This window comes from Melozone crissalis, unplaced genomic scaffold, assembly GCF_028551555.1.
Source record: "Melozone crissalis strain CALT ecotype California unplaced genomic scaffold, PUWL_Pcris_2 ptg000004l_1, whole genome shotgun sequence".
In the NCBI taxonomy this organism is placed as follows: domain Eukaryota; kingdom Metazoa; phylum Chordata; class Aves; order Passeriformes; family Passerellidae; genus Melozone; species Melozone crissalis.
In genome coordinates, this window is record NW_026535782.1 from 11,964,149 (window position 1) to 12,086,044 (window position 121,896).

Here is a 121,896-nt window from a genome sequence, read left to right on the forward strand (position 1 = left end):
CGTCCACATTAATAAAAGTACCAGCTATAAGCTCAAGGCATACTGTTCAGTAAGTACAGGACCATTAAAGTAACATCCACTCATCCACAGAAGCTTATTGTGAGTAAAGTGTAGCTGAAGTGTTCCAAAATGCATTGTAGCACATTTTTAAGATCAAGATTTTCTTAGCAGGTTAAAATTTATAACGCATTTGCAATCAGTTTTTATCCTGGCCTCTTCAGAGTGTATAACACATTCCCATTATACAGAAAATAAAAATGCAGGACTGTACTTAGCCATATTCTATTACAAAAGCTGCTGCATGCCAAGGCAAGGCCTCAAGAACACTTGACTGGCCTGTCCCATCTGTTAGCACTCAGTGGCTATTGTTTAACATCTGGTTATATTTTTCAAGAGTTTTCATTCAATCCTACTATGAGCCAGCAGTTTGACTGGTGCTCACAATGGGTGTGGGCTCTCCCAAGCTGGTAACAGCAGTGAGTGAACCCCAGAAGTGACATGCAGAGATGCTTCAGGCAGCTCTGTGGGAGCCATCACTGCAACCAGGAGCAGGGTTAGCCATGCCAGCATGTGCCCCAGATTATGGGGATTTATATGGGCAGATTTATATGGCACTCACCAACTGAGGTGTCTGTCCTCTGTCTGGGCTTCTGCTCCTGGCTATGCCATGGTTCTTCAGCCCTTCTAAGCTGAAAACATCCTCAAGAATGGGTGAGGGAAGGACAACTGCACAATAGGAGCTCATACCACTTCAACCCAAGTGCCTGCACCCAGCACAGCAACAAATCAGTCAGTACAGCTTAAGAAATGGAGTAGAAGATGAATGATGTACAAAATCTCTGGACATAAATATTAACTGACTTGTCCTGAAATTGCTGGACAAGATAGTGAAAAAAAATCACTACTTCTTGTTTCTGGCATAGTGGGACTGAAATTAAGCATTTGCCTTCCTTGCAAGTAAAGAAAAACATATTACAATGCACTGCTACCCAGTGGCAATATCCTACACACTGTTTGCTCACGTAATGATTGTTCTTTCCCCCTCAGTTCTGACTCAGACCTAAAGTGTGACTTACATGCATGTCAGTTCCTACAAGTGACCACTGTGTGATTAAACACAAGAATGCAGAATCTGCAAATGTAGACAGCTCTGATACCCAGAGAACTGCACCTTGGGCATACTAAATCATGCCATGAGAAACATGAAGACAGCTGTTTGATGACCCCCCAAGCCTTTTTGTCTCCAGACTGAACAAACCCAGCTCCCACAGCCTCTCGTAATATATCATGTTGCCTAGCTTCCCAACTGGCTTAGTGGCCCTGGGCCAGATAAGTCACAGTTTATCAACTGTATCTTGTCCAAAACTGGACACATTGGTTCCAACACAGCCTCATGAGTGCCAGAGAAAAAGAATTAATATTTTCTTTGATCCTGCTGGCTACAGTTCTGTTAACACAGTCCAGAATGTGGCTGGCTACCTTTGTCACAAGAGCACCCTGCTGACTCTTTTTGGACCCAGCCTCCACAGCTGCCAGGTCTTTTTCTGCAAACCTGAGAACAGAATAAACTAACAGAGCCTTCAAAAGTAATCCCGAGGAGAATTATTTAATGTTTCCTTCTTATCTCTAGAATCTACCCTTTGATGAATTGTTACCCTCAGGTAACATTCCCATTTCACATTAGCTCCTTGAGCATGTGCTCACCATGTGAGCAAAGAGCCCCTGCAGCACAGTGCCAGCACAGCACAGATAACACTTTTTGCACTGATAACACAGTCACACTGATCTGTCCTGCACGAAACCGCATGGACCATAGAAGCACAGCACCACAGGCTGACCACACTACTTCCACAGCCCTGAATAAATCAGCAGGGATCTGGGAGCTGTGATGAGATGGACTGTGAGGTCTGCCTGCTCCCATTGCTAGACAGCAGATGGGACTGTCTTCTTTAAGGTCATCATGTCCAGCCATTAACCCAGCACTGCCAAGCCACCATGTCCCCAAGTGCCACATCAACCTGTCTATTAAACACCTCCAAGGACAGTGACTCAACCACTTCCCTGGTAAGTCTGTTCCAATGCTTGACCACCCTTTTGGTGTATAAATCTTTCCTAATATCCAATCTAACACTCCTCTGCTACAACCTGATGCCAGTTCCTCTCATCCTTGTGTGGGAGAAGAGGGTGTCAAATACTTTTAAAATCTCATTTGAAGCACACCTTGAAAACATGTAAATATAGGATAGAAATCATATGATAACAGCCAAGAGGGAAGAACAAAAAAAATGAAGTTCCCAAAAATGTACCAGCTAAGGATCTGACCATTGTACTACAATGTCATAATTAAAAGCTGGAGAGGAAGCAGCAGCAGGGGAATTACTTTAATGAAGCTTAGATGGTACAATTGAGTAAACTCTGACAAACAAATGGCTTAAAGGGAAGCTTTTTTATTATTATTATAGTCTCTGTGGACAAGCTGATTAATCTATGTTTTGTATTATAAATTAGAAGCAAACAAGACTCTGAACATTGCAGGCTCAGAGAAAAATAGGGATGTCCTTTTGTAGGTGTGAAATATGTAGGAAGCACAGGAGAAATCTTCCTGGATCCACTAGCAGGACAGAATGGTTCTTCAACATCACTGCTAAGCCCCTGCTAAAGGAAAAGAGCATGATGAGTGTCTTAAGGCAAAAATTGGGTAAGAAATAAATGTGAATGTCATAAGCACACAAGGAACATCAGATAGAATGGAAATAAAGGATGACATCCCTGACACATGAGAAGCATGACATATACAAACATGCTATAAAGCTGGCTTTGAAACAGCACTCACATCATCTCTTCATTTCTACTTGTCAGCTGTATGAACCATGGGTATGTCTCAATACCCTCTGCCAGGAGACTTAAAATTATCTGTATTCTGCTTTTAAGCCATGAGACTTGTTTTCTGGGACCTTCATTTTTTCTCCACTAAGTGTCTCATAACACATTTATTTTCTGATGAGTTAGCTCAATGGTACCTTCTAAACATTATTAATTAAATTATTAATGTAATCACTAGAGCTGATCAAAACCCACTTATTTCTATGTCAAATTACTAGTTTATCTTCTGCCTAAGTTTCCCAGAATATTATCATTTTAACAAAAAAACAGCAACAACACCATCAAGCCAAGAAAGATGATATATGCAAGGGGAGCAGAGAGTGAGTGAGGGAGTGTTGCAAGGAGAGCAGAGGGAGCGTTGCCTTTGCTAAGAAACAAATACCTAATAGAAAAATAGCTATCTGAAATCATTGTTTAATTATGACTTTCTGTCAAATTTTTCACATAATTATAAACTACTAGTGCTAGAAAAGTGCTGTTACTAAAACAGGCCAATCAAAAGGCTTCTTTTTAAAAACCTCTCCAGCAAGGAGCTCAGATGTCGAAGGACTGCCTCACCTTGGGGTGGGAAGCTAGAAAATCAAGGAATTTGTTCAAGGGAGCCCATAAGGTAGCAGAAAACTAATAACTGAGATTACAGATAAATACACTCCAGGAATAAGAAGTGGAATTAGAGAGGTAAAGGGAAGGGCAAAATGGATAAGAAAGTGTGAACATGCCACACTGGTGGGAAATTTTGCAATATTAATGAGTTTCCAATTCTGCTTATACCTCAGTTATTCTGATGTTTTCTTTACCTGTTTCAGTGAACAACATTTTCCAAATTATGAGATAAGTATATTTAGCTGTTGGATTTGTGCTTTACCTACATGATTGTTTTCCCTGAACTCTGCACTGAAACTCAAGGTGCCACTGCATCTGACAAGCCTCCACCTCTTCTCTTCTGAGGGTTTCCAGGCAAGAATGGCAGTCCCTGGGATTACTGGGACACCAGTACACTATGGCAAAGAACAGGATATAATACTCCAGCACAACTACTGAGAAGAGAATCTTGTCCTAGAGGTGGCTTTTGGGACCCTACACAGTGCTGTCTGCCAACTCAAGGAACCAAAAGCAGAGAAACAGCCCAGGAAGATGCCCTCAGAACAGCAGTAAAGCAGTAGAACTACTGCTACTGATGCTGACATTTTAACCAAGATATTCTCAATCCCAGCCCTCCAGTCAGTCCTAGAAGTGACCAGAGATACTCTCAGCACCCCATCTCTGTGACCTGGAAGAAGAGAAGCTATCTGAAATTATTAACACTAAGCATGAAAGATTCCTTTTCTTAGGTTGTGAGACCACACCACTTCTCTAAAGTGCTGATACCTCAGGATGATGCATTCAACTAAGACAGAGAAAAGCTGTAGAACCATTATTTTGGGAAAACTAGAAACATGAATTACCAAGCAGTATGTGATCTCTTTGTTGTAGCGTTAGGATGGAATATGATAGTCTTTCAAGAATTGTCAGTCCCAAGGAGTTGTCTGTCTTGGTCAATATGAGCACTGCACTTCCCTTTATTTTGTTGTGGCCCTGCCTAAGACTCAAGATACTGTTCAAAACCAACAAATACAAATGTTATATTCATAATGTATCAGCCTGAGTACCCTAATATGACAGATCAGGGATAACATCTACAAAATAGGAATAGTCTAAGACTGAAGCTTCAAACACTACTTAACTCAAAATCTAGCCAACCTTAAGAGTTACTCTAGACATAAGGAGAATGAGTGCACAGGAGAAACAAAGCTGCACAGAAACCACTTCAGGTAGATTAGAGAGATCTTTATAGAATCAGAGCATTTTAAATAACGCTTAATTTGATAATTTAAATTCTTTAATTTTAATTCTTTAATTTTAATTAAATTAATTTAATTTAATTTTAATTCTTTGATTTTAATTCTTTAATTCAAGGTAGCCCAGATAAGATGGTCTCATAAATTCTATTTTGTAGATTTAAAAGCATTAACAAAAGATTTCCTCCTTACAACAGAGTACTGTGTGTTAATTGAAAATCAAAAGTAATGTGAAGGACAGAATAGGTTCCTTAGTTTGCTCCTTTTTTTCTGTCTCATTCACAAGCAAATCCATATATTTGACCAATATGCTTCTGAAGAATGTGTATGTGTGATGGTGTTCTCTGTGATAACATGGGACACTAAATTCTTTGATATTTGCATTTTACTGGCCCAGAAAGTAGATAGCAACAGTAGAGGGCACAACAAAGCAGGATTAAATTGTGGTACTTTAAGTAATTTCTCAGCAAACTAAAATGGCATATTGAGCAAAGTGAAATCTGTGGGTTTGCATCACACAGAGTTGAGTAGAAATACATATTTTTACCATTTTGATGCAGAGTGGGTGCACAACCAATGAAATATTCACTACTGCTGTCTAAAGGCTTACCCTACAATGACTGAAATGGAAACAGAAGAATCACAGGAGATCCTACCACTAGGTTGTTTTGCACTCTAGTTTGCTTTCAATGTCTTTCATAGTATCACCCTGAAAATCTTAGAATTCAAGGAGAAAATGTGACTGCCATTAACTTTTCAAGTTGCACAAAGTAAACAGCGGCATTTAAAAGTAAACTCTACACACATTGGAAGGCCAATTGTTTAGGTTTTCTACCCCAGAATAGCCATCTCTTATGTAAAAATTCACCTGTTCTTATTTAAAAACTCATCTGTTATAAAGGCCATTTTTAGTTCTGGTTTTCTGTAACACAAAGTTTAGCTACAGCAAATAATTCATATTGGATTAAATATCAAAGCACTTTCGAAGTTTGAAAGATTTATATTCTTGGCATTCTAGATCAGCATTATAAAATAGTCCTTGTTTCATAACAAGGGTCTAATCTTAGCACCCTGTTAATCCTAAATCTCACTTTGTCCAAACAACAGAGCTGTTGTTTCTACAACTGCAACCCTGCTCCTTGATTTGAATACACAGTAATGTTAGAATTTGTATTAGCCTTTTGCAAAAAATTGCATGATCTTTTATTAAAATATACCATTTTGATGAGTGACTTTAAAGTTGAAGCAGATGACGGAAGACAAACACATATTCCAGCAAGGGATAGATGGTGCTACCAGAGTAACATTTTCCAGTTACAGCCATTTTCACCATCCAGAACAAAATGAACCTTGAATCCAGATAAATTTTAAAATTTAAAGTAAGATTTGGTCACTGAGCACAAAGAATTCCAGACAATTGAAACAGCTACTGGGAATCTCTTAATCTGGAAATTAATTAGAGAAGAATGACATTTCTTTCTTACAATTACAAAAGTTAATGTAGTTAATTCTAGGAACTGGCAAAAAATATTCAACACTCACAACCAGTTCATTAAATCTTTGGTGATATAAATATATTTAGCACTTACATGGTCATTGCCAAGGTTTATCCTATTTTAGTGAGGGCAAGAATGCAGAGTGATGTTTACATTTTAAATTATTCATTACATTCAGCTGATATCCTCAGATTCAGACCTGATCATCATACAAACATACACTGGTATGTTTCAAACTTATTCTTATTTTGATATTGTTAGCAAGTTAAAACCAGAGCAAATTCACTGAAGTGCACATTTACACTATGTGTGAATGTGTTTTAGCAGAGTACTTCATTTTGACTGACCAGCTATGTGTCACATAAAGCAAAAAGGGTCAAAATCAAAGAAGAAATCAAAGAAGGGTCAAAATCAAAGAAGAAATAATTTTAGTCATCAGTTAAGTAAAAATAGAGCAATGTCATATTCTTCTAAATTTTCAGAGCCTATTAACTCAAATAAAGATCTTTTTATAAACCCAGTTCAATTCCATGTCCCTTTCCCACACTCTCTACAAATGCCTGTTTTATTGCACCTATAATGGATCTTTTGAATAATAATTTTTAAAACCCACAACATGCTTCTGTCAATGTACACTTCATTTCACTTGCATTTAGTTGCACCTTGTGTAGACATTCAGAAATGTAAATAATTTGAGTTGACACAGTGATCTGTTTTGCTTTCAGCAGCTGCTAAACTTTATTTCTCAAGTAACATTTACCATACAAACTATACTTCTTGCCCATTGTTAAAATTGTACATCATCATCTTGACTTCCAGAAAATAACAGGAACTCCACTATTGCATAACTCAAAAAATATACACAGACATTTACAAGCAAAAATAAAAATTATATTTTGTAAAATAATAAACATCAGCCCTCAAAATTAAAGCACTGTTTTGCCTATAGAGATTCCTAACACCTTTCCAGGGTCCACCCATGCAGATGAATACCCAAATGACTGCAAAGACTGTTCACACTACTACACTGTTAACCTGGAACATGATTATCATAGCTAAATAGCTGCCTAATACATGAAAAAAAGCTTTCCCCCCAAAGTTGCTCCACTCCTCCCATGAAGCTACCAGTCATCTTCTTTACTCATTTGATCATCCTCCACAGCTTTGCAAGCCACATTCCTAAGAGATGCCATGTTCTGGAGTTCCTTTGTGGTTCTTCGATTTCTTTTCTGAAATCATTCCTCCCCATTTGCTGGTTAAGGTAGGCATGTCTTTGTGCTGCAAGGTAGAGAAATATGTAAAAGTAGAGCTCACAGGTTTTAAGGAAGTGGAAAGAAGCCAGAGTTAAGCTATGAAAGTTCAGTACCCTCTGAAGTGCATGGCTTGCTTTTCCTCAAACTCCAAATGCAAACCCAGATCTGTTGCAAAAATAATTCTTGTAGATTTATATTGCTGTCTGACCTGAATACACCCAGGGCTACACAGCAAGTCTTGGGGATTCTCCATTTACTCTCAGGTTGCATACAGACCTGGCTTCAAAAATGTAGGTGGGGGCAGACTTCAGAGACAGATCCTTTGAGAGAGGAACAATGTTACAGTCTGAGGGCTGTTATCTAGAAACCCCTCTATAAAACAGTCAGCCTGTTCCATTCATCCTGGTGTTCACAGTAAAAGTCCAAAGCAAACTTCTGAAGGGCAATGTATCCTTCCCTCCTCTTGCCATCCCTCATCAGATCTGATCGTACAGCTTTTGCCGTCTTCCTGTACAACAGGGACCAAGGTTTTAGGTCTTTTCAGCCCTGCAAAGATATCTATAACCAGCCACACACTGGCGACGAGGACAGGCACATCCTGAAGGAGGGAGTAACGCTTAGAGCTGCAGCTCCACCTTTAGATGGAAATCGGCATTGGAAAAGCATCAGCGAGAAAAGCACAGCTGGACAGCTTGAATTCACTCTCACCGAAGGAAGGAGGATATCTGCGGCAATGGGATGCACGGAGCTGGACCGTCCCTCAAGCAGCTCCCAGAGCCAGCTGCTGGCATGGCTGTCCCCAGGACCAGGCCTGCCCCTCGAGCACTCCAGCAGCTTTCCAGTAACATCATTTTCCAGTCTCAGAAGAATTCTCACAAGGTGTAATGTTGAGACACCTCTCTTGCTCTCCTAGACCCTCTACTCTTTTCCTGCTCCACGTTTAGGTGCCTTGCTGTTTACATCACCCAGAAAACCGGCCAGCCTTGCCTCAGATGTCCCTGCTGCCTCAGAGAGTGATGTCTATCCATGCTGCCACCACTCCCTGCAGAAGTTGTCCAGAGGCTCCAGCGGGGACCTGCTGCCCTGCAGGACACATGGCCACGCACCTTCCCAGCACCTTCCCCCCTGAAGGACTTGAGATGCTCATAGCACACCTAACACAGGCTCCAGAGGAATGGAGCCTGGAGGACGATGCTCAAGTGGAAATGCTGAATCTGAAGGAAGGATATTCCCAGTGGGATGTACTCAGTTATGAGGGAAAGAAGAGAGCGGGAGGGGACTAGGGGCAGGAGTGGGGGGACTCAGCGAGGGGTGGCGATGCCCAGCAGGTGGGCAGGGACGCGGGCAGCCAGCAGGCAGGCCAGCACGATGCCGACGAGCTGCAGCAGTGCCAGCCCCAGGGCAGCGGTGGCGACACAGTACAGGTTGCTGCCGACGAAGGCGGACACCCTGCCGAAGCAGCCGTCGCGGTGCAGCCAGCGCGCGTCGGGCGGGCGGCGCTGGCAGCCGCGGCGGGCCCGGCAGCAGCTGAGGGGCACCGAGCCGTTCTGCCCCAGCGCCCAGGGCGAGCGCAGCCAGTCGCGGTAGCTCTCCACGCCGCAGCAGGACAAGGCTCGCTGCAGCGCGTCCAGGGCCTCCGCCACGCCGTCGTCCTCCCCGTAGGCCAGCAGCGCCCGGCGCAGCCCCTCCTGGAAGCCCTGCGCCAGGGTCTGGCGGTACAGCAGCGCCGAGAGCCCGGCCGCCAGCCCGGCCGCCAGCACGGCCGCCAGGAAGGCGCTGTAGGCGCGCAGGAGTCCCCGGTGCTCCGTAGCGGCGCCGAAGCATCCCAGGAAGCCCCAGATGATGACAGCTACGCCGGTGGCCAAGAGGATGGTGGGGGCGCTGGGGTAGCCGCTGGCCGACAGCGCCAAGTAACTGCCCAGAGACACCTTGGCCCAGAGGCCGATGATGAGCATGGTCAGCCCCGCTGCCCAGAAGACGAAGCTGAAGGCCATGAGGGACAGCTTGAGCAGGGTCATGGTGCCCTCGGGCCCCGGTGTCGTGGGGAGGGCGGTGGCGGTCACGGGGAGGGCCTCCCGCGGCCGTTTTTGCCGCCGGGCGCTGCGCAGCACGGGCGCCTCGGCGCTGTCCGAGGTGCGGCCCCGCCGGCTCTCCGAGCAGCCGTCGGTCGGTGCGGCCCGGGGCCAGTGCCACTGCAGCCGGTGCCAGTCCCGCCGCTCCTCCACCCCCGGCCCCTTCTGAGGGCGCGGCCCGGTGGCACTGCCACAGCTCCTCCGCCCCGGCCCCTTTTGAGGGCGCGGCCCGGTGGCACTGCCACAGCTCCTCCGCCCCGGCCCCTTTTGAGGGCGCGGCCCGGGGCGGGCCGGGGCTCTCGGCCGCGCTGCGGGGCTCTGCCGGGGGTTCGAGCCGGTCAGATCGAGCAGCTGCTCGGCCGCCGGCCCCGGGCTCCGCTCTCCCCTCCCCGGGCGAAGTAAACGGGTGTTACTGGCAGCTGCCCCTGCCCGCAGCACTGCAGACCTGTGGTGCTGTTCACAGGGGTCCCATGATGAGGGAAGAGACGAGAATGTTGACTCCATGTTTCAGAAGGCTTGATTTATTATTTTATGATATATATTATATTAAAACTATACTAAAAGAATAGAAGAAAGGATTTTATCGGAAGACTAACTTAGAATAGAAAAGGAATGATAACAAAAGCTTGTGACTGACCGAGACAGTCTGGACAGCTGGATTGTGATTGGCCATTAATTAGAAACAACCACATGAGACCAATCACAGATGCACCTGTTGCATTCCACAGCAGCAGATAACCATTGTTTACATTTTGTTTCTGAGGCCTCTCGGCTTCTCAGGAGAAAAAATCCTAAGGAAAGGATTTTTCATAAAACATGTCTGTGACACGGACCCTCAGCCAAAAACATTCTGAAACTGGAAAGCTCAGTGTTAAACTTTAATGGCATATACTGCAGCCCAGGTTTACCCTAGGCAAGGGACTAAACTTCTATAAGCACTAGGAGTAATACTGAATACATAGATAACCCACAGGAAGCATAACGTGAGGTTTTGGTTTTATTTCTTTTACTGCATCAAGCTGTACTATTAGGACCTTTTGTACAAATAAGCATAAATCTGTACCTGAATATTAACTAACTACACATTCAGTCAGTGACTCAGTTTAGCTTTTCCCAGTTAGAAACTATTTTCAGTGTGGCCTGGCCCTGTTAAATATTCATTTGATTTAGCCCATGATAACACTGAGCCGCTGAGAAGACGTTAAACCACAGCAAGGCACTGTTACGTAACTAGTGGCCCAGCAAGCTACAAGGAGAGATTCCATCACCAATGTAGTCTCATTGCAAAAGAGCAAAAGGTAAGCTACTCCTACAAGCCAGGTTAAAAAAAAATCAGTAGGAAACTGTAAAAGAGACAGTGTCTCAGTCAGAGGTAGAATTAGCATCTCCAGGGGTTAATTTGCATGTGCAACAGTCACACCAAAAAAGCAGGTTGTTGTGGTTGACATCTTTATCAAACCCTTTTGGGACTGAATTCTGAGGTTTACTTGTGTTTCAGTGGTCACATTTTCTTGATTTCTTTCTGTAACAGATTTAGGGAGGGAAAGGAGGTGCTTTATGTGTGACATCTTAATGCACAGGTTTAATGCACAACCAGCAAATTATAGGTGTCAAACCATTAATTTAGCATAATCATAACTGAAAAATCACTTGTTCTTTATTAGAGGCCTTAAATTCTGTCCATTCTCATAATCCATGCTCCTGGAACTGTTTGGGTAAGTAGAGGAGGTTGGATTCTACTCCCTGAGTGTGTAAGAAATGGTGAAACAGGTTCAGTGTCTGAAAAATAAACCTACTAGAACACCTTGATTTTTCAGACATTGGCCAAATCAAAAATTATATTGACATCTTAGGAAGAAAACAGTTAAAGAATCTCATGAAATCATACAAGTGAATAAATTTTTATTGCATTACATGTGATATGTGGACTGACAATCTGATGAAAGAGATGTCCCATTCCATGTTGTTTTGGAAAGCGAAGTGTTGTGGAAATACCATAAGAAGGGAGGATTCAGATGTGCCAACCTCACTAAGAGCAGCACTACTGATTTTCAAAGAGTGGTTACAAACTTGGGTAGGAAATGCACTGAGATTCACCCTGGAAAATGCAAACTAATATATCCTAGAGAAAACTGGTGCTTAGTGATGCAAGAAGCTGCCTGCCAAACTGTGCATCTGAAGGACACGTGGGTGACAGGAGATACCTAATTAGGCAGCACTCTGCAATACTATTTGGCAAGGAAAAGCTGTCTGCTTGAAGCATGAATTTTCCTGTTTCCTTACTCTTTTGGTTTGGTAATATCTTAAGTGTTACCTCCTCTTCCTGGCAGATGCATGGTGATTTTGATTTAAAGTGATCCTCTTGATTTCCTGTGATTTTTTTTTTTTTTTTTTTGCAGGAGTTTACACATGAAATTCTGAAGTGACTATTTCCCATCACTCTGTTACAGAGGGGAATAACAATGCAGGGATTCTTCATGGCTTTTCAAGGAAACTGAGCCTTTTTCTGGTTCTTAGTTCATGACTATTTAAGGCACTTCTGGCTAGAAGAATGAGTGGCAGTACTGGCACAGAGAGCCAGATCAGGTAGTTAGGAGCTCCACTACAAAAATATGGGTAGCAAGAGTAGCTTTAAAAAGTATTGGTTTGATGTTCTCAAGTGTATTTTCCTTAGACACCTGAATGAGATTTTCATGTCATGATTTACAGAGAGATAGTAGAGCTGATAAAGTACCTGCATATCTACTTTGGGGAAAGCTAGAAGTCCTATGATGCCAGCATAAGTTCTGCTGGTGTTACATTAGTGTACCTTTGATGTTGTCACTATTTATTATTGGTAGTTTATTGTCTGGCAATATGCTTAAGAGCTCCTCCCATGGACAAGATGCCTACTGGATGGGATCCCTGTAAGTACAAAACAAAAAGGTCTCCTATAGTAAAGTCTGATTTAGCAATGCTTTGTCATGTTGAGTGATTTCTTACACCGTAAATTCAAGTCCATTTGAGTTCAATAGAAGTGTTAATAGAAAAAACAGTGTTTCAGTGTAAGATACCTAATTCCTATTGAAATTATTTTTATCTAAAACTGAAAGTTATCTTTAAGTTTAATCAGATGAAACAGAAGTCATAGTTTTACAGACTCCCAGGGCTGTGCAGCATGGATGTGGTGCAAGTCCAGGTTGAACGAGAAAAGATAAACTTGGGGAAAGAGAATTTCCCCTTAATCTTTCCATTCTTTCTGGGAAGGAAATGTGTCACCATTTCATAACAGAACTCAATTCCAATTCCAGCTCTCTTCAGGGAAAATTAATAGATTATGAAACACCACGTATTACTTGCCCCATCACAAACCCTTTGTCCAAGAGGAAATATTGGATAAACTGCTTCTGCTCATCAGCAGACTCAGAGATGCAGCCTGGGCAGAGCAGAGAGGCATCTGGGTGGGGCTCCTACCAGCTTGCACAGCTGAGCAGATGTCTTCACCTGCAGCAACTCTGATCCTAAGGAAGAACTCAACCTACCGATCCTTGGAATGTACTATTGTTCTTCACCATCTGTACTAGCATAAGTGCTATTTTTTTTCACAGCAAGTTTATTTTAGGAACTCAGGTGTGTAATCTCTGCTATATATCAGTTTGCTATTAATAGCAATGATCGGAGATTCTTTGAATTAATGATTTACTTCTAATGTGGTTTTTAACCTTAAAATAGAGCACAAAATTTAATTTTAGCTGTACCTTCACTGTAACTAGAGGAAAATACGATCTATGCCTTGAGCAAGTCTCTCAAGGCAAAATTCATTGCACTTTCCACTGACCCCACAGAAAGTTATTATATGCTGGACATCAGATACATTTCAACACTAGTATATCCAAATAGCATGCAGGCTAGGTTGGTGGTAATGTGTCAAAATACCATGTCAAAGGAATAAAAAAAAAGTAAATCTTTAAACTTTTCAGGGAGCAATGGGAGAACAAGATAAGATTAAACATTGGCAAATTTTACACTTAATTTTAAAATATTTGAACATATTTCTACTAGTTCTCTGTTCCCACTTGTTGTATTAGGAGCTGAGGGTATAAAGCATTTCACATGTGGGATCTGTGTCATGTGCATAGTGACAGCAGTTCAGTGTACTTGGCAAGTCATCATTCATATAACCCTTATCAATACAGATTTCCATACTTGAGATTTACAAGATCTGCAGCAAGAAAGATTTCTTCCACTTTTCACTTGGTTGGTGTAATTTTGTTTCACCTTTGCTGGGTTTGAAAGCTAATGACCTTATTTCTTTATAGCCCCTTTTCCTGTCTTATCTTAAACAAATGCCATGATACTAAATGTGGAGTAGCCAATCCAAAACAGAGTAAACTGGGGTGTCACATTGCATAGAACAACCACTTCTCTGTTTAATTTTATCAGAATAGTGGGGGCTTCCAGTTCATAAATGCTGATGCAAGGGAGAAGACTATTCCTCTGGATGCATAAAACAGACCCCAATATACCATGTATTTTGGTTTGTTATGCAATCAATGGACAGTAAACTTTTTAGTGATATTGTAAATGTAGCTTTATGGAACGAACAGCTGTCATTGCTCATTGTATAAAAAATATAATGCACACAACCTGATGTATAGAGGTGATCTATATGTTGCCCATAATGTGTTTTTATCAAAAAATACCTATCAGTAGTCCCTTGCTTCCTACTGGTGCTTGGCACAAGGTTAGTGGGGAAAAAGAATATTTGGTTACCAGCAAGGTTCATGCTTTCTGTGCCCCTGGGTGAGGGACTGGGAAATCTCATGGACAATTGCACAGCTGAAGCATTTAGCAGAAAACAGATGTCCAGTGCAAAGGCAGGTGTTCCACACGTACCTGCTGATTCCTACCTGCACACGTATCCTCTTTGTCTCTGCTGTGCTTCTGTGCTTCGGCAGATCTTGCCATCACAGGAGAGGACAAGGTGACCACACAGTGTGTGGGCTGGTGAAAGAGCTGCACATTTATCCTGGGGTCACTCAAACCCATGTCCTTGCTGAGGTGACTGGTTATGGCTTTTCTGTAACACAACAACAGTACAACAGCAGGGGTTTTTCCAAGCCTTGGGGCCTGGATCCATGTTCTTTTACAGCTTCCTTGAATTGCTCACATGAAGTGTGCTGTCCTCAAGGAAGCATTGCTCTTGCCTGCTGTAAAGGTCAGGAAAGGCTTATTCAAAGGAAACAGCCTGTGTGCAAACAACACCCCACACTGGCTTCATTGCTTTAGTCAGGACAATCATTTGTCAGCCTGCCAGTCCTTCTCTGATACTCAGATATGAATGATCTTGTTTTGTTTTCTTAAGATGATAAAATCCTAAGTATTCTTACCATAATTTTGTATTAAAAATGCCTGTTACATTATTAATTCCATAGCTTGTCTGTAGACAGTAAAGCATTAATCAGCATGGTAGAAACAAGAACTACAATAAGTTTTCTTACAGTTTCCCATAGGAAGAATTGCTGAAAACTTTCTTCTTTTATTTTTGTGTGACATTTTTCATGTACTTTTAAAGATACTGATCTTCATGGGATCATGAGGGGAAAGTATTGCTTAACTAACTTAATTTTCCTTTATGACAAAGTCACCCATCTAGCTGACCAAGGGAAGACAGCAGATGTGGGAATCTCTTTATTTTGGCAAAGTTTTCAATAGTCTCTCACAGTATCCTTCTAGACAAAACGCCCAGCACACACAGCTGGATGTGTCCATAATACATAAACAGTATGATTTTATACTGTTGTAGTTTGGATTTCTTTTCTCAAGAAAAGCAGCCAATTTAAGCAGTAACCTGTCTGGGGACTATTCAGGTTTTCAGATGGAGAAATTTTGTTGCAGGGCACAGGTAGCCCTTAAGCAAGTAGCTTGGGAAGTTATTGCTGTTAATTCCTATATTCTCACCAGAGATGGAGGGACAGATTACAAGAGTGCTTCTAGGCAACTGTCATGCCAGGTAGGATGGATTTGCATAAACCCTCTCAAGTTCATTAGGGGCACTAAACTCTGATTGAAGGGCAATAACTCTTTAAACTGCTCCACCAGGGCCACAAGGGCAGGTGAGCAGAAGCTGTTCACTGTGACCATGTGTCACAGCACATGCCACAGTACACAGAGTATCACCATGCAATTTCAGAGGGCTTTAAGCACTCACCCATACAAAGTAACACTATACCTCATCAGAAGGCCTTGAGCATCTGCCTATACAGACCAACATCATAACAAAAAACTTCAAGTGCCTGCTGTCCTTGTTCTTTAGCCCAATCTTTTATAGCCTTCCTGCATTGCACCTGTGTGTCCTTTGGTGATGGTCAGTGCACTGTGGGCACTCCATGTCCCATTGCTGTCAATGATGCTCACCTGCCTTTCACAGCTGTAGTGCATTAGGGATGAGGCTCTGCCACAGCCACGCTCCCAATTACCACAAACTATGTACCTCCAACCATGAGGTAATTTTATTCTTCATTTTTCTTCCTAATAGAGTCCTTTTCAAACTTGTCTGCATTTAAGCAGTAAGTTGTCCACCTTCTTAGAAATCTTGAGGATGTCTCCTTCCTTCTCTTCACTCTTATCTTTAGGTGTATGGCCCAGGATTTTTTGCAGAAAGTTTGAACATATTTAATTTCTTGGAAATCCCACCTCTTTGTTTCAAGGTCCATTAGAGGACACAGGCATGGGAATTGACTTTTTGACTCAAATCCTTGAGAGGCAATTGAATATTCTGATATGTAGTAGGTATAATTTTGGATTTTAGGTTCTGATTCTGCATCGTATGACTACTACCTACTACTGAAACATGCACACACAAACATCATGTAACAATAGGGTGCCCTAATGATTTTATTAGCAACTTAATTCTTTTTTCAGGAGAAAGGCATTGTGAAGGGACCTTTCATGTGTTAAGCACTTTTCCATCTAATCTATGAAGGTAAAAGCAGCTGGGGTTTGTGAATCATAGTATTTCTAGATATTAGTAAGAAAGGGATTGTAATCATGTAACAGGGTTGATTTTTCTTTTAATTGAATTACATAATTGAACTAATACAATACTAATGGTATTGAAGCTCTCCATCTTCAGCACACTCACAGCAAGCTCCTGGAGCCAGGTCCTGTGGCCACTGAAGTGAGAGAGAGCTTTGCCAGAGACTTCAGTTGTGCAAGCTATGTCCTCAAGTGAATGCAAGTACACATAAGGAGTCTTACAGCTCATGCAAATAGGGGAGCTGATGAGTGGGCAAGTTGATTACAGCACTTTCACTGATTCCACATATGGATGCAGTATGTGGGAAAATGTTTGCACCACCTGCTCAAATTAACTTACTGTTCTTTGCTTAGAAAGATCCCCTGGGGAATCAGTGGAGAGCAGAAAGCACCCAGCTCTTTCAATCCCTAGTTCAATTTGTTGTAGGAGAAGCTGTTCCTGTATATGTATGCCCCAAGGCTTTTGAGAACAGAGGAATTTAAGAGAAAAAAATCCCATTGCCAAACCAGGGTTTTCAGTACAACTTTAAACCAAGTATCTGGACCCCTCATTCTATTTATTGTGTCCACATGTCACATTGACATCAGCAGTGATTTTCAGTGCTTCATTAAGTGGTCTTTATCTTCAACTCATTTGTTTACTTATTTGCAGGGATTACAACCAAAGCCTCCCGTAATGCCATACAGCTTCCAAATCTGAGGCAGACAAGTGTGCATTATGGATTGCAAACTGGCATTAGCCCAGATTTTCTGCTCTGTAGCTCTAATCCAGTCTGTTATTAGTTGAAGGCAGCACCGTGCAATTTAATTGTTCATGTGTAGGAACAAGACCACATATAATAGCTCTGTTGTCTCTCCTTGTCTTCTAAAGCTTATGGGGGTTAGGTTTTGTTGTGAGACTTGTGTTTACCTCTGGTGAACAGAAAGATTAATTTGTGCAATCCTCAGCTTCCTCACAGAGGTACATCTGTGTACAATCTGTTTTGCCTTCTTTTCCAGCCTTTCCTGTAGAGAAGCAGTGGCTAATTTGCCTCCTGGACAAGGAAAGCCCAGAGCCAGTGTCTCACACTCACCTTGCTGTCACAGCAATGCCATGTTTCTTGCTCCACATGCCTCCCACACGAACGATCTCACAAAAAGCCCTGTGCCGATGCAGCATCTGTATCAAAGCTGTGTTACCCACAAGCACTAGGAATGCCCCTGCAATGCACTGCGCTCTGCAGGTCTGCTACAAATCTAATGGAAAGGGGGAGAGCAGGGGGTGGGGATGATGCCGAGGAAGAACAAAGGAGCTGGAGCCTTTCCACCCCCCCTGCCATCAGCACCATCCTCCTCCTTATGCGCGCTGTGGACTGCACAGCACCAGAGCACCATGGGCTGTGCCCATGCTGCAGTCACCAGCACAGCAGCTAGGGCTGGACCCGGGCTATTGAAGCCTTGCTCACAGTCATCAGCTTCCCTTCACAGCAACCACTCATGATGAACTGTCCCTACACCTCACACAAGTTTTAAGGGAAAATTGTAAAGTCTAGAGACAGTTGAAGTAGTCCTGTGTGTGGTTGGGTTCTTCTGATTTACCAAATCAGCTTTGTTGGAGCCAACTCCAGCCACACACAGCAGCTCCATCGCAGTGTAGGAGAAACATCTCCTAGACCTTCCCAGCCGCAGGAGCAGATACACCGGTGCACGGAGGGCACTGGGTCTGGGTGGCACTCCTGACATGGCAGGCAGCCATCTCTGTGCTTCCCGAGTGACACAACAGCCGTATCCCTCCTGGGTGCAGCAGAAACGCTCTCTAACTTCTCTCTGAGCATTTTAGATGACGCTGTTTAGGAGCAACGTGAATTCAGACCATACTCCCGATCCGAGGGAGTGAAGCACGCTGGAGGTGGCCCTCGGGGGCTTTTCTGAGCCGTAACATGCAGCGAGTGAGCTCGAAATGACGGAACCACGCATCTCCTCCAGGGAGGACGGTCAAAGAAATTCCGCGAAGCTGCTAGTCACTCTGCCTGTCTTCTGCTTCGCAGTCTGAGATGGATAGTGTCTCCGAGCAAAGACGACAGAGGGAGGGTGCGGGGCTGGGGCGGCTCTGGGGGCCGCAGCACCCCCGAGGGGCGCTGACGGAGCGTGGCCGCCAGGGGGCGGCGCAGCCCCGCGGGACCGGCCCGGCCCAGCCCCGCCGTGTCCCCTCCCTCTGCTCCCCGCCCCCTGTTCCCTTCCCTTCCCTCTGTTCCCCCCCCTCTGCTCCCCGTCGCTGCCCCAGCGCGCCCGTGACACGCTCCCGCCGGTATCCCGACGAGCCATGGTCACGGCACCCCCGCCTTGCTCCCGAGCTGGAAACGCCGGAGGTGGCGGGGAAGGATCCTGCTGATCTGGGGAGCGCTCAGCAGTGATGAGTCCAGGTGAGTTTTCCTGGCAGTGTGCAGTGCCGACCCCAGCCAAGTATCCATGAGGATGGGACTCACGGAGAAAATCTTAAGGCTCACTAATCTAGAGAAGGCAAGAGAAGACGTGACAATGTTTAAACAGATGAAGGCTGCTACAAAGGGAAAGTTGTCCTCCAGTCCCACACAGCATCAGCTACTGGGCTTGGAATCAGGCAAACACCAGTTTAGGTCAGATGCTTGAATAACGTTTCTAATGCTCAAGATTTTCTTTTTTGGGTGGTAGGGGTGATTTTTTCTTTATTACCAGTTCTTAAAAATCTGTCGTGACCTGGACAGACATATGGCCATCCAGGAAACAGCCTGGAACCTTCCCTGGCAATCTGCTCAGGCGCTGATTCAAATGTTGCACTGGGTCTCTATTTGCTACAAACTAGAAATCACTGAAGACATTCGAGCTCTTCTGGCTGATGTCATCATTACTCCTTTCAATTCTTCAGAAACCTTATGTAAAAATAACTTGTTAAGAAAGAGAAAGAACAGGGCAGAGTGGATGGAAGATGAAGGCAGAAGGGAGGGAAGAAAAGAAGGAAAGACAGGAAGGAAGGGCAGGCAGAAGTGCACTTAACTTCCCCTCCTCGTTCCTAGTCCTAGAAATTCCAAAAATCCCTGGAAATTCTTATGCATTAAAACAGTGGCATGTTCATGAGGAGCCTTTCTGGCTCCTTACACAACAAACTTACTTTAGATATACTGTGCTGTGGCTGGTAAACATTCCATGAGGATCAGTTTCAGTATAAAAAAGAAGTGTATTTGAGTAGAGTTGAATGAAGAAATCCAGGAATCTCTACCATGCCCTCTCTTCACTACTGGCATTTGCCATTGATCTCAAAACAATCCCACATCAACAGCATCATTTAAAGAAGATATTCAATTTATTAAATGTTAAGAACATGATTTACATGTCACATTAGGCTTCTCAGAAGACACCAGTGACTCATCTTGCAATTGCTAATTAATGGAGTATTCAATTACCACAACTCTCTCATTCATTACTCACAACAGAGCAGAACCCAATTTACAGCCACACAGGCTCTTGCAGAGACACCACAGTTGTCAGAGGGATCCCTGGCACAATCCTGGCTCAAGGGAACCTCTGAGACCTCCTGCTGGCAGAGGTCCTTGCTTTTGATAAACTTCCTCCCATTTCAGCGCTCCCTCTCCACTTTCAGAAGTGCTGTACACCACAAGCAAAGCTGAAAGGGCACAGGCAGAATCTCCAGCCACATTGTTTCATGTCAGTAGAGACCTGCATCTTACTTTAGTCCTTGTAAAGGCATGTTCAGCCAGCACAGCTCTTGCTGAGCCAGCAAAGGAAACACTGCCTGAAGTAAGTATACACAAAAGTACCGACACTGTTGACATAATCAGGGTGCAGCATCACAAGCTAAAATAAAATCAGGCCAGCAAAGGTTCACACTATTCCCAAAAGCACAGGGCTTGTCAATCAGATCAGATCAGGTGAGGCATTTCCTGCAGGCTAAGGCAGTGCTCCCATGCTCTGACTAAAAAATCATTGAACTTTTGCATCTAGGAAGCTTGGGAAGAGATATGTATTCTGTCAAGGGGCTCACAGAGTTTGAACAAAACACCATTGGTGGGGTAGTAGGAGGATCTGCAGTCAAAAAAATACTGAGCTGTCACTCAGTATCAGTATCAGCTTGAACCAAACACATGACACTGCAAATAGCTGGGGCTTGAGTCTAAGCCTGGCACACACTGATAGCTGAGCAAATCTGAGGATAAAATCTGTGATCAGCAGTATAAGGGACCCTACTGCAACTTGATATTCAGGCTGCTGAGCATAAGGGCCTCTCGTGCTGCTTAGCCAATGTTCACAGGGCTTTACCTGCTACAGGACAGCCCTGGGGAAGATCTGGCACCACAGAAAGCCTGTGGCTGGGCAAGGCTGATGGCTGGAAAAGGTGGGATTAGAAGCAGACTCAGAAGCAAGCTGCTGTGGTCAGGGGGAGCAGCTGCATCTGGGGCTGATGTCCTTGGATGCCAATAAAGCCATCAGGCACGCTCCTCAAAAGCATCAATCAACTTGTTCTGATCTAGCAGAGTGTCCCATCTTTCTTGGTGGCCTTCACTTATCAGTTGTGGAGGGGGAAAAAAAAGTCTTTGGAATCAGTGTACAGCTCTGGATTAAAATGCCCAAAGTGATTTTTTTTCCTTTTATGTCAGACATTGGATAGTTCTTCCTCAGAACTGAAGGTCTGTGTAGCTTGCACCTTATTTGATTCATTCACACGTGAAATGCCTGGTCTGGGCTTTTATAGCAAGTTGAAACAGGAAGTAAAACTCCCAACTGTCTCAACATGTCTGGACTTGATTTCCACATACCACATAGTTGCAAAGCTCAGCCTAATCCTTAACTAACCAAGCGTGTGAAGTAAGAAAATATAAGAAAACAAACCTTCACATCCGTTCAAATAAAACTGTATTTAGACAACAAATGTGTGCTCAGACTAAATGGGTGTTGAGCCATACTGTCACTGAACTGTGACTTATCAGAAACAGAACAGAGAAACAGGAAAAGGATAGAGACAATTCCAGGACACAACCAGTTATTATAATCAAGTCTTGACACATCTTTCTGAAAACAAATATTTTCTTGATCAGTAAAATATTTTTATGTGTCAGCCTAGTAATTTGGAGTATCACCAAACGCCCCTTGTACTTAGAGAGGTGGCGTAACACAGATTATTCATGTTTTGTGGGAGAAACATTTAACTCTTCCAGCAGGAGAGACTCATTGCGAGAGAGAAAGCGAAGGGCCAGAACAGCAGTGGCCAGCAGGGCTGCACATCGAGGAAGTAATGGGTGAATTCAGAGATGACGTCGTTTGGAGCGTGATATCCCTGCGATTTCAGCCTTCATTAGCCCCAGGCGTGTTTTCACATGGATACCCCTGAGGGCTCTCCCTTACTCCTTACAGCCGCACACATCTCCAGCCCAGGGCTCCAAGGACGGCCCCAGCAGGCACGGACACCTGGGCAGCGCTGCGGGCTCCCAGGCCAGGGCTTGAAGGTCGCTGCCAAGCCGGACCGCCTGCACCGAGCCGGGCTGGGCCGAGAGCGGCCGCTGCGGCCGCAGGGTTGATCCCCAGTACAGAGAGAAGCAGCCTCAGAGAGAGACGTGGCTCAATTCCCTGCCAGAAGGGTCCCCGCCCCCCACGGAAGCTGAAGGCACACACTGATGGCACCCCGCCCGCTCCGCGGCTCCCGTTGAAATCCCGAGAGCCCCTGGCGGCCCTCCCGCCGGCACGGATCCGAGCGGCCGCCGGGCCCGGCCCGGACACGGGACCGCGCGGCTCCGGCCCGCAGCGGAGCGGCCGCCGGCGGAGGAGCCACGCGGGGCGAGCGAGGGAGGAGGGGCCGGCGGCGGGCGGGCCCGGCGGGCCTGGTGCGCTGGGAGCTGTAGTCCGCTGCCGCCCGCTGCCGCGCAACCGGGAGCGGAGGAGGACTACAGCGCCCAGGGTGCCCCGCGGCGGCCCCGCCCCGCGCTGACTCGTGCAGCACGTTGTCCGGCTAACGCGCCCCGCGCCCGCTCCGCCCGCAGCGCCCCGGCCAGCGGCGGCTCCGCCGCTCCCATCGCCCGGCACGGCAGGTCAGCGGGGATGGGGGGCGGCCGCGCTGCCGCGTCTCTCCGGGCCGGGGGGCGGCGGGGCCGTGCTGGGGCCGACCCCGGTCGTGGCGGGCGCGTGCAAGGGGAAGCGGATGACGGGTGCCGCGGTTCTCCCGGTGCCCCGCAGGAGGGGAGGGTCTGCGAGCGGCGCGGCCGTGTCCCCTCGCTGTTCGCCCTCGGCACGCACCCGGCCCTGCCTCGCCAGGTGCCGGCCCGGAGGTGCTGCCGGGCAGCGGCCGCTCGGGCGGGCAGGGAGGTGGCCGGGGCGCGGCGGCCCTGCTCGCTCCCGGCGCTGGAAGCGCTCCCCGGGCCTGGCGAGAGAGTTGTAGCCAGGGCTGCTGCGGCGCTGCCCCGCCGGTGACCCCGCGCGCGGCAGGGCCGAGGGGCCTCTCCTCGCGAGCTCCGCCTCGCAGCTGGCGGGCTGAGGCCATCGGCCCCGCTCGAGGGGCGACAGGAGGCCGGTGCCGGTGCCCGGGGCGGCCCGCGAGGAGGCCCCGCGCTGCCCTGCCCTGCACTGTGCTGCCGACCGGGGAGCTGCGGCCGGGCAGGAAACCTGGGGGGAAATGCGGCTCTGGGGCCGGTTGTAAGGTCCCGGGCCCGCGTGTCTTCAGCTCCTTCGTTATGGCTGTTCACTGGTTTGGGGGTTCACAGACGTGGCACAAGGCTCCTGGTCCAGGTGTTGGGTGATAAGAGCGTGGGATTTGTTTGGTTCTGGCGGAAAGCTGCGGAAAAGCCGAAACTCACAGTTTTGGGGTTTTTTTGTTGTTTTTTTGGTTTTTTTTGTTTCTAAACAGTTGTGTCTTTTTTTGAATTCACCTCTGAAAATAGTTCAGCTTAACCTAGCTTTTGAACATAACTTGTGTCATAGGCACATAGGCATAGCCTGGGCTCTTCTCTTGAGGAAAGTACATTTTCTCATGCAGATGTCCATATAACAGAGGTATTTATTTTTGCCAGCTTTCCGGAAGAAAAAGAGTATTTTTCTTTGGTAAAACTTTGGAGAAAGTTGCAACTGGTGGGTTGGAAAAGTGAGAGAACGAGATAGTCTTTTACAAGTTAGATGCTGTTTCGCAAATGTGGTGGTGACAATACTAGTCTTAAAAAACACCCAGGGTGTCTGGAATGACACTTCTCCATTTTGTAGAGTTGTGTATCTGTGCAACTACTGTCCACCTCATTAATGGAAGTATTCCTTCTTAGAAAGCTAACAGAGTAATGCAAAAAAAATTTAAAAACCCAAACCAGATTCCAGAGGTTTCTCATCTGTATTTTAGTAGGGAATAGACCTTACACAGTAGGGGGAAAACGTATCCATTTAATTATTCTAAGCTAAATGAGTTTACTAATTAAAATATCCGGGTTGTGGCTGTGGCACTGCTGTTGGTGGCAGTAGACTTTAAAGATTCAGTAACTTGAATTGACTATTCTATTGTAAATTTCAATTTTAGGTTGCTTATTGTAAATGTCAGTCCTCACAGTGTCTGGCACTCTGGCATCTTAACTGTACACCACTTGGATATTGTGTAGCTTGAAGAGTTAGATTGATTTTTCAGTAAATTCTTTCTTCCATATGGTAAAAATGATGAAACATTGCTGCTGCTGCCACCACAACTGTGAATGAACCACGTGGTATTGCCGTCTATTTGTGGGAGAGTGCTTTTTTTAAAAGAATGCTTTTTGGAAAGCATCTTCTTGTTCCTTATTTGCTATTCAGGAAAAGTGCAGAGAGAGATTTGGGACAGTCTTTGAAAATGTAGAAATGAGAGCAGGCCAGAGATAAGTGTGCTCCAGATTTAATGGGAGTGGTGTGTAACTGTGTCTGTCTGAAGTGATATCACAGCATGTGCTTTGCCAGCCAGTGGTGGTAGGAAAGAAGGATTCTGTAGCTCTCCCTGTCCTGTGGGGAGACAGGACACTGGCTGTCTTCCATAGATGATTTAGTATAAAATCTGACCAATATATTCTCTTGGTGATAGTTGTTACTAGATTAGAAACATATTTGCAAATACCTATGTGACTTGAATCTGAGATCAGACCTTCAGTTATTGAATGCTTTTTTAAAGGCCCATTCGAATTTCAGATGGTTTGAACATGTTAGTTAATACTGCGGTTCTGTATTTGAAATTAAAACTTTTGTAGTGAAAACTCTTTTTTCCCTTTCTAATAAAGGACTAGGGGAACATAACTTTAATATTAAACCACAGTTTATGGATTTGTATGAAAACATGCATGCACTCAGTGACAAGTTCTCTTCCTGTACGCTTCTTTTTCTCATAATAAAAAAAAAGGTAGGGGAGCTCTTTTCTACTCCTGCCTCCTTCCTTCCCTTGCCTTTAGTCGACCTGTCTTGCAGTTTTGATTGAAATCGCTGAGGGATGCAGCATCTTAGCATGTCCCCATGCAAGAATTTAAATGTCCTGATGACCCTGCCTATCAAGCACTGCACTGGAGCTCCAGGAGTGTATCTTCCAGTGGGTAAGCCCTTCAGGCTGTGTGCTGAATAACTCTGTCTCTGTTGATAGTGCAACGTCCTGCTCCTATGTTGAGAGTGTGTCTATCTCAGGAAGGGAGTGCACGCTTTTGAGACAGAGCAGGAGCCTACACCACAGCGGAACAACAGCACCATGACTGCTGGTGGAATTGAAGAAAGTGTCCAATCACCTGTGTGCTGCTGCATCTGGAGATGCTGGTCTTGCCTTGCTAGGGTGCATATCTTGCATGTGGCACTGGTAGCTGCCCTTCAGAAGGACAGCCAGACAGCCGGTTACAGTAGCCTGGAAAGAAGGCCTGTGTGTGAGGAGCTGGGATCAGGAGTTGCTTGCTGAGGGGTTTTCTTGTGTGGGGAGCTGGGATCAGGAGTTGCTGAGGGGTTTTCTCATTTCTTGGGAGGGCAGCAGATAGTCATGGAAATAGAGGTGGTTTTTGTTGGTGTTTTTTGTATATATATATATCAGTATCAGGAACAGTGTGGCCAGCTGTAGCAGAGATGTCACCCTTCCCCTGTACTCAGCACTGGTGAGGCCACACCTCGAGTGCTGTGTCCAGTTCTGGCCCCTCAGTTTGGGAAGGACATTGAGACACTGGAGCGCATCCAGAGGAGGCAACGAGGCTGGAGAGGGGCTGGGAACACAAACCCTGTGAGGAACGACTGAGGGAGCTGGGGGTGTTCAGCCTGGAGAAAAGGAGACTCAGAAGTGCCCTTATCACTGTCCGCAATTCCCTGAAAGGTGGCTGTAGCCAGGTGGGGTTGGTCTCTTTCTCCAGGCGGCAACTGACAGAATGAGAGGATGCAGTCTCAAGCTGTGCCAAGGGAAAATACAGGTTGGATATTAGGAAAACGTTTTTCATGGAAAGAGTGATAAAGTTCTGGAATGGCCTGCCCGGGGAGGTGGTGGAGTTGCTGTCCCTGGATGTGTTTAAAAAAAGAGTGGATGTGGCACTCAGTGTTGTGGTTTAGTTGAGGTGTTAGGGCATGGGTTGGACTCGATGATCTTTAAGGTCTCTTCCAACCTAGTCATTCTGTGAATATACTGAATTGGTTAGGTGCAGAGTCCTTTACAGGTTAAATGAGTGGTTCGACAGCTGGATGAACTTGCAAGTAGAACAGCTTTCCTGTGAGTGTGTCAACAGTACTGAATTGTTAGTGTTATCATGGGGCTTCTGTGACTGCAGGCTGGAATTTGCTACCCTGGAGCTTTCTCTCTGAGGAGTTTTTCTTCAGTTCTCTGCCACAATAGAGCTGTATTTCTTTACTTGTTGCCAGAAGATGGGCTCATGTCATGTAACTGCTTTCAGCTTTGTATTCACATAATGATTTTGAAGGAGTCAGCTTGTTCACAGATAGTGTTTGGAGAGTAGAATGAAAGGGACAGGCAAAAGAACACTACTGACAAATAATGTGCTTGGCAGTTGGGCAAAATTATTTGTCCTCTGAAATCCCAATTTTAGCATCATAAGGATCGTGTTTCAAAATGTTTATAACAAGAGTGAATGTGTCTGCTGGTACTTTTGAGATGCAGCAAACAGCCATTGACACCACAGAATTTCTTCACTTGTTTCCTTTGCTTGCTGCTTTTAGGTAATGAACAGAGTGGAAGAGCTGCTTCTTGTAGAACTCCATACACGTGCAGCAGCTGTGCTATTTTCCTCCTGTTCTGCTTGGGAGTGTTTTGCAGAGGATTTTCCAAAACCAGAAGTATCACTTTGTTCATAGCTTTATGTGGCCCAGAGGGAGATGTACTGATAGCTTACCCTGAGCAGCTGGATACAGGAAAGTCAATAAAATTATTTTGGTTCTAGATCTTTGCTGAATTCACGTAATTCACATTGGAATGCAATAGGAAGGTGACTTGAATAGATGTTTAGGGTCTAAAAAACTGCCAGTTTCTGAGTGGCTGTCCAGACCTGAGCCGCATCACTGTGGTCTTTCTGTCCCATGTTTCTAAATTTAGCAGTATATTTGTAACCTCTGCAACCTCTTAAAAGAGTAAGGATTTGGGCTAATGTTTGTTCATAAATCTGCAATGCAGTGCATTAGCGTCCTGATTCACCTCATACTTACTCATTTCATCAAGTAGCCCCAGTCAGTGTAATTAGCAATAACTTGTAAAACCACAGAGCATATGAGAATGCCGTCTTGTCTTTCACCCATAAACGTGTTTTTAGTGTCCCAGGCCACACATGCTCATGTTTCAACACCTCCTTTCAAGCAAGATGAATGTAGTTGTCTTTGACTTTGATGTTTTAACTACCAAAGCCTGCAAATGGACATTGACTCTAGTGTGCAGGTACCTGAGTTTAGGCTGCATATGTCTGCACAGTTCCTTTTGCAGGAAAACCTCATTGATGCTCAGAGGGTAAAAATACGTATTTTGAAATTTGTGAACTTCTGAGTCGTGAGAAACCAGAGCCATGCTCTACAACCATCTGTGATTACAGAACCAGTTGCTCAGTTGAGTTTCAAAGGCGTGGGTTTGTGTCAAAGAGATAACATGCAATATGTGGAATAGGTCACCTTGGTGATAATTTTGAAATACATTCAAATTTCTGAATTTGCGGCTGTTACATTAATTGGTAGACAGGTCTCCACAGATGCATCCTTCTGAGTATGAACAGGCTATCAACAGACTAGACACCATTTGGAGCTGATGATTGTTTGTAAACATTTGTGAGATTTCTGTGCATAAGTATGGAAAAAACCTCATCTATATTAAATACTCTGTTTATGTTGCAGAGTATGAGACTTCAGAGGTTATCTGTTATTTTGGTTTTGCCTTCTTAGTAGGTTAAATGTTAAGCATGGAAGGTGCTTTGTTAGGTATTTCAGCAGTAAGTAAAGAATGCAACAGTTTGTCAGTGGGAGAAAAGTTTGGTCTGTATCTTCTGAAGTACTGGTATGCCTCTTTTGTTTACATAAAATAAGTGATCCTGTTAAAAGGTGGCAGTATTCAAATGAGATGTGCTTATGCAGTGCATAATATGAATGTAAAGTGTACAGGCTATACCAGCTAAATCAATATCCGTTGCTAGTGAAACTGCAGGTTTAGAGGATGAAAGGAGCACAGCACTCTTAATGCACATAGGTGCAGGTAAGTTTTTATTGCTGCATCTCATGCCAAGCTGTGTTGGAAGCTGTGTTCTGGCCAGGGATACTGGTGTTAGAGGACTTGCACACGAGTCTGTTTGTGACATAGTCTTTTGTGTGTGCCTGTGGCTTATGTCTAGTGCAGGGCAGTTTTGGCTCATTGTAGCATGACCTATGTGAGGTGTGCTATATTCTCACTGGAGGATTCCCACCTTATTGTTCAACACCTTGCTCTAAAATTCAGTCCTCAGCCTATCTCTTGTCTTTCCCACAGCAGCTTCAGAGGAACAAGGATGGGTGGTGGTGCCTTGTTACTAGGAGGAAGTGCTGTCCTGTGGGGTGTGTGGGGATCCTAGAAGGACCAATGATTAAAAACAAAGGAAAATTCAGATTGCAAAATTGAAATGCTTTGAAAGTTCCATGAGCCTTCTAACTACTTGTTTAGCTACCAGAGGTCAGATTTGTAGGCGTATTTAAGCATTCATATACCCCAGTTACTTATTTGTAAGCAGGAATGTATGTACAATCCTATCTCAGAGGCTACAGGGTTAACACTTTGATATTAACACTTTGATTAACACAAGAGATGTGGGTACTTGCTGCAATGTTAGTGAATACTGTAGCTATCAAAAGCACTAATAGATAAATTGAGATTTGTTTGTTAAGGAGATCAAACACAGAAATTTTTGCCTGTTCCTTTCAATAAAAGGTGGGACAAGCTGTAGTTTGGTGACTCCTTTTCTAGTTTCTTTACTAGCTATTCTGATGTGTGTGCAGCACATTGAAAATACAGAGCAGTTATAAGACTATGGACAACTTTTATTTCCCTCTTAGTGTCAACATGTTGAGGAAACAAAGTGCTGCTTCTGAATTTCTGTATAGCTGAGAAGGAGGAAAACATCCAACAAAAATCTTGTTAAAAAGTAGCTGACTATGTTGTTTTATAGATAGGAGCATGAGAGGTTTTTTGAGAGCTTTTTTACCGATTCAGTTGAATCACTGTCTGAAGGAAGCAAATTTAGACAAGACACTAAGGGAACAAGTTTAGCCCTACTGTAGGAGGATACTGTAATGAACTGTCTGTGTGGTGTTTGAATTTTCTCACTGAAATTAAACAGGAAAGGGCCTTTTGTTCTTTAACTTGCCTTGCTAGAAGCTGATTTGTGAGTGCATGTACCTCTTGTGTTCTTGAGACTGCAAGCTGGGAGAGTTTCAGATGCCTAAATATGAAGCTGGAACCGAAACACTTTGGTTGACTAAGGCTATAAAAATAAGTTCATGAGAAGATTTTGTGCAAGGAAGTTCTGCTGAAGCTGGTTTATGTTAGGAAAACTGGAGGGCTGATGTGAAATAGCATGGCAGGGAGTTCTTTGCTAGAAGATGTTGAACTTTTCTGTGTGTTCCTTTCTGAACTTGCTGTTTTGGGGGAAAGAGAATAATGCCCATGTGCATGGGAAAAATACAGCCCCTCTTTGGCAGTACTTTCTCAGTAGCAATGGCTGTCCTGTGTGCTGTAGGAGCAAAAAGAGCTGGAGAGGAAATGTGTGTCTATCAGTAGAGATGAGTAATGGCTAAATTCTAGGTTTGCAGTTTATTTGGTGGTCTCAAAAACTCCTGTTTGGTTCCGAGGTATTTTAAGAGTTGGCAAAAGGGCTTCGTTTTTTCACATATGTATGTATAAACAACAATTTTTAATGGCCCAGTGAATGGCAGGTCCCCTCAGACTAACAAAGATGCATTAAGAATTCCATTTGCCTGGGAAAAAGGTGTTTGAGGTGGAGATTCAATCATCATTCAATCATCAATCACCCCTCCTTGTTTCTTCTAGCTCCAGGAATTTTCTTGGTAGTACTCCAACCAGGAGAATGAATCCGTGATTAAGACAGTCTCCTGGCAGATAAGAGAACAGAAATTCTTCCTAATCTCTGATTTTTATGAGTGCCTAAAAGCTGAGTCTACAAGTACATCTGAAAGAAGTGCACTGTCATGTCTGAGATTTTCAGTGTATGATATGTCTCACAAGGGGCTCTTCCAGGCCTTTGAAGTAGCTGGAGGAGGGGAGTTTGATTGGTTTCACATGTTCATGCCAAATCTCATGGTTAGCAGAACTTGGGGTTATGAGATACTGCAGTATACATATTATGGAACACTGTAAATAATTGTCTGAACAGTTTTTTTTGCCTGTGGCTTTTCAGCTTGGGATTGAATTTCCTTCTGTTCCCTGGCAAGTTCTGCAGACCGCCTCTTTTTCACAAGCACCTCATCTAATCTTAGTGATCTTTTTCTCCTGGAGGAGCAGTGCTATGTGTTGCACTTTTGAATGGCTGTGAGACTCTTCCCTGCTTGCCAAAACAGTTTAAAATTCACCTATGGGTGAACAAGCACAAACAAATAAGATGCCTTGTTACCTTGTGTCATTTCTTTAGGAAAGTAAACTTAAAAAAGAGAAAAAAGCCCAGAACACAGGTTAGAAAATTAAACTCCAAGAAATTTTGAAATGCATGGATGTAAATTGTTCAGATGATGCCAGAATTTGATCTGAATTGGCCCCTTTTCTTACTATTGGACATGGTGAAAGGAAGTGCATACACATTTGTGCACTTCAGTTGGTTATCTGTGTAACAGCAAGGTACATTTGGTGTTCTCTCAGAGGCTTCAAATTACATTGCAAATATCATAGCACTCACATACCTTGTGTGAATACACAGAAGTACAAGGATAGTGTCTTTCATGTGGATGAACTAGATCAGCCTGGAGTCCAAGGTATTTGACTAATTCCTAAATACATGGACTTTTGCCAGTGCTGCTGAGGAGGATGCTGCTGGCTGAGTACCCAGCCTTGCCTGTACTCTAGTGAGTCTAGAACAAGACTTCTGTATGGAAAATTTCAGCTCCAATGTAACCTGAGCAGATCTAAGCACCTGAAAACAAGGGCATAAAATCCTGGATTGGAAGGGATCTTCATCTAGTTCCAACCTTCCTTTAGCTGACAGAAGCTCCTGTAACTAGACCAGGTTGCTCCAAGCTCCATTCAGACTGGCTTTGAACTCTCTCAGGGGTAGGGCATCCACAGCCTCTTTGGGCCAACTCTTGCAGTGCCTCACCACCCTCACAGCAAAGAATTTTTTTCCTAGTATCTCATTTGAATCTACTGTCTTTCAGTTTGAAGCCATTCCTCCATGTTCTGTTACTACAGCTCTTGTAAAATATCCCTTTCCATGGTTTTTGTAGGCTCCCTTCAGGTACTGGAAGGCTGCAATTAGGTCACCCCAAAGCCTTCTCTTTTCCAGGCTGAACAAACACAATTGTCTCAGCCTTTCCTTGCAGGAGAGGTGCTCTGGCCATCTAACCATCATGGTGGCTTCCTCTGGACTCAGTCCAACAGGTCAGTGTCCTTCCCTTGCTGGGGACCCAGCACTGCAGGTGGGGTGTCACCAGAGCAGAGGGACAGCATCACTTCCCTCTCCTGCTGGCCACGCTGCTTTGGATGCAGGCCAGGACACAGCTGCCTTTCTGTGCTGCAGGTGCACATGGCCAGGCTGTGTCCAGCCTCTCATCCGCCTGCACCCCCAGGTTCTCCTCAGCAGGGCTGTTCTCAGTCCCTTCATCCCCAGCCTGTATTGATAATGGGGGGTTGCCCCAACTCAAGTGTAGTACCGTGTACTTATTAAACCTCATGAGATTCCCATGGACCCACTTGTCCTAAAGGAGAAAGGTGGCAGACTTGCCTGTCATTGTGGCTGCTCATTCTCTCATCTGGCCATGGAAGTATTGTTCCATGGATTCCCTGGAGCTGAAAACTGCAGTGGAACAGTGAGCTGGAAACAGCTTGTTTTCTCCAAAGATATAGGTCAGTTAAAAACTGGTGTGAGTTAGCTTGAGTGAACTTCAAAGATCTCTCCCCCAGCCCCACCAGTATCAGACATATAATTTAGTTAGTAGTGAAAATGGGATGATGTTTTCTAAAATGTCACTTGGTGGGAAAAAATACCATGTAGTGCTTCTGTAAAGGAGTCTATTTTTAAAACAAAACTTGCACTTCATTAGTTTGAAAAGTAGTCTGTAGATAAGAGACATATTTTCAAATGCCAGCAGACCTTAATCAAGCGTAGAACTTTAGGTTTTATTTAGGGCCAGCTGATTCACTGACAGAAAAACACTGTGGTATTTTGCACACAAACCAATCGAGAACCAAGCCTAGAGCTGAGCATCAGAGTATTGGTACACTGAGGGATGCTGTAGTTGAACAAGTATTTTCTTAAAGGGCAGTTGGTTTCAGCATCTCTGCTTCATGCTGTTCCTCAAGTTTTGGTGCTGCAGTTCTTCCTGCAAATGTTTAATCATGTGAACTAAAAGTGCCTTGGTAGAGTGGGGGGGAAAAGTGGTGTTTTTTTAAACTGAGCCTGCTTTCCAGTGTGGTTTACTGTCTAAGCCCAGTAGTCAAGCCAGTCTGTCAAGACACAGGACAGGATAAAAAGAGGTACTGAGTTTACTTAACCCCACAACAGAGGGACTGTCTGGAATGAGGTGTCTGTGGGCTGGTGTGTCCCTGTCAGGTTGCAGGTGTCAAGGCAGGACTTTCCTTCTGCTGTACTGCTTTAGATCTGTCCACACTCGTAAATTGGAGAAATACTGAAGCAGAAGAGCAGTTCAGCTTCACCTGCCATTTCAGCTTACTCTGGCATCCAGATTTCCTTGACTTGACTCCTTGGAAGGCAGGAAGGTCCTCGTTTTAAAATTTTGCCTTGTAGCACAACAACTGGAGTGCTTCTGTTGCCTATGCAGACCTCTTGTCTGTTTTTGAATAGTTTGTTTTAATGAACCTCTTGGACTGTGTACAGTGTGTATTTTTTTGTTTTAATGAGGTATTTGCCTCGCAGCTCGGGAGTTGTGTCTGTAGCTGTTACCTGCTCAAGCTGTGGGAATCTGTTGGGTTTCATGGGGATTTTGCTCTAGAGACCATGCAGAAGCCAGGGTTTTGGCCACTCTGCTTTTTTCTTGCCCAGCCTGCAGCTGTGATCCCAGTTTGCTGGCTGACTGTGAGCAGTGGATAGCCAGAAGGCACAAAATCCTGAAATCCCTCTGCTGCATGATGGGAGATGTGCCAGTGGACAGAATTACACTCACTTGCTTCATACTGCCCAGGCAAACGCTCTTTTAAAGAAACTTATTTTAAGCAAAGCTAGACAGTAAAATGGCTTTCTAGAAACCAGAATGCAGAGCACTGATCCGACTGCAGGAGACTTTTGTATTTGGGGAAGGGGGAGGCTTGCCATTGCCATCACATTTGTGTGCTGTCACCCAAATGCCAGCCAGCTTTTCTCCAGCCTCATCTGACCATAGGGCAGGAGCCAGACTTGTCTGTCAACTCCTCAGAGCGGGACTGCAAATGCATTCCATGAATAAGTTGTTTAGGAGTGCTCTCTCTTTATTTAATAAAACAAAACACTGATCACATGTACTGTGAAATAGCTCAAATGGAGGTAGCACAAAATGCTGCAGTAAAGACGCAGCACTTTTTTGGAGTGCTTCAGTATTAGTGATGGCAGTGAGAATAAGCAGAATGAGCTCTAGTCATACATCCAGTGTCTTGTGTAATCACCTCAGAGTACCACCCAAGTCCAATCACAGCACTCTGCCAGCGTCATGGAGAACGTGGACTTTTAAGATTCCTTCATTCCTATTGTTAAACTAAAACATGGAAACCATTCAGTAAGGGTTTGAAAACCCAGTTTCACGGGTTTGTCACACAGGTACTAGCTGACCTTCTAACCCTGGCATATATATAAATATATGTGGTCACATGATGCAGATAAAACAACATGTATGACTATAGTTGAATATTAAGATTGTGCTCTCATATTCTGTGCAGCAGTAAAATACTAGAAATATAGATGATTCCTAGAATCTGCCTAAAAACTGTCTTGATATAGTTGATATGAACTAGACAGAACTACTGAGTTGAGTGAGATTTTTGCTGTTGCAGAAACTGTTCTCTGGCTTGAGCCACCTCAAGAACCTTACTGAAACAGGCTGGATTTACCTGGGGGAGTTTCTGTTGGTTTATTCTGGTTCTCTTAATAGCAGTAGAGTTGAAGAGGTGACATTTTGCCTCTTCACTTTGCTGCTTTTATTACTCAACCTTTATTAGAGACTGTAGAGACACATACATATTTTTTTCCCTGGACAATTCTTGAGCAGATATTCTGGGTTATGCCAATAATTTTTAATTCTCTGCCATTTGTTTTTACTCTTTGCAGTTCTTGTGTGGTTGGTGAAAATAAGCCTACGCTGCAGGAATGCAAGAGGAGCAACAGCCTGAGGTAGGGCTTGGAGATGAAGTTTGTATCTCAGTACAATTGCAGGGAAGATCAAGAGTGAATCAGCCAGGTTCTTCCACTTATTTTGAGCAAGTTCTGCAAAGTCTTAAGACTGAGAATGCCGGTGTGAGACCCCTTTTAAAATGGGAATGGAGAGCTGAATGCTATTTTTCTTGATACATTTAGGTTCTTTTCAGGTTCTCTTTCCCTCCAGTTGCAAAAGCTAAAATGGATCTTTTCTATTATTCTACTTGCAAGTGAGGAATTGCATAAAATCGCTTAACCTATGAGATTAAACCTTTAGGAGGAAAAAGGTTTTGTGAGTAAATTACAGAAATTGATTATATACAAATAATCTCATTGTACACAGCTGAAGTTCCTTGCCACATTAAACTGAGATTCTTTTTCTATCCTTTCTGTTCCTTTCCTTCTTCTTTCATATCCATGTATCTCAAAACCTTTTTCTGGTATAATAGGTGAAACTCAGGAAATTTTTATTTTATGAAGTATAAGAATGTCAGTTCTTTTGTCCTGTTAATAAAAAAAAGGACAACAGATTCCTAACATGGTGGCTTAGTGCTGTGCTCATTGCAGTGTTGTGATGTTGTGATGACAAAGCCAGCACAAGTGATAGGATTAATTCCATATGTTACAGATGGATAAATTTTTCCAAAATATTGTTGTGACTAGACTTAACGTATGCAAGCAGTAGTCAAGCCATATGTTGTGATCAAAGGCTGAGCTGGTGTTAAATTAGATTTGTGAATGTAATTGCAATTTGCAGTGTAATTGCAGTTTGCAGTTGTCAATGAACAGACTTCTGCTTTGTAGTGAAAGGATGATGTGTTGCTGTGACTATTTTAAACTTTGCATTATAAAGCTCTTGTATGTTTTGGGTTTAGTCCATGAAATTTATCATAAATTTTTCCTTGCCTTCAGTGGGGCCATGGTAAGACTCAGGATTTATTTTCTCACAATTCCTGTTTGGCATTATGGAATGCAAGAAGAAAATACTTACTCTTATAGAAAGCTCTTAACATTTGGGTGTGCTTTGTACAGCCTTGCTTTAAACCTTACCAGGTTAAGTGCAAAATACATAAACCAGTCATTTTAGCTAAAAAGCTGATATACATCAGGAGAGGTTGGCTGCCTGCTTGCTGACTCATTAATATTGTCTTTCCTTTGGAAAGTACTTAAATGGTGATGGATTCTCATCCTGTCTCTAACTTTTTGACTTGGTGTTGTTCAGAAATTCCAAATTCTTCCAATAATCATCCTCATTAAACTTTGAATTAAGGTAGTTGCCTAAAGGTAGTTTATAATTTAGCTTTCCCTTACTTCTGAGTCTATTCTGCACTAACTGTGCCTCTCTTGCTTGAATGACATTGGCTGAATAACTGGAATTATTTAAATTCTATGCACAGGTTATAAAACTTGCTATTTAATTAAAAATCAGACAGGTTTTTGTTAGCCAAAGACCTGTATCACATACTTCTAGGGATAATATTGAAGAGTCAATCTTTGTGAATCTTTTCAATTGCCTTCTGTTCCTTTAGAGAGCAAAGTTCTGCAGGTGCCTTGTATCTTTGATTTCTGATAGGTATAAAGTCAACATGTGCATGAATTTTGTAAGATTTGATGTGCATATTGTGTAATTGCCTTATTCCAAGAAATACTTGGCCTGACTCTTCTAGAATGGATGTGTTTAGTCTTGTGAGTACTGATTAACTTTGTCAGACTCCTGACAGACTAATGCTGACTGGTAGTTGAGTCAAATGGTATAAAATAATCAGTGCACATTTTAGTTTTCAACACAAAGTGCTGTAGTACTGTAGTAATGTTAGAGATAAATTTGTTCTTTTTATCCAGAATCCCATTTATTTTAAAACTCTGTGTCAGGTATAAATCTTATCTCTTAAAATAGGCATGAAGTAGTCCATTTTTATCTATCTCATACTCAGGCAGCTAGGAAAAAGTAGTTGTAAAATCACAGATATTTTGAACTGTGACACTGCTTGAATTATTTACTTGAATATTATTGGTAGGTTCAAATTGAGTAAACTCACAAAGGAAAAGATATATTGAAACATTTCATTATAATTCCCAGCCTCCTTTTGAATTTGTTTCATACAGGCTGCTGCAGATCCAATGTCGTCCTCTGATGCACCAGGAGATGGCCCAAAGGGAGCACCAAGTATATCACAGAATATCTGTATGTTTCTGGTTGGGCTGGGGAGGGTGATCTTACTGGAAGGGGTATTCAGCTAAATGTCCTTGCCTTTGCCTTACCTAAAAAAGACAGGGCTGTTGGCAAAAAAAGGAGATGCTAATGAAGACATAGCTGATTTAATCTGTTCTTGATTTGTTTCAAGGCCCAGTTGTGTAAATCAAATTGAGAAAGAGCAATGACATGTAGATTGTCAGTTTGCTGATCCCATACTTTCAAAAGTAAATATTTTTAGATTTAATAGGTACACTCAGCTATTGTTTTAAGCTTAGCTATTGCTTTCTAAGCCAGTGATGCATGAGTATATGTTTGCTTTGACAGTCTGGCATCTAGTGATACAATGGTGATGAGTTGTCCCAAATGGAAAGCTTTGCCCATGCTAGCATGATAATGTTTTGGCAAGACTGCAGGATGTGGCAAGTATTCCAACCAAAACTGTCTTGTGAAGCCCAGGAAGAGTATCTTTTCTTACCTGTTATTGGCAGGATCAGATAATTACAGGCATTTCTCAAGAGGAAAAAAAACAAAGGCTTCTTAGAATTTGCTTTATCTGTATTGATACACTGTTATTATATTAGTGTATCCGGTGCTGATTTGTAACAATAGGAGCATTCAGATTGTGCTTTCTGGCAAATAATAGGCTCTGAACCACCTTAGGGAAAATTAGTGTGTAACAATAACACTGCTGAATAATTCCTAGGGATCTCAGCTTTCATGGGAGCAAACATAGCCTTGACTAAAGCTATGCAGACCTAAAGAAGCAGATTAATTTTTTATGTGGCTTTTTTTCCAGGTATAGAAGTTGGTTCAATAAAAAACATAGCTGCTCCTGAGGATGTTTTCCTTAATCGTGTCCTTAAATTATAACATCTGGTGCTGTACCACTATCACATTTTTTCTTCACGTGAAACATTATTCAGTCCAGTACTGAGTATATGTGTGAGGTGAAAGCTTGAAAAGTAAATAGAAATTACACCCTTTAAGGATTACCAAATGTGTAGAAACCACTTTCAGTTGGGGGAATCTGAATCATAAATGGCTCTGGGCTAGGAAAGTATTTGAGGCAGGTATTACACACACTTCCCCATGTATTATGTTCTCCATTAGGCATCCGCTTTTGACCCTAGTGGGAGGTGGGATATTTGCTTAGGTGGGTTTTTCTTCATCTGCTATGGCTGCTTTTATAATTATGTGACTGAGAGGGCTACAAATGCAACAGCCTTACCTCTACTTCCTTTTTCAGTCATGCTTTTCTTACCTCCTCCTCAGCATCACCATCTGTTTTGGCAGCAACATTTTCATAGCTCAGACTGTACTGATTGCATCAGACCATGTTCTTGGGTATTGACCATGAAGTAGCAGGTTGCTCAAATGCTAAGAAGGATGTTGAAGGGTTGCTTTTGGTTTTTGGGTTTGGGTTTTCTCTTTTGTTTGGTTGGTTTTCTCCTAATTTGGTGGGATTTTTGTTTGGTTGGTTTCGGTTTGGGGTTGGTTTTTTTTTTTTTTTTTACATAAAGTCTTACAAGATTAGTATTTGTGGGACACAGCTGGGGCCAGAGCCACACAGCTAAAGCAGATTCAGAAAGTGAATATGTGGTAGGAGGCTGTAATTTATCTGCATCTTTGACATCCTGCCTACAAACTGTTCACTAATCTTTTTTTTTTTTTTGTTCCCCTGGGCTTATGATCCTATTCCAGGCTTCTGGAGACCACTTGAGACTTCTGCTAACTTGTGCAGCAGCTTGCCAGAGAAAGAGAGTTGGTTGGAAACAAAACTCTGCTTTCCTGCTTGATATTTTTTCCCTAAGATGCCTTACAGCTTTAAGATGACTCATTCAAAACAACTTTAATTTCTCATTGATAAAGAGTTAAAGCTTGTGTGTCAGTCAGTGAGGCTACCTGGCAATGAGCATCTGTGACGAAGCTGATAGATCCTCCTGTTTTCCCTACAGGAAGCTTTACACAGAGAAGCTAAATTCACTTTGTACCATTTTGACCTTAAATAGTTGTTGAATCTAGGGAAGAATGAATGAATTCCTGACCTAAATATCTCTTGAGGTTTAATTTTCCTTTGTGTACTGATCCCTGGTGTGTTAATCCCAGAAAAGGCTAAGGTTGGTACTGTAGGTATCCTATATGTGCCAATATGTGGAGGTGACTTTGCCATCATATTCACACCAGTGTCCATGTGTTGCTATGGCTTATATAGATAAGAATCCCAAAATGGAACACTTTGGGTTTAGAATTTAAAAAATGCTTTTTTTTTTCTTTTTCTCTAATTTAGTGTATACCTTTTCTAAGTATTCTTTGCTTCTCTGTCCACCTCACCTGCCACACAGCTTCTCTCTTTCCTTTACTGAACTGCGTGGACAACCTGTCCCAGTGTCCACAGGGTAGGAAACCTGGACTGAGACCCATGCTTGGAGGCAGCCTCTCCAGTGATGGCACTCTCAATGATGTAGCTTCAGAATTGAATGTAAGATTACAGTGGTAAATCAATGGCCTTTTAGCTCTGCTCTGCTGTTTAGTGGCGACATTTTTATTTTCTGTCTCTACTTACCTGCACTTTATATCATGTGTGCTGTTCTTTTCTGTTTTTCTTTACATTTATAGCTGATGCAGATGCATTTAAAATCCTCCTGGAGATGAAGCTGAAGAAGAGGCAGAAAAGGCCTGCTTTACCAAACACTGTGACTGAGCTTAATACTGAGGATGGTTCTAAAGTGTATGTGGTTGGAACAGCCCACTTCAGTGACAGCAGCAAAAAGGATGTAGTAAAGGTAAATACTCAGTGTGAGTCCTTCAGCAGCATCTTTATAATTTAGCACTAAGTAGAATGAAGTCCAGCTCTCTAACTTGGTTTGTGCTGTAACCTTCAGGCTCTGGTTTTTGTAATTGGCTGTTGGAGGGCTAACAGCACTGTGGGATGAGAAGCAGACATTTACAGTAATCATTTTTCATGCAATACATTGGTCTCCCAGCTCAAATATTTTTATTTGCCCTTCAATAAAAAAGGCAGATACAGCATCAGTGTTGAAAGTAGAAATCTCACTAGTGAAGCTTACAGTGCCTGGATAGTATTTGGCTATGAAACCATCCTGCACAACAATTGGATTCCATTCTCAAGCTGCAAATAGGTCTGAAGTCCTAGTGCAAGTAGGAACTATTTCATATGGTACCTCCTGCAAACTCTGCAGTTTAGAGTGCCTTTATTCAGGAGGTAGAGGGGGAGAAATCTTGTAAGAAGCGGGGTTGCAGGGTTGACAGTTCTGGCACAAAGTGTATTCTGTCTCAGATGGAAAAATACCACAGAAAACAGTCAAATTAATTTTGTGAATGTGAAGAGTTTAACCTGAAGTGTTTCTTCCCTGCTCCCCTCCCCAGCACAGTATGTTCACCATTATCCTGTTCTAAAGCATCCAGTAACTAAGACATTTTGCTGTCACCTTCCTTAATATTTTTGTCAATGCATAGTTATTTGGAGAACTCTTATTTACTATTCTACTTTTTATTTAAAATTATTATTGGAATGTGATTTTAATGTCCTGTCTCTCTTTAAAATGTTGATATTGGCTGCATTTCTGTTTATTCCTTTCTAAAGCAGTATAAATAAATTCATCTTTTTCAGACAATACAAGAAGTGCAGCCTGATGTAGTTGTGGTGGAACTGTGCCAGTACAGAGTTTCTATGTTAAAAATGGATGAAAAGACATTACTAAAAGAAGCCAAAGAAATAAATCTGGAAAAACTTCAACAAGCTATAAAACAGGTATGATTCCTACAGTGAGAATTAAAGGTTTGTGTTGAGAACAATTTGTCAGATTGCAATCAAAACCAGTGTTCCCACCAGCTGGGAACCTAACACTGTTGATGTAGGTGAGAGTACTATTAGAGTGGCAAATCTAGGTTTGGGTGTTATTTCTGTTTTCAGATGGAGCATTGAGGGCTTTCTTTTCACAAGGGGATTGGTTGGGCAAATTGTTGACCTTGACAGGAGTCCTCCTGCATTTAACAGCTGCTCCATTTGCAGGACACAAGTCTAACTTTGCAACTGCAATGCTCTGCTAATATATTTAAATGGGATTATTATTCCTGCAATCTGCATCTGTATCACAACTATTAAAGAGCACTTAATTTTGGTATTTTCTCTTTAGCTGCATTCCTTCTTCGACCTAGCGTATTGCTCTTTAATTCCTACCTATCCACTTGTCTTTGGAGTAGTTTGTAATTGACAGTAGGCCCTAGAGGAAAAATTTGGGCTAAAAAGTGTGGGATTCTCTTCAAATTATAACTACTTGGCAGTTTGATGTGGACATGTCTGGATGTTTGTGCAAAAAAAAAAATCCCATATTTTTTCAGTTCCACTTAGCTAGCTTGTATTTGAGTGATTTTAAGCTAGGCACAGTGCAGCAACACAAAGTTGACTTAAAAATGTCAGGACACTTGATTAGAATGGCAGTGCTTGATCAGTAGTAAAGAGTTTGCGTGTCCAGTTGGATGAAGAAGTTTGTAGATTGTTATTTTGATTGTATGGTATGTATATTGGAATTGCTTTATTGATGTAATTGGGGGATTTCCAGGAGTGTACCCTCCCCTCACAGGAGTGTAATCTGCATGCATGCAGAAGCCCTTGCAGTGGCTCAGGGCTATGCAGTGCTCACACAGGGTCTCAGAGCTGGCTTTCTGACTCACTGAGGGTGGCAATAATGTCTTTCCTGTTTTCTTTGTTTATGCCCTGTCAAAGGAAAAGACACTGCAAAACACTTGCATGTTGCATGAATTGTTGCATCTATCTATCTTAGGTAAGGTGGATTATTCTGATGCATGTTGCCAAAATGCATGTGTCCAACAACTGGAACAGAATAGCTGGGGGTCTTCTGACCTTGTGAACAGGCACAGAAACTTTTTTTCTTTATGTCAAAGCTTAATGCAAAAGTTTATGTTGTGTAAAGAGGAAAAGGACAATGAAAACAAAATAGCAGACTTTTTTTCTCTGTGATGTAAAGTCAGGTTGGCAACTTTGCAGTTACCACTTCCTACCAGGGCTTGAAGTGATCTTGCATGCAGACAGTAGAAAATACAGATTCTATTAGCTCCAAAGCCACAGAACACTGCAAAGATCCTTCCTGTTCTTATAGCTCAGTATTGGTCTCCTTTCCTTTATTTGCAGGAATAATGCAAATAATAAAATTTTAACACTGGACCTTTTAAAGAATGTATTTCTCTATCTATGGTCTCAACCAAAAAATTCCCCAACCTTTTCCCTTTGAATCACTAACAGTATAGATTATATAGGGAAAACCAGGAAGAACAGTCCAACTGTCTCATGCCAAATGATAATGTCTTTGTTTTTCTCTGATAAGCATCAGACCAGTTGGTAAGTTGCTCAGTTATGCCTTAGTTGCCTCCTCTTATTGAAATGAGACAGGCTTAAAAACTACAGTAAAAGTCAAAGCTGCTTTCAACTTTTATCCTTAAGTTTGGAAATGACGGAAAAAAACCCAAATGGTGTCTTTTTATAATCATTTACATTAAATATTAAGCACTAAAATTGGATTTCATTGCTCTTAATTGAAACTGGAAATTGAGCAGAATGTTGACTTGAAACATACATATTTGCAATGGATCATTGGCATCCACAGCTTGTCACGTAACTGCTGCAGGTTAAAACCAGACTTCCTTTAGCTCCTCCTTGAATTTCAAAACCCTTACAGTTGTTTGCAGAGAAGTACCTGTTTGCTTTCCATTAAGCAAAGCAACATGGGGCAGGCTGGTATCTGGCTCAAATGTGGATAATCAGGAGATGTGCAGTACCAGTTGGCTCAAACCAAACCGATAAGACAGGTTTTTTTCTTACCTTCTCCCTGGCTTCCTGCACTATCCCTTCTGTGTCCATACCACAGAACTGTTTAAACATTAAGTTATTCAGACACTTGCTTCAGGCACACAGAGTAAATACAGACTGAAATAAATCTGACTATCCTCCTTTATTTTCTTAACCTGTACACAATCAAAATGTACAAAAACTTGTACATTTTTGTTGCAAGGCAGAATACTTTGGCCACACAGTGAGGTAAACTGATAAAAACTGACATATGGGCTGTATTGATCAGTGCAATTGGCCCCAAAATGTAGCTTCAGTGCTGTTTCTTCATTAAAATAATTAATGAGATTTTTTCATTTCTGTGAACAGTGCATTCTTCAGCCTGTTTTTTTAACATGTTTTTCTCCCTCTTCTGCCAGAATGGAGTCATGTCTGGATTGATGCAAATGCTGCTTCTGAAGGTTTCTGCTCACATCACAGAGCAGCTGGGAATGGCCCCAGGAGGAGAATTCAGGGAGGCTTTCAAAGAGGTGAGAACTTGAGATGCCTTTTCTGAGGTCAGATTAGTGGCCTTTTGCTTCCAGAGCTGAACTCAATAAAACCATTTTGCTATTGCCTAGAAAAGAGCACTCTGGCCATACCTCTGCTGAAGCCAATGAAGTAGTAAAAATAATTTTTGACTTCAAGCTGTACTTTAAGGTACAAAGATTTGTAGACATAAGTGGTAGGAAAGCAATTCAAACAAGGCATTTTCCTGATGATATTTCTGAAGACATTTGTTTTCATTAATGATTTAGTTTCTTTTATATAATTATTTTTGAATTCTCAGTATTGATCTTGGTCCCATTGTTTGGTGGTGTCAGACTTTCAGGCTGTGAAAAGCAGCTCTAAAGGATTAATGAGTTCTGAAATGTTCCATTCATCTACAAAGATTGGGGAAGTCAAATATCTGACTGATCTGTTGGTCCTGTATGGTCTTTTAATGTCACCTTTTGAACTACTGCCAGCAGTGATACTGGAATTAAACAGTAGCTGTGTTTTACACTACTCTTATTTTTTTGTCTGGGAATACTGAGACACTATTTTCTGTATGTGCATCCGTCTTGCAGAATGTATCTTGCTATTTTAATGTAAATTATGCACTAGTAAGGAAATCTGAGAGACATTGCTGATAAATAATCTGGAATCATTTGTTATATTAATCCTTAATAAAAAGAAAACTTCTTCAAGGTTTATTTTCTTGAGCATTCTAGACCAGAATGAAACATTTTAGGTGTTTCCTATTTTAAGCAGGAAAGAAAAAAAAATAGCTCTGTCCTATTCTGAAATGATTGCTGGAAATTTTTAAACAACTATCCATAGAAAAGAGTTTTCTAGAAATTCCATACTGTGCTAAAATATGTCAGGGTGAGCTACAGCCAAGTCTCCCATTATCATGTGATATCTGGCATCAGTTATTGTCTCATAAGCTCTTTCTTTAATATCTTTTACCATGACCAAATGTAAGGTTGATGATCCTGACAAATCCTAGGGGAAAGCAAAATGATGATACCAGTGATGGTTCACCTCAGACTTTATTCAGGCCCAGATAGATATTGAGCCACACTGTCATCTTATATAGTAAATATTCAGAAGCTTTGTGCTTCAGTACAAGTAACCTCAAGGGTGTGGCATTACAATTTAATGGAATACCAACTGCATTGTGTAGTGGATTTATTCCTTTATGAAGTAATGTAGTAGTATTTTGTAAATTTTACTTATTGTAAAGCCAAAATATTTTTTTATGTTGAAGTATGAAATATCTTGCTCTTTAAGATACCTTGTATAACTCAGTAAATCCTTACTGTTCATTAATAAGAATGTTCTGTGCTGCAGTATGAAATGCTGACTGGTTATTTATATCTTCCCTTTCAGGCCAGTAAAGTACCTTTCTGTAAATTCCACCTTGGTGACCGGCCCATCCCTGTTACATTTAAGAGAGCAATTGCTGCACTTTCCTTCTGGCAAAAAGTCAAGCTTGCCTGGGGCCTTTGCTTCTTATCTGACCCCATCAGGTACGAATAAGCACCCCATATGTTTTATGTTTGGGGTGGATTATTCAATTCTTCAGTTTGACTTTAGTATGAGGGTACCCAGCCTGATACAATGAAATTTGAAGTTAGTGAGAGGGATGAATATACCAGCTATCCTGCAATAATATGTATTTTTGAAGTGAAAGCTGTCTTTCTGATCTTGTCAGGTCTTTCTTTGTCTTTCAATGGATTACTTCCAGGTGAAATGTAAGATTTGATGCTGAAGAATTTCTAGTATGATTTAAAAATTTCTTTAAATTATTATTTTATTATGCAAAAAAATGAAATCTTTCTCACTACTGTGTGGGGATATTGTAAATAAGAGAGTAAAGGCTTCAGTGCAATAATTTGTATATTCTTAAGAGTTCCACATTCAGTCATTAACATGAGATTGGATGGAAAATGAAGTAATAATTCAACATCAAAATTGTCAGTCTGTTGATGTTTCTGGGTCTGTTGAAAGCTAGCATTTCTCCTTTAGCTTGCCCTGCTGACATTTGTAGTGTCCTTTTCATCTTGGAAACTAAAGGAAGCCTGTTTGACGTCATTCTTTGATAGACAGTGATGCTAAACAAGATAATGTCATTGCCACAAGCTATGACCCAAAGCTGGGGGTGCTAACAGAAGGGTTTATAGCATCTATGAAAAGAATAAAAGCTCATTACATTTACTCCTGCAGTTCCTTTTTTGCATTTCCTGCCCGTTTGCTATTTTTCTGTTCTGCAAATTGGTTTATAAATTTCACGGCCCTGTGATTGACACTGGGAACCTGCAGATCTTTCTCCATGCCCTCAGACTGTGCATTACAGTGTGCCTTTTTCATTCCTTAAGTAGAGTATCTGTGTGTTCAGTGATCAGATCTGCTTCCTCAGAAGCGCTGTGTGTAGGCTCTTCTAAGCTTATTGATGCACACTGAAAATGGGGCACCACGGTAACTCCGGCCTTTGAAGCCCTAGTGGTTTTGCTGACTTGAGTTGCCAGCTTTTAAAGTGGGAAAGGAGAAAATCCAGTTGAACTGGCTAAAGGCAAGTGACCTCTTTTCTTTCCCTTTCCTTCACTGCAAAGGCATTGTTAGGTATCAAGTTCTACAGGTTTATGGAGATTATTTTCCTTCTGGAGAGGAAAGCTGGGGGAAGAGAACTGCAGACTGTGTTTAGTTGTAACACCCAATTGTTTTGATTCATTAGTTTCTCTATGCTGACCTTTAAAAGCGTAATAGATACTGAGAAAACTTACCTTTCTTTCAGTAAAGATGATGTGGAGAAATGCAAACAGAAGGATTTACTGGAACAGATGATGGCAGAAATGATTGGAGAATTCCCTGATCTTCATCGAACGATTGTCTCCGAACGAGATATTTACTTGACCTACATGCTGAAGCAAGCAGCAAAGCAGATAGAACTACCTCGAGCTTCAGAAAGTAATTGTTTTAAAGCAGAGATTATAACCAGCAAGGTGTTCTTTGTGTACTGGTACAAAGTTCAGTTCTCAGGAAATCTGGGATGTTCAGTTCGTGAATGCCACATGTCACATAAGATACAATGCTTAAAAAAATTTAAAAGGGCTTCTGTTGAAACCACCTAGAGCAGTAGACTCTAAATTATGTTTCCTTTCTCATTGTGCTATTTAAAACTGGTAAGTTTTTAGCTTTTAGCCAGACAGCCATTTCAAAAGGCAGGGATCTGGTATGACAGCACAGTATGGGATTGTCATCTATCTTGCTTGTCCCATTTTCTCACCAAATTCATTGTTGTCACTGGCTGCTGAGGGTCTCATTTCTTGATAAGTTAATTCTCTAATTTCAGTACTCTTCATAGGTTTTTTTTATAATTGTAAATTGGCCTGCTAGGAACTTTGATGATCTGGCAGTAATAATCATATGTGACTGCTATTTCAGCAATGTATAGGCATATAGAAAAATAGTACTTGACTAATCTTTGGAAGTATTCTGCTGCCATATGCAATTGGCATGCCCTTCCTATAGATAAGCATACATAGATAAACATACTTAATATCTTAAGAAGATAGTGTTTGTTCTGCACTTTAGTGCAGAACTGTTGTTGTTGCAGTTCTGCTTTAGAGCAACTCTAAAATAGACTGAGAAAAAGAAAACTTAGAAAAACTAATTTGGTAAATATGTATAATAGTTCTAGTGTTTTCAATACAGATTTGTTCCACTTTGAAGTGGGCTGTTCTTCACGTTTACTTTTTTTCCTGGAAAAATCAAGGGTGAATATTTAAAGCAAAACAGTAGAACTTGTATTTTATATTTATATATTATGTAGAATTTTCCTCATAGGAAAGCAGCCTGATCATTATTCCTTAGAAAGTTTTTTGTGAGTTATTTTATTGTGGCACAGTGCTATATTTCTCATTGGGGAAAACTTCCAGAAACTGCATTTTGGGTGTTATGAAATATGGATGGTAGATGGGAGGTGAGGGTGAGAGCTGGCACATGTTGCATTGGTCTGATGGTTGCTGGCTAACTGCTGGATGTCTCTGGCCTGGGTTTGCAGTTGCTGAGGCCAGGTCTCTAACAGAGAGCCTCAGAGGAGCAGGTGTGGTCTCAAGCATTGTTCTCTGATTGTGAGCCCAAGTCTTGTTACACTTTGTGTGCCAAGTGCTGCTGCCCAAAGTGGCGGAGAAAGTTCTCTGTTCAGGAGACAGCAAAGACCAGAGATGTTCCTCTTGAGCAGCACAGAAACATGACCTACACAGAGAAGGAAAGAAGTTAATTTAGCTTGCATCTGCTGAGCCTGTCACCCTGAGGCTGAAGTATGAGCACTGGCTAGGTCTATTTATTAATTAAATGGTTCCTGAAAATCCAGAAACCATGCTGACTTTTTCAGAGTTTCAATGAAAGAGGCAGTAGGTGAGATCAGTGTGCAACAACGGGGTTTCAATATGTGGTAGTGAAAGCCCCTATATCTTGGAAAAATCAATTTTGTAGTCTCACGCATTGGCTACTTCTTTATAGCTTGAAATACAGTTCTTTTACAGATATGTTCCTTTCTCTTCATCTTTCTTTTCTCAGATGAACCTAGAAAATATATCCCAGCTGTTGTAGTTGGTGTTGTTGGCATGGGTCATGTACCTGGGATTGAAAAGAACTGGAATTCTGACTTAAAGATCCAGGAAATAATGAGGTAACAGTTGTGCTTTCCTACATGTTGGTATAACAGCTCCTTTTGCTAAAAATCTGAAGTTTCTTTGTAGTTTTTTTGGTTGATTGTCACAGCTTGAAGGAGCATCTCTGCTGTCCTCCTGGCCTGTCAGCTTGCTGACTTGCTATGCAGTGCTTGCAGATTGTGCTGACAGCAAAGAAAAAATCACAGGAAAAAAAAAGTTGAATATGGAGGGAAGTAGAGATGAGAATATGCCCTTGCCTGGACAGAAAATTAATTTAAGTCTTCTAAAATGAAATTCAAATGAGGGCTGTTAAAGATGGTGAAAACAGAACAAGGGTTTTAGTCTAACTTAGGTAAATGTAAATCACTGGATTTAAAGCTTTTGTTTTGTCAGGACACTGCTGGTTCTGGCAAGCTTAGTGTTGTAGTTGCTTGTACCCTAGTTTAAGTGTATATCTAAGTAATGCCTTGTTTTAATGTGTATACCTAACTAATTATGAGCTGGTTCAAGCCATGTACCTTGTGAACTCTTGCTTCAAAGTACCTATTAAAATAGACATATATGCTTTGTAAAAGACAGAATTGAAGAACCAAAGCATTCAGACTATGTGTATCCCATAAAGCCACAAAGGTCAGGACTTCAGAAATACAGGAGAGATTATAATACAACCCAGTAGTATTTGTCTGTGGGGCTTTAGGATTATGGAGTCTTTCAGAAATTCACACTTCCTTTATCACACCTGTTTATTGTGTTAATGTAACCACCTCACCCATCTCTTCAGAGGCTATGAAAACCAGAAAAGACTGACATCCACATAAATGTTATATTTAGACATCTAAAATATGATTTAGAGAGACTTTTGTTTCTGGATTCAAGAATGCAAAGTATAGAAGCTCTGCCTAGCCATTTCTAACTCTCTTTCCAGGCTAAGCCTCCCCTGGAGTCACAGACTGGATGTCCATTTTCTTCTGCACCCTCACAAATAACCTGTGTAGTTGTGTGGTGGCTGTTGGTTATATCATTGACAGCACAGAACTGAACAGCCCAAAGACCAAGTGCACGTCTTCAAGCCTACACAGAAAGTCTTTCTCATCAAAGTTTAGGCTCTGACTTGATTGTCTTTACCATGCCAGTGCCATAACTGAGCAGAAGAGTTACTAGTATCTTACACAAGGCATTAATATTGCATTAACTTGATTTTCTGAAATAATTTGAAGCAAATGACATTCATAAGAGTGATATATTTGCAAATTATTTTTCTTTCAACGTTTTTGCCCTTCCTGCTGTTACACTGCAGTTGCAGAGCAGAGTTAGGGCTTTCTTTTGTGTGTTTAGTGTTCATCACCGCTCTAAGATGGCAAGTTTTTAAGATTTTCTCAGATATTTAGTTAAGTTTTAGAAGTTGGAACATGAACTTGAAGATTCTCTGGATAAAAGCATACATATATTTCTAATTTTTAAGTTCATGCATTGAACCTGACTCCAAGCAGACCTCACTGTCTGCCACAGAATATTTTGAGTGGGAAGGGATGTACAAGGATCATCGAGTCCAGCTCCTAAGTGAATGGCCCATACAGGGATTGAATCCATGACCGGGGCATTATTAGCAATGTGCTCTGATCAGCTGTTATTAATTGGTTTTTTAAAATTGTGGTGAGGTATTAGAATTGAGAGAGAGTAGGTGGAGAAAGGTAAAAGAACATACAAAGAGATGCCTTTACACCATTCTTGGATCAATACATACACTTCTTTAAAACTCTCCTCTGTGTTGCTGTAATGTGCAAAGTCTTACCAGTGGTAAGTTTTCCCTAGTTTGAGCACATGGATCTAAACTCAGTCTAGTTGTATCCTTATCTCAGCACATTTAACCTGGTTTGAGAGCATCCAGTGTTTTTGGACTATTGTAGCTGATTACTTCTGAGTACATTAGAAACTTTTTCTGGATATAAATAAATGATGACTTGAGGCTCCTCTGAAAGTTAATGGAAACCTCTGAGTTGCCTGTGAGAGGATTATGAGTTGCTGTGGGTGCAGAACCTGTTAGTGAGAATACAGGGGTGCACTTGCATGTGGCTGTGCTCTCAAAGTCAACTTTATTGGGAAGGTAATATTAACTGTTTGCTTCATATGCCCACAGTGAGACTGCTTGAATGTTAGGGGGCAGACCTGGTGTGCCTGTTGTCCTCTGCCCTCCTGGTTCAGGTGGCCAGTGCAGAGGCTTCCAAGGAGCTCTGTGAAAATCTCAATATTTTCTTTTAGTATTCTTCAGAAAGTCTGAATATTGACTTAATTATTTTAACAGGGTGATGGACAAGTAAAGGTTCCTAGCCATGAAGAGTGGCATAAGTAGAAAGGACTTTGTTAGTGTTTATTGATTTTTATTGTTATTTAATTGTATGTAGCCCTTGAATGTGAAAGAATACATTGTTCATTCATGATGCATCTGTTACGTGAAAATTTCCTTCACTGGGAAGGAAGGGGAGAAAAAAATCCCTTTTCTTTCTTTTAATTGGAAAATGCCTACTGTTTCCAGCTATGCAAATATTAATATTGTTTTCTGTCTTTTGTTTCAGTGTGCCTCCTCCATCAGCTTCAAGTAAGATTTTCAAATTTGTTTTAAAAGCAACAGTGTTTGGACTGCTGGGATACAGCTGCTACCGAATAGGTCACAGGACAGTTCAGTTTGTTCTCTCAATGCCAGCGACACAGAGCTATCTCCAGAGGCTGACTGAGATGCCTCAGCAGTGAACAAGCAGTAGAGGCTCTCTGTGAAGAAGGTGGCTGAGGAAAGGGCGATGGAGGCAATGCATGAACTGGACTGAAGGATGAGGATTCTAGTCAGACCTGATTGATGCTGAGCAACACTCAATCACTATATAATAAAAGATTTGGTACTGAAGTTACACCAGCTATGATCTAATTAATAGTTTTGATTCTTGATAGGTGTGTTGCATGAAACCAGATGATTCCAGATTGAGGTAAAAGAAATGTGTATCCAAATATATATATATATGTTATATATGCATACTATATACATGTACACTATATATATGCATTGTATATAATATATATATATATAAAACTGATGATGTAGTACAGGCAGCTTAAAGGGTGTGTGTTCATGGCTCCTTTTCCAGAGGAAAGAACAACACAAAGTATCCTAATCAGCTGCATCTCCTCTGAAGTTCAGGGACACTTGAGTGATTCTTTGCTTTTTTCTTAGGTATAATAATACCAAGTGTTTGTTTCTGGTGCCAGACACTTTTACACATAATTTAAAGGACATCTTCTCAATGTGTGTTTTATACCTAAAACATTTAGGCTTTTTTTAAACTTAAGAGCTTTCCAGAAATTTCAGAATTGTACAGGCTGTCATACGTACACGGCTCAAATTTTTTACAAGCCTTACTGAAGAACAGGAATGTTGCCTTTAGATTGCATCCCTTGTTACCACCACCAGTTGAATTGTCTTTCTCCTGCATAGAGAAGGTGTAGCCACCCCGTCAGAATGCAATGTGGTTTGTGTCAGATGTTTACAGGACACTCTGTTCCTTTAGATTAGCTTATTTAAACTATTATTTAGCCAAATCCTGCTGGTTCCAGTATTGTAAATTTAAGAGACTAGAACTACTGTACAATTTACTTTTGTTTCTCAGACCTTTCATATTTGGCATAAAAAGCCTGGAATTAACCTGCCCCTTGTTTTTGCTACATGAATATACTTTATTTATCAATGTAATTTCTTGGTGGATGAATATTTTAATCTATTTAATAGGAAAGCAGTGTTCAATTTAGTTTTTCAACCAAATGTAGCATTTTATTTGGATTACCTGCTATTTATATGCAGAATTGTGGGTACTACAGACTGCTGTTACTTTCTTTTTTAATTATCTGGAACACTCATCCATCATCAATCTTTCTTTCTTTCTTTCTTTTTTTTTTTTTTTAATCCTAGCTTCATATTTCATTGGAATTTTTTGGTTCCTTCCCTTTTTATAGGATTGTCAGTGATTGTAAAATGCCCTTGGCAATCAGCTAGTCCTGATTCAACAACAGAGATACATTGGGTTAAACTTTGATATGACAATGCTATTTGAGTGGAAAAGTCCCATTTGCTCCTCAGGCTCATACACAGTTGCTCCTTGCTTAAAGTGAGGTTTCTATCTGTATTAGTTTCTTTTGGGAATGAAAGATGGGAACCAATATGTGAGGCAGGAGGAGGAAAAGGTGATGTGTTTTGTGTTTCATTGTGGTTTTTCAGTCTGTTCAATAAAATCCAGAAACCACTTTTAATAGGGTATATTTCCAAAGGCTTGTGTTGGAAATAGTTCCATACAGTCTTTGTTTGCTAAAAGTATGTACATCTGTCTTCTGTACAGTATAGTCTTTTTTGAGCTTTTAAATTTAAGGGCCTGATGCTCCTCTCTGTGATGGCTTTGATATTGCTGGGAGCTGGTCTGTCCATGCAACCTGATGCTTTTCTGGCTTGCTCTTTGAGAACTGTATGAGTTCCAGTGCAGCAAATGATTAAAGTGCATGTTTATCTTAAACCTTACTGAATCTAACCTGATTCTGCAGAGCTCTTAAGGTGATGCTAGGTGCTCTTCTGGGTCTGGGCCTTACAGGTGTCCAGGGAATAAATCTTAGCAAATGAAAATGACAGCAATTCATGCTTCTAGGACACAAAGTAGAAGTGATAATACAGAAAACAGTGAGGGCAGGTCCTTTTATTTTCTGTTTATTAGTGCTTAAGAAACCACCAGCCATCTCTAGCAAGAGGAGAAGCAGTATTTGTAAACAATTTATAGAACAGTAGAGTGACTGCCTAAATTTTGATTCCTGTTTTTTAAAAACATTTAATGTATTGTTTACAATTAAGCAGTACTATCTGAATAATTCTATTACATTTTATGTACATTTTTTAAAAGATGAAAGCAGAAGCTTAAGCTTGCTCTTCTCCTGTCTTCACTGACTTACCAAAATGTTGTTCTGTTGGTTATTTTCTTGAGAATATTTAGCTGGTAGAATTAAATATATGGATATTTTGCTTTAAGTTATCTACAGATTTTTAAAGTATCTGCAGCTATTTTAAAAGTTCTGTAGATCTTTGATATCTGTGCTCAGGTAATTTTACACAAAGGAAAACAAATCTAAGGTAAATTTTAGATAGGAGCCTTAATCTTGGGTGGGACTAATGCTAAATGATTGTCATGGAGCATTCTTGTAGACTTTGTTTTATGCTTTTTAGCCAAAAGTGATTACCATCTAAGGTGTCCATTTGTTATTCAGTTATACTCTCCAGTCAGTACCTTAAGTCTATTGTTTCAATCTTTTTCTTTTTTTGTTTTATTTTATTTTTTTAACAAACCATATCAGCTGATTCTTCAGAGAACTTCTTGGAGAATTTGCAGTTTATCTTCCCACTGTTGCAAATTGGCAGATCATACGCATGCACTGTTTATTCAGTGGCACTGGAAAGTGATGGATTTGCAGAACTAACAATTCTATTAATCCATACACAGATTCTTGATGTTGTGTATTCAATGTGTTGTACTGTTTATATAACATAATCCATGGTTTAGGTCCATTCTTTTCTGTTCTAGTCAGTCCTTTCAGTGTTAGCAGCATCCTGTAAAATTTAAGTATATGTTGAATTGTCCCAGCCCCACCTCAACCTTTTGAAGCCATATTGTATTTTTTTGGTGACATGTACATCTGTTTTATGCATTTGTACATGTGATGTAAATTTGAAGTATTTTTAACAATGTGTGCCTTTAAAGTGATTTAAAGTAAACAGCAGTATGTTCTATTATATAAAAAATAAAATATTTTAACCACCATTTCTGTTGAAGGTATTTATTTTCCTAATTAACCAGTATTTTTATTAAGAGCAAACACTGATTAGCTAGCTCTAGTACAGGATAATTCCACCATCTAACACATTTTCCTGGAGAACATTAGTTGAACTAATTATCTGCTGAGTGTAGTGCTGGAGAGGGGAACGAGTTTCTCCACCTACCCCATGTAACTGGTTAAGAGGAAGAGGATGAGTTTCCCTGCCCTACTGAACACACAGGGAGACTGTCTGCTCAATGTGAGAACCTAAATTCAGAGTTCAGAGTTAGGTATGGTGAGTTGATTTTGTTGTTGTTGCTTTTCATGACTCCAGTGCTCAGTCTTGCAAGGAGCTGACAGCTGGAGTCCCAGTCCAGCAGAGCACTCCAACATTGGCTTTACATCAGGCACAGTCATTTGTACCTAAAGTGCTGTCCTCTGTTTGGGAAATAAAGATCCTTTAAGTGCAAAAGATGTTGAATCATGGCAAAGAGCTTTATCTTTCAAATTGACACAGGTAAATCAATATGACCATTACTTAAAAATATATATATTAATACAAAGACCCTGTATTCATATATATGATAAGCTGTATTCCATACAGATAATGTATCATCTGTGTGTACCCTTTGTCAATCAGTGGTCCATCTTTTTTGTTTGTGTGTAAAGCAAAATGCAGCCCTTTTATCCTTGATCAGGCAAAGTTCCCTCCAGTTGCAATTGGAGCCGTGGCTGCAAAGGATTGCTGGTAAAATCATTTAGGTGGAAGAAAAAACTTTAAATACTGTAGTGCTGTGCTGTCCCTGGGAGTGGCAGAGGACACTGCAAGCAGCTCTGCTCTGGAGCAGTGCTGGCTCAGGCAGCTGCCTGCTTTGGGAGCGTATCCTTCACCAGCATGACATTGCACACTGCTGGCCCACGTCACATTTGAGGTGTCTTTTCTATACCAAATACTGAACAAAATTTAAAAATTTACTTTTTGAAGTGGATTCAAATGTCTTTGTTTCCACTGGAAGCTGTATTTCTGTGTGAATTGTAAAACATCTAAAAAAGAAACATATCAAGTTACCTCTAAGTGCCAGGCAGTGGGAGCTACACGGGGAAAAGAAACATCACGTTGCCACTTGTGTAACTCTTAAGATACTCATGTATGTATTTCCCTATTTCTTTTTAAAACTGAAATAAACTTTAATTTTAGACTTGAGTGTTTTAAGACTGACATTTTTGTAAGATGTGGGAGTTTTTAAGTATTGGCAGGAGAAGGGTCACTCATGTGGGGCTGACTGATGGACAGACTTCAGTAGGGGGCCGAGCCCATGCTGTAGAAAGAGGACACATGGAAGACATCAAGCACAGGACAAAAGTAGCTCCAAAGATATACACACCTGAAATCAGTCTACTGTCTCTTTGGGTGCAAAAATGCACCAGCTGTGTATATCCTCACACCAGCAGGTCTTGTGTGTCCGTGTGTGTATGGGAGGACTCCAGGAACAGCTGAAGCAGCTCTCCTGTTCAGCCGCTCCCAGCTGAAGAAGCTGGCTGAGGGTTGTGTAGTTATCCCCTCCTTCCATCATTTGCCTTGTGCCTGCTGCAGAGAGGAGCTTTCTGTATTCCAGGGAGGCAGCAGCAGCAAAGATGGGACTACCCTTACCCTCACTCCCAGCAGAGAAAAGGCTGGGAGCTGGGAGGTGTCTGCTCTTTACCATCACAAGCCCTTGTCCTTTGAGTCTTGATGCCTGACCTGGCTCTGGCTCCTCCCTGGTAGCTCCCTGCTGGGAGTGACTGTGCTGCAAAGTGAGCAAACACTTACTTTTGCTTGTTGGGTGTTTTGTCTGTTGGTTTGTGTAGGAAAAGCTCTAGTGATGGTAGGGGAAGGGGAAAAATGCACACAGCTACTTTCACTCTTGCCTTAATCCAAGATACTTGTGTATCACAACTAATGCGTGAGGGAAAGTGGAAAAAAATTATCCCAGCTAGGTGACATTATTTCAGTGGTAAGATCAGTCCCTGATTCTGGCTACAGAGATGATTTACAAACTGGACAAAGTAATGAAAAGTGATATTTGATTAGAGCTGGCTGGTTATTACTGTGATGTGTCTCTGCAGCAGCTAAGCTGCACACCTGCTTTCTCCAGGGTCTGCAGAAGAGCTGTGTGGGCAAGCCTGGCAAGGCTGCTCAGGTTTGTACAAGTGCAACAGGGTTCTGGGTGTGCATCACCTGCCACTGGGCAGCTCCTCTCCCTCTCCCTGCTGCCATCACCATGTTGTCTCTCTGTTATGGTTACACCCCAGCTGGAAAGTACAAGTAATAGTAATAATTTAGTGCCATCTACTGTCTGCAAATGGTTTACCTGCTATGTCCGGCTTTGAGTGGAGGCATCCACTAGACCCTTCAGAGAAAGTGTGCGCATCTCGGAGGGGTTTGGTCTTGACCCACCACTGTGGTGGCTGCTGTTAATTGAAATAACATAAAACAGTTAAGTTCTGACTTGTGGCATACATTAGTTTATCTTTTTTCTTCTTGTGGGCTCAGCATCCCCGCGACCGGCTGGCTGCGCTGCTCCGCCCGGGGAGCAATTTTACCCGCCGGGCCCGGCCGCGCTCTGGGCTCTCCGGAGGGGCTGTCCCACGGCCGGGCTGTCTGTGCCCACGGCCGGGCTGTCCCCACGGCCGGGCTGTCTGTGCCCATGGGCGGGCTGTGCCCACGGCCGGGCTGTCCCCATGGGCGGGACTGGCCGCAGCACCGCCCCCGGCCTGGCCGCATGGCCTCGGTGCTGCGCAGCGCCCGCCGTTTCGGCCCGCGGCTGCTGCGGACGGCGTCGGGCCCGGCCATGCAGCGGCCCGAGGGCGGCGGGGGCTGGCTGGGCGCGCTGCGCTTCGATAACCTGGCTCTGCGCTCGCTGCCCGTGGACGCCTCGGAGGAGAGCGGCCCGCGGCCCGTGCCCGGCGCTTGCTTCGCTCGGGTGCGGCCCAGCCCGCTGCAGAACCCGCGGCTCGTGGCCATGTCGCTGCCGGCCCTGGCGCTGCTGGGGCTGGAGGCGCCCGCGGCCGACCCGGAGGAGGCCGAGGCCGAGGCCGCGCTGTTCTTCAGCGGGAACCGGGTGCCGGCGGGCGCGGAGCCCGCGGCTCACTGCTACTGCGGGCACCAGTTCGGCAGCTTCGCGGGGCAGCTGGGCGACGGCGCCGCCATGTACCTGGGCGAGGTGCTGGGCCCGCGGGGCGAGCGCTGGGAGATCCAGCTCAAGGGCGCCGGCATCACCCCCTTTTCCCGGTAAGGCCCGGGCGCTGTGCGGGGAGCACGGGGACGGACTCGGCGGCCCGCAGATCGCATTAGCGAGGGGCTGGAGCCGTGCTGAGGGTCATTCCCTGAGGCAAAGGTCGTCTCTTAAGCCCTCGTGGTTATTTTTTTTTTTTGTTTGCCTTTGGCAGCAGCGAGTGTTATGCTTAAATGCCAGATCAGGAGGTGGCAAAGTTTTCCACTGGACAACAGGAGTGGAACTGCATCTCACTGCATCATTCAGATGGCACATTACTTCTGTCCCTGGTTATCCTCCAAGGATAACCCTGGTAATCCCTGCGGTTTCTCCCTTTGGGAGGATGCAGGCCATGATGACAGTGAGGAGAGCAGTGTGTAATTGCTGCCCACACAGATGGTATTTGAATTTGGGCGTTTTGGTCCTGCTGGTCCTTCCTTCCACTCTTCCCAGCTGTGGGAAGCAATAGTGGAAAAGTCCCCAGATTTGGCCAGGCATACTGGCCAAATCCCTGCAAGGGATGGGTATCTGCATTAGTCACATTAGCCTTTAAACACTTTAAATATTTCAGGTGATTTTTCCCACTTGCATTTCTTGTGTTGTCTGTTCCAGCCCTACAGTCTCTGTAACACTTTAGTTTCATGTATGTGGTCCTCTAAAGGCCTTCTTCAGGTCTGTGAGGGTTAAGGAAATCTCAGTGGAAGTCCCAGATATGGCTGTGGCTTTGTAGGTCTGCCCTGGGCAGCTCTCCTGCTTGCCTGTGGCTTTGGAAGTGCTGGGAGTATGGGCTGAGAACCACCTGTGTCTGTTCCATTTGCTTAGTATCCATTAAATAAGCTAGTTTGTTGCCTGTCTCTTTGGTTTTTTTTTTTAGTGCAGCTGTTCTACATGCTCATATTTAGGACCTCATTTCTAGATTGCTTACCCAGAAAGATTCAAAATAATATTTTTCATTATATTTCATTTAATGAAGAGGAAACCGCTGAGTTGATATACAATTAAATAGCTATAGCTGTCCAAATTTTTTTAAAAAATTTGAATAGTATTGCATCAATAAAACAAACATAGTTAATGATTAGAAGGGATATGTGTACCTGGCAGGTTTATTCTGTTGTGTGTACTTTTCATTGCAAGTTGTTGTGTCCATCTAATTGAACTTTAACAGAAGTTTGAAGGTCCAGCTTCTCACATCTGCCACTGCTCTTTTGTGGGACCGTGGACAGAGTGTGTTTCTCCTAGGCTTTTATTTCTCTGCTGCTGCAGAGGAGACAGGAGTTGCTGCCTTAGAGGCCCATCCTGTCCGTGTGTCCCTGGTGCAGGCAGGCGGACGGGCGGAAGGTGCTGCGCTCCAGCATCCGCGAGTTCCTGTGCAGCGAGGCCATGTTCCACCTGGGCATCCCGACCACCCGCGCCGGCACCTGCGTCACCTCCGACTCCAGAGTCCTTCGGGACGTCTTTTATGATGGGAACCCAAAACATGAAAGGTGTACAGTGGTTCTGAGAATAGCCTCTACATTTATAAGGTAGGAGCCTATTCTGTTGATCAGTTTTGTTTTGTTTTTTTTCCTTTAAAACTAAGCAGTCTTCTAAAATGTATTTCCCTAACAGCACCGTTTGTGTTTCTTGTTCTGGAGGCTTGGAACTTCTTTTGCTGGGCTGTAGGAAGCTGCTTTTCTTGCTCAGCAGATGGGATGTGCTGCTGTCTTTGCACTGAGACAGATAAATACTAGGAATGCTGGCCTGGTAGAAAGAAGAATTAAGTTCTGCAGACTTAGGAGAAGAGATTTTTTGTGTTTATTCCTGTACAGAATACATGATTTTTTTCTTTTTAATAGTAGTAGTAGTGGTGTATTATACCTCGATCCTTAATTCCAGTTCTAATGTAAAGTTCTGTGAAAGTGAAGTTCTGTAAAGTTCTGTGAAAATTCTACCGAGTTCTGTGAAAGTTTGGGGGTACTTTCCCTGCCTGAGAAGTGTATGAGGTTCCTGCTCCAGCAGAAGCTATTAGGCATTTCAGGAAGTTGCATTGCTTCCTCTACGGTTACAGAAAATTAGAGGAAGGTGAGGTATGAGGAATACGTGCTTTCATATGTATGTGTATATTTGTGTGCGTTCCTGTGTGTTTACATAGCTGGAAAATATATTTGGTATGCTTGATGTACAGTCTAGTATTTAAAATAAGTACAACTTCTACATACCTGCAGGATAAAAATTTTTCAGTAGGAGGAGTTGTAAGGAACTTTAATGAGCTGCTGTTGAGTGCTGGCAGGGTTGGTCAGTTTAGGTCCATGTGGATGTAGGAGCTTCCTTTCACCAAGTCACTGAGCCCCACCAGGTTCAGTGCAGGACTCTTGCAGGTCTTTTCTCTCAGTCACCTAAGAATTGATGTTAGGAGATAATGTGCTGTTACTGCAACAACAGTAAATGTTTTTATTACATGCAGTATCAAATTATGTTAATAGTATCAGATAATTCTCAAACATGTTTTTATTTTGAAACAGGTTTGGCTCTTTTGAAATTTTCAAGCCCCCTGATGAGTACACAGGACGGAAGGGCCCCAGCGTGAACCGAAATGACATTCGAATCCAGATGCTCGATTATGTGATCAGCACTTTCTACCCAGATATCCAGGAGGCTCATTCAGACAACACTGTTCAGAGGAATGCTGCTTTCTTCAAAGAGGTAAGGAAGATCAGATTCTCTTCATAAATCCATACCAGCTGTCTTCAGGAAGTCCATCTGCAGGCACGGATGACTGGAGTCAGTTAGAACTTTGTATCACTCAAATGTCTGAACTCTTCTTTGAAGAAAGCACTCTCAGTAGACCTTATTGATGAAAGCAGTGTTGATATTGATCTAACCAGTGGAAACAGTGTAACCTTCCTAATGGTAAATCACGATTTCCCTGCTTTGGGAGAGCTTCTGAAGACTTGTCTCCATTTTCTGGGACTGTCTTAGACTGGGAGAAGGAGCTCTGGCTCTGACTGTCAGATGATGAGTTGATGGTGCTGTGACATTACTTGCAAGGCATCATTTTGTAAAATACTGAGATGCTGAGTCTCATTTTCCAGATTATGAACAGGAATGTTGTTTGCAAATCAGTTTAACTTCAGACTTTAGAACAGAAATGTTAAAAGGCAGTTGAGCACTTTCATAACTGGCCAGCAAACAGAGTAATTAAAAAATATCAGTGTCTAATACTTGACTAGTCTATCTGAAAGCTGTTGTGGTGCTTTGAAACCTGAAATGATCTGGTATGGACTGAGGGAATGGCTGCAGCATGATGCACTTTCATAGCAGACCGAAAAGAGGTCAAAACCCAGACTTGACAGCTGATATTCCAGAGTTTGGTTTCTTGCCCTTTTTTTTTTTCTTTACCACAACCTGTGCATACTTGCATTCATTCTGCAAAGCAAGCTGTGGCTTGGTTCACCACTATGTTCCAAAGAATTTAATTCTTCTGGACAAGTCCTTTGTGTGTGAACAATTTGGTTTGATGAGGAGAGCTGTGGCTTGTCACTCACTCTGTTGTGTCCAGCTCTGTAGTGGTGGCGTGTTTGCTTCCTGATGGCACAAAAGTCATGGGACTTGGGATCATTGTGATGTGTGTGTGTGTTTGCCCAGTCCTGCCTCTTCCTGCTTTTGGCTGCTTTTCCTGGCCCACTTACTACTGGTTTCCTTCTTCTTCCCCCCACCTGTATTCCTAGCATCCTTTGCTTGTTTCCCCAGATGCATTTTTTGTTTGTTGTGCTCCTTGTGCCACTGGCTATCCCCACTCCATGTCTGTGCTATCATTCCTTCTCATGTTTTCTCTCTCATCCTTAGTGGAGACTTTCCAGACTTTCCTCCACCTGAAAATCACCCCAGTCCTTTCTTAATGAACAAACACATCCAGTTGCAGGGAACTGCTGTCACTTCAGCTCTATCCTGTTTTGTCATTCTTTCTGCACTGTGGAGGAAATGGAGAAAAAAGTACATTGCATTGCATGTGACTGCATTTCACAGCACTGCCTAGAAAGCAGACATCATTATCTGTACTTCTCAAATAATTTGTAGCTGTTTTCTAAATTTAAATGAGCATGTCCTTCAGCTGACAGTCTCATCTATACACACACCATACTTGCCTTCTGGTTTGTCTAGCTGTAGAAAAATGTTGAACAAAAATAATAAAGGTTGAAGAGGATGCAAAGCTGTCTCTTCATTATCAATATACTCATCTTTGAGTGTCACCCAAGCTTTAGTTGCTTTTGGGCGCTCTCATCAGGGGGATTTCTTTTCACCAGAGCCCTGGTGGAGTGCAGTGCATCCATACAAGGACTGCCTTACCACTGGAGTGCTTTCAGCCCAACCCTGGTGGCCAGGATTTTTTATTTTTACATTTTACATTTTCCTGGCACAGAGCCATTGTGCAGGGTGTGCCTCTCTTACTGGGTCATGGCCTAGGTAATCAGTTTTGGACACATGCAGCTGGCTGCTGGCTTCCAGCTGCCCCATGAATCAGCATTCAGGAAAGATGTGTAAAGTACCTACCATGAGAATATTGGATAAAATAGAAGTCTGTCTGTCTGTCTGTCTGTCTGTCTATCTCAAGGTAGACCAAAAGGTTGTGTTTCATGCATCATTTGTGGTTTTCACTGCCTGTCAAGGCACGATTTGTCTAATTTTTCTTTTTTACTTGACCTAATGTGTTTTTAAAAAAAAAAAGGTAGAAAAATTCTGCATTTGAACACAAAGCCATAGAAACATGTAATTAAACAATTAGTAGATTGTTTTTTGAACTTTAATGAAATACACTTACACTGCAGCATGGGGCAAATAGTTGTTTTGAATTTCTGTCCATTGTTAGGTATTTGGGAATAAGAATGATTTTATCTATGCAAATAATTTGATTTAGAAGTTTTAGTGAATAGCTACGCAAAATTTTTACTTATAGCAATTTAGTAAAGTATTTGCAACTAGTTTTAGCTAACTAGTTTTCGCTAACCATGTTAGCTTCTGACTTGTAGATTTTTAGAATTGTAGTTGACAGGTGGGTTAATGTATTTAAATAACTAGGACTGCTTTAAAATATTACGTGATTTATTTGAAGGATGGGGCACATGTAGTGATTTTAGTCAATTCCATACAAATAGTTCTCAGTTCAGCAGTGGAAAATTGCTAATGAAACATGCATTTGGTGAAGAATTGCATTTAAATAAAATCATCATTCTTGCAATACTTTCATTTAATCTTGTAGCCTTACTTCCACTCTCAGAACATGGAGACAAATGTTTATCAGTGCTAAAACCTGTTTGCACTGAATAGGTTTTTTGTGTCAGCACTTTAGCCTCCCTGTAAATCACCCCTACATATGAGGTAAACCAAAAGACAACGCTTGCTGATGTGATTTCCTGCCTGTAGTTACTCTTTAAAATGAATATTAGGCAAAATAATATATTAGTATAATGACTACGCTAGTATGCAAGTCTGATGTCAAACAGTTTAGTTTATTTCAGTGTCCTGTCCCCAGAGCATTTGAAAGCTGTTCAGTTGACTGGCCAGTCAAGCATGGAAGGAGGGAAGTGGATGCAAATGGAAATGGGAGGCATGGAAACAGGAGGAGAGGGGCAAGCTGTCCTTAAGATGTTTGTGTGCATGCTGCCAGAATCTGCTTCTGTTGGAGCTGTAGAAACATCAGTTCAGGCTAGGAAATACATGGATGTGTTGGAAATAGGTTGTTGTGGTGCCAAATGAACACCAGGCCCTTTCTTTCAGGTCACCAGGCGCACGGCGAGGCTGGTTGCGGAGTGGCAGTGTGTGGGGTTTTGCCATGGTGTGCTGAATACAGATAACATGAGCATTGTTGGACTGACCATTGACTATGGCCCTTTTGGCTTTATGGACAGGTCAGTGGGGCATCTCTGTTGGGAATGTGGGTATGTTGTTCTTACTGTGCAGGACAATCCTTGTGTTCATGGTTGCTTTAATATTTTAATTCTAAAGTAGATTTTTGAATTATCTTCACGGCAAAGGAGATCAAGGTAGTTCTAGTTCTCCTGTAATTCTTCTTGTCAATGTAGTTGCAACTGTGTTCACAGCATCTCAGCTGTTAGACTGTTCTTGTAGCCTGTGGCTTTGGAAAAAGAATCAAGGGTTGTTTCCTTCCAATTTTTTTAATACCTAGAGCAGACTAAAATAATAAAAGTACCACTTCTCCCAGTATTGGTGTCCAGGTGAGCAGAAGAATGCTGACAATTTCTTCTCCTGTAGGTATGACCCTGAGCACGTGTGCAATGGTTCTGATAACACGGGGCGCTATGCCTACAACAAACAGCCAGAGATTTGCAAGTGGAACCTGGGGAAACTTGCTGAAGCTTTAGTTCCAGAGCTGCCCTTGGAAATAAGCCAACTCATCCTGGAAGAGGAATATGATGCAGAATTTAAGAAACACTATTTGCAGAAGATGAGAAAAAAACTAGGCCTAATCCAGCTGGAATTAGAAGAAGATAGCAAGCTGGTGTCTGAACTGCTTAAAACCATGCATCTCACAGGTTGGTGAACAGCACAGAAGGTGCTTATTTAATAGCCTATCAGAATCTATTATCAAATCAAAACACAATTTATATCTTGACATTAAAAGAAAGTAGCCTTGTGCAGCTACATTGTTATCTGGGAGAACAAAAAGCTGAAAATAATTACCTTATTGTGAGCTGTGGAGTAGTTGTTGCCTAATGCAGGGCCCCTGACTCACATTTGCACCCTCACTGAGAGAACAGTTTATTTGCCTCTTTAGAATGGTGACCTGTACTGCTGTGGGAGGAGGTAGAAGGAGGTATGGGAACTGCTTTCCTGCTGCTTTATTAGTTGCATTACTCATATAATTAATTTTTTCAGCTGGAGACTTCACAAATATTTTTTACTTGCTGAGTTCATTCTCAGTAGACATGGATCCTTCAAAATTTGAAGATTTCTTAGAAGAGCTTACAAGTCAGTGTGCTTCTGTGGAAGAGTTGAAAGTTGTTTTTAAACCACAGATGGATCCAAGGTATCATTTTGCTTAAATGCTTTTGGTTTTTGCTTTTAGTTTCATTATAACCATAATGAACTCTGCATGGTATATAATATCTCACTGATTTTGAGATTGGAAATGTCACTGTTGAGAAGATGCACCGTGATGCACAGCACTGACTTTCAGCAGTTGGCTCTTGAGTTAAAGTTGTCTGAGCTTTTGCTTGGTCTTTTTTTTCATTTCCTTCCCTGTCTCTGCTGACTTGAGGCAATGAGATTGCCAAATAATGAAGTGATATGGGAGTATTTTACAGAAGAAATGGGTTTGAGCTACAATGCTGCTGTGTCCTGCTAGTGTACTCTCAGCAAAAAGTCACTTTCAAGTGCCAAAGTTCTGGCCTCAGGATAACCTTTAGGTGGTGTAGTCCATGTCCTGTTTGTTCTGCAGTCCAGCTACTCTGAGCATGGAAAAATAATAACTCACGTTCAACTGCTGCAGTGACTGCAGCAATTTTTCACTTTTTGCAGGTGGGGAAAAGAATTAAAGATATTTTGGGTATACTTCTCTCCCTTCCCCCTGCCTTCTTTAAGTAAGTACTCCATGAAGGATGAACCCACCAAATTTTTTCAGCTTTTGCTGTGTGTTGATAGCACAATACAGAGATAGCTTGTGTGGTAGAGATGGGACAGTATTTTTTAAACACTGCATTCAGGATTGGAGAAAGATTAAAAGTAGCTGTAAGGGATGTGACATTTTGGAGGGGAATAGTACTGTGCTAATGTGAGTGCATGACTGATTTCTTTTTTAATCCCAGCACTTGGATATCACAGATCTAGGCATATCAGATGTGTACATCAGGTCTCAATAGTACTTTCTATAAACTCAGAAATCAAAGCACCTGGCTTATCTCTGCTGACTGAAAGTAGGACAATATAACTTGATATAATGAGTTGTCTGTTTTGAAGCCAGGAGAAATGTTTCTTTTGTCCTTTGCTTAAAACTGGATTCACAGAGGAAATAAAAACACTTTGTATTTTGATATGCTGCAACTCTTTGGGTTTTTATTTTACTTTATGCTATGCTGCAGTTATTAATTCAGGAAAAATAAAAGCTAGCATAGTATTGCAGACTAAGGGGGAGCTATTGTACAGCACCAGCTAACACAGTGAAATATTACAAGATGCAATCCTAGTCAAACCTGCAGCAGAGTAGTCTGGATATTGTTTGGAATTTATTACTAGAAAGCAGTTCTCATCTGTGATTTAGACTGGCTAACTAAAAAAATCAAACACAGTGTTGGTCTCATGGGACTTTAATGAAGTATTTTTCCCCATATCATTTAGGTTTTTATTAGTACTGTCAAAAATAGGTGTTAAAAAAAAAAAACCAAACAACAAAACCTGTGAATTCTGTATTATCTTAATATCTAAATAAGATCAAAATTTTTAAGCAAATTCCTTTTGAAGTTCAAAGGATATTTTGATAAGAATTGTGCAACTAAACCAGTAATTTTGAAAATCTACTGTCTGCACTTTATATACCACAGGAATATGAATTAAACACACTGAAGAAGGGAGAAGAAACAGTGAAATTAGGATCATTTATAATAAAAGTTGTTTTGCTAATTACGAATTTCTGTTACTTAACCTCTCTAGTGAAATCCCAGTTTGTTGTGAATGTTTTTGTTTCTACTTTGATTGCAAGGAGATGGTTCTTGATGAGCAGCTTAACTTTAGTATCTAACTTTGTTTGTTCTTTTTGTTCCCAGACAGCTGTCAATGATGCTGATGTTGGCTCAGTCTAACCCTCAGCTGTTAGCATTAATTGGAACAAAAGCTAATATAAATAAAGAGCTGGAACGCATTGAACAGTTCTCCAAACTGCAGCAGTTAACAGCAGATGATTTACTTAGCAGAAATAAAAGACACTGGAAGGAATGGCTGGAGAAATACAGGTAAAGTTTCTCAGTATTGATATCTCACTATTGATATTATATTTCTGCATTTTGAGAACAATGCACATGTCTCACAAAAGACACCCAGTCTCAAATACAGATTAGGAAGGTGAGGAGGGCATGCAACTGGAGAATATTATCTACTGCCATGATCAGTGTCCTTGTTGCTGTGAAAGTTCAAGGTCATCTTTTTACTTTGTTTACTAAATTTTGAAGTAGTGTGAGGGTGTAGAAATCACCTAGCATCAACTCTAGTATGAAAAGTGCTTCACCAGTGTTGATATTGATTCTGACATAGACTAATTCCAGTTGTGAACTTTTAAGTGCTCAGTAACTACAACTGACTGACCTCTCTAAGCATTCTATCCTTTGAAATTTGTGTTAATATAGAAAGCAAGTATTCTTAATCAAAGAGTAAAACCAGAAATTATGGCCAGGAAAAACAAATATCCAGACTGTTCTAAAGCCTAAAAAGTGTTAGCAGGAGATTTTTTTTTTTTAAAGAAAACCCCTGAACACAGCTTTAATTTTTTGTACTCTGTGTGTGGGTTAGGGCAGATCTTTCCTTTCCTGGCTGTCTGTGATCTTGTTCTCCAGCAGGGCTGAGAAAGTTCTTTAACTGATAGAAAGTACCTCAGACTGCCTCTGCTGTGTTGCATCCTTGTGCTTTTACCAGAACAGCAAACACTTTACCCAATAAACAATATAGAAATACTTTAAGGCAAGACCTGTATGTGTCAGTCATTGCAGAGCAGTGCAGAACAGACCATATCCTTTGTCTTCATCTGACTTTAGAGAACAGAAAAGCTGTGCTGTGCCACTTCCTTGAGCTGTGTCAGGACCTGCTGACTGTCCCTAGTATTGCTTTTAAACTAAGTGTGTTTTCTATTCTCTTGTCATGCTGCATTTTATAAACTGAGAGGATTATAGATGATGTAGTAATTTTTAAGAACTGCAAATGAAGTATGTCAAAACAAGAAAATGTGTCCACTTCTACATGTGGTTCTTGGTAAAAACCAGTCGTTGTCACCTGCTTAATTTCAGAGTCCGTTTGCAGAAGGAAATAGAAAGTGTTGGTAATGCTGGTGCCTGGAACACTGAGCGTGTCAAGGTCATGAATTCAAACAATCCAAAATATATCTTGAGGAATTACATTGCCCAGAATGCCATAGAAGCAGCTGAAAATGGGGATTTCTCAGAGGTATGCTATTATTGCTCTCTCTCTCTCTCTAGGCTTGTGTGGATGTGTAGTGGTGCTGTCAATGACTGACATTATACCAGGCAAAATTTAGTCTGGAATCTTGGGCAGATTAAGAATTCACTGCTCAGGAGATCTCTATTGTTTTTGTTGTAACTGTAATTTTAAGGCCTGCAGTACAAATAATGGAGTCAAAACTCTGAATCTGAACTTCACCAGCTGTTGTAGGCTGACCTCAGGACAAAGCATGTACACTGCTTTTACTGTCCTGAGAGTGGCTTGGAAGGAAGTTAGGAATTAATTTTCACTTGTTGCTTTTTGGAAAATGTTATCTTTTTAAAATTTACAACTTTCACCTTCAGCATGTGGAATTCAGCATGCGGAACATTACATGCAGAATATGGGAAAATTAATTTATTTTGAGAAATTATATAAGAATTTGTATTTAATATTTGCATTTCAAGTTATTTGAGCCTGAGTTCCATACACATACAAACTCAGCCAGGTTCAATTTTACAGTTTGTATCTTATGTATTTTGTTCATCTGTTTAACATTTGGCTTGTCTGGAGTTCATGTATTAAGTACAATACACTTGCTCATTATTTGGCATGAGGTTCTTCTCCATACCATTTTGCCTTCACTTCCTAAATTCTTACCAACCATGCTGTGTTTTCTCTCTAGGTAAGAAATGTACTGAAACTCTTAGAGCATCCGTTCCAAGAAGCAGAAGGGTTCCAGGAGGTGAAGGAGGATGCAGAAGAGGAGGGAGCAGCTGCAGCTGCTTGTTCTCAGGAGAGCAGAAGCAAACAATCCTATTGCAGCAAACCTCCGCTCTGGGCTTCGGAGCTCTGCGTTACGTGATCTTCATAACTGCCTTGCTTTGTTTTTTGCTGTGAACTGAAGACTCGGATCCTCCTTCAGCAGGGAAGAATTCAGCAAGGCAAACATCAGAGTGCTATTAAGTTATTGAAACAACACTACATTTGGATGCATCTGCAGCAGTCTTCAGCTGTGCTTAACTTGAAGCAATTGTGGATCTTGGAACAAACCAGTGACAATCAACAGCCCATACACATCAGTAATATAAATGTTTAAAGACCCAAAGTCTTTCCTTTATCCTCACTACATTGCAAGTTAAAAGCAGTATTTTATCTTGAGGCAGGCTGAACTTCAGTCATCCAAATGGAATTGTTGTTATGTGAAGACAAAAATAGCAAGTCAGGAATCTGATCTGTTTTTGTCTGATGTCTTAACTAATAGTACTTCTGGTATTTATTTACTGCTTTCTCTATGCAGAAACTTTTAGTCCTCTTTAATGGAGGAACAGATTCAGTGTTGCTTGTTTGAAGCTATGTTTCATTTAATTAAGTAGTTCATTTCTTCTGAACCTTCAGATTGGTATTTAATCATTATCTATTTTCTGAGAATGTGTGCAGGCTAGAATTTGGGGGGAGCAATTGAATTTTTTTAAGAGCAGAATTAAGGGAGATTACATACATCTGCACTTGAAAACTTTGTGGTGAAGTTTATTCAGGTTCAGTATGTTTGCACACAACACCCATAAATATCTACTAAACTCAGGAGTGCAGTTTGTAACCCAATTGCCTTGGGCAGGATCCATAAGCCAAATTAGCTTGAGCCTTAAACTACCCCAGCACTCAAATCCAGGTGTGTTGTGTATTTATTTCTGTGCTCCTAACAGAGTCTGCCTGTTTGAGAAGTGTGGCAGGTGAGGTACCAGCTCATCACACAGGTCAGCGGGGTTCTTCCAATCCTTCTCTACTCTTGCACCATTTAGTTGATTTCCATGGTTCTTGAAAATCTTCAAGCTGGAAGTTTGTCATTTAGGAAGGTGCTGTTTGAGCTGGGGTAAAAGATGCTGGAGGATGCGGGACGAGAGGAGGAGCTGACTTGCTCACAAGTTACTTAAAATGCTTCACTTGAGGTTCCAGGGGAAGGTTGGTTGCCATTATTGTCACATCATCAAAGTTGTTCTGTAGTTAGTTGTTACTGAGCTTTGTGAGTTTTTTTTTGAAGGACTGTTACAAGTTCAGACACCTGAAAGGTTTGGTTTAATGCAAAGGCTTCTCTTTCCAAACAGACCACTGTCTCACAGTGATTTATGTGTCCTTAAAGAAATTCTTCTGCTACCCCCATGCAAACTTGTTACCAGTTTGGGTTGAATTGTGGTTTTTTAAAGTCTTCCTCAGTATGAGCTGTCAGCAGACATGGAGAACAGCTGGACTGTTGCTTTTCCAACGGTACTAATGGTCAGTTTGTCCTCCTCACTGTCACAGGACATAGGGCATGCTTTGAATGTAAACATTTTCTCTGTCTTGGAGCTGGAGGAACTGATTTGTGATGAGCTGTGATCTCTGACAAGCACAGCACTTTCTGTGGGATTTTGGAGTCCTTAAAGAAAGGACAAACTAGGTGTATTACCTAGCCCATGGAAGAATGGTGTAGTTGAAAGAGGCCTGCTGGAAATAATCCATTTTTGTGGGATTTTGAAGCTTTCAGTGAGGATTATCCTTCCTTTAAATTTGGGTTACTGAAACCAAACCATTGAATAGAAACTTTAAGAGAAAGTCAGTGCTGGGTAAACAGGATTGCATCAGGGAGGGAAAGTGTGCTGGCAGTTTGCAATACACTTGAGACATCCCCTTGCAGAGCCTGTGCTCTCTTACAGTGTGCCTGCTCCACAAGGGAGTAACAGAGGGGGGAGAAGCTGCTCCAAACTGATCAACATGACTGTGCTGATTCTGTTTCTCAGTTTATATCTTTTCTTTTGGGACACAGAGGGGAACAGAGTTTTAGAAGAGGAGCTCTGTCCAAGCTTTTTCCTGACCAAAATAGTGTAAAAAGTAATGATTCTTAACCATGCCTGAAGTATCAAGTCTGTTTAACAGCATTCTAATAATAATTTGGGGGGGTTGAGTAGGTCTCTATTAATAGTGGTACAGAGAAGGAGAATATTATAACTGTGTGTTTGGACATACAATAATTTGGATTAACTACCAAATTATTGTGCACCTACATTGCCAAAATCACAGAAGGAGATACTTTGGAACATTTTACAAGCAATTATCTTATCTTTAAAAGGGAAAATGAATCGTACCGTGAGAACTGCAAACACAGTGTTATTTGCTGCTAAATATTCTTTGCTTACATGTCAATCAAGTGCAAGAGGTCTTGCAATCAATTTCCAGGGTTGGAATGATTAATGCAGCCCCTTGGTGTGCCACTCAGTAAAGTTGTATGTCTGACAGATGTTCACCAGCAGTAGAAACTCAGGTTTTCACATGTTCAGCTGCTCTGACATCCAACTGCTCGGTTCCCCAGGGCATGCAGTAACATCAGTGCTTTGTGTTTGAAGAAGCACGATGGTCCAGAGCCAAGTGGAATGCTTGTGCTCTTCCAGCACTCTCATTTCAGCAGGTGGGTCATAGTTTGATCCCTGATGATAGTGAGTTCCTTCTGTTCTTGTTTGAGGAGCAGTGTGGAAGCAGGAGGTTGAGCAGCAGCACAATGAGGCCAAATTCTGTCCAGATTAGAATGTTATCACTTAGCTCAGCTCTTCAGAGAGAAAGGAGTGCTGCTCATAGCATTTGGGAATCTAAATACTTAAATCATAATTTGCTTCTTGATTTTTACTGCTTGTATTTGCAATAGGTTCTGAAAATAGTATTTATTACTGGCCAAATATTCTGTTTATATAAAAACCATGGAGTAGTGCTCAAAATGAAGTGGTGACTCTTCCTATCAAAAGCTTTCTGTGGAAATACTTGATTAGACTTAGCCTATACCATATGCTAAGCCATGTATGTGGCTATACCATATATCCTGAAGTATCCTCACATAAAATCAAGTGGTAGCCAGGTTACAAAACTGAAATGAGAACCTGTTGGAGATGAGTCTCTGGATAGTCTCATGTGATAGTGGGACTCCTTTCATGACTTGGTAAGATCTCACCATAACTCTGCTTCATCAGCTTGTAAATCTACAGTTGCAGAATGTTTTAATGTCAGCTCTTATTTTGGAATGTCGTGTGGGTTTGGGGTTTTTGTTTGTTTGTTTCTGGGTTGGGTTTGTTGGGGTTTTTTTTCCAAATAAGTGCTACAGATTTGATTATTTTATTAAAATTAATTAAAATAGCAATTTTAATATTTTTCTTAATGCCTATTTCTTGAAAGTTTTACTAGTAACAACACTAATCACAGATGTGAACCCAACAGGAGGGTTTCACAGTGGTGTCACATCCAGTGTATGATCACACAGTCTGAATTCTAAATAATGCTGCCACTGCCTTGGTTATATGATTACATCTTGTCATTTGGCTTCATGCTTCCTGTGTTGACAGTGGGAGGTGTTTAGTGTGCAGTGCAGTTCTCAGTTCCTCTCACCTGTACACAAATGTTGCATTTGGTCCTGCCACTTCCCCCTAACACCTCTCCTTCCCCTCACTCTGACATCAGCTGTGGAGCTGAAGGATGCAGCCACCCTGTGTGCAGCACAGGTACCATGCCATGTAAATCAAAGGACATTAGGGCTGGGATAAAGCTCCAGACAGACATGAGTACAGACTGCTCCATTTTTGTTTGTGCAATTCTTGCAGCAGATGCCTAATTAACAGGGGAACAGAAAACCAGGGGGAGAAGCCGTGTTTTCTAAGCTAAGTGTGCAAAATCTCTTTGTACTCCTAGATTAAAAAAAAACATACCCAAGGCTTGATATAAGGTAAACTTTGATTCTATGTTAAACACTGCCTATAGAGCCAGAAAACAAACTGTTATTCCATTGTCTAGACTTCGAGGGATTTCTTTTCATGGCATGTTGCAGAAGTGATAGAATTGCAGCTCTATGAATCATCAAAATCATGAATGAAGACTCACTTTTAGCAAAAAAACCCTTTTTAAAATGTGATTGTAAGTTTAAATGTTGCAAGACCCACCCTCAGGGTGCAGGGAGAGCATTTTTGATGTGGCTTTAAATGTTTAGGGGAATTTCTGAGAATTCCTCTAAAACCACGACTTCCATACAGTGTCCACACAGGCAGCAGATACCCAGCCCTGCACTTGGCCTGAAGTTATTCTCTGAGTGGATATGTAAGTTCACAAGGTTGATGTTGGGTACATTATGGTGTCACTCTGTGTGCCCAGAGTATGCCCTATTAGCATAATTCCTCTTGGAATTGTTCTGTAAGAATAATGTAAATACATTTTTGGGTTCTCAGAGGTGACTTTTCTTGGGCAAAACACACAGATCTTCAGGCGACAGATCTTCATTCCTAAATATCTAAGATGTAAACTCCTGTATTTAAAACCTTCCTCTAGGCTCCCTGTGTAAAAGAAAAACATGGAAATGGGGAGAAATAGCTCCTTTCCAGGCAGTGAGTCACCTGATATTAGCATAGACATCTAAATAAAACATGTAAATTGTGCCTCACAAGTGTCTTTTTCTCCACATGAACTATAAAAAGAGTCTAAACAACTGACTCAGATGTAAATGTCTGCAGTGTAGATGATCAAAGCCAGGTGAGGCACATCCACCACTGGAGCATGGGGAGGTACAGACAGACAGACAGCAGCTCAGGCTCTGAGAGCACACACCACCAGCTCATGACTAGGTTCTCATGGTGCCTGTTCTGGTGGCAGTTCATGCTCCAGCATTAATGAGTCCCTCCCCCACCCTTCCCACAGTGAGTTGCTGGCAAATAGTCAAAATGGTCTTAAGAAGTCAATCAACTCTGTGCCAAGTACTTAAAAATGTAAAATACATAGAAAAAAATTGTATTTATTAGGAAGTTATATATCTAGAAAGAAACAATTCTGCAATTTTTTTTTTCCTAAAACTTCCTAGTTGGAATGTCCATAGTCTAAATCTTATTTGGCAAGCCAGCTTAAAAACACTTGAACATTTGAAGAAGGAACATTTGAAATAAGCAATGAATGACAAACATCAAATAAATAATTTAGAATCAGATAAACATATTTTTTTAACCTCTAAATGCTATTATGTTGCTTTGTTATTAATTTTGTTGGCTTGGGTTTTTTTTTTAATTTGTATTCAACACTTTAAAAAATTAGGAAATTTGGAAGTAACTGCAAATAAAGGGCTGGAGTTATGTAAGAGGAGAAACTGATGGGAGCTCAACCCTGTAGCTGTGCTGCTCATTTACCATGACAGAAGCACATGAAGGCATCCTGTTCCTGACTTCTTGCACCCAATGATGAAACCAGCACTCCCTGACATCATGAAATTGCCCTAATTTCAAACATGCTCCAGGATGGCTTTCACTGCACATGTCCATGTTTGCATCTTAGCTTAGGACTGATCTTCTGATGCCTCCTTTCCACCCCTGCTCACCACTGGGATTGGAGCACAGAGCTGTCCTGGGCCAAACCAGCAGGATCAGCCCCTTGATGGAGCCAGAACAGGAGCTGTGCCCCAGCTCCACTGGGCAGCCAGACCTCACCACCAGCCCAGTCCTGGTCCCAGGAGCCACCCCTGGAGCAAGGACAGTGTGGACACAGGGCCCAGCAACTGTAAAATCACAGTAAGAATCCACAGACTTCAGGTGAGCTTTTACAAACCAGAGGAGTCGGCTGCTGCCCGAGGATTCACGTGCTGCAGATATCTGCCCATACCCTCTGCCCAAAGAACTGAAATCACCTCAAGTACCTTCAGAGCTTTGCTTCTACTAGCAAAGGAGCACAAGCTGTGTTACTTCCTACCTTCTACAGCGGCCTCTCCCATCCCTCCACAGATTCCCTAGAGCAGGGTTCTAAGCACTGACACTGCTGCTCTGACCCTTTGGTGACTTAGGATGCTCTTTGTATTCACACATTGGCACCCCGTGGAAACATGAATTAAAAAGTTCGTTTTCTGAAGTTTCTGAAGTGACTTCACAAGTCCCTCTCAAGGATCAGATTTTAAATTATTTCTCTTTTAGAACTCTCAGGCCTCCATACCTCAGTTCTTGGATAAACACTGTGAAATGCGGTCCCTGACTCAAAAAGTAGCTTACAATTCCCTTGCAGGAAAATCGTTTAAGGATGGCAAATTACAGCAGAACCAAAGAAGGGAGGGAAATGCAGAATAACTTACAAAAGCGTTCAGACGGGCACGGCTCGGCTCGGCTCAGCGGGGCGGGCGCGCAGCCACATATGTAGCTGTTCTTGGTGCTGAAGGAGGCGACGCTCCGTGGCAGGACAGAGCACGGCACGGCTCGGCTCGGCACGGCACGGCTCGGCACGGCGCGGCTCGGCACGGCACGGCGCGGCTCGGCACAGCGCGGCACGGCACAGCGCGGCACGGCACAGCGCGGCACGGAGCGGCTCCACGTGAATCCCCAGCCGGTCGCGGCTGCGGCTCCGGGCCCGCCCGCCCGCGCTCGGCACCGCCCTCCCCGGCACAGCCGCTCCGCCCGGGGCGCGGTGCCGGCAGACGCGGCCGCGGGATCTCTGAGCAGGGGAAGCCGGTGAAGGCTGAGGCTGTGGCACCGGGGGAGCGGGAGCGAGGACAGGGACACAGACGGGATCACCGGTGCGGGCCGGGGCTGTTTAACGCGGTCTCCCCCAGGGTGCGGAGCCTCCATCCCCATCCCGCCTCCCGCCCGCCCGGGAGCCCCGCTCAGCCTCGGCCAGACGGCGCCACCTCCAGGGCGCTGCCCGCAACTGCACCCGCGGCGCGGCGCGGCTGCGGGACGGGCTCGGGGCGGCGGCAGCGCGGCCGCGCGTCCGGCTCCGGACAGCGACCAGACCTTCTCCATCCTCCCGTTCACGCCAGCCTGAACTGCTCTCCTTAAAAGGAACAACATCTTTCTTTGCTTTGCCCAGGGCTGTCTCACTTAGAACATCATTGCTGGAAGGAGGAATTCCAAGAGTGCTTAAATATGTCCAACCAGCGCTTCCATGACCACCTTTGTTGTCTGTTACTGCTTGTGTTTATGTTAAAGGTCTGCACCAGGCAAACCACAGCACTCAGACAGTGTTCAATGGGTCTTTCTACAGTAACAGTGTAGGGCCAAGCAATAAGGTCCCAAACATCAGAAAGTGCTCCCAAAGACACTGGGTGGGAAGTACAGTGGCTTCAGGACAAGACATCGGTCTGCACCAACAACCACGCCTGCACATACACACCCAGTCCTGTAAATTCCTGAAGAACAAGTCAGGTAAACAAACAGGTCTCTGCCTCCCTAGGCAACAAAACAGCTCAGTCTGCAAGCCACTTGCTCTTGCAATCCCCTTTTCTGCAGAACAAAAGGCAGAGAGTTAATTAAATCCAGCACAGATGAAGAAACAGCACAGAAGATGTATGTTGCAACTGTGCATTACCACACTGACTTTGGAATCAGAGCAGAAACATTCAGGTCAGCTTCACAGCTGGTATACTCTGTCTCTAACACTTATTTCTCATTCAGAAAAGAAAATTATAAAACTATCTATACATCATAAAATAATCTTATTCAATAGTCCATAGTCCTGGCAACATGCCAGTCAGGCCTGTAGCTTTAAATAACTGTCCCCCCACCAGACAATAAACTCTTCATGAATATATCCACCTTTTAGTCAACCATGACTTCAGGATCCCAAAAACAAAGTATTTTAATGCTGACTGCCTCTCTATAGCATTCTCATATTATGACATTGAAAGTTCAATTGTCTCTTCTCACAATACAAGGGAAAAAACCGAAGTGGGAAAAGGAATATTATGCAAATATGATGCTTTAGTTGAAAGCAGTAGTTGGAATATATTGGGAATTACAGCTTTATTTTGCCTCAGTGATGCTGAATTTCTGTTTTAGGTGTTTTAAATAATCACCACAAAATAAGATGCATAGTTTCAATTAAGGATAAAGAAACTAAGTTTGGCACAAGTGTTCCAACAACCACCAAGTGCTTGAATAGTCAAATATTGTATCTCCTAACAGACCACCTTGGCACATCATGTTCTCTTCCACTGTGACTACAAGTCTTAAAGAAATTAGTTATATTTAGATTAAGAATTAATATCAGTTTGAAAATAAGCCACATCAAATAACAGGTACTAATATCTGTGGGAACATTTGTACCTCATACCCATCTCTCAGCAGTTTTAGAAAGTATCTGTTAATTTATTTCACATACATGTATTTACATTGAGGGAAATTCACACCACAGAAAATACAACATTTACACATTCACAGATATACAGTTTTGCACTCTCTCCTGTGTTAAGACCAGGCACTCAGCTCTGCTATCTCTGCAATAATGACAATATCAATTCTTAGCAGATCAAACAACAGGCAGGTTTAGTGGATTTTAAGCATCATCATGCTCTGTGTATGGTGGTTATACTCTTCAGGCTTTTAGATAGCAGATTATTTCACTGAAGAAAAATGCCTCCTGCATGGCATTTGCATAAGCTTCTATAAATCATAAGCATATACACATAGTTTGTGTTTTACTGTGTTACCAGTGATCCTTACTCTATAGAGTTCAGTTATCCTTGTAGTAGTTATTAAAGTTAATTCGCAGCAGAAAGTCCTCCAAATGTGGTTGGTATCCTCTATTTACAAGCTTTGTTACCACTGGAAAAAATAAAATAAATAAAGTAAGCTTCAACTAAGATTAATATTGTAAATTCATCCTTGACAGCATCTGTGCCTTTTAATTAAAAAAAAAAAAAAAGAAAATCATAATGCAGAAATCTGAGAACAAATGCATATTTTAACATAAGAAAAGTCCAGTATTTCTTTCTGGAATTATAAAATATTTTAAATAAATGCAAAAGAAGGACTATGCGTCAGTTCCAAGTGAAAGTGCATTATTCTAACAAAGCATTTCCTTCTTATGTTGCTTTCATAGAAACAAAGAAATCACAGAATCTTTCACAATAAAGATGGTGTGTTCCTATCACAACTGACCAGGAAGCACGTTTAGGTCCTCAGGAGACCTCTGTGAAAGAAGCAGCTCTGCTGAAGTTTTCTTGAGTGAAGTCCATTTGTGAGAGAGAAAAGCCAAGAGAAATTCCTGGGAGAAAGCCCTCAGGCTCTATGAATGGACACACCAACTGCTCTAAACATCCTCCAGTACAAAGGAAAAAAGCCAACAGGAGCTCCCTAAGCTCACAAACATCCCATGCACCAATACCAAGGGAATCAGCAAGCAGCAGCAGCATGCAAGGAAGAAGGGGAGGTGTCTTTTGAGAAGTTAGGGCCCGAGCCAAAGCCATTGAAGTCCAGACAACTTTGTATTGTCTTTCAATGGATTCTGGATGAACCCCTTGTGGAGAAAGAGCATTTTACAATACATGGTGACTGAAGGTACAAGTGGAGATGAACAAGCACATATTTGTTTTGTAGTGCTTAACAAAGAGGGTGTAAAAAACTGGGTCACTCATCAGATTTCCTTACAGAATGGTCTATTAATCTCTGTCCATGAAGCAACCATAGATCTCGTAGTATGGGCTTAGGTGGCTCCCACAGGTGTTCTGACTTCCTGTAGAATTTGGAAGCAGCCATTCTAACTCATCCTGAAATATCTGTTTTTGGTCCTTTGATACCATTTTTGGACACCCTTAAAGAATAAAAAGGGCAGCTCATTTCCTGAAGAATATAGTCTGAACTAGAAAATATTTTAGAAGAATAGATCTAAGAAAAGCAGATGCACCTCCCTCAGGAATTCAAGTTTTTCTAAAAAAAGGAACCCAGATCCCACAAACAACCTTTATAACAGATGAAGGATAAGTAATGTACTAAAACATAAGCAAGATCTGAAAGACAAATGAAGGTAACCATTTCAGCACATTATAGCCTAAGCTGACAGTGAGATGAAATTTTACCATGGTAAAGGAAAGAACATTTGTCAATAGTTGAACACAGTTGAAAAACTTGCCTGGAGCACGTGCTGGAAGGCTCTCTGAGCTTTAGTCCAACGTGGGAATCAGAACTTCCAAATCTCATACTAGTGGTAAAACTCAACTATTGCATATATATCTAAAATTACTTCTGAGTGGTATCTAACTATCTCTCACTGCTGCCAATAAAAAGTTTCAGAACTCACTTCCAGAGAAAAGAAAAAATGTATGCACAAAAGTACAGCTAAATACCAAATACTTATTTTGTGAATCAGCAAAAACTTACAGTCAGTTTTGAAATATCTGGTAGATTTCATGTGTGCACATCTTAATTGATGCACATGCAGATCTGATCTTGGCAAACCACAACAATGCAGTTTTCATTTGGGAACTATATTTCCAACATTCCTTAAGCATACAAATCTTCCTACTTTTACATTATATTACTAAAATATTCCAGTAGCCAGTTGATCTTTTGTTCCATCTAGAATTTATGCAATTTCTTACCTTTGAATAAGAAATGGGAGTAATACTTGAAGGTGTTGTAGGACTGCTGCATCAGACCAAAGTTGGGATGGACAGCCATTTGCTTCCCTGCATCGAAGCTCCACGACTGCGAGATGAGCTGGCTGCGGAACTTCAGGATGAGGCTGAAGATGCTGTGGATGATGTTCATCACTGGGGCTGCCTTCTCTGTCAACAGACCCCTGACAGAACAAAAACAACTGCACAAATCAGTTGATGTAATTTACTGGTTGTAAGATTATAAATACAAAGGAATGACAACCCTTTAGGTTAAAGATAATGGCTTTAAAAAATCCCCAAGGCTGCGGCCAACAAATTTTAAACAAGGTGCCTAAATCTAACACAGTTTACTTGCACTTCCAAGAAACTTATATCTGCCCTAGAGAATCTGATTTCTAAAATGACATCTGCCTTTGCAAAAGAGATGACATTTAACAACAACATGCTCTGACTTTCCTTAAACTTCAATCTCCTCTCATCCTACCACCTGCTATCCAAAGAGTAGCTCTAGGCAAGTCTTTTCTGATTAAAACTCGCAAAGACAGACATGAAAGGAGAAATTTCTTCTCTTGCTTTTAATTTCTGTTCTGTATCATCTCCCTCCATCTCACCACTTCATCATTTCAGTGTACACTGTACAAGAAGAAACCAAATAAACTGTAGCTCCTTTTCTTTCAGTCACACCACACCATGCCTCACATACAGTAACTAAGGGGCTAAAAGCTTGTGATTCCTAAAAGATGGTTGTCTCTTGCACTGCTCATAAAGCTAGACAAATCTTTTTGTCCTTTCCAAGTCCAGTCCTGGCCACTGCACACGTATTAAAAGCACACACATTGTACAGAAGATGCATCTCATATCCTTCAGCAAGGCTTACTGGGCACACTACTTATGATGAATGATACAGCAGTAATTTGTAAAGGATGAACTGAAAGAAAAAGAACTGTGGCATGTGTGCCCTTAGTTTAGAGCTGTCCTGAGCAGCTGGAAGCTTGCAGAGGCATGGTGACCAGGAGCAGGAGGTAACTCAAGGAGTCCAGGGAAATGAAAAGGATGGATAGCTGAGAAAAAGTATCAAAGTACAGACCTTGTGAGATGCCATGAAGTTCGTTTCTTACATAAGAACACTTTCACATGTAAAGACTAATTAATGTGTCAGGTAAAAGTCAGTTTTGCACAAATACATTAGGCTAGGACTGGCCACTCCCTTAACATGCATTTGAAATAAAAGCAAGTATGGCAGCTTGCCTGAAGATTGCTTTGTTGAGGTATTCAGCATGTGTTCTGTGAATTTCTTCCAGGTTGCCCACAGAAGACAGTTTGTTTCCAAATTCACACCATGTAACATGAAGGATCTGATTAGCAATGTAACCTTGAATTACTTTCACAAAATGCTGCATCTCATGTTTATATAGCTGGAGCTGTCGAAACTGGACGGAATTTGACGCACGACTCACTAAAGCTGAAAATAAAAGCAGAAATATATTATCTGCCACAGAGACCATCTAAAATCAGAATTTTTTAAGGAATTTAGCTTTTTATTAGTAGAGTCTATTCCTGTTTAAAATGCCTTCAGCACCCTCTGCTAGACAATTGCTTATATACAGTCATATCAAACTCCAAAAGCCACAATTTTCTCAGAACATCTTCCTTTGCATTTTGAACAGGATGCTCTCTTTCACTAGTCACACTCACCAGTGCGCTTCAAGTGAAACCAAACATCCTTGAGAGTCCACACCATGTGCTTCAGCTGAAGCAAAAAGGAGAAAATCTTGTTGTATTTATTCATGCAGCTCTCAGTAATGACAATGTTCAGAGGCCAGTCAACCTACAAGAAACAACAGTGCTGATCATACTACATTTTTTGTTAGAAATTATAACATTATTTAAAATACAAGTATTTCAACAATTATTATGCATTTTAATAATGCAATGCAATGGGCAGGCTAAGTAAATCCTGTAGTTTCCATTACACATTATTTTACTCGGTTCTTAGATACTGTATTCTTATTAACATATTCACTTCACCACTGTGCATAAGAACCATGGCATAAGTGCAGTATTCTACCTTGCTCCATGACCTCTTACCTTGTACCTGAGCTCTAAGCAGCTCAGAGCATCTGGTGCATTGGGTGTGAACATTTCTGGGAGATACTTGAGGGCAAAAGAAAGATTGGAAGCAAGCTGGGTGTCACCATGAAGACTGTACTGTAGTGCTTTATTTAGGATAGAATTAAGAACCAGTGGATTCAGCAATTCACCAGGTGTTTGTCCTGATCCAAGCTAGGGATAAAAAAACAAACCACTAATTACACCATATTAATAAAAAAGTCTTGGCTCTTGAACACAGGTGAATTAAAGCACAATGATAAAGTGGTGACTGCCCTGCCTTGATTGGAAGTTTTTACTTCTGCCATAGGGATGCATGAACAGCATAAGAAGCAACTTCTGAACTATTTTCTGTTCACAGCCTGAAGGGTAATCTCATACCTACACTGATTTATTTTCATATGTCTGCTGTGGTTCAGTTCCTCCTGCAGGGAATAGAGTCTTTAGAAAGCCAGGGACCCAAGGAATTTATCTGACTTGAATCTGCCTGTCTCATCACCTCAGCACTCTCAGAGGTTTACAAATAAAGCTATTCATCAAGTCTAAATCCCCAAGTGCTCTCCCTAGTTGGGTCTAAAGCATTTTCAGAACTCAGAAAAATGCATTAACTCTCCTACAGCTGCCTATCTCCATGGGCAACAATCTGAATCAACCCAGGCTATCTGTCCTACCTTGCTGTCTTCCCCATGAACACAGCAGTAAGTCATGAAAACACTGCCTCATTAGAGGGCCAGCACTCTCTTCACATGGCCTCCCCTCTGCTCTCTAGCTGAGGATATTTAAGGTAAGAGTAGGTAGTTTGCAACACAGTGGGCAGCTTTCCATTGGATTTTAGCAAATGGCAACAGGCTCTTCCAGCCTTGCTGCCAGCAGACAGGAGGGGACAGCAATAGTGCAGCAGTTTTCACAGGAAAGAGTGAAGAACCCTTCCAGGAGTGCTTATCTGTCCAAGACCTTTTTTCTCCATCCTTACAACATTAACAGAGTTCCTTGCTACAGACTTCTTGACACAGCACAACAGAGGAAAGCTCCACAAGCCAGGATTCCAGTTCACACCATTCTCTCATTCCCATCCAAATCAATTCAGAGGCATGAAGGCAAAGCAGACAACCCAAACCCTGGGGTTAAGATAACAAAGCAAATACCTTCTCAAACAACAGGTCACTGAGTGACTGAGCAAACTCCCCATCTTCCATTAACAAAAAGTGTCTCAGTGCTTCAAAATGCTTCTCTACATTCAGCTCCACAAAGTAGTAATCAACTATTGCTTTGTTCACAAGAGAAACACTAAGAATAAAAACACAGAAAAGGTATTACACTTACATGCAACTCCTTCCTTACTGTTAACAATCAGCTTTGGCTACATCAGATTAATGCTCCAGTACTTAACCCTGCTATCTAAGATGTTATTCATATAGGCAAAAAACATGAGACAAAAAATCCTCATCCATTATATACCAGAATTTAAACCTACCACTTCAGGTAATTGGGTTCTGAAAAACACTGGGGAAGTATTTTCAGACTGGTTACACACAGTGATCTTTGGAATATGCTGCTGGACCTGGATCAACATTTTATCAATAGCATTCTGATCTCTGTCACCTACACAAATTAAAAGACTATTAAATCCCCAGTAAGAATATACTAATTGAAAAAACTCTGACACCAGATATTAAGATCTATACTATAGTTTAGTATCTAGATCTATACACAGCCTACAGTACTGTGTAGGTATTCAATCTAGCTCTAAATAATTTAACTTGCCTAGCAGGGATAGGGTTATTCTGGCAGCACAAAAACTCAGGCTCAGTTTGCTGAATGTGTGAATCTGTACACAGATCATTCTGGTAGCCAACCAGGTGTTTAAAATAAGGTTAGCCAATAACTTCTTTCTACATTGCACCAAACTTTGAGTATAGCACACTGAGAACTAGCAGATGGAAACTTAAAGGAAAGCAGATTCTAAAAAAAGTGTCTGTGAGTAACTGTTTTCATGACAAAAGCTAATCTTGTACAAAGTAACAAAAACTTTTATTTAAAATATTATTAGATATACTAATTAAACCATCCAACACGTATGTGGTTTCCTTATATATTCCAATGGTTACAAGAACTGCTTCCATTATACCTCAAAACAGCATTGAAGCTGGAGTTCCCACATAAGCATGAAATATACCCTGATCAATATGAGATTTCAAGAATTTAAAGATTTTTTTTACTCCCTTCGCTTTCATCTTTCAAATATAAACTAGAACACATATTATAAAGAGTACACCATCTTTTTAAAAGAACAAGAAAACTAATGGTGTCAAAATCACTGCTGCATAATCTACAAGACTTCCCCCTGAGTGCTTATATTCCAAACACACATTCACATTTTTAATTTGCACATAAATGTCTAAGTTTATGTTATTATTTATCATGCAGATCTGATCTTTTTAATTACTAATGGACCATTTACTGAATTACTTCTAGGACCTAAGAGCAAATTTAACACATCTATGTGCAACTCCTTTAATTGCAAAATTAATTGCAAAATCCTAACAAATACTCACTGAGATACAAGTGGAGCAGTAATAGAACGTTTCATCAGCACTGGCAGAGACAAGAGCTCACTCAGCTGTACAGCAGTTTCATCTGTTGCAGACTGCACTGTAGGGTCCACAGGAAATGTGTATGATCTTGGTATCACGTGATGCAAGAGATGAGAAACTGGTGGCTCTGCTACATTTAAAAATACACAAATAATATAAGTTATTACAGTTAAGAAGCTTAATAATATGTACCTATCAAACTCTGTATACAAACACCTCTAGGTTAGAAAATCCTAACATGTCAAAATGTATTTCTCATCTTTGTGCCTTGGAGCAAATTGTTTGGCTATTGCAGTTCCTAACATTGGTAATTCACAGCATTCAGCTTTCTAGCTCAAATTCATCACATCTTCTATTGATCTACTATTCCAGCAGTTCTACTCACACATCAAATCATAACTATCTTGATACTTTTCAATACAATACTGATCAGATAAGGCTTTCAAATAAGCTTGTTCTTTCTTCCATGCATCTTCCTCTTCCCCTTCTCTCTCCTTGGTTGTGGCAGCATTAGCTTCAGAAGATAAAGTTTCTTGAGGCACGGTATCTTGAGAAATGGCCTTTTCAGGTTCTTCTTTCTAAAATTCATGAATGGACAAATTTTATGAGAGATGTTGGCTTTGTCAGTTCAGGCTTAATGTGTTCCTACAGGTAACTGCCTAGCTGTTCCAATGAAAAGAGAAGAGCCTACTCACCTGTGTGTTTCAGACATGTAGAAACAATATGATTTTACAGCAACTACTAGATCAAGAGAGGAATTTACTACCTTAACTATCTGTTCAATTTTTCAAAAGAAAAATAAGTCCTCTCAACAACCACTTTTGTTTCTTACCTGTAAGCTCTGTGTGGAATCTGGAGAAGGGTCCTTGTTGACAACATCTGCAATTACTGTAAATGCAATTAAAGTCAGCATTTACTTAGACCTGCTTATAATACTTGGTTCATACCTCAGATCTGCTCCTAAAGCAGTTCAAGATTCCTGTATAAACTATCACAGAAACAACCACACCAATAACAGTACCTCCCCATAGCCCCACCCAGGTAGTTTTATGCATGTTCTCTACTTAAGGACCCTAAAGGTCCTGTTTCACAAAATTTCAGGCTAAAAGTTTCATTTTTTAATGCTCTGCTTCTTGCATATAGGAGACAAGTCTAAGCTCAAATTCTTTCCTCTGAATTCTAGCACTATATGAAAAGTAATGCAAGGAATTAAGTGGAATAAGGAAGAAAGGACCCATTTAGAAAATAAACATTTGGAGTTACTTTCACAAGCCCTTAAACAAATGCTGACTGAATAAACCTAATTTTATTTTACCTTCTTCTTTCTTTTCTATTGTATTTTCCTTTTTATCATCTTTAATATTAGCATCAGGAGAGTCTGTAACACTGTCAGATATCTGTGACTGAGGCAAAGTCTCTTCCTTAACTTGCGATGGTTTTGCATCCTTCCTGCCCCCTTCAGCAGGAGAGGACTCCTCACTGTACAGAAGTGTCTGAACTGTGGAGTGGGACGAAGAACCCGAAATGGCTTTACGATGAGGTATGGGATCACTTTCTGTAGATGGGGCCCACTTCCCTATTTGGATGCTAGACTGGGATGCGTGCCCAAAGGGGCTCAAACGGGATTTCAAAGGCTCTGCATCCGACACCAGCTCTCCAATTTTGATGTGTGACTGCGAGGCGTGCCCGTGGATGTTCCAACGAGGCCTGGCTGAGGCCACCTCTGACACGTTTTCGCCAATCTTGATATTGGCATCAGATGCGTGACCATGGCTGCTCCATCGAGGCCTTGAAGGAGCTACATTTGACACATACTCTCCAATCTTAATATTGGCTTCTGAAGCGTGTCCATGGATGTTCCACCTGGGCCTTGAGGGCTCTATCTCTGAAGCATATTCCCCAATTTTAATATGAGCTTCAGAAACATGCCCATGAATATTCCATCGAGGTCGTCTAGACTCAACTTCAGAAGTACAGCTGCTGCTTTTTATGTGGGAATCTGAAGAATGCCCATGAGGACTTGAACGTGGCTGGTAAGTGTCCACTTGAGGTACGTATTCTCCCACTCTAATGTTGGCATCAGATGCATGTCCATGAATATTCCAGCGAGGCCTTCTGCTGTCCACATCAAATACGTTTTCCCCAACTCTGCCATGTCCCTGCCAAGCTGCAGATGGTCTGAGAACTGTACTGAAATCATACTCGCTCTGCTGATGCAATGGTGCACTGTCTTCTTCTGGTGCACCTCTCACAACAGCCTGACTTTCACTCACTTGCGAAGTCTCAGAAAGATCTGAGTTAATATTTTGGAACGCTTCATCTAGCAAAGATCCTTGCATCCTGACGGCAACAGACTGTTCATCTTGTGACTTTGATAAGAAATCTTCTATATTCACATTGGATTCAGGCAAAGACTCAGCACTGTATAGAGAACTGCATGCTTTCTTTGAATTTTGGAGATTGCTTTCAGATCCTGCTGCTTTAGGCTGAAAATGCTCATCAGCATCATGATTTGCTGGCTCTGGCACAGGCAGTGCTTTGTCAGCAGAAGCAGCATATCCCTGTTCAGTCTCAGATTCTTCTCTGCCAACTGTCTCATCAGAAGGCAGAGGTTTCACAAAAGACTCCTAAAAAAGAAATAATTATTACACTGTATGGTTGGTCACATATCAACCTACTAATTAAGGTATTACTTTATTACAGGATTAAAAATTTCCCAATTTTTCTGATGAGCACATAAATGATAACTACTCACCTTGCTGTTGCAGTGAACCTTGTGTTTACTGAACTGAAATGAACGATGGAATTAAGTCCCTTTAGGGAAACCTGGAACAGCAACTTGAAGTTTATGTAAGAAAATAAACTCACTTGTGAAGGTGGCTCTTTCTCAACAGGGGTTTTATCCAAAGCCAACTGGCACTGTTTATAAGGAATAATATCCAATTTTCTCCTGTAGCTTCCCTCTGGAAGTTTTTCAAGCATTTCCTACAAATTAAAAAAAAAGAAAAAAGTCTTTAAGTACCAAGTATCAAATTATCTAATTTAGACTTCTTAAATCTTTTTAGAAGGTACCTCAATGTGTTTTTGATCTTCTAACAGAAACTTAAGACGGGCTGTTTCCAACTTGTGGCGCTGGATTTTCCATAATTTTCTTTGTTCCCTGCGGGCTGCATCATCAGAAAGTTTGCTATAATGGTCAATTAATTCCTGCCTAAATGAAGGTAAAAAGAAAGCCAAGTTACAGATTTTTGCACACTGATTTTCATCTTCCCATCCAAAGAATAAAACTTTTTAGCACTTCAGAACTGAGAACTGGTTCTTAAAATGTAGAAGCCAGAGGCTTCAGTCACAGAATAAACAGGTGGAAAACACAGGACTGCATTTTTAGTCAACATGTATTTCTGTAACTATTCTTAGTAGGTAATTCATTTGGTTTAAGTAATTTTAGATGAAACAGAAGAAAGTGAAATATCAATCTAACTCCAACTGCTTTTTACTTCTGCTTTGACATACATGTGACCATTTTTGCTGTGGGCTCCGCTTTTAAATTTTAAGATGCAGTCAATTTTTTTCTTGAAATTTTTATAATAGCAAAACCCAGACTGCATAGGGTTGGCACAAATCAGTGGGTCTCAGATTTTATGGCCACTAACCATTTGTAATAAAATTGCTCATAGACTGCCAAAAATTCTTACATCCATCTTCTAACTGCAAATATTATCCTTGTAGAACAAAGTCTGCAAACTACTGTGAATTCTAACATACAATTATTTTTTCCTGAGATTTTTATGATAATTTTGAAGACAACTCAGATACATTTACCTTGCCTTTTTTTCCAGTTCTTCTTCTAAAGCTTTGAGTCTTTTTTCTCTCTCTCTGAGCTCTCGGGCATAGCTGAAATCATCATCAATCTCCTCCTGCTTTATCGCAAGACGACGCTGCATAAATATTTAACACTTTTAAAAGCTGTTCCCAACACCAGGTGTAACACACACATCTACAAGAAGTTCTTATTTGTACACCATGAGCTACTAATTCAACTTCAGTACAACATATCCATTCATTTATTTGCCTAAGAAATATAGTCTGCCTCTAGAATGGCAGAGAGATACCTCTTGGTCCTTTGCAAACTGTTCCTTCAGCTTCTGAAACTGTTCCCGTTTCTTTGCATCCAAAGCCATTCGTTCTGATATTTGTTTGTCTGTATTAAAACAAAGATTCTGTTAGTTTACATTAACAAACTCACCAGAGAGCACCTAAAATGCCACTATAACTTACCACTAATGGCTTTCAGTACTTTGCTAGCAGTTTCCCGAGCATGAACAATTAATTCTTGTTTGGCTATTTCCATGCGCAAGTCCTAAAAATAAAATAAAATAAAATAAAATTTAAAAAAAAAAGCCAAGGTGGAATTTTTTCTATTATTTTAGACTTGAAATACACTGATACACAGTTGCAAAGACAGATGCACATTTTATAATGGTTATTAATCAATTAATACAACAAAAATAGAAATAAAACAAGTAAATGCAAAATCTACAAACTAGTCTTGAAAGTTAATACTCCAGACTTTAAAACAAACTAATTCTATCTGATATATAAACTAAATTGATGGAATCTGAAGGCCAGAATTGTCTTTGTAGTTAAAATGTTCTGAAAAAACAATTAGCCATGGAAATCACAAACAGTCTTATCTGGTTACTAATTAGCTTATCTCATTTGTTAAATCAGAATCTAAGTCTTTTCAGCAAGAGGACAAATCTCCTAATGTAAAGAACTAAGATCAATGTCTAACATTTAATATATGAAAAGGCTAAAAAATGTCAACACACCACCTATACTTTTAAAAGCTATATTACATAATTTCAATATTTAATAATTTTTATTTGCTGCAATTAAAACTGTAATTTACCCATTAAAAATCTGACTGTAAATACAAATTCTTGAGAGGTTATAACAAAAATGAAAATTTATTATTTTTAAAAAATCATAATGAGGTATTTGTTCCTTTATTCATTTACCTTTTCCTCCTTGCTTATGGAACTGTACCGGGCAATTCTTTCCATTCGACCTACGTACACTGCACAATCTCTCTCTATTTCTTTCAGTTCTTCAAGGGAAAAAATAACTGAAATCCGGGGAACAGGTATATCTGACCAACATATATAATGCTGAAAAATGAGAGATTTCCTTTTACATACATTTTAAATATTATGAATTCACATTATACATTTTTTTAACTTAGACCTGCTTCACAAAACCTCCATACAGGATCTATTTCACTTGAGGTATTAGGCTTATATGTGACACCACACAGCTGACAATGAGCTGCTCTGCTCTGCTGAGACCAAGCAGCTCTGATGTTAAGGAGAACACTTGCTACCTGGGAATGTTTACAGACTTTACAGACTTTAGACACCTCTCTGGTTGTTTTATTTTTGGACATATAGAGAGAAGACTCAAAGTAGTTGAACATGCTTTTCTTATCAAGGACAAGAATCGTTCTGCAAAATACCAATAAACAGAACTTTTTGAAAATGCAGTGATACAACTGAAAGAGCTGTGCAGAACTGAGCCATGACCTGGTAAGAGTGAGGCAGTTTTAGACCAAAAAGGAGTAGTGCAAGAAGTGGAAGGCACTTGTTTGAATACCACAAACATTTCTGCTTTCAATACAAAGAAAAAAATACATAATGTACATTGTATACAATAAATCTGATGGTGTTGAAATGTACATTTCTGCAGTGAGGTGGTAGCAAGTAGAGTGGATAATCAGCTCACAAGTATCTGAGAGCAAGTAATTGCCTCTCATCATCCTACTTACATAATACCAAGTTTTGTTAAAGGAGTGAACTTGCTAAAAACCTGCACTCCTGCTCTAGAGAGTAATGTAATAGGACGGAAGCAACCCAAAACTTACCCTAGGACAGCACAATTTCAGCAAGTTTATGGTTTTCCCACATATGTATACATCATTAGCAATATGCTTAAGAAATACAGGGACACAGTCTTCTACTTCTTTTGAAATCAAAACATAACCATGAGTCCAGTAATGTTTATCTGTGTAACAAAAAGATGGAAATACATATTTTAGTTATTTAATTAACAGCACAAATTATACTAATTAGAAATGCTCCATATATTTATACTGTACCTCTGAAACAAAGATAATCCTCATTCACCTGAATCATAAATTCTCCATAAACATCTCTGAACACACCACTATATACCCAATCATAGATAAATCTGAAAAAAAAATTGTACAGTGTTGAAAATCAATTCTCTTGCATTCTCTTCTTTATTATAACCAAGGAGTTAGTATGCTCTTTAAAATCCCAAAAGACACAAGATATAGGCAGGTTAAAAGCCATCAATTAAGTGTTGTGACACTGACATTTAAATATACAGGAAATTGTGGCTCTACACTTTTCTTAAACTATTTTTAATAGACTATTTTAGTGATAATTAGTTTAGATAAGAGAACAGTGCCTCAATTAAAACAATTATTTTATTCCTGCACATCAATTTACTAAATATATATAAAAATATACAGAAAACTTTGCAGCACATCAAGGGCACAGCAAGAGAAAAGCAGAAAGGATTTGTTTTAAACAGTGGTAATTTCAGCAGAGAGAAACTAAAAGGGTATAAAATAAAGATGCAATACCAAGTACTTTTTCCCCAGACCCAGAGACATTTTTATATATATGCAATGATGAGAACTACTATTTTGGCATATTTATTCATGCTTTTTCATATTTTTTCTGTGTGAGTCAAACTTTTGAAGAAATAAAAAACCCACTACTTTTATACAATCTGAGGCTATAGATAAAAAGGCTCAGAGGTCCTGGGAGATTTTTTTTTTTTAAATTAACACTGTGCAACAAAGAGGAAGCATTTAACACAGCAACCTCTGCTCAACTTCAAGGTTGCAAGTAAAAAGTTAAGCACTTTTAAATTGTTAAATCTGATGCTTCTGTGGTTTATTTGAGCAACAACTTGTATTATTTAATTTCCTTCAGGTTAATAAATGAGTGGGTAACTTTATGCAGATAATAGAGGCTTCCTTCCAGGGTAGTCCTGATCATGTATAATTGATGCTTCGATAGAAATCTGCAGCAAATTTAGGAATCAATGCAGCAATCCAGATTTTTTTAGGTTCCATGTGATGCCCTTGGTATTTCAGAAATCCGACTTCCTTCTATAAATAGCGGGGTAAGAGCTGTGAAGATATTTCAGTGAGGCTTCTGGTAAATCTGAAATTAAATTTCTCCGAAGATAATTTCATGTAGAAGGAAGAAAACACAAGAAGGGTGGCCATGGGAGGAATCTTAAATTTAGAGTATTTTGGCAGATTTTTGTTTTCTCTTGTATTTTTACATCTATTATGTAACATTGCAAACTGATGATGGACTACAGCTATAATTCCTGTAAATAGCTATTAAAAAATTTACCATCTCTTCAGATGTCTGTAAACTAATAATTTTTTAATTGATGAGCACTGCTTAACAAAATTGTTGCAATCCAAGGAACTCTACTTTTAATTACTCCTATTATCAGTTAGTTATATGTACTTAATGAACAACAGATATTTTATTCATTTTCGCTTACTAAAAAGCCCACAACAAAAAGACAGTGGAAAAAAGCATGAACTTCCCCAGTTTGTACAATAAAAGAAACTTGTCAGTTTCCAGTTTTGGGATTTTAACTGAGGTATGAGATAAAAAAAAAAGTTTATCCAAATCTTATATTTCAGTATGAACTTCCAAGACCAGCAGCACGAATTAAGTCTTATTTACACATATTTATTTACTAATCTAGCCACACATAACTCCTTACTTTGTTACTTAGCTAAGAGGGTCAGAACAGCAAAATTAACCAATTTTAATATATACTGCATATACAGACATGTATTTTTTACTGAAATTATTAAAAGCCACCGTTAAACACGCAGAGTCACTCACCACATTACCAATTCATAATTCTTAAACTCAGTTATGCAGAGAACAAACAGTATGGACACACCTTGTGTATGGTTCACAGCTTGTCTTCAATAAAGAGAGAAGAACTGGATAATGCTCATTGCTACAATTGTTGAGAGCCTCTTTGTACAGATATGAAAGCAATTTAACACCCTAAAAATGAAAAATATTTTAACATTAGGCAACACATTTCACAACATCTTTAATAACAAAAATACATGGCTTGACATATTTCACTAGACTCAGAAGGCAGTTTCATCTCATGTCCTCCATCTATTTGCAGTTAAGATCACTTTACCTGAGCAAGTTACCCCAAGCTCACTTTATCATCTCTAGAGTGAGACAGGTATGTTTAGAGTTGGATTCACATGACTAGAAGGCTTATTTTGAGCCCTTTGTTTATTACAGGAATTGAAAACCCTGAACAAATTTCCATATGTTTAAGTATCTGGAGAAAGGACTATAGTGCTTTAACTGGAGGTCCAGGATCATAGCTTTGCTAGCAGAGAGACCAGCACTAAATATTTAATGTAAAATTCAACATATTTGAAGAATATTAACATTGAAACCCAAAACAAACATAAAAATATCAAACAAAAAATCACCGTAGGAAATGAAGCTCCACCAGCTCCACCACTGATCCCCAGTGCTGTCGTTCCTATGCCACACAGTTCAGCTAAATACCTAAAAAACAGTATTAAAACATATATAAAAACTTCAACCAGGAGTCTCCAAGATCAGTTATGAACTTTGCTAAATTTCAATATTGTACAACAATCACACTCAATCTGCTGAATGATAACAGGCATAAGAAAGAAACTGAGTAGAAAGACCTTGTATGTTTTCCCTCGAATAGACTGGATATAAAAAAATTCTGTAAAACAGAGGAAAAATACTGACAGACTAAATAAGAATGCCCATGTAATATGGCCTTCTCAGTGTATATGCACTTTTTCTGCAAGGAAAAGCTTAAACATTCAATACCATTCTCTTACCTCAGCTGACGACCTAATTTCCTGAATAGAAAGCTGATTGTTAGAAGACTCAAAGTCGGAGGTGTTGACAAAACACAGGCTCGGTAATATTGAAGATACTTTCTCAGTCCACTTGTGAATGCCTGGCATGAACAGAAAATACTTAAAGTCTGACTGTGAAAGTTGTTAACAGTCTATCAATGTCTCTCATCAATTGCATCAGCATGAAAAACAAACCTTTTAGTAAAATAAATGGCATATGCTGGTAAGGGAGACTTGAACTCTAAAGTAAGGGGCGAGTGAGGGTCCATGCAACTTCAGACATTGCAATGAGCCAGATGACTCCTCTGTACTCTTCACACATGCAGTGCATAGAGCCTGGAGCCATGCATAGTGAAATAAAGCATCTTGGCTCAGATTCTTTGACTTGTCCTTTGAGGAGCTCCTCAATCTCTATAATACCAACCCAGGGAAACCTGCTTCCTTACTTTTGTGCCTAAACTGGATACTGCAAAACACTTATCTAGGACTTTATCCAACAGAGAAACCTTCTTAACAGAAATTGAATAACATTGCTGTAATTCAAATATTCAGCATGAATAGGTTTTCATAACTAACCCTAACTTAATTCTATGCATTAGGAAGAGATTAAATCACCAGACATTACAGAGTGCACATATAGCTCAACATAATATGCAGAGGACTGACATGGAAAATTTGTACTTAATTTTGAACCAAGGGAAAAGTAAAAAAAAAAAGAAGTAAAAAGTAAAGCTATTCAATACCATATTTTTATACCTCAGTTTTTATTTTTGAAAAACATATTTATATATATAGTGTACTAAGAAAGTTCATGTATTCTAATTTTATACATCTTTCTGTATAAATAAGTAATGTTTTTAAAGCATTTAAAAATTTTAATTCTTTAGTCCACAACAGAACAATATTACTAAACAAAAGGTAACAAAGACATTTTACTGCATGTTTCAGTGGAAGCAAGCCCTCAGCACAGAGAGCTGTGATTTAAATACATCAGCACTGTTCCTTGCTGACCTGGGATGGAGCACTACACTAAAAATACTCTGCAGTTTTGCAGAATGCAGAAATTCCAGCTTTACATTAAATCAGTGACCTTCTCTACCTCAGATAATTGGCCCATTAAACCCAGTTGATTTAATGCAATTGTTTTACCTGAAACACAAGTCCTTTGCTGTATGAGGAATCCAAAACTGGCTGAAGAGAAAAGCGACTGAGCCGTGTGTAATAGGTTCCATACTCTGCAACTTCTGAGAGCAGGTTATGCATTGTCTCTGGTGATGTGCCAGACACATACACCCCCTCCTTTATCACAAAGGACTGAGCAGCCTAAGAGGATACAGGGAGGAAAGAAAAGAAAAGGCAGGCAGATTCAATGATTTCTAGAGCTCTATTCTGATTTAAAATAGCAAACACACACAAAAATAATAGCAGACAAATTCTCAGTTTAGATACTCAGGTGACTGAGACTATATAGCTAGGACAGTGAGACAAACATGGAATTGTAGCAAAATTGGAGGAGTAGGAATGATGCTTTAAAATTTACAGAATAAGACTCTTTACTTAATTCCTTAAAGAAAATCCAATTCTACAAAATTATTTACACACCTATTTTCAAGTAGTCATAAACCTATTTTCCCATTAGAGAACTACAAATACACTTAGCCTATTCCAGTAACATAATTACTGCATTACATAAATACTGCCCTGTTGACATTAGGCAACATTCAACTTCTTAACACGAGCCACAACTGCAAGATCTCAGCAGAAATAAATGTATTGAAGATTCCTCTATGAAGGAAACCAAAAATATTTGACTAGGAAAGGCAGATAAAAAATCTTCCCTACCTGATTGAGTGAAAATGTGGTGGATACCACACCAATGAGGACATTCAAGACATCCTTAACCAGTTCAGGTTCTTTCACCAGCACGAGCTGAGGAAGCTGAAGTACAGTATTAGCAAACAGCTGCAATTCCCCTTCTCGAAGTTTGTAAAATTTGTCAAAAGCTTCTCTCCCAGCTTCAGTAAGATACGGTTCCTCTTTTTTACCAGGTGGGCTGTGGCAGAGTAAACACAACATGACAAGGTAATTGCGTGAAAAGAAGGAAATACATCTCATACAGGAAGAAAAAAGCATTTCAGAGTTTTGCACAGACAGAATTCCTCACAGAAAAGTTACTTGTAATATACATTTGTAAGGGAACGTGCAGTCAATGAAACCAGAGCTCAAACTCAGTGCAGAGAACAAATACATAAATACATAGATAATTTGAACATCAGTTCAGAGAGTCAGAATCCTTGGCACAGAACTACCAGCTGCTTTTATGGCCCTCCTTGATGCAGTTTTCACACTAGGAAAACAAGGAAAATATATGCCATATTTCCATGGTTCATTTAATGCTAATATTCAAGTAAGTTGAAGAGAAATACACTCCAACTGCTAGAATCAACTTCTATTAACACATTTTGCCTGTTTGCAGTGAAGATTACTACCCCCTCCAAAACAATTTCTATTGCCAATTCTTCCAAAAACTCTGAATGCTAGTAGCAGGTACTACACAAAATCAGTCAGGCATATGGTCTATATATGACTCTTAGACCCCTACAGTCTAAATAGCAGCAAGAAAAATTGTTTTGTTCTAGGAAAAAGCTCAAGTGGGCTACAGTGGCTTTGAAAAGTCAGAACAGTGAATTTCTGAGTTTCTGAGCTTCTAAGTCTCAGAGATAAAAAACCACTGTTCAACAATGCAACAGCACAACACTAGATTATTATTTAAAATTAAAGAAAACATACAGAGCAAAGGTTCTCCAAGAATCAGGCTCATCACTGGCCATCTGAAATCTCAGAATACCTGCCATACCTGCTTTTCCTTTTACCTTCCATTTTAGGGGAGCCAGAAACCCTTAACAGGACTGCAGAGAGCTTTCTCTCAGGAGATGCATCTTCTACTCAAAAGCCAAAAGAACTACAAGCCTAACTAGACCACCAAGAAATCTGTTATAATTTTCTCATTTGTCTACAGGATGGGGAAAGGAATACAATACTCTACAATACAGGGAGATATTTGTTTAAATCTTCTACTGCTCTACAATTACCCCTTTCTCTTTTGAAACTGAAAATATGGAATCATTTTATACTGAGACAAATTGCATAGCATGTAAGAAGTCAAAATAGTTAGAAAAATGCTGCATTTCACACAAACAGTGTTTTCCTAATCCCTTCATTTTTTGACAAAGGTGATTTTATCTCTTCCTGTGAAACTGCTGCACTCTAAGAACCAGTCTGTTGAAATCACACAACTTTTATTCCTTTATCGCTATTAATGCAGTGTATTGAAATCTGTGAATTAGACATGCTCATTTCACTATTTATACTGAGGTCATGTGGAACTATGATGCAATGCACCTTCACACATTTGCCCATGGTGCACAGTAAATTTACCAGTAAGATGAGACACATACTAGCCAATTCTTTCCCAACATCTTCGTTTGCTGGGTCCATATGTAAGCACTGCATCCCACAAGTCTATGTCTGGAGTCATGCTTGGCTCTGACTGAGAATCAGGAGTCAGATTGGATGCTGACTGGAATCCCTCATCTTCTGACTGGTCTATACTTTGGGGAACCTGTCAGAAAGAGTTCAAATGTCAGACATGGAAACATTTTACTGAAGACACATTTGTTAATGAAAAAGATGTTTTGCAATCATTCATGACCAAATGACTCAATGTGACCCAACCTCTCTCAGCTACCCTCCCATTATATCAAGCTTAAATTTTTATTGTAGGCACTCTTTTAATCTTATGAGTCTCTATAGGTATTAATGCCCATACATAAAATACAAATCACCTTCAAAATAATACACTACACTTGTTGGGGTTAAATTTTAAACTTTCTTGTTTGGCAAGCATATAGTGCTACAAATGGAGAATCTCAGGTATGGACATTCAACAATGTGTAGCATTAATACAATCATACTGCTTTACCATTTGTTCCAGGCAAAGGATCCAGGCCACAAATTCCAAATTTGTAAGCATTTTGTTAACTATGACTAACACAGTTTGTTCCCTAATTCATATGCAGAAAATCTGTAAGTGTCCAAACAGTGTATATGCCACATCCTCAACTCCCACTCAACAGGACCCATATGTGCAGAATTCTCCTCAATTTTAGTACAAGACATCCATGTAAATCACATCCATGTAAAAAGCAGCATATTCCTCAAGAAATTGCAAATTTTCCAGTGTGATAGAAAGAGGTCAGCACTAACTCAAAAAGCTTCTGCCTCCTCTAGGTTACAATTTACATCCACATGTGAGCACTGAATGGCAGAGGGCTTTTCTATTTAATGTGTTTGCCTTCAAGTTTCAATTCAAACCCTGAATTAAAGGAGTTGCAAGATCTATCCATATGTTAAGTAAAGGGAACAAGATGAGGATCTAAGGGTAGGCTATAAATAAGCCTACCTACACACAGTAAAAATGGAAAGAAAGAAGAAAAACTCTGAAAGTGTACCTAGTACTTCTACAAGAATAAGCCAGCAAAACTAAACAGAACAGACAGCAAAATGGGAAAAAGGATACAGTAGAAACTGTACACACTGAAAAGGTAATAGGACAATAGGAACTAGGCCATTAAATGGAAAAAAAAACCCCAGAAAAAATGCTTTAAGATATAACAAGCCAAGACAACAATACAGCAAGTTAGGTAATGCAATCTGAACAGCAAATCAGTACATTCAGGCAGGGATGCTTAGGCAGTCAGTCTGAGCACTGACAAGCAAGCAGCAATGCAGAGGAGCTCATCAGACCAAGCAGGCAAAAATGCAAGCGAAAGGTTGCTAGGGCAGGGAAGGTATGGATACAGCTGATGGCTTCAATTCATAAAGGCTATGGCCACATGATGGGTTTTGACACAGCTACAGGGCAAGACCAAGGTTTCTGGTATCATATATCTCCAAAAAGAATATCTGGTTCTCTGCAAAGGAAAGGATCCCTGCTCCATCTTAAATTCCAGTGCTGTAGGCTTCTATCACCAATTAAACTACTATCTACATTTTTAACTATATTTTAAAGTGACACATGAAAGCATGCATGCACTCCTTAGTCCAAACCAAATGATACCATACTTTAATTGCAAGTCCAGACAAATCTGCATTGTCAGGCACTGGTGGCAAATCCAGCTTGATGTCCATATCATAGGTGCGGCTGTGGACGAGAGCACCGAAGAGCGAGACGCGCGTTTCCTTCTCAAACTTGTCCCCAGCAGGACAGCTCTGGGAGAACAGCCCCATGGCAGGGAGCCCAGTGCCAGGGGCAGCCTCCATGATCTGCAGGGTCTGCTGAATCGTGTCGTTGAACTGACATTCTTCGTTTGTTATCAGAGACTGTATGTCAGCTTCAAACACACTCACATCATAATAATCATAACCCTGGTATTTGACATTCCTCCCAACATATTTGTTGTTCAGAAAATAGTCCTTTTTTTGTGGTACCAGCTGAGGGGGACCTGTTCCAGCAAGCTGTACTAAGAGATCTAAGACAGAATTAACTTCAGTAAATGGTAAACATTCAGCTGTTTCCAGTTCCTCCACAAGATTCTCCAGTCTATCTGCTTGAGCACCTAGGCCAGCGACTCTCAAGTTGAAAGACAGCATCAAAATTTTGTTTTTCACTGGGAGTCTGGAAACGTTTGATTGCAGCTTACGAGCCTCATCTTGAAAAAGGTTCATGAACAGGGCATTATAAGCAACCCTTTTCAAATTTTGCTTAGCCCTTCTCTTGCTGATCTTCTGCCTGCCTAAGTGAACCTTCCATGGCAAAGCTGTCAGGTGTGCTTCACACAAGTCATTGAACAGCTGTGTAATGCTCTCCATTGCAAATGGAACTGTCAGGTTTTGGCAGGTACAGTCTGGGTCTCTGATTCCATGGGAAGGAAGACCTGAAAAATATCAGAAGGAAAAAACTCATAAAGTGCATAAGAAATTGGTAAGTATGCTTTAACTTGAACTGAGACAGCCCAAAAGAAAAGAGAACTGACCTCACACACATTTAGGACATGAGCTACGAAAAACCCACTTTAACTTTTATCATCAGTGAAGTGATGGTGCAGGAAGCTTAATTTCAGATGCCAAATTTTTTTCGGCAGACTGAAATAAAAGAGAGAAGATTGTCCTGATCTAATCCCGGATTCCTGCGGGAGCACCTCCCTCCCCTCACAGTGCCTGCAGCCGCGGCCGCGCGGGGAGAGGACGCGGGCAAGACGCGGGCGGCGATGGTGACCGGGGGCGGCCGCACGGCTGGGCCGGAGGGTTCCCGCCATCCCCGGGGCACGCCGGAGCACCCACCCAGGACTGGAAGGGTGTCGGCACCCCCGGAGGAGCTGCCGGTGGCGGGGCTCACCCCGAGCATCCAGCCGGGTCCCCCCCCGAACCCCCCGCCGCCAGCAGCGCCCCGCGGGGCTGCCCGCGCCCTTCCCGCCCCCCGGGCCGAACCTGCGGCGCTCCCCGGGCAGCGGGAGCGGGACGGAGCCGCCGCCGCCTCCTCCCGCCGCCGCCGACGTCACCCGAGCGCGACCGGGCCCGCCCCGCTGCCCGCCCGCCCCGCCCCGGCGGGGGCCGAGGGAGCCCTTGGGGCCGCCCCTCAGGCCCGGCGCTGCTGCAGCGCGGCCTCGGCTCCGGCACCTCAGGCCGCGATAGGGAAAGGCCGGTTGGAGCGTTCGTGAATTTAAAGCATTCCTGCAATTCTCACCCTGAACTGCCGCGGCTCCGCTGACAAACACCTAACGGGAGTGCCAGAAAGCAATGAGCCACGCCGGGCCCGAGCAGCCTTGGGACCGTATTTACAAACAAATCTACTAACAGTACACTGTTTCCCCTCTTAATTCATGTTTTAATAAAGGCTTAGAAAAATACATTTCGAAATGCAACACTACAATTTCCATTCAACAAAGGCAGGGAAAGGGGAAAGAACTATTACTCAGAAAATGCTTTTATCATTGAAAACGCTACGTTAAAAAAAAAAAAAAAAAGGAGGAGGAGGCGTTTAGGCGAGACAGTGCGAGAGGGGAGAATGGCAAAAATCTCCTCTGTCAGGAAACAAATATCCTGTTAGGAAAAATGCCGAAGCTGAAGTTTGGCCATTGGCTGGTTTCCAATTTAAATACCTTTTTGGACCTCAAAGGCCAGTTCAAAGAAACTCTAAACTGAAACAGAACATCTTAATGCTCTTCAGCTCTTCTTTGTGAAAAATCTTTCACATAGCTTTTATTTTCTTTTGAAAGAGATTTTAATTTCAAAATGGTCAAGGAATGGGTATCATTTCCTCTCCAGCAATATCTGAAAACCAAAACAAATGAGAAGGGAAGCACTCTGAACAGTTAAAAAAGACAACTGCAAAGACAGATTTATTTATTCTGCATGATACAAAGTTATATAAAGTTGAACCCAGTAGGAACACCAGTATAAACATCATTTGAAGTGCCTGAAATCAAAAGGTCAAATTATTGAAGTCAATAACAAAAAAGTGCTCTTGAATATTATCCCTAAATCACACCTGGAATACTACAAAACAAGGGCATATCATGGCTATTGCCTTGGGATGCTTGTTTAATTTTGAGAATTTACATGATGTGGCCTTAGGCAACTACTAAGTCTCTGGAGATTTGGAGTTCTTATTTGTTATACTGATAATTTATGCTTGAAAAGAGGGCAGAGTGAAGTCCTCATATTTTCCTTTTCTTCTTTGCAAAATGATTCTGAAGTGAAATCAATTTCTGGACGTCCCATCATTCACTGAAAAGAACAGCAGTAAGGAAACTAGTTATTAACCAAGCTCATACCACATTCCTGGCCCCACAAGAATATTTTTATTGGAACCAGACCCCTGGTATTGGGCATTTCTTCTGAAAGATAGAATGAAGTTTTCTTTTAGAGATGCCCACCTGGATCACTGTTTGGTTTTCTTTTTGAAAAAGAGAAGTCCTTCAGCAAAAAAATATTTCTGGACAAGTATACTTGAAAACATACATACCTGCCTGGCCTGATTCCTCTACAAATGCAGCGCCTGATCTCCAGCTCTTTGTAACTGTACTTGCAGCATGACTAATCATTATGGAGTTATTCGTGGACAAGTTAAACATTTTAAAATATCATCTGGTTTGGTACTATACTCAGAAAACACATCAGCAATAAAAGCCAGGGCACATCACGTTACCCATTCTTTAAGCACATATTTTGGCAATTTCATTCCAAAATTTTGAAGTAACAGTATTCTAAGTCCCAAGGGTGCAGCTGCTATGCTATGAAATGTGGTGCTTTCCAGCTCAAGTGGCAGAATTAGAAGCATTCAGGGTTTCACCATTAGAAACATTCAGAGATTCACATTAGATCAATCTGGTCCCACTGACATACAGGACTCAGCTGTATTTATAGATCATCTTTTCAGAAGCTTACAGTATATAAGAGTTAAAGATAAAATCAGACAACTTACCTGAACACTGAAGCATTTTCCATTCCTGCTGAAACTGGTCTCTTAATGCTTTTATTTTATTTACTTTTTCTTGGATAGGAGGAACATAAATTCCAAAGGGAGGTGTAGAAGCACCCACTAATGCTTTGGCTACACTTTGCATTAAACTTATCTCTGTGTCCTAATTAGGAAGAAAAAATACTCCTGTGAACCAAGCTCTCTTTGCTTCAATGATACATGAAATATTTTAAAACAAGCTTTTGTAATTCAATTGCTAGCATTAGTACTAAGAATGAGGAACCTCCCATTTACAAAAAAAATGTGTTAAAATGGAGTTTTTTTCTGAAAAATGTAAATGAATTTTCATCCGTTGTTGTAAAACTTGTTTCTTTCAAATGGAGAAAGAATCTCACTTTTCTCTTTATGACTGAAATGCTGGATTAAGGACAGAAAATAAGGACAGAAATAATGCTGGGTTAAGGGGAGCATGGAGCTTGCTTACTTCATGCCTCATTTACTTTCTATGAGTGGAAAATAGTAATGTATTTTGCTTATTCCAGAAGTTTACTCTTTTTGACTTCTCACAGTCTAAATCAGTATCATTTCCTTGCAGAAATTGGATTTGAAATGTTGATGCTATATGAAGAGTATATTTGGAAGACTGTAACATTATTTTGTTTTTAAGAGATAGAAGCATTTTTTCAAATACTCTAAAAAGCCATGCACATGCATTAGAAAATCATGATCCTGTTATGGAACTACCTGCAGAGTACCAATAAAAAAGTATCAATCTTTTTTTTAAACATGTATGCCTAATATCCTTTTATTGTCTGTGTTTACACTTCAGAATAGCAGTAATTCTCTCGATTTCATACTCTAATTAGTAGTGTGCAAATACATTATTTTTGAATACTGCATATCAGTGTACAAATTATTTTAGCTTAGCCAATTTATGTATCAGCATTGTAAATTAAACAACATTTGAGAAAACTACAGAATAAATTATGTCAAAAATCTACTTAATTGGAGGCTTAATGAATAGCATGGGGAACAGATTAGAATAAGCATACATGAACAATTTTTTGTTGTTTCTCACTGAAGAAGAACTAGAAGGCACAAAAGTAACCAAAAGTTACTGTTATATAGATCACACAGAGAAACTGTGTTACTCACAACCACAGGATGCTGGAGAGGCCAAGAGTGGAAATTGAGTTCTTTATGTGACTAGACAAACTCACTGACACTGATCACTGCTCTGGATACAGCCTCCAACTTCTAAATTCAAGCATCCTTAATGTGGTAGCATATGGAAAAAGCCTAGGAAAAGTTCCTATATTTTTTATTTTCTTTCCCATGCTCTCTACCTGAAACACTAAGCTGGGGTACCCTGGCCCTCAATTATGTATTATCCCAATTAAGTTCACTTGAAGGCTATGTGCCCTTCTGATTTGTGTTCTGCAGGCTGGAAGTTGTGTGTGACAAAACATAGCACCAGGGAGAGGAGAGGAAATGTAGTGGTCTGCTATGAACAGAACAGCAGGCTGCTTTCAGTCACACTTGATGGAAAGAGGCCAGATTATTTAACAGACAGGAAGTGCCTCTTTCCAGGAGATGAATGAGTTGTGGATCTCAGATAAAAATGGAAGTTGTGGCAAATTGACAGAACATCTATGGTACACAGACATAACCATGGGTTATGCTTTGTGTTCACGCCTCTGCTTCCCCACTGCAGGCTGCCACAACTGCCCACAGCTCAGTGTGCAACTGTCCTTGTCTTGTTCTCAGGACAGACAGAACCCTGGACAGTTTGTGCTGTGACCCCAGGGGTACCAAATACAGCATGAATACAGCCAGTATTTTGTACTGGGCAGCTTGAAGCAGTTCCTACCAGTATCTCTGCCAGACAATTTGAGGTACCATGGCTCAGCACCACTTCTTACCTCAATCACAGCAAAAACTCGAGACTCAGCCAACCCTCGTAGCAAAGCAACAAGCAGAGAAATACCACTTATTCCAAGGCTCCTGTTTGGTCCAACAGCTATTACTGTTAGGTTTGGTTGATAACTATATGCTACAGGAAGAATAAATCCAAGTACAGCAGAAAAGAAATCATTTCCTCCAGCATCCTTTAACAACAACAACAACAAATTGGTTAGCACAAATATAAAGCCCCAGATTTCCAGATATAAAACAAAACAGAAAGATGACTCTCATAAACCTTTTGATTGGTCTAGGAAACAAGATACTGATCTATTTTCCCAGCAATTTTTATATTAAACATGCAGGATTATTCATCCTTTCCTTAGTGTCTTTGCAGTGTAACTCTGCCTTGCTGAAGATGAACTGCAGTAACTATGGAAGGTTTCCTCAAACCTATGCATTCTAATATACTCTAAAGCTCTGAGAAGGAGTAGTAACCTGGCAAGGGCAAAAAAAGGAAAAAAATGTCAAAGGTCCAAAGTGGAGCAAGGGGGGCAATTCTCAATGTAATTTTATATATTTCTAAATATATTATTTCTGTTAAAAAAATTTTCTCCTATGCTGTTTCTAGAAAGTGAATCTCACCTCTTTCCAGTTTAGAGAAATATAGTGTTTGCAGCCAATCTTTCTAGACTCTTCTTTCTCACAGATGTTTATGATAAGCGTTTTTCTGTAAATAAAAAACCCATTTGAGTATTTAACCAATTATTTCCCAATGGCATAAAAATGAAGTATTTTCCTTCATCATTCTTTAAATACTAACTCATAATACAGGAGCAAATAACTATTTTCTTTAGTACATTCTGAAATGTAAACAATTAAAACTGAAATCCTTTTTATGGTATTTTTAAAAAGATTATTAAAGACTATTGGCAAATTACTTTTAAGAAAAAGGGGAGGTAGAAAAAAATTATATGTAAGTAAAGAAGACTTTCAATAAGGAACTGTGTATCAGCAATATGTGCCTCCTGAAGTTATAGGGGAGATAGGTCTCCTATTTAATTAACAATTGCTTGATTTATTACATTGTATTTTCAATAACAATCTAAATTTCAATCAATACAGAACGATTATACTTCACCATTAAATGCATGAAATAGCATTTACAGACAATAATTTCTCTTTGAAGATATATTTGGGGATGTTTTGCATCATGTCTCAAGGTAAACTTCATAAATGTGAGCCCATGACTGATTCCTTAGTGCAGATTTCATCACACATATAGACAGTTATGAACATTCAGAAAGCCCTTGGGACTGTACCCCCTAATGTACAGGGAGGCCTCACCCATCTTCTGTGTTGGGTATCATCTGCATGTCTCCAACAAATACACAAAGTACTCTGCAAGAAACAAAAATTTACATATTTCTACAATTGATTTTTTTTTCAGTTAGTGCAATTTGTATAAAACTTTGTGTATAGATTAGAAGCATTAAAAAGAATGTATACTGAATTTGGTCCATTAAAAGTAAAAATAAAATACATTTAGGGCAGCTCAAGGGAACCCCATTTCTTCCATCAAATACTGGGGAGGAAAAAAAAAAAAAAACCAAAAAAACAAAACAAAAAAAAAAAAAAAAAAAATCAAGAAATCATCCCCAGGCCAAAGCCAACTGAAATCTGACAAAGGAAGTGTAGGCTAGCACAGCCATCATCCTTACAAATGTTTTGCCTTTGGAAAGACAAAAGGCTGTTGCTGGTGTATACACTGTTACCTGGATTACATGTTGAAAATGCTATGCATGTGGGCATGCTATTTATTTTAAAATCAAGGTTTCACAGGCAATTTGCCATATTTGCCACATTTAGCATTTGATTTTAACATGTTGTCAAAGGGCTCTAAATGCAAACATACAAATTCACCTTTGAAATCCAAAACGAACAGAATGTCTTAGTGCAACAGCAGCAGAAAGAGCAGCTGTGGGTGATGCTGCAATTCCATTACACACCTACAAAATAAATTTTTCATTCAGAAGCAATGCTGCAAAAGATCAGGTCATTTTTAAAGTGTAACAGCTGTATTCATTATTTTCTATAGAAACATTATTATTTATTCCACAAACTGCACTATTATTTCAAAAGTATGGCGCTATACCAGAAGGCAACTGTAAAAATAACTTTTCCAAGGGAAGGCCATGTTTACTGGATCTCTAGATAGTCTGCAAACTGTGCAGAAAAACACACCCTATGAAAAGGAGGTTGTTCCTGAATATTCTGACTCTTCCTTTAACCTAGGGAAGCTATTCTTTTTTGGAAAATACAATTGCCACAGTACTCAATCAACCCTTGAGTGTTCATTTGTGGTGTGTGCTTTGAACTCTACATAAAAGCTAAGCAAAAAGATACGTTTCCCCCTCATTCCTCCTCTTTGTCAGCACAAAATGCTAACTTACACCTGCAACTCATAAGTTCTACTTCTTTTTACCAGTAATCATTTCTTAAAATCTATTTATAGGCTGTCCTGGAGCTGTGTGCAGTTTATAAAGTCCAAAATTTGTCCCTGGGATCTTCACATGTGACTTCCAAGAGCAAGATGTCTTGGCAGAAAGAGGCCATTGTGGTAGTTACTCTTCCTTGCAGGTCTGGTACCTTAAAGAGAGCTTTTCACTCGAAGAGTGACTTATTATGATGCAATATTTTAAACTTGTTTTCATTTCTTCTTCTCTGCTCATCCAAGTTTTTACACATAAATATGGATATGCACCCTCTAAGCCTGCCCTCTCTTCATTCCTGACCCTGCAAGAATCAAAACACTGAACTAGAATTATTCTGTTCCGAATCAGAGCATTCAGCAGAGCTGTTGAAAACATCACTAAAGAGTAAGTGTGTGCATGCACATGTAAGTCAAAATTGACTGTGTAAGCTTTGCACATTAAGACATGAAAAGTATTGGCATTTCTTCAGATTTCTGCTGTTCCTTACTGGTGCTTGATAGAGCAACCTCTGCTCCCCTTAACTGGAAGACTTAATGCCTGGCTCCCCCTGAGTCTGAGAGCAGTGAGTAGGCTCTTAGGGACTCGTTCTGTGACTACCTACACAAAGTCTGGACAATGAGTTGCCCAGAGATGATCAGAAAGATGGATTGGGATTAACACTATCCCTAAATAGTCCTTTTCTCATCTTGCATGCTCAGTCTCATAGCCAAACGCATTGTAGCTGAGATTAGTGGATTTGGGAGATAAATAGTAACTAGTATCTGGGTAACAATATAGTAGAAGCAAAAAATCAGAGGAATCCCACTCCACCCCCACCCCCAAGACCAAGGAAGGATCTTATTACCTCTTTCTTAAGTATCTTATCTAGGATCACAAATGTGCTGCCAAGAGAGAGCAAAGTTTTGTCTTCTTTCACAAGGTCTGCATAAAAGCCACTGTAAGTAAAATAAATTACATGAAGAAAAACTAGGTTAGAGGCAATACTGTCTTCACAGGCAACACTGATAAGTGCTTTGCAATTAGTATTAATGAAGTACATTTTGTATAGGTGCCACACACTGGTTCTCAGAAACCTGCTCTAGCAGGAAGATGACAACACCGGTGCCTGACAGTTTTCATCTCCCTAAAACTCTCTCCATTCTGCACTGGAAAGAAAACAAACATGTCTGATGCTATTCAGGAAACAGAATTCTGTCTAAATTAGACAATGACACGACCAAACATTGCATTTCTCAAATCAGAGCAGTTTGGTATTTTTTCCAGCTAGAAGTGAGTACAGAGCTTTAAGACAGCTTCCTAGCAAAACCTCTTTCTAAATTAATATATTTGCATTAGGTGCCCTATCTCTCTTGAAAGAGTTATAGAGAAAAAGTATTCTGATTATTTAAAGGATTTCAGGTTATGAGTGCTATACAACACAAATGTCTTTATTTATAAAGGAAGAAATTCTGGCTGTAACTGAGTAGACTAAGGCCAAAAAGATGACCATAGCAGACACAGAGCTAGATGACAGTCTATACAGAGACCTCTCATCCTCTGTGGAAAATAAAATAAACAGGACAAACCTGACAAGAGATTTTATTTCTGTTTCATCCATTTCCTTCACCAGCTGAACATGTTCAGGAAGAAAATGTTCTGAACCTTCAGAGCCAGTTGTTGCTGTTTTGATGGGAGGCACTGGAAATAGAATATTTTTCATGTGCAATTCCAGAAACCTTTCTACTTTGACAGCGTTGTTGTTGTTAGTTATCTGAGATTCATCTTCTGTGGAGGGATTTGAATTAGCCTTCTTTAGGAAGTGTGATTTGGTGCTCAAATTTTGTAAAAATGATGTATCTAGAGAAAAAGAAAGATGGGTTTCACAGGTATTAGTTTCTAAGCAATATGTTAATATTGGGATGTATTTGTTCACAAATAGAATACATCAGTATTCACAGTATGCATATTTACTCCCATGCACTAGCTACAATACTTGCTGACACAGATATTATTTCTTCAGTGCTAGTACATTTGTTTTCATCTGTAAAAGGTTATATATTGTAATGAAGCTTAAGCCCCTATTTTTGACAAAGAAAACAGCATCCTCAAACAAAGATATCAAAGTGCTACTTTTTGGCATGATGTTTGCCAGCTTCAGAGAGTTTTTTTTCTGACCAGCTGAAGACATGACCTCAAATGAAGCCCCATACTGCTTTATCAGTCACTTGATGAATAACTGCTTGTTAGTCCACTGGTATTAATTTTAATAATTTTCAATTTCTGTATAAATCCATTTATCAATAATATTTGCTTGAATGAAGAGAAACTACCTTCATAAGCCAACCATTTCCAGTAGGGTTTATGTGCTGCTCTCACATTTTGAATAGATTCAACAGCACTAAAAAATAAACCAGATTAACAGTATTAGCAATAATGAAAATCATAAGAGGAATCATAACTTACTTCAACAAAAAAATCAAAACCAAAAAAACCAACTGTAAATGAAGAAACTTTGATTTCTTCCAAGAATCCAAATCAGAACAAGAGTGAATAGGCACATTGCTTGAAAAGATTAGAGTCAAAAAAGAAAGTGAAGAACACATACAGCATGTACACACATTTATACATTGAGTGAAATCCCAACCCTGCTGTTAGAGGAAGCACACCTGTATGAGTTCAGGAAAAATTTGTCCTGTCTGTCAATGTCTTGCCAAGAGATTTTGTCTACACAGTGTAAAGATTTAATTAGACTGACTCAAAAGCAAGACAATCTGTTGAGGAACTAAGTAAATCACATACCCTGCTATTCTTTGTGTTGAAGTCTCCTTTTTATCATCACTGGTTATATTATGGCATTATTATTTGGCACCACTATTTGCAGCACTATGGGCAAACAGTCCCATTGTATCAGCTATCATACAAACAGAATTCAGGTCGTGTTAAATCCAGAAGAAATTCCATGTACTTGCAGATTACTTGGCAGGTGTTCAGGAGCTGGGCTGATATGTTGGATAAGTATGTAACCAACTCTCTATGACACAGGATGACAGCAATCTGAGATACCACAATTGGTAGAGAAGAAAAAGAGGGCACAGAGGGGTTATGGGATGTGCTAGGAGCAAAATAACAAGTTTTGCTCCATCAGTTTACCAAATGAAACTCAGCCCACAGTCTGTGTATATCCACACTGCTCCCCTGACTGATCCAAGCTCTGAGTTTTAACTAACACAGCCAGCTGGGAGGTGCTGCCATTAAAGGGCATAAGGAGCATTTCTGCTAGAAAAAGCACAGGACAGGTACTTGTGGGAACTCAGCACATCACTCCTGATGTCCAGAGTTACCGAGACAACCCTCGGGGGGCTCGGAAATCCTGGAATGTTGCCAGAAGTGCTTGGTGGTTGGATTTTGACCCTGCACGGGATGTGCCACCTGTATGAGGACAAGAGGATCACTTGGGGATAAGTGGTGAAGGAATTAATTATTCACAGGGTGAAAATACAAGTTTTGGGATTTTGGTACAGGGGGGATTTTAGGAGACAAGATGGAGGAATTAGGGCGTGCCTTGTCCTTCTTCTCTTCTTCTTGTCATCCATCTTTGGTGGTGATGCTGGCACTTTAAGATTGGTTCACATTAAATGTGCACTTGTTAATAAGGGTAAAAGGTATTGGAAGGTAAAGGTAAATATCTTATATGTAGTTTTTAGTATAAAAATAGACGACCGCCCAGTGGGAGGTCAGTGTGCCCATGGCTGTCTTGCTGGTCAGACCTCTGTCAGGCTGGGAGACGACTTTGTAGATAAGAAATAATAAACAATATTGAAGACCGAAAAATCTGAAGAGTGCACTCGTCCTTTGGAGCGCGGGTTGTCCCAAGGCCATCCTACGCCTAAGCAGGCAGAGACAAAAGGCCGACAACGGAGAGGTACTGAGCTGGGATAAAGATGGAGGACAGGACATAGAGATGTGGAGGAGACAATGCAAACAGGTAGAGAGAAAGACACTCTTTAGATGTGGGACTGACTCAGGCCCAAGGTTCAGAAAGCTTTACTAGGTCATATTCCACCACTGTACACACACAGTCTTAGTGTCTCTAAAAAGAAGTTAGACTTGAAATTTAATGTACAGCTCTACATAGTCAAGTGCTTTTGCACCCCAGAGCACCATGCTCCAAATTCCAGAAACACAAGAATTCATCAAGACTGGCTCTGCATAGCCTCAACTCTCACTGATGAGAGAAAGGTTTGCCCCAGCTGTTGCTGTACTGCAGTGACTGAAGTGGCTCTGGGGTCTGAAGCACCACCCCTTGCAGCTGCATACCTTCCCAAATACTGGCTGTACATAACTGGTATTACCTTGATTACAGCAGGATTATCTCAGCCTCCAGTGAGATGAATTTCTATAGGATAACAAGGCCTAAGGATAAAATGGCTTATAGTTTTATGCTGTAAGATCTCAAAACTTGAAGTAATTTCAGAAACAAAAGCATATAAAACTGCATCTTGAACGACTTTTTAAAAATACAAGTTATCCAAAGTAGAAAATAATATATTATAACTACCATATTAAAACTTTACTTCAGCAAAGTGATCAAAGCATGCATGTCTTTAGTCTCTTTAAAAACACATTAGTTGCTCTAAAATTCTTTATATGCTTACCTTAGACAAGGTGCCATTTCTCCAGTTATCAGAGGTACAGGATCTCCAAGCAAAGTTCTTACAGTCATGCACACTGATTCACCCAATGATTTCAAGTGGTATCCGCCCTAAAAAGTATTTTGTGTCAACTAAGGGACAAGTACTTTAATATCTCTCTGAATTTCAACAGAGAAAATAAGCTATCCTTTTAAAAGGTATCTGTATTTACAGAACCAGAAGATGATATACAAGTGTATCTAAGTCAATGATTTTTCAATATGAAAACAGTAACTTAGTGGCCACCTGCTGAACTTCACTGGCATCCCATGAGTGAACTCACTTCATCATAGTTCAGGTAACTTCAGAAATCAGTCATTTGCCATGAAAACACATGACTTCTCCATTGCCATCTTCAACAGTCCTTGTGGAAGATTCCTTAGAAGGCAAATGCTATCACTGTCCTCTAAAATAGCTATACAAGAGAAATCCCCCACAGCCTGACACTTTTAAGACATGGGTGCCTAATAGTTTGGCAGAATCTGGAGAAGAAGATGGATTTAAGACTGGTAGGTGACATGCAGGAAGCCATCTATCACCTATGGAGCAGCCACACCACCTGTGTGTGAATGCTTACTTGCATTCAGCTAATAGACAAAAATATCTATAATGACCTGCTACAGAGAAGGATGATGGAAGAAGGGCCATGCAAAACAAAAGGTCATGTGAATCAATTGATATACAGTTCACTCTTAAAGTCCTTGTTGGCAGCAATATTTCCACATATTTATTTACTTGAAATGCCACTATTTTTCTAACATGCAGCAGAAATAGGGGGTTGAAGTCTAGATTTCAAAAGGAGAAAACATTTTAATTGTTTAAAAGAAGAATAAAAAAGAGCTCCTATAGAGCCTGCATACAGTCATTAAATCAAAAAAGAGGGAATTTTCTAAGTGTTCCATTACTAAGTAAGAGTATATTTATGTTAAAGGTTTTATAAAATCTCCTGGAGTAAAGTATGCTTGTAAAAACATTGGTGATACAGCCTATTCACTAAATACATTTTCATGAGTTTGGGACTGTCAAGAGCAGTAGACTAATCACTGTTCACAAGAACTGAACAGATTTGTGGAAGATATGTTTTTTTGAATGATAAGCATATGGCTCCTTTGTTTCAAAACTCTGTAGTGTAAGAGCACTGTCAAATCTTAGCAGCCATTTTTGCATTCCTGGTACTCAAAAGAATGAAAAAAAAAAAGAAATTATTTTGTTAAGAAGTTTTGCTTCCTAGCTTCTAGTTTGCCCTAAATGGCTTTACTACAAAGACCTTTCCCCTGAGAGTACATTTCAAAAGTCTTTACCTCTAGGATGACACACAGCTTTCCATTAGCTAACTGCATCAGGAAATGGGTAAGGTGGGCAAAAACCTCAGGAGTGGCATTCATCTGACCCTAAACCAAAGAAAAAATTTTAAGAGATGACACCTTGATTCAAAAACACTGTTAAGAAACCCAAACAATCTGACATAGTCAAGTCTGAGATGGAATACCAGAACACTTGCCTCTCATTATATCAAACAGAATGCTGAACCAATTGCATTTAAGGAGGTGAAAAAAACCAACACAGTAATTACACATATGGGATAATCTGTCTTTAGATGTCTTGTTATAATATTGAATGAACAAAGGTCACCCTAAAGATTCAAGCACGTATTTTTAGCTTGATTAATGTGAATTTCACTCAGCAATCACGGGATTAAAACAGCAGGAATATTTTCCTAATAGATTCATGACTGACAACACAAAGACCACAAGTTACTTACTTCAGGGTCACCAATTCCAGAATCATATCCAGAGGAGACAATAACCAGTTCAGGATCAAACTGTTATAAAAGAGAGACAGTTGCAGCACATCTTTAGGTCCTATTTTCAATTGCAGGGATTACAACTGTACCATGATCAGCTGCTATTTCAATTTGAATATGAACACAAGTAAGGATTCTCCTTGAATACATTACCCTTTTACACTATTTTTGTATGTGCTGGAGAAGTTGCAGATGATTGTGTTGAATATGTAAAAGCTAAAATGCTATAAATACTATTCAGTTGATCAGGGCAACATCACACCAGCGGAATAAATGTATTAACTGTGCTACTGGCAATTACTGCATTTCTGTAAAATATTCAACGGTACCTGCTTTAGAAACACTCAGGAAATGCTCTTTGGCACTAAAAAATTACCTCAAAAGCCATTGGAAGCAACACATGGAAAAAGGCAGCAAGATAATCTGAATTTCCCATCCCAACCTGAAAAATATGAGAAACACAGGGTATGTTTTCCAGTTGGAATGATAAATTTTCTAAGGTTCTTCAAGACTGTAGGGAAAGATAGGAGAAGTTAAAGATGAGGGAATCTTATGAAGTACAGTAAAAAATCCTCTATTTAAGTAAAACACATAATTATCCACCATTTTTAATCTTAATGAGCTTCAGTCCTCTGCTAAACAAGGATGTAACTGTCTCCTGAAACACTTTTTGATTTGATGGCTAGGCAAGATATTAAAGTAAAAATGAGTGTGTAAATTCTTCTCTCCCTTTTATTTTTCAAACATTACCACATTCTGAGCCATATTTTTGCAGCAGACCTTCCCCTGACAGGAAGGATTTACACTGTGCAAGACATTTGCCAAGCAAGTGAAGCAGTGAACTTACTCACAAAGTATTCCACAAAGGATGAGATACAAAACTATTGCTTTGTTGTGCTGTAAACAATATTTACCTTATTCCAAGGCAAATTTATGTTAAAACCTTTTCCTTTTCCCAGACCCACAGCATCATAATCAGATTCTTTCAGTGATGGCCAGAATTCCTGATGCTCATAGCGATGCCAAGAAAAGTACAAAACACTGGAAATAAAAAAAAATAAAAACCCAATTTGACAAAAGGATTGTGGAAATTGCTTTATATCCTGAACCTGATGACTGCATGGCCTGAAAGCAAGAAAACAAAACTATCCTATCCTTTCTCATTAGTTTTCTCAAAGGATTTAGACAAATCCTGTGAAAATTGGTAGAGTAGGTCCTATGCCAAAATTAACCTAAAAATTAACATGCTAAAAATTACTTATGTCACTTTGAAAAAAAAAATATAAAGCTCACATATTTTATCCAACTACTACTTGAAGACTTTGACTGAGAGATTCATAAACAGATAACAGATGTACTACCTGAGTAGTGGCAAATTGACATAATCATATTGCTTATTTTATTTGTTATTCTTTAAAGTAAAAGAGATTTACATTTTATTTTGATTTAGATATTTACTTCTATTTCGTAACAAATGAAAAACAGAGAGACTAAAATAGCAAGGCCAATGTCTCACAAGATTCTAGTTTTAGAAGTTTAAGAAATCTTATTCTCTAGAAAGGCAAGCAATCTTTAAACAGCTGACATTAAAGAAGAAAAAAAAATCCTTCCAACCTTGGATCTTCTTCAAATATATATTGAGTTCCTTGCCCGTGGTGCACATCCCAGTCAACAATTAGGATTCTGTACAGATCAGTAAAAGAAAACATTCAGAGGAAGAGCCACAGCATCTTAATCTACAGAAGGTGTAAATGAAAAATGTTTTTCTGAACCAAAAGGAACATGACACCCAGAAAGCTCTAGACATTAATCTAAACTAGTACAATGTCAAACTGTTGTTACACATTAAAAGTTCCTCTAGAGTCAGCCAAGCACTTACCTCTGCAGACCATATTTCAGTTTTGCATATTCTGCTGCAATAGCCACGTTGTTGAACAAACAGAACCCATTAGCTGCATTCCTCTGGCTGTGGTGACCTGGAGGTCTGAACCAAAATTTTATAAATTACTCACAACAGAAGAGGTTTTGCTAAGTGAAAATTTCCTCAGGTATGTTCTTACCTGACTAAGGCCATTCCATTGCGCACTTTTCCTGCCATCACAGCGTCCACCAGCTGCAAAGCTGCTCCTACTGCCAGCCTGGCACAGTGGTAAGTGCTCTGAGAAAGAGAAACTCATCAGCTTAAACAGGGCACCCACGAGTGCTTTAGCATCCCAACAGCAATGTCATGACATAATTCCACCCCACTGAAGCTATACAAAGATAGCTGAAACAGAACTCCACAACACAGGCTCCAATGTGCTTTCCCCTTTGACTACCAGTGATCACCAGAATCTTTATAAGGATGCTCTCTGTGGAGCAGTCAAACATGTGAGATGGACGTATTGAGTGGAATAACATGGCATCTTTGAAAATAAGGAATGAAACCCTACAGAAACATAGCACAGAAGACTTCATCTCAATTTCTTGGAACAACATTTAAGAGCAATTGTTACCAAAATGTGATTTGCAGGTCACTAATGGTCTACAGTGACATTAAGTGGAAACAGAGCTAAAATTTGAGTAGTTATACTCAAATTTTAGCTCTATTTTTGTTAGTAGCATTATACTGGCGTGATACAATTACAAAATAGATGACAGGACACTTGAGCAATTTAAATTACAGCATTATACTAAACTAGAAACAGAAAATTACAATATCATAAATAAATGTGAGACTACATCAGTAGCAAAAAAAGTATTTTTAATCTTCCCCTTCTTAGAAAAATGCCATTCAGGTGCAGTAATGCAAATAGTTGTAACTCCCAAGAGAGGAAGCAGTTTAACTTACACACCGGATGAAAGAAAAAGGCATCATAATTTTCAGAGACCCTTTTCAGCTCCTCCTCATTCATTGTCTGAGTGCTTTTTGCCACTTCCAAGTGCTCTAAACTGCAGGGGAAAGAGATTAACACAACACTTAAATAAGCAAGTATAAATATTTTTCAGAAGTTTACTTGTATTCCTATGTATAAATCAGCATTCATTGCTTAAGACCCCACAGAGTGAGAATGTGGATTTAGTGGAATAGCAGATTCATAATTCAGCATCTATGCCATATTCAACATTGTGACACATTTTCCACTGAAATTAATGGAAGCCATTGCATTTTGGAACAGTCTTTTCAAATGGACCAAAATATAATCTGGAGGGATGAGATCTGCTGTTTCATTGGATTAATCTGAATGAAAGTTAAGTTTCAGACCTGTGAACCAACAGGATCTCCTCCTCGCTTCCTTCTCTGATGGGCACATGGACACACCTTTCCACAAGATGGTAACTTCTAAGCTGCTCATAGGAGGATGAAAGTCTTTCTGGCACTTCAATATCACAAATGGGACTAAAAACAAACAATTATTATATTACTGTAATATTATACCAGCACAGGTAACTAATACACTTCATAAAGCCTAGCTTTTAACTCCCCATTTTAAGAAAATTCATTACCGTCAAAGAGAGATACATGAGAGTAAAAATGGAAAAGAATTCTTGAGGCATTTTCTGTTTCAGAACTCAGTCAGAAATTGATTCAAAAATGAGTCTTAAAAAAATCCCAAACAAACAATACAGTAGCATCATTTTTTGTTTCTTCTCTCACTGGTAAAAAGTTGCTTAACTACAGACATGGGAATGCTGCAATTAAAAGCTGTAGGCTACAATGAAGGTGAACAGAGAAGAAGCAGGTGTGGGAGAGAAGACAATGGATTGTTACTCTGTGCACTGCAAAGAAACTCCTCTGATTTATGCAAATTTACGTAATATTATATTACGTAATATTAGATTTATGTAGTATTAGATTTACGTAATAATATTACATAAAATATACCAATTTCTAACTTAATGTAATTGACATGTTTCAGCTGAGTGAGTATATCTGCACACTTTTCCAAGGTCAATGATACTTTAATTTTATAAACAATTTAATTAGCTTAAAACACATTATTTAGGGGGCTACTCAGACGCCTCACCCTAACAACTCTTGTTAAGGCCTCCCAGACTGGATGCCTCCAGTTTCTCAAATCTAGTTTTAAATAATCATTACAGTATCTAGATACAAATTGTGAATAAAATATTTTTTTTTCCTCTTAGAGGAAAGACTTTCTTTTTACTCAGAAATGACAGGAAGTACCACCAGATACTTCCTATTACATTTACAAAACGTATTTATTTGGCAGTGCTCTCACGAGTCCTAACAAGAATCCATTAATAAAAACAACAGCAGTGACTTACTCATTCCAAAGCAGTTTGTGAGTGGTCATCTCCTCATCATAAATCAGCGCTGTTCCTGAAGCCATTGCTACAACTGAGCAGAACAAAAACACTAAGATTTCACAGCAGAAGTAAACTTAAACTTAAAAGTTGCTATCGCATTAGATAGTAAGAATATAAGCACAGAGCATACCTGCTTGCACGACAGCTTTGTACTTTAAACTTTGTACTTATAGAAGAAATCAAAGGGAAACATTAAGGACTCAGATTATGACAAAAGTGTACCCCCCGAAACTGGGTGGGGGCCGGCAGGATTCACAGTGACCGAGCGCTCCAGAGCCGGGCGCTGGCACTCCGGCTGCGGGGCTCACCCGGCTCCCGAACCCCCGTGCGAGCAGCGGAGCTCCGAGCCCAGGCCGCTCCTCCCCTCATGGCACACAGACTCACCTGTGCGGCCGGCCCAACAGCGCGGGGACAACTGGAGCTACAGAGCCACCAAGTAGGAACGACAGGATTTCATATATCGCGGCACAACAGTTACAGGGATCTGCCTGGTTTAGAACTTCATCGGTCTCTCACAAACCCCAGAGAGACGCTGAAGAGAGGCAAAAAAGCCGACGGGCAGGCAGCGGATGCGAGTGCGCTGGGTACCTGGGCCGCCGCTCGCGTACCGCGGAGCCCCGCAGCCCCTCACGGACCCAGCCCGGCCCCGCGCCCGGCCGACGCCTTCCGAGGGCGGTGAGGGCGGTGAGGGCGGGGAGGCGGCGCGTCCCGGGGCTGGCTGTGGGCGTGCCCAGCGCCGCCCCGCCCCGGCCCGGCAGGAGCGCGGCTTGAGGCGCCGTTCGAGTGACGCTGCGGAGCTGCGGGGAGTACAACAGCTGGAGGGGTTTTAGCGTGGGACTGACTCAAGAGCGAAACACCCCCCAGCCCCTGTGGGCTGTGTGGCATCCTCTGGCTTAATGAAAAATAAAGAGCGAGCCTGGACCAAAGGGGTGACTGCTCCTTTTCCGCAGAGGGACGGGTCCGGGCGCTGATGCCTCTCCTGCCCGTCCGAGGCGGGCCGGGGCAGCCGGCCCGTGTGTGTACACAGCGTCTTTCATCACTGACCGCATTTTTACTGGTTTCTTTCCCTCGCTTTTTTCTACGAGATTTCCCAGTTCATGGAAGAAAATGATGGAACAGGTGTCATCGCATTCCATAGCCTCATACAAACCTGCACTTTTGGGGAATGTATCCGAACCCCAGATCATTACAGGTGCGAATTTTAGAGATCTACTGCTCATAAACTTTCCCCGTATTTGTTTAAAGAAAATATAATAATAGACACTGTATTATTGAAGTAGTTTCTAATATATGTATTACCACCTGTTACTGTGTTTATTATACACATTTATAAAACTAAAGTCAAGTCGTGTCCATCTTCACGTAGTCTTTAATTTCAGTGTATTGCACTGACCATGAGGATGCTAATCATGTGCCTACTGTAATTTTTTTAAATGTTTTGACTCTATTCGTTCCCTGCAGATCATTTGGAGAACGAGTAAATTTTATAAATTAACTTTTGTAATGTGTTTGAAAATGAAAAGGGACTTTTCAGTAGCAGGGGTCTGATTTATGACACCCAGTAACCAAATTTTCTTGCAACTGGGGCCAAACATACTGGGTTAATTATTCTTCTCTTTATTCCACTCTGATTCCGGCGAAAGCGACCAGCAGAGGGCTGCCTCCTTTCAAAATACTCCAACGGGAGACAATGAGGCGGATTCATGACACATTAGGCAAGGGAAAGTTTAGCTAACTGGAGAAAATGGTAGAGCAAGAGGTATAGACAAATACATTGAAAGCAGCTGGATTTGAAACTGGTTTATGTTGAGTTTTGCACATATTACATTTTTTTAAATCATAACTCAAAGAAATATTTATCCATAGCTGTCCAAGTTCCAACAGGACGAGAGTAGTTGTAACACTACCAAAAGGAAGCCTGATAACAAATGTGGTTTGAGTTCAACTTACAATACCATTTAAAAGGAAATGAAAGCTTTATTTTCAACTTATAATACATTCCTATTTACAAGATAGGTTTGGCTTCAGAAATATAATCATCTTTTTACAAATAATATGATAAATATTTACAAGCATTTATGTTGTCTCCACTTCTGAGTGGCCAGAGTCAGCTGGGAGTCCTTCCTCTGCCAGCGATAAACCTGTTTTACCAAAATGATGCCCTCTTCAATGTTCCCCACAAGGAGATACACCATGGGACGGTGGGTTGGGCTCATCCTCTCTATACATTTTTCATTAATTAGCAGCCACTGTTGTATCATACTCTGGGTTTCGTAGGGCAACAGTGAGCCCTGGGTAATGAATTCCACCTGGCATTCAATGTTATACTCTTGGTCCTCAAATGCTGTTCTCTTCTTGGACAGCTTTACTTTCACTGCTAAGGACAAAGGAAAAGGAAGTGCAAGTCAGACCATTTCTCAAATGCAACAGAAAACAGTACCAGTGAAAACAGGAAAATTCCTTAAAAATATTATTATAATTTATGTTGACAGAGTATGGTGAGGCCTTTTCCAGCAGAAGCTTAAAACATTTTTGAAAAATAAATTTTATGTAGTAAAGGGGTTTTTTTTCCATTTAATTAGGTGACTAGGAAAAAATATTTTCACAAGCATGAGTAATTTATTTTTACCATCACCATGTTATGTCAGACTTTGAGTAATTACATATTGTAAGCTGTTGGTCTTATTCTTGTATGACAAAACTGCCCAGCAACTGCCCAAGCAATTTTCCTGAAACTCATCTTGTCCATATGTGGAATCCCTAGGCAAAAATGGCTTCCTGATACCACCCTTTTAGATATTCCCTTTTCATTATAGGCATCTACCTACCCCACTTGACTCCATCAACACTTTTTAGCATGACATTTGTCTGTATTTCTTGATCTAATGCCAGCCAAAGTTGCTGAAAGTCTTTGCACCGTCATCAAAGGCTTCCCAGGAAGTCTCTAGGGCAAACTCCACTCATCACTCCAACAAGACAACAGGAGGTAAGAATTCCTTCTACTGATATGATTTTCTGAGTCTCCCTCTCAGTAAGTTAGGTATCACAAAAATACTCATTCACAAAAGTAGCAGAGATACACCATATACTGGTAAAACACTAAATCTTTACTTTCTGCTTAAATGATAATAAAAGGCAAACTTGCTTATTTGGCTGCTTTTGACAGAAATATTTTAAATAAACATGTTGTAGCCAACTAGACCAGAACAGCTATTTGGCTGGAAACCAGATCATTGATAAATCTTTCATGCACAATAAATCCTCCTTATATTTAGATTAGAAACAACTTATTCTGAAAATCAACCTAAAGCTAAATTAGCAGCCAAACTCTTAATCCTTTGAAATCCCTGCAGAAACTGTCACTAATTGTAATCCTACTTCTAAGCATTTAGAAGAAGAGTTTTTAGTCTCTTTAACACCAGGTACATTAGCAAGGACTTACCAAAGTTACTGTCACAGAAAACTTCAAGAACTCTTTTGTGTGTAAAGAATTCCTCCACGGCTGGGCAAGTCTGGCAGGTAGGCTTTGGTAGGACTGATAAGAAATTACAAAATCTCATTGTTATCTTTTAGAATAATTAGTTTTAATTTTCTGCTGCCAAAGCTGACAACCCACTGTTTAACCACAGAAATGACAGAGAAAATACACATCAAATACAGGGCCAGTGATAATAGGTAAAAAGTCAACACACTTCTCTGAAAAAAAGCTAGAGATTAAAAGGAGTTTCATTTCCCATGTCCATTCAGCCCTTGTTCTGACTGACAAGATCAATTATCAGCAACAAATAAGGTAACAAATACAGTATAATTTTTAACACAACTACAGCGGGTGGTAAGGGGTTAGGTGGCTGATTCTGTCAGTCCCTCTGGGATCAGCTGCACTATAAGCCTGTGAATATATATGAATTTGGGTGTGCTAGCAGCAACTTAACCTTACTCTTTTCCATAGATTTAGTAAGTGGGAGTACATTTGAAGATTTGAACATTTATGCCAAGATAACTCATGTTTCTTTACAGAAAATCAGATAAAATAATCCAAATTTTACTAAACTGATTTGAAAACCAGTTTGTTGTACACATAAAAGCATCTGTGCTGAGGGCCATTGGTAAGTCTATAAAGAGACCTCAGAGCAATTGCAGCATGGTGTGCTGTGTGTATGGCAGTGCCCAGAGCTGGGCAGGGTGGTGCTGCAGGTGGTGGAGGCACTACCTCAGCACAGCCCCTGCACGGCTGACCGCAGCCCTGGGCTCGCTGCAGCTCACAGTGTGCCAGCGCTGGCACCTGCCCCTCTGCACGGACACTGCAGCAGGACAGCCACACCTGGCTGCGTGACAGAACCACAGGAACAGTGTCCCTGGGCTCTCCCTGATTCCCAGGAACACGGGGCATGGCCACCCTCCCCTCACATCCCGAGCTACCTTTGTGCAGGTGTTTGTAGTCCTTGGAGAGCGGTGCCAGGCACGTGTCCTCGTCCCCGGGGAAGCGGTCGCAGTCCAGGTTGGCCGGCCAGGGCTGCCCCTGGCACAGGAGCACGGGGGCACAGCTGGCACGGACAGAGGCACACATGCTCCTGCAGGGCTGGATGAACCTGTGTGCGAGCAACACCGGGCTCAGGCAGCTCAGGGGTAACACACACTATTGCAACAGTGATGCCTGAGCAAAGTACAGCATCCTTGCTGACATTCAACATCCTTCAATAATAATATCATTCCAGAAGCAGCAGCTGTGCAAATTATGCAAGCAGTCTCTGTATGGACTGAGCTTACAATATTTAGTTACGATTTTAAAAATGCCTTCATGACAACCTGAGAAAAGCCTGATTCTATTCACTGTAGGTGCTTCAACCCTAAATGAATAAGAATAAAGTTCAGCTGTAACAAAATAAAACGTCATATCCTTTGACAACACCATTCAGGTTCCCAAGGGAAACTAAAATTGAAGTGGAACAAGTTTTCAGTACTTTTTTTTCATACTTGATGAATACAAAAAAGCTAGCAGAAATTTACTTCAGAAATTACTTCAGAATAACAAAAATTACTTCAGAAAAAGTAGAGATCACCTTTAGATTATGATAAACATTCATTTGATTTCATTCCTGTTCTGGCAAATAAAGGCTGGAGTTTTGTACTGTGCTGCGATACTTACGTATCTAAACAGATGGGTGCAAACAGGGAGCACAGGAACGTCCCCACGTGAGGGTGACAGTCTGTGTTTACAAGGTGCTGCCAGGTGCTGGATTTTTGGATAACCTCTGCCATGCTTGTGTGTCCCATCAGGTTGGGAAGTCTCATTTCAGAGTATCCAATCTTGTGGCACATGCCCATCTCCTTGGGTATCATGACGCATTTCGTGGATAATCCAATGTCCAAGGCTGTTGCCACCCTTAGGAAACCATTCACGGCAAAAACAAGAATTTCTGCAGTCAATAACATCTTCCAGTGACTCCTGGGCTGCTGAACAGGGAGCTGTCAAACCACTCAAGTGCAGAGGCATGCCGAAAACCTTGTGGCTTATATATCCCAAGAGCTGAATGAACTCTTGGTTATCAACAGCTTATCAAATCACTCGAGACAAGACCAGGTCTTATTGCCTAATCAAGGGATTGTTGTGACAGCCAGCGAGGTGGAGAAAAAGTATAGATGTATGTTCCCCAAAGACACTGATTTGGAAGAGCCTTTCTCACGTCCCACGGTGTCAGTGGCTGCAGCATGCTAGGTAGCATATTAAACTTTGACACCTGGAAGGTTCACTGTGCTTTCAAAAACAAATTAAGAGATCCCCCAGAAAAAGGGTTGGGCAGACATGCTGTCTCCTGGGGCTTCTGTGTCTCCTTTGTTTTCAGACGCTGCTGACATGACAGAAAAAACCAGCCCAGATTGACTTATCAAGTGAAAATGTTTTGCTTGTGCTAATGGCCCATGTCTCTTCCACAGTTTTACAATGTAGAAGAGGCACTTTCTTTTGTCAAGCACTGTAAAAGAGACAGACATCTGCCATTAACCGAGTATTTTGACTGGAAATTTGGATTCCTATTCTCAGACATGCTAAAGGCCTCGACTTCTATTAATTTTAATAGACACCTGAAAATACAGAATTGAATTTGTAGCACTGTTGTGAGTATCAGTATTTAATCAGGAAAAAAAGCAA

General features: G+C 40.9%; 6 protein-coding genes across 8 annotated transcripts; 2 read left to right on the forward strand and 4 right to left on the reverse strand.

The window, feature by feature from the left end:
• Positions 1–8,771: 8,771 nt before the first annotated feature.
• LOC128939426 (tetraspanin-7-like) lies at positions 8,772–9,488 on the reverse strand. Its single transcript, XM_054280373.1, has one exon. It carries the CDS (start codon positions 9,486–9,488, stop codon positions 8,772–8,774), a length of 717 nt encoding a protein of 238 aa, XP_054136348.1.
• Positions 9,489–22,533: 13,045 nt separating this feature from the next.
• On the forward strand, positions 22,534–51,844 carry TRABD (TraB domain containing). 2 transcript variants are annotated; one of them, XM_054279532.1, is made up of 10 exons: positions 22,534–22,615; positions 34,478–34,540; positions 36,671–36,749; positions 39,378–39,544; positions 40,393–40,533; positions 43,008–43,118; positions 44,503–44,642; positions 45,908–46,080; positions 47,695–47,806; positions 50,363–51,844. In XM_054279532.1, the coding sequence occupies exons 2-10, from the start codon at positions 34,517–34,519 to the stop codon at positions 50,535–50,537; spliced, it is 1,122 nt and encodes a 373-aa protein (XP_054135507.1). In that variant the 5' UTR covers positions 22,534–22,615; positions 34,478–34,516; the 3' UTR covers positions 50,538–51,844. The 2 variants fall into 2 exon arrangements, with proteins under 2 accessions (XP_054135507.1, XP_054135515.1); XM_054279540.1 differs by lacking the exons at positions 22,534–22,615; positions 34,478–34,540 and adding an exon at positions 39,104–39,240 and having other exon boundaries at positions 36,682–36,749.
• A 4,542-nt stretch (positions 51,845–56,386) lies between these two features.
• Positions 56,387–69,047, forward strand: SELENOO (selenoprotein O). Its single transcript, XM_054279519.1, has 9 exons — positions 56,387–56,895; positions 58,198–58,401; positions 59,380–59,560; positions 62,633–62,763; positions 63,128–63,408; positions 63,752–63,902; positions 65,635–65,820; positions 66,865–67,021; positions 67,701–69,047. The coding sequence occupies exons 1-9, from the start codon at positions 56,387–56,389 to the stop codon at positions 67,887–67,889; spliced, it is 1,989 nt and encodes a 662-aa protein (XP_054135494.1). The 3' UTR covers positions 67,890–69,047.
• A 6,349-nt stretch (positions 69,048–75,396) lies between these two features.
• Positions 75,397–98,639, reverse strand: TUBGCP6 (tubulin gamma complex associated protein 6). 2 transcript variants are annotated; one of them, XM_054279497.1, is made up of 26 exons: positions 98,574–98,639; positions 97,209–98,020; positions 95,543–95,706; positions 93,927–94,137; positions 93,234–93,407; positions 92,064–92,185; positions 91,674–91,752; positions 91,112–91,221; positions 89,241–89,332; positions 89,007–89,146; positions 88,108–88,257; positions 87,365–87,446; positions 87,199–87,287; positions 86,909–87,024; positions 86,159–86,297; positions 85,955–86,071; positions 84,402–85,713; positions 83,919–83,974; positions 83,472–83,664; positions 83,048–83,216; positions 81,638–81,779; positions 80,472–80,666; positions 80,079–80,211; positions 79,632–79,845; positions 78,366–78,565; positions 75,397–76,590 (listed from the first exon to the last, which is right to left on the reverse strand). In XM_054279497.1, exons 2-26 carry the CDS (start codon positions 97,953–97,955, stop codon positions 76,499–76,501), a joined length of 5,238 nt encoding a protein of 1,745 aa, XP_054135472.1. In that variant the 5' UTR covers positions 97,956–98,020; positions 98,574–98,639; the 3' UTR covers positions 75,397–76,498. The 2 variants fall into 2 exon arrangements, with proteins under 2 accessions (XP_054135472.1, XP_054135481.1); XM_054279506.1 differs by lacking the exon at positions 98,574–98,639 and adding an exon at positions 98,120–98,140.
• A 1,036-nt stretch (positions 98,640–99,675) lies between these two features.
• Positions 99,676–116,217, reverse strand: HDAC10 (histone deacetylase 10). The gene is made up of 21 exons (XM_054276630.1): positions 116,133–116,217; positions 115,707–115,779; positions 114,682–114,816; positions 114,272–114,368; positions 113,498–113,595; positions 113,317–113,421; positions 113,052–113,120; positions 112,352–112,478; positions 111,814–111,879; positions 111,396–111,455; positions 110,935–111,024; positions 109,598–109,704; positions 107,273–107,340; positions 106,529–106,799; positions 105,808–105,898; positions 104,392–104,477; positions 103,816–103,869; positions 103,114–103,198; positions 102,489–102,674; positions 100,570–100,729; positions 99,676–99,872 (listed from the first exon to the last, which is right to left on the reverse strand). The coding sequence occupies exons 2-21, from the start codon at positions 115,769–115,771 to the stop codon at positions 99,847–99,849; spliced, it is 2,046 nt and encodes a 681-aa protein (XP_054132605.1). The 5' UTR covers positions 115,772–115,779; positions 116,133–116,217; the 3' UTR covers positions 99,676–99,846.
• A 1,597-nt stretch (positions 116,218–117,814) lies between these two features.
• Positions 117,815–121,181, reverse strand: LOC128939087 (secreted frizzled-related protein 2-like). Its single transcript, XM_054279854.1, has 4 exons — positions 120,895–121,181; positions 120,168–120,337; positions 119,191–119,283; positions 117,815–118,125 (listed from the first exon to the last, which is right to left on the reverse strand). Exons 1-4 carry the CDS (start codon positions 121,179–121,181, stop codon positions 117,815–117,817), a joined length of 861 nt encoding a protein of 286 aa, XP_054135829.1.
• Between the last annotated feature and the right edge of the window lie 715 nt (positions 121,182–121,896).

Coding starts and splice junctions, on each gene's coding strand:
- LOC128939426 (XM_054280373.1), bottom strand. CDS start 9,488: ATGACCCTGCTCAAGCTGTCCCTCATGGCCTTCAGCTTCGTCTTCTGG.
- TRABD (XM_054279532.1), top strand. CDS start 34,517: ATGCAAGAGGAGCAACAGCCTGAG. Junction 34,541..36,670: donor AAGAGGAGCAACAGCCTGAG/GTAGGGCTTGGA, acceptor TGTTTCATACAG/GCTGCTGCAGATCCAATGTC. Junction 47,807..50,362: donor AAGATCCAGGAAATAATGAG/GTAACAGTTGTG, acceptor CTTTTGTTTCAG/TGTGCCTCCTCCATCAGCTT.
- TUBGCP6 (XM_054279497.1), bottom strand. CDS start 97,955: ATGGAGAGCATTACACAGCTGTTCAATGACTTGTGTGAAGCACACCTG. Junction 91,222..91,673: donor GTGGAGCTTCATTTCCTACG/GTGATTTTTTGT, acceptor TTTCATTTTTAG/GGTGTTAAATTGCTTTCATA. Junction 86,298..86,908: donor GAACTGGAAAAAAAGGCAAG/GTAAATGTATCT, acceptor ACCTTCATTTAG/GCAGGAATTAATTGACCATT.
- HDAC10 (XM_054276630.1), bottom strand. CDS start 115,771: ATGGCTTCAGGAACAGCGCTGATTTATGATGAGGAGATGACCACTCAC. Junction 113,422..113,497: donor AATGGAATGGCCTTAGTCAG/GTAAGAACATAC, acceptor ATTTTGGTTCAG/ACCTCCAGGTCACCACAGCC. Junction 112,479..113,051: donor ATATTTGAAGAAGATCCAAG/GTTGGAAGGATT, acceptor TTTTATTTCCAG/TGTTTTGTACTTTTCTTGGC.
- LOC128939087 (XM_054279854.1), bottom strand. CDS start 121,181: ATGTTATTGACTGCAGAAATTCTTGTTTTTGCCGTGAATGGTTTCCTA. Junction 120,338..120,894: donor GCACCCATCTGTTTAGATAC/GTAAGTATCGCA, acceptor GCTCGCACACAG/GTTCATCCAGCCCTGCAGGA. Junction 119,284..120,167: donor CTACAAACACCTGCACAAAG/GTAGCTCGGGAT, acceptor ATTTCTTATCAG/TCCTACCAAAGCCTACCTGC.